The sequence below is a fragment of the Solanum lycopersicum genome, chromosome 7 (genome assembly GCF_036512215.1).
Source record: "Solanum lycopersicum chromosome 7, SLM_r2.1".
Lineage (NCBI taxonomy): Eukaryota > Viridiplantae > Streptophyta > Magnoliopsida > Solanales > Solanaceae > Solanum > Solanum lycopersicum.
Window position 1 is genome coordinate 69,159,859 of NC_090806.1, and position 139,596 is coordinate 69,299,454.

Below are 139,596 nucleotides of genomic sequence, written 5' to 3' on the forward strand. Positions count from 1 at the left end.
CGCAAAACAAATCACCCGTAAAACTAATTTTTCTATTTTCATCACTCATTTCTAACGAGCTATATTATAGGATGGAAAATCTCACTAGAAAATCAACCCGCGTAAATTTCAACACACTTTTAAGAATAGGATAAAAATTGACAAACTCCATAATCAACATACTTAGGGTTCATTTGGTTGAACAAAAGATCATCTAAGGATAGGCATAATTAATTTCACCCTTATCGCTGCAAGCTCGAAACGAATAATCTCGCAATTTTAATTCAATCAATATAAAATAAACTTATTTTAAAAATAATTATCTCTTATCTTTCGTACCAAATAATCCGCTACACGATTATTAACACATTTGAGGTGACCCCATTTCCAACAAATTTGCAGCTGCCAACTTCTAACTTCAAACAACAAATACAAGTGCACCATGACCTTTTTTTCCCTGTACCAACACAGAAAGAAAATCACTTTTAGAGTGAGACAATTTCCCAAAGATTCAATTTTTTTTTACAGTTACAAAAATTTACCAGTTATCTCACCGACAATGTCATCTCTCTGTTGACAAAAAAGAGAAACAGGTGTCCACCATTAAAAGTATAATAAGAAATTAGTACTAACTTAGATGGATTCTTGAACAAAGTGCTGTATTGTGGGTCTTATTTTCTTCAATTCCACATATTCAACACTTTCTTCTTCTATTTCACTCACCTGGGGAGCTTCTCCCATGTGAAAATAGAAACCCCTTTTGTTAAAAAAGGATTTTTTTTTTGAAATCTTGAAATTGCTACTGTTTTGGGGGTTCTTTGGTTTTTTGGGGTTGTTGAGTTGGGAACTGAAATGGGTGTTGTTTGAATTTGTTGTTAATTGGTTTAAGCAATGAAGAACACAATGAAAAGTAGAGGAGGAGGCGAATCAGCTGGAAAAGGTGTTTTTTCTAGGAAATTGACTGTTCTTCTGTGTATTGGATGCTTTTGTGTTGGGATGCTCTTCACTGACAGGTTTTTTCATTTGATCTTTTTGTTTTTGAATTGGATTATGAAAGTTTGGATCTTTATGCGAAATCTTAGTAGCTCAGTTGATTGGTTATTGGTTACTTGAACTTTCAACTTGTTGTGAATGAAAAGAAAAGTTTGGATCTTTAAACAAGGATTTGATTTACCATTCTAAGGTTTATGTAGATTGTTAATTGTATATTTGTATAGGGAAACTTTGATCTTGTGAGTTTTGTTTATGCAATTTAATGATGTTATTTAGCAATACTTCTAAATTAGGATGGTGCTGTTGTTGAAATGAGCATGGTTATTAGTTGTGAAAGAGATCTGTAGCTGCATTTCTGAGCATATTAATGTAACTCCATCTGTCCCAAAATACTTGTCATTCTCCGATTCGCGAGATTCAAACTACATTAACTTTGACTTGCATTTACTTATAGTATTTGAATATCTTAATCCAATTTAGCTCCGAAGATTAGTCAAATCGACTCTCGAGAAGGGTAATGTGACAAGTAGTTTGGAATGGAGAGAATAGCTTAAAATGCTCTTTTTTCTATAACCTTCTCACTTACACAACTATTTAGCTTGTTGCAAGTTTGTTCTATTTTCTCAATAATAAGTATATTTTGTTATAGGATGTGGACAGTGCCAGAAGCTAAAGGCATAACAAGGACAACACAGATTGATGATCAAAAGCTAGGGGTAGTTTCTGAGGACTGTGATCCTACCAATGTGAGTATTAGATCGAAAAAGGTGGCAACAATTCGATAAATATTTTAAGTCATTCTAATTGAATGGAGAAATGGGGATTTATATAGATGATTTCAACTTGTTTGGGATTGAAGTATAGTTGTTGTTGTCATCAAAATAATGGCTTTTGGTGTTTTTGCTTTATTCAGAAGGATGTGAAAAGTGAATCCAAGGATAATTTCGGTGAAGTTACAAAAACACATCATGCTATACAGTATGTTCTCATGCTTTTAACTTGTAGATTTGACGGATGTCATACTTTATTTTCCTCTGAAACAATGAATTCATAGGTTGTTGTCCTTGTACTAAAATACAGAACCCTGGATAAAACAATTTCAAACTTAGAGATGGAACTAGCTGCAGCAAGGGCTTTGCAAGATTCTATACTGAGTGGGTCTCCAATAACAGAAGACATAAAGATCCCCGAATTGGCGAAGAAGAGAAAATATCGAATGGTCATAGGGATAAACACTGCCTTCAACAGCCGAAAGAGAAGAGACTCAGTTCGTGCTACTTGGATGCCACAAGGTATTTGAGCTTCACTGTTTTGCTTTATTTTGAGTTACTTGTGGGGATTTTCCATTTGTTGGATGCATACCAAGCATTTTGATTATTGACTTGTGGAAAACAGGTGATAAGCGAAAGAAGCTAGAGGAAGAAAAAGGCATTGTAATTCGTTTTGTAATAGGTCACAGGTGAGTACTACAACTGACATCTGATATATTCTCAAGGTGTTGTGTTTCCAGTCTTCTTGATATCGTTGTTAGCTCATAATTATTTTCCAGTAGTGACCCATTGTCACCCATTCGTAACTTCTTGTGTTGTTGTAAAGGTGGCTTTCTTTGAAAATTTCCATCAACAGTTTCTTAGAGCATATATTAGAAATGACAAAAACATATATGTAGTTCACATTTTCACAATCTTGTCTAGTATAATTGAAGACTCAGTACTTAAAAAGATACTTCGAAGTTGGGGCAGCTGATATTTCATATTTATCCTATTACTACTTCCGTCTCAATTTGTTTGTCTAGTTTTGACTTGGCACAAAGTTTTAAGAAAATAAAGGAACTTTTAAATCTTGTGGTCTTAAATTTGTCATGTGAAGAGTTCGATTAAAGAGTTACCAAAAAAGTACAGAGGTATTCTTATTGAAACGGACTAAAAAGGAAAGTAATGCAAACAAATTAAAATGGAGGGAGTAATTTGGGAGGGGTTAATTTTCATACTTATTTACTTGTAATTTGATGTTCTTGTAGTCTTACTCATCTAATTTTCCAATAATCAGTGCAACATCAGGTGGCATTCTTGATAGAGCAATTGAAGCGGAAGACAAGAAGCATGGTGATTTCTTGAGGCTGGTAACAGTAACGCTTTTTAGTCTAGTCTTATATTAGATTCCATCTCACGGCTGTAAAACTATTCTAACTGTCAGACATGTTATTGTGACATCTGTAGGAACATGTTGAGGGATATCTGGAATTATCTGCTAAGACAAAGACATATTTTACTACTGCTGTTGCTCTATGGGATGCTGATTTCTATATTAAAGTTGATGATGATGTACATGTAAACATAGGTAGGACCGTAGGACCTTCGTAGATCGTTCACAAAGACTTTTTATTACTACTACAAGTGCACTGCTATACTTATGCCATCACTCGTTTGAGAACATGCATTTTGGAAACTTCAGGTGCACTGGGAGCAACTCTAGCTAGGCATCATTCGAAACCTCGGGTATATATTGGTTGCATGAAATCTGGTCCAGTCCTTGCTCAAAAGTAAGCAGAAAAGTTCTACTTTTGACCGTAAACAATTCCTTAAAATTGCCTTGACTCACCTCTATTTTACCGCAGGGGAGTGAGATATCATGAGCCTGAGCATTGGAAATTTGGTGAGGATGGAAACAAATATTTTCGACATGCAACAGGGCAGTTATATGCCATTTCAAAAGATTTAGCTACTTATATATCTTTAAATCAGTAAGTTTTTGTTGTTTCCTGATATACTTGGAATGTATTGTGTTGTTTTGCGTGATTATCAATTGTTGATCCTGATCATCCTAGGCATGTTCTACACAAGTATGTTAATGAGGATGTCTCATTGGGTTCATGGCTCATTGGATTGGATGTGGAACATATAGATGATAGAAGATTGTGTTGTGGAACTCCGCCAGGTAACAATTCATACAAATTATTTCTTGGAAATAGAAAATTTTCTAGAACTGTCAGTCTTAATCTTCCATGAAGTTTTGATCTTTGTATTCTGCATTAAATATTTTCAAACTTAGAGTATCATAATACATTTTTTCCACCTTTGATTGTTTTCCCGACCAAATAAGGCAGCCAGGCAGGAATTATAACGATAATGATCATTTGCTAATTTAGAAAGGTCATTGAGATCTGCCGACGAGATCAAGCAATTGATGTTAGAATTTCTCCAAGTACTTCATGATCTTTCCGATTTTGGTTAATTCAAAAGGCTTATATTTTGATTTGGTTGGCCTCATTATTTGGTTTACATGGTATTAGTCTATTAGAACAACCACGGTAACCGCAAGATGGTGGTTTACCCTGTGGTAGTTTATACACTATCAAGAAACAGTACATGATTCCTTCCCTTTTTTCATCATGACTGTTCTGTACTTCTTCACATGGTGCCCATTCAGGTAGTGTAGCTTTTTTCTCCCACATGGCTGCCTTGTCCTTTAATGCACATGGCACCAATCTGCTAGTTTGTTCCTCCTCCTTTATTGCCTCACGAGACGATTTTTTTTGCATCTATACTACTTTCATGGTTCGTTTGATTGAGAAAAAGTTCTTGAATTGCCTTTCCATTTTTCTTTTTTTACGCACTTCAGTATCCACTCGATTCAGAAAAATTCCCTTCCTTTCCATACATTAGATCCTTGAATGTGGGAAAATGGATAAAGAACAACTATATATATTCAAACCAGGAACGTTGACTCGGGAAGAAGAAGTTTGATTTGATTAATCTCTAAATGTTCCGAGATGACTAAATTTGATTTTGTCTATTGTAATTTCACCAGATTGTGAGTGGAAAGCTCAAGCAGGCAACATTTGTGTTGCTTCCTTTGATTGGAGCTGCAGCGGGATATGCAGGTCCGTAGATAGGATTATGGAGGTTCATCGACGTTGTGGGGAAGGCGAGAATGCTTTGTGGAATGCATCCTTTTGACAAAATCCATCATTTCTCCAATCTCTGGAGGCTCCAAAAATGGTTACACGAACACTCGAAAAAACAAGATGTATCCGAGAATTCTCAGAAACATTATATAAACTGTATCAATGGGAGAGGGAAGAGAGGTTGCCACTATATCTGCTCCAAATATTATTAGCTAAGGAGAGGGATAGTATTGTAGCAACCAATATGTGAAGCAAAAAGTGTAAAGAGTCATTCTTTTTAGATGCTTAGATTATAATAATTTGTTAGTCTTTGTGAGAGGAAACTATCAAGTGTAATACTTTTGTTGCTTTTGTATGAAGTTTTGAAATGAAATTTACCTTTTATTACTTTGTTTCATTCTTATTATTGATCTAGTTATAGGAGTCATAGTGCCAATATTTGCAAAACATATGAAGTTGTAGGCAAAATGAGTGTCCTTTGCCTAGTGAAGTTACCTAAGGAAGAAAGGGTAGGGGTCTCACCTTCTTTTCAATTGCGAGTCATGTGAAGTCAAATCATACTAAAGACAAATGATTTATTTTTGGAAAATGATAGATTTTCAACAAACGATTTATTTTTGGAAAATGATAGATTTTCAAAAATTAAGTAAAAGCAGAGTGAAAGACAATAGAAGAAAGCTTCGTTTCAGGCTCAATTGCTTGTATATCGATGGGAAAGTAACTGCAATTGCTTGTATATCGATGGAAAAGTAACCGCAAATGCTATGAATGGTTCTTCCTTTTTATTCCATTTGGGTTGCTTGATTCGCCCCCATCTTCAATTGGACTATTTCATTTATTTATAAGAGTTGCTTGATTTGTCTCCATTTTTCAATTGGACTTTGTACTCGATATTTGTAAATTTGACTTCTATATTGATAGTGTAAAGGAATTTTATGTGATCAAGTCACTGTAAAAGAGTTTGTTTTTAATAAACCATCGTCTCAAAAAGAAAAAAACAATTTGAATAGACACCACATTAAAAATGATACAAAACAAATGAAGGAACATATAGTAATAAAAATTGAAGAAAAAAATCATGTAATAACTGAATTATATTACAAACAAGGAGAACCAACAGGGTGCGATTTCTATCTCTGCCACGTAAAATATGATAGCACTCGATTAACTATTAATTTTTTCAATATGACAATACTGTACTAGCTGCTAACTTTCGACACTTGATGGCCCATGATTTATAAAAGAGAGAATGACAAATATGGTCCGTTAAGTTCGATGAAAGGTTAAAATTACTTCTTTAAATGTGATTCGAGTAATTTTGGTCCTCTATATTTAAAATAATTTGTTTTATTTTTGAGCAAATATTTAATTGTTAGATTTTACTAAAATTATGATTAGGAGGGATTTAGTGACACGTATATTGTGAAGGTATCGTTTTCATTATCTTAGCTATTTGTGATTTAATTTTTAGAGTTTGATGCAACCTTTTGAAGTGTTATTTTTGTATTTTTCCTTTTGCTATTTCTCGAGTTTTTTCTGGTATTTTTAAATTATCAAATTTAAGATAATCTTAATTGAGAAACCATGGATTTCACTTGGTATATTCGGTGGGATTAAATATTCACATAATACATAAATATGTAATTTAACATGATCTCATCATAAATCTATGTCCTTCGACTTTTGATGGGTAAAAGTAGATACTCAAATTTGTATAAAGTTAAACAAGTAGACATACACATCCTCTAATATGTAGGATGCCATGCCACATAAAATACGAATTCTCACACATAACATCAAGTAGGACGTGTGTTCAACTCCATACAAGCTTTTAAGTGTATACTTGTACATGTTCAAAATTAAAAGGTCGTAGATAAATGAGTCGATTATGTATTATGTTGATAAATTTAAAGGACTCCAATTGATCAAAACACTATTTAAAGGACTACTTTAAACCAATATTTTAAATATAAGGGACTATTTTTGTGATTTTCTCGCGCGAAAAAAAGGGATGAAATATTATCCCCAATTATATAGAGCAATTTATTTTTATTTTATATAAACAAAGAGAAAATTTTGGATGCGTTTTCCACTCTTTTTGTGATTTGTTTGTGTAAGCTCTCTTTTCTCCTAAACTATAAACTCCGGATCTTTTTCCCCTTTTCTGCTAGAAAACCCTAATTTTATTTTCATATTTTGGTTTGCAGATACCCCAATTTTTTTGTTAGATCATTCTCAGATCACCATGGCCAAAAGCTCCTTCAAATTGGAACACCCTCTTGGTAATTTTTCCTGTTTTTTTTTTTTAATTTTGTTTTTGGTTATAAGATCTGATATTTGAATTGTTCAATTGTGGAATTTCTTTAATCAGAGTGGTAATTGATGAATTATTGTGTTGGGGTGGGGGTGGAGATAGGGTGGTGTTTGGAGGTTTGGGGTTGGAGATAGGGTGGTGTTTGAGGTTTGGGGTGGAGATAGGGTGGTGTTATGAGGTTTGGAAGGGAGATATGGTGGGGGTGGAGATAGGGTGGTGTTTTGAGGTTTGGGGTGGAGATAGGGTGGTGCTATGAGGTTTGGGAGAGAGATATGGTGGGGGTGGAGATAGGGTGGTTTTGTGAGGTTTGGGGTGGAGATAGGGTGGTGTTATGAGGTTTGGGAGGGAGATATGGTGGGGGTGGAGATAGGGTGGTGTTTTGAGGTTTAGGAGGGAGATATGGTGGTGTTGTGAGGTTTAGGAGGGAGATATGGTGGTGTTGTGAGGTTTGGAGGTGGAGATAGGGTGGTATTGTGAGGTTTGGTGGGGGTGGTGGGGGATTATACCATGAAACCCTGTTTATGCATATGTTTGATTCTTGTTTTTGGATTTGACTGTCTATTTGGTACAGTTGGAGGTTTTGGAATTCCTTTCTTTCAGTTAACGTTCTGTGTTGTTGCTCGAACTCTTCAAAAACTGTCTACACGGATGGGGGGTGGAGATAAGGTGGTTTTCTGAGGTTTGGTGGTCAATTATACCATAAAACCCTTTTTGTGCATGTGCCTGATTCTTGATTGTGGATTTGACAGTCTATTTGATACAATTGGAGGTTTTGGGATTCCCCTTTTAGTTAACAATTTATGTTGTTGTACGAACTCTTCGAAAATGTCAATGGTTGTGGAGTGTTCTACACGGATACGGCAATAATTTTGGAGAGTCTGAGCAACATAGGTTACAATTATGTGTGCCTATTTGTTCTATATTACTAGTAGCCTAGTACTTGTACTTGTTGCAATTATATAGATTTTGTGAGAAATTTGCCACTATATGGTGTACAAAGTTTAAGTATAAGAACATCGTACATGTAGTCTGGTAAAGAATTCTCTATTTGGTTGAAGTTGTTTGTTCTTATTGCTAATCATTTGATGTTCTCCCAATAACTTTTGGAGGGATATTGTTTGATGGATGAGCATGGGCTTCTTGTGGATACCTACTTACCTAGTGTATATTTCGTTTATGTGCTTCTAATACTTCTAGATTTATCTTTTGAATTTTCTTTTCCTTGTAACTTTCTTTTTCTGCAATTTTTGGATGTCGTCTTCATGTTATTTTAATTTGGTTTTGCATTCATGTAGAGAGGCGACAGGCTGAAGCTGCTCGTATCAGGGAGAAGTACCCTGATAGAATACCGGTACAAATTTCATATATTCTCTTGCAATGCTCTTCTGGATGTGCTACAAAGTTTATATGCTTTTTATCCAACCTAATTCCTTGTTTCTTCTTGCTATTTAGGTGATTGTTGAGAAGGCTGAAAGAAGTGACATCCCTGACATTGACAAGAAAAAGTTAGTCTTTTATCTCCTTGATTTCATTTGACAATGTCCTTGCGTTTAGAGTGCTTTATTATCTCGTCACAAATGAGCTTTTGTTTCCCTGTGATGATGCCATAATAATGTACCTTTCTAGTTGTGCACTCGAGTAGTATGGTTACTATGATGTATATCTTCCCTTTCAACTATTATGTGGCGTTCGAGTTGTATGGTTACTATGGTGTATATCTTCCCTTCGAACTATGATGTTTCTCTCGAGTTGTATAGTTACTATGGTGTATAATTTCCCTTTGAACTATGATGTGACTGATTTAAGTTCTTGCCATATCTTTGCGCAGAATAACTTATTCAAGTATTTTTTTATTGTTGTCGAAACAATTTTTTGAGTCAGTAGTAGTAGTATTACCATTAATCAGACTGAAAGATCTTTAATTTGCTCTAGCAATGTGTTTATAGAAATGCAAGGCTAGTGTGAAAATTTGTTGTAGAATGTTGATATGAAATTTTTCTGGACGTGTTTCCTCTGTTCTTATAGAGTCGTCTGATGTTAAAGCAACTCAAACGATGATTTCTACTGCCAGAGAGGTTGAACAAAGTTCACTTAGCTAATCTTCCCATGCGCTCATGCTCTTTCTAAGTTCTACTTAGGTTTAACTGCAAATTGTTTGTTAATCGAAATACCTGCAGGTATTTGGTTCCCGCGGATCTGACTGTTGGACAATTTGTGTATGTTGTTCGCAAGAGGATTAAGCTCAGCGCTGAGAAGGCCATTTTTATCTTTGTGAAGAATATCCTCCCCCCTACAGGTGAGAAGAACACTTTTGTAGTATCTGTTATTACTACTATGCCTTGAACAATTCCCGTTCTAATTTTTCTTCCACATTGTTACAGCTGCCATGATGTCTGCCATTTATGAGGAACACAAGGATGAGGACGGCTTCCTGTACATGACCTACAGTGGCGAGAATACCTTCGGATCCTTCTGAAGTTTCAAGCGGAGAGACCGTACTGTGTAAATAACGCTGAAGAAAACTTGTAAATACTACTTGCGTTAGCCTACTCTTCTGAATTATCTTTCTACCAAGATGCTGTCTTGGGTTGACATTGACTGGTTTATGTAGTTACCTTTATGAAGATGCTTGCGTTCGTTTTTCGTGTTCCTTGGTCACAAAAAATAGTCTGATGGTATCCTGTTTCTTCACATTTTCATGTGAAATATTGAATTTCAAAGTGTCATTTTAGGTTATAAGCAGATATCTGGTTTGTTAATTCCTTTTGAACAAGGCTTAATTTAACATCACTATTTTTAACAAAAGGTAGAGATAGTGGTGATTGTGTATACACTACACTGTCTTAAAAGGTTTAGGGGTCGTTTGGCAGGGAGTATTAGGAGAAATAGTCCAAGTATTATGTATGGTACTATTTAGTACTATGATAAGAATTTTAGGTCTATGTATAAATTAATTCCATGGATTAGTTATACACCCTCTAATATCATGTAGGGTGTATAACTAATACCTTCCATTTGGTGGTATTAGCTCTAATACCATGGGAGTAATCTAGGTAAAGACAAAAATACCCTTAATCTTTTTAATCATTTTGTTTATTTTTCTTGATTATATATTTTATATTAATAAATTTATTTAAATAAATTAGCTTACAAATTTTATTATTTAGATATAATTTTTTGTTTCTAAAATATGAGTTTTTAATCTACTTGTTGTTAATATAAAATATTATAATCCAAGTAATATACTAATGTTGATGTATGAATTTAAGAACAATCCATAAGTCAAATATTGCCTCTTACCGGAGTCCATTAAACATTATACAAGTAATCTAAAACAAGAACATATATATATATATATATATATATATATTTATATTTATATATAACATCTTGAATATAAAAAAAGTTTAATTTATTTTTCTATATTTATTTTTTATATTAATTTATGATAAAGAGTTTTTAATTTATTGATAAAAAAAAGAAGTTCAATAAATTTTCTCTATAAATTATTATAATTATGTGATCTTTTGAGATATTAACTCCAATTAAGATGACAATTATTTACTCTCAAATAATTTAAGTGAGAAAATAATGAAAATGACAATAAAATTTTTATTCTCTTAACTAGTTAAAAGCGCAATAAAAAAAGATATTGTCCGCCAATTATCTACCTTAACCCAATTACATGAAATAGAAAATCCCATAATAACTTAAGGTTAATTAGAAAGATTTTTTTTCTTTGTAGAGTTTTGAACCACACAAAACTAGTTAAAAAACAATGAATAAAACACTTGATAAAAATAATCCTTGCATTACCAATCCCTGCATTACTAATCCCTGTGTTATTAATCTTTGCATTATTGAATTTGTACCAAACAACCCCTTAATGTTATTCCACAAGTGAACTGTAGATAGTGTAGCGTATACATAATTTTAATCCTATCATTTTCGATGTAGATCACCTTGGAGGAAAGAGAGGGATACTAAATACTCATAAGGAGTGTATAGAAAGTAGTATGTACATAATTTTAGCCTTACCTTGTGAAAATAGAAAAACTGTTTCAAATCTGTGTTTGTGACATACCTTGGGAGCCCTTTTATTGAAAGAATCTATCTTAGATTGGGTCAGTAAGCCTGCAACTCTTTGAGTCCGGCCCATCCTTCACTCTCTTATACTTTGTTTGGATAGTTGTTACACGTTATTTCGTAATTTATGATAGGGAAAATTTCATATATGGCAAACTTATTAGATTAAATAACATTATATGGGTATAGTTTACCTAATTTATATGGGTATAGTTTAGTTATTTTAGGTATCTTTAATTTTGTATATAATTTTTTTTTATTTATACAATTATATTTGAAAAAGTGGTTTGTAACTGAAGCGTTAAATATGCTAACAATAAATTTAGATAATGCCACAATTTTAGGAAAACGTCCCTTTTTTTAAGCTAAACATCCAAATTCAAAAAAAAAATCTGTATATTTATATGAACTTACCCTTTTTTGTATATTTATATATGTACATGAATATATTAGTTAAACTCCAATAATATATAAAGTTAATATATACTAACTTCAATAATTTGTATATAACTACTACAATATACAAATTATAATCGCATATGATATTTTCCCATCTATATAACTAAATCCAATTACTTTATGTACATATGTATATAAAAAAAAATAATGAGCCTTTAATATACAATTCCCTACTACCAGCTATTAAAACAGACATGTACATATCAATTTTTGTATATGTATATAAACTTAATATATACTAACTTCAATAATTTGTATATAACTAATAGAATATACAAATTCTAATCATATATAAAAAAAAAATCATCTGTATAACTAAGTCCAATTACTTTTTTGTATATATATACAAAAAACAAAAATAACATAAATATGCAATATACTATATACAATTACTAAACATGCAATTATACTATATACTATATACAATATTTAAGTAATATTTTTTGTATATTGACATCTAATTAACCAAAAAATTGTATCTAACTTTGTGTTTTAATACAGTACCTCATGAATATTATGTTCTCTATATACAAAAATAACATAAATATGCAATTATACTATATACAATATTTAAGTACTTCAGATCCGACAACTTCAGAAGCATTTTCCTCTGATTCAATGTTTACAGCTTTCCTCTTTCTTCTTCCTTGTACTATTTTAATGCATCTAGCTTTGGCATTGTTAATAATTTGTTGAACTGCCGTAGGGTCGTTTTTTTCTTTGATCTAAGCTCTTCCATTGTTTGTTCTTGTATAACTTGATTTGATTTTCCCAATGACCCTACATCAAACCCAAAATCTTGAGTTAACCCCATTGAAAATGATGGTAAAATGTCAACAACATTGACATGCAAAGGAATACCTCTGGTAATCCTCAAAGATGAAGATGATTCATTCATTGTGTGACCAATTTTAGATCTATCAAGAACAAAAAATCGATTATTTCATCAAAATATATGAAAAAAATAATAAACAGAACACATATAATTTTGAATAAGTAAAAAAAAAAGAAGAGGTAAACAACTAAAATTAAGGAGTACTTACGAAATTGACTTCAACTTCGGGAGGGAGTAATCTAATTATGGACAAAAATTTGAATTTCAAACCGGATAGCTGGAGTATTAAATGTAGGAGAAAAATTTGGAATGTGAAAAGGAGAGAGAAAATTGTTTTGTGTATAATTATATACAAAATTAGAAAATTAATGTTTTTATACCATTGGTTATATAATAGGTTGTGTACCCCATTAAATATAGCAAACAAAAATAAACTATAACTATATAAGGTAAATAAATTAAACTATACCCCTATAATATAATTAGCTACGAATGTTTGCCATCCCATGTAATTTTCCCTTTATGATATCGTATTATATTATTTTAACTAATATAGTGTTTGGAAGGATTAATTCTTATTCGTTATTACATAATTCACACATTTATAATTTGAAAAAATACGATATGAAATAGAGTTACAATAAGAATGTAAAATGAAAGATGAAATATAATTATTAAATAATATAATAAATTTAAAATAATATTAAAAAAAAATATTAAGATGTTGAGGATATCATATCAAATCGATCATTACTAACCTTCCAAACAAGGTGTCAATCAGTCACCTCTTTGCCAAAAATGATCAGAATTTATTTTTCAGAAAAATCTATTTCAATGTACCAAACATGCCCTTAGCTGTTCTTTTCACTATAAGCCGCCTCTCCTTCTCAATTTTGCCGGTTAGCCTTATCCTAGCTCAATTCGTTTTCCTTTCGCACCTCGAATCCATCGCCGTCAAATCACAGCTTCTTCTTCGCCGGCGGCGGCTATGGCGTGTGTGCCTAATTCATCGATGACTCTTCTCTTCGTCGAAATGGGCGTCGGCTACGATCAACACGGTCAAGACGTAACCTCAGCTGCTATGCGAGCCTGTAAAAGTGCAATTTCATCCAATTCAATACCAGCGTTTAGAAGAGGATCTATACCTGGAGTTTCATTCGAGCAGATGAAATTGCAAATCAAATTAGGTGTTCCTCGGCCTCTACATCACACTCTAGATCTGGAGAAAGTGAAATCAGTGTTTCCTTATGGAAGAATCTCGAATGTTGAGGTCGTTGATGGCGGATTGATATGCTCCAGTGGTGTTCAAGTTGAAGAAATGGGAGATAAAAATGACGATTGTTACATCGTCAACGCTGCTGTCTATGTTGGTTACTGATCCATTTTCCAGATTATTCGAATAGTTGAACTGATAATTTCGTTCAAAATTAACGAAAGTTTACATTTTATAGCAATTTTATTCGATTAATGTATGTCTTTGATTTTAGATTATGTTATGGAGTTTGAGTTCGAATTTGAATTCTCATTATTGTTTACCAGTTTGAAGTCATTCGATTATCGAATGAGCTTGTAGTGAGATGGAAAAATCGAAAGATTAATACTCATGATTCGAAAGCATGAATATGAAAACCTATATTTGTGATTGCTTGTATAACGAAACCTAGATTTAAATCAATAATTGAATACTCTAATATTAATTTGAGAGTTTTAGAATCGTAAAGATCAAAATGATTACAATTGTTTCTCATACTATCGTGTTAATTAATTAATAATACTGAAGCTTAATTGATTAATCAAATTTTTGACTAGTTTGTTGTGGCTTTTATAAATTGTCCTTTTAAATACACTACTAAATTAAATTCAATGATTGTCAATATATTGATTTGCTATAAACAATATCAGTCACTTTATTAAATTATTTTCACCTCCTTTATGAAGAAATTTGGCAAGGTGCATGCATTAAGATCGATGCATAGAAGAGAAAATTTATTAGTATCGAATATTTATATTAATGTGTCATAGTTAAATAATATATAAACCTTTAAAATTAGTATGGTTAAATGATTAACTAAACACATACAGAAACATCTAAATTAATTGTATAATAATTCAATTCTCAATGGAGAAAAAAAAAATCTTAACTGATTTTTCTTATTTGTTCTAATCTTGATAAATAAAGTTACTTGATGTCTATTGTTATTGAGAGTAACAGATGTGAAATTTATCAAAATGCACAAAACCTGATCCTGACACAACGATTATTAAAAAAAATAAAAATCTACTTACATACTAAACAGTTATAATATTCAATATTTCACTAAATTGACGTTATTTGGTATTCCATTTCTCCAAGCAACTAGCATTAAAATAGGGTCTATGTTCATTAGAGTAAGCTTTAATTTTGGGTCTACAAAATTGATTGGTGATGAATAATTGAAAGTTGTTTGTGGACTATATAAGAGATTGGTTAAGTCACGTAACGACATATAACAATATGAATAGACTTTAATAAATATCATAGTTGAGGTCCGGGCCTATTCTCGCGGGCACGGATATATTGTTTACGATATGATATTCGATAAAAGTTAATAAAATTTAATTTAAAAGTATTACATTTATATATACGCATAATATATAAACATGACCTTTAATTTGACATTATTTGACAACTATGACCTTTAACTTTAGATGTGCACAAGTAGACACTTAATTCGTATAATATTGAACAAAAATCAACACATTCGTCCTACATGACACCCTACATGGAAAAGTTGTGTCCTACATGTATCATTTCATGTAGGATATATATGTCAATTTGTTCAATTTTATACAAGTTATAAGTGTCTACTTGTGCACATCAAAAAAATAAGAATCATAGTTGCCAACTAACGTCAAATTAGGGAAATAGGTATATGTCTTATGTATATAAATCATAAATTTAGAATACTGTAAATTTAAAAAGCAAGATTTTGGTAGCGCATGCTTGATGGTTAGTAGAATTATTAAGGCAAGGCTTACTTCACTTGTTCTTGGGAATAAGTTCACGCTTTTCTTGTTATCGTAAATATCGCAATTAGATCAACTTTTTATGTAATAGAAAAGGAGTTATTGATGTAAATGTAATTGTAATCATAAATATCTATCGTATCGTGATGATTGTGATTGAATCAAATAGTTTCGAAAAAGTTAAAAACTTTGAAACAACAAAAGCCATTCAATATCCCATCAAAGGTATGGTTACATTGTCAAAAGCACGTGTAGCAACTAGCAAGTACAAAAACATATAAATGTGATGGGTTAAATGTCAAAATTGTTGACCTAAAAATCTTGTACACACATTAAGACACCTTCCCACTAGTTATTCTAGTGCTTCTTGCATCTACTTAGAGATTTATACATATATTTTTTTTAATTATCGCAATATTCGAATCAATTTTCATTCACTTTAATTAATTTTGTGCTTTTATATGTTGATAATATTGATTGTAATTATTTTTTAAATGATCTGATAAAGTAAATATAATTTTTGTATAGGCCCTATAGAATATGGAAGTGCTCTTTAGAAGGAAGACCACATTCATTAAAACGAGTTTAATTACTGGTGGTGGGCCCAATAAAGAAAATTGAAAACAGTAATTTTGAATTGAGAAGAGGGTTGTTGACACTTTAATAATCATTTTCGAGATATAAATATAAATTTTTATAATTAATATTATTGGAAATAACCTTTTCTTTTGTGAGTGAATAATTATGGTTATTATTATACCATAATATTTCACAAATTATTATCGCTATCCTTAAAAAAACTTATATTTTACTATATATAAATTCAATACTAAAAGAGAAAATTAAGAAGTAAACTCTATATCGAAAGATAAAAGTACCATTTTTTTCCTTGAAAAAGTCAATTCAAACATTAAATAAATACTCATAGGAAGTATTTACTTTCTTCGTCTCAATTGATCTGTTCAACATAAATTTTAAAAGAAAATAATCGAATTTATTAATTCAGTTATAAAATTAACTTATTAAAAGTAAAATATAAAATTTAAAATTATATTACTTTTTAATTGGACTTAATTTTAAAAAAATTACATTATATAAATGGAAACAAACCGATTATTTTTATTAAAAAAAATAATAAGGAATGGTAATGGGTGGATTAAATGGACTTAATTGGCAATGAACGACTTTTACACAGTGTTCACATTTTTTGTCACACTCTTTATATATATAACAGAATTACCCAATTTCAAATAAACAAAGCAAATAGAGAGATTTTGAGGAGAAAAAAGAGGAGAGAAACCACAATTTCTCCATTAATGGCTTTGTTTAATTTCTGGGGCTGTTTCTCTGAATCTTCAGAATCAAGCCGATTTGTCTGCAATGGCGACGTTTGTGTTCTTCGCGATCACAACAAAGTCATTGATCAAAAGAAGAAGAAGAAGATAAGCTTGAGGTTCCCTTTTTCTCCGCGTAAATCGTGAAAAAAAACGAACTAGTGATGAGTTACTTTCAAATCGAGATAGATCAATTGTTTTTTTCATGTGAATAATGGCTCTGTTTCTGATCTTATACAACAAGTTTTCTGGGCTGAAGGTTGAATTAGCGCAGAATACGAGGCGAGACGGATCTAGAATTTAAGCTCAATGAATTCGTTCCGTAAGTTAATAACTTCCAATTCAATTATAGGTTCAGACCTATTATTTATTACAATTGTAGTGAATTCGTATGTGAAAATTTATTGAAAGTAGTAGCTTCAGATAAATCGCAGATGTAACAACTTTTCGTTCGTAGAGAGAACTTGCAGTAAATCAATATTTTCATTTTATATATTATTAGCTTGAATGAAAGTGAAAATTCATTATACCTACGCAAAAATTGACAAAATCTTAATAACTTAGATGGTTATTTAATTCAACTTTCACCTTTATTGGTAAAGTTCGATATTCACATAATAATTTCACAAAAACATTTTTAGGTTCAAATTCTATTTATTTCAATGAATTTTTTAAGACATATACAAGGTCTGAACAAACGTATTGGGCTATCGTAGCTCTTTCATTAAAGCTATTGGGTTTGGAGAAATAAGCAAATTATTATCTTTAAAGAAGTTAGTATTCGAATTTCGAAATCATCGCGCGAATATAATAATTTTTGCAATTTTAATTATTTCACCTTATATTCAGTATCGAAAATACTGAGTTTACTTGAACCATAAGCACATAAAAGCTCCATCTGCCTCTGCATGATAGAATGACTGGTTGCCATCAACTCCGTACAAATGGGAGCAGGTTGCACTCACAAATATTACAAAATGGAGATCCTAAACTTCATTGATACAACTCGATGAAGTTAACCCAGTATAACTAAAATTGATAGAACTAACCAAAAATAGACATGGCACAAACAAAGAATACCAATACTTTGGAATTTCTCTGAAATTTACGCCATTACATGTAGACGAGAACCCGCTGGTGTAAGGAGGAAACTGAGGTAGAACTACAATGATTGAAGTAAAAATGACAAAAACTCCAAAGATCAGTCCCACCTTACTCCAATGTACAATAAATTAAAGCATTCCTATCCGTAAATGACCATATAGCAAACACTGGAACAAACGAACGAACTAGTATTAATGTAATATGCTTACTTCTTCAGCTATCTAAATCGCAATTCCAAGTCAGTGATTGACATGAAACGATCCACGATTCGTGACCTGGACAGTGATCCTCCAGTTGTGCCTGCTGCCTATCCTAAACCTGAACTACATCTATTGCCTTCTCCACCACTACAACATAGCAAATAAAGAAATAATACCTCGGAACATCCCAAAAAAATAAATGAAGCAGTTGACTCCAATTGTTGAGTTGCCAACTTAAAGTTCAACGAAATGAGATCCGATATCAAAGCCTTCAGCAATTACAGGTAGATGCTAGTAGTATGCTGAAGCAGTGATGCCCAAAAAGAAGATTTAGACGTGCCAGCCAAAAGATCCAAAGGCTCTTGTATGTTTGAACCTGTTCAAATATTTTTATCAGAAATTGCTTGGTTTCATAATTGCAAGGCCAGGTCTGGCTGCTGAGAATCAACCAAAACGGTTGAAGATGGACGACCAGGAGACCCAGATGACTGGAAACTAATGTTTAAGTCAGGGGGGAGGGAATCCTGCTTCTGCCTTGGCTGTGCTGGTTGATTAAACCCCTGCCAAGCAGGTTGTACCTGGAACCTAGACAAGTCCGCAGGTATTGATTGGCGGAAAATCATTTGAGGATTCTGAAATTGAGCTTCACTGCCCACTCTCGCAGGATGAGGTACAAAAGCATGAAGTGGACTACTGTTCTCAGCCTGAAAGTGCATTGCTGATGCAGGATGTTCACCCCGAACTCGTGATGTTTGTTGCTGGACATTGCGAGAAGGGTTATACAATGAATCAGCAGAAATATGACTATTCTGCATGCTTGATGTTTCCATGCCTTGTCTGAAACCTCCTGCCCCAACTGACATCCATGCTCGGGCAGCGGCGGCGGCGGCATTTCCTGAATCATCCTTCCTCACAGATGGAGTCACAGGGGAAATTGGAGAAGCATCAGTTAGGGACTGACTCAAAGAGTTCTGTTGATTTTGAGCCTTTTCAGACAACATTCTCATCAACTGAACAGGGTCACTAAGGCCCTGCTCCTGTTCTTGGTGAAAGAAACCTGCAACTTTTCTCACGGTTGGAACGCTATCAGCAGTTAAATGCGCTGCTGGTGTAGTGTCTAGGTTGTTATTCACTGCTCTCCCATTGGCCATTCCTCCAACAGCACTTCCATTCTTGGCTGATTGCGTAAATGACCCAGATGAGAATGGGTTCCTCGGACTTACCCCAGTAGACCTCGATCCAGGTGTTTCAGAAGTAACAGTAACATTAATCTTTCTGGTAATTTCAGAATTCCTAGGACTGTCTAACAGTGGGCAATTTAACTCAACCTGCTTCTGCAGTTTTTTATCAGGTTCAGATTTGAAATGGATCTTTTTAGCAGGTTCATTGAAATTTCTGGATTGCAAATCAGGATGCTGGTATCTGGAGCTAGCACAAACAGCAGGTTTCTTTCCAGAAGAAAGAAACGATGACCTCCTTTCTAGATTGACCTCCCTAGGAGATTGCTCCTTCGTGGGAATCAAGACATTCAAACCACTCTCCATAGGCTTACCCTTAGTTGAACCAAGATATGATGATTTTCCTCCTAATAGAGGCCTAGAAAGAGGTTTATCTTTTGGAGCAATTGCGTCCTCGGATGTTTTCTCATTCTTTTGAGCTCCAAACTTATGTACGGACTTGGAGAAGAATGGAGGTTCCTTCAAGGTATAGTTCTCAAGCACCAAAACTGGGGTTGGAAGTGGCTCATATTCCCCAACCCACCCACGGCCAAACTTGAATCCAGGAGGTAATGCCTGTTCAATTTTCTGGGATGCAACTCGCCATGCTACAGGACCGAGAGTTGCAGCAAACCGGGCAAGGCTCCTAGCATATGCATGATCAGAATAAAGCCCAACCTAAATACACAGAGGAAAATTACAAAAGAGGAAAACAATAACCAAATGGAAATAAAACTAGTTATGTGGTACACACAGTGACCAGGTGCTTGCTTTCATCTTCAAACGTTGAAAATATGGAGTCCGTGTTGCCAACTGGTTGTGTGGATATGTTGTAACTTCCACGACGGTTCTCATCAGGCACAGTTAATTTCCTTCCAAATCTGGATAGAGGACCCTTCCCTGCAATAAGTTAAGCAGAGAAACTTAAAAAGCAAGTAACACATGCAACAAAGAACAAGGAAGAAAAAGCTGAAAGAGGAATATCAGCTAGTAAGTAGTAATACTTAATTAATTCAAGCTCAAATTGTCAAAAGCCAAAATAGGAATGCAAAATACATAGAACGGAAGCGACCCTGTTACTACGCAAATATAGCATCTTGGTTATTGTTGAAGATCCATAATAATATATGGTACCTGATAGTGATTCTTCTGCCTTGTCTACATTTTGATCTATCAGTGAAGAATTTCCTTCAGCAAGCCCATCAACACCATAAGGTTTCACCGACACTCCAGCAAGAGGAGTGTTGTTAAGATAGTGGCTATCTCCAGCTGCAGCAAGAGTGGCACCTGATGAGAAATCAGAGCCAACATTTTCCTGGAACATCGAGACCATCGGCTTCTTTATTTGCTTCCTGACAACAGAACCATATTTTGTCTTCTGTTCTAACTTGACGTCCTTTTCAGATCGGTCATACTTGATTCTTAGCTTCTCAAATTTCTTTGTAGCCAACTCTTGGATGGTACGTGCCTTGTCAAAATCGTTGCAAGATAAGCTTTATAGGCTCAAAAAGAAAGGGCGACTAAGATGAGATTGCAAGAAATACCTGTTTATGGTAGACAGTATCTGATGAATTGTACTGCATTGCGTTTGAACAAATGAGGAAGATATCGCTCTGAAATGGAAATAATTTAAGTGTGATTATTCAGGGACATCAAGCTAAGATCAGTACATACTGGATATTTTGTGCTAGTAACAATGTTATCAAAGGCGAAAAGCGCAAAGAAGTTCTAACGTCCGTGGGAGCTTTAAGCGCAAATAAAGTGTATGCTTTAATGAAAAAAGGCATAAAGGCGAAGAGCGTAAAATAGTTCTAACGTCCATGGGGGGCTTTGAGCAAAGCGTAAATAAAGCGTAGGTTTTAATGAAAAAAGGCGCAATACAAATATATATGTTTAGTACAAGACTAGTAAAAAAAATTATAATAATGTGAAATATCAATTGTTTAGTGTCACTTCTTCGTAAGAGGCTCATTGGCAAGGAAAAGTTTCCCTTGGAACCTTGATAACGACACTAAAGCGCACATAAAGCGAGGTGGAGCGCTCAACACGTTTTGAGCCTCTCTTCAAGGCTTAAGAGCGCTTAAAGCGTGTCTTTGATAACACTGGCTAGTAATATTGCTTAAGACACATCTTTTTAAAAATGGTGATGATTGCACTTGTAAAAAAATGGCAGTTGGACTTCAACAGCCTCATGAGTACATATAACACACAGATGACTAGTTTTATGACTTCTCATTTGATCAAAAAGAAGAGCGGACACCACAATTGAAGTCCCATGAACCCATGTCTCCTAAAGAGACACAAAATATTTCTCTAATGAGTTTTTGTACTAGAAAGAGACATTCTAAATTCATCGTAAGAAATCAATAAGGTTTCTGTGTTACCTATAAAACCAAACACCTTAAGATGGGCTAGTTACTACACCGTCAAAATACTGCTTTAAGCATCCGAATCGATCAATAAACAGAATGACCAAGTCTTAGCACGCCCATGAAATAAAAAAAAAGAAAAAGGATATAAAGCAGAAAAAGGCTTCAGATTGCATAGAGGACACTTTGATGATGTAAGCAATTCTTGATAACCTACCACTTAATTTACAAAAGAATGATTTTATTTATCAGGTCACCAGAGTTGAAGTAATCAAATATTAGAAATTTTCCTCAACTTGCTGAGAATATCAACTGTTTCTTAAATTTCATCTTTTATGGAAATAGAAAAAAGAGATATAACTGAATTAGGCATCAGATAACTCAAAAGAGGCACACTAGTTACATTTCCTGATTTTCTCCACCACGAAAATCAGAAAACCACAGACCTCCATAACGCAAAAACCATAAGAGAATTAGATGTTATATATCAGTAAAATCCAATATGCCTCCTCGATTTGTACAACAGAAGCCTAGAAGCTGTAGCTAAAACGAGTTTTCAGTATGCAAGTTATGCAACAATTGCAAGATAGACAGTCTAATTTAGCTTGTCTATTAATATTCTTCAATGTTGCTTGGTTTTCCTCTCCAGTTCTATTTTCCCAAATAAATAGTTTTCACAGTAGAGGTTCAAGGATGGACTTCTCCCACCACAGTTTTCAGATCCATCTTAAGTAAAGCAACTGCACTCCTCTTTCATTTCCTTGCATTCAGTAAATCACCAGCACCAAACAGTATGTGCTTTGTGATTAAACAAGGAGACACAGAAATGTTGTCACCAAGCTAAAAACAGTTCGAAATTCAATTAATCGATGGCATCAGAAAAGAACCAGATGAAGTGTGTGACGAGTCGTGATTTCTTAAAACAGAAGGAAACTTAATTTTGTGATTTAGATGCAAAGACCCAAGCATAACAATATATCCGAAAGACTAACTTACAATGTCCAGGACAGAATCAGGCTGTAGAAGAAAACAATTGTGAGAAAGAGGGACTACTGGGAAAATGTGATTCTACTAATCATGGCTGGTCAGAGGCCAAAAACATAGCAAGATAAGAAAAGAAGAAAGTAAAGCTTCAAAACTGGAATGGAAGCTAAGTCAGCTACTTTGGAGTGCCAATGTCTTTGTTCGCTGCTGCTGGAATTCCAAAACACACAACCTAATACAGAAAACTGATGCCTTTTCCCCTGCTCCACGCACAAAAACAAGCAGAATGAAGAGGATAAGTTGAAGAGATTCACCTCTAATTGCTCCAAAGTGGCATATGATCCAGTTTGCAATTTGTTTCTGACGGTGGTAAAGTCCATGGGATTATCAATCACCTCATGGTAATCAGGAAGCTGCCGAGAAATCAAGAAACAAATAAGCAGCTTTTCTTTATTTATACTGTTATTCTCCCCAAATAAGACTTCTGAAACTAAAACCATCCATCCAAAAACATACCTCTTCAGGATCAACAGGTTCCGCGTAAACACCATAGATGTCTTTCCTGTCATCAGGAATTAAAGAAACTAAACATTACAAGGGCCTTCAGCTAAACAACCCAAGAAAATCCATTTTTCTCTAACAATACACACTTACTTCTGTAACTTGTCGAGAATCAATTCCATCGTCTTCTTATCTGGCAACGGCATTCCAGAATGTGGTTCAGATGGTGTCCCTGCTCAACCACAGCGTACCATCAATAATGTGGACAAGGAACAAACATGAAATGTCTCCATTTCTGAAAAATCAGAAACTATACCTGGAGCAGAGTCCACATCTTTTGCTTCTTCATTCCTTCCTCTAGCCTGCCAAAATCCAAAAGTACGCTTAACCCTCCATAAACAACAGAATTTAGCAAGAAGCAACATGAATCATCTATATTTGTTCTGATAAATTATTTTGTTCTTAAAACTAAACAACCCCTCAAAATATCAGACTGCAAAAACCTCGAAGCAAAGTAAAAACACACAAAGGAATAAAAATGGCGTCTGCTGGACAGAGACAGAAACAAGGTAGACAATGAGAGAGAGACTGGCTGTTTATTGTGTGTAGTAGAGAGAGAAAAAGAGGAGAGAGAAAGGTGGGAGCGTGAGCAGATTCTGTGGGGGTTAGTTTGTGACAGTTGACCCGACAGTTATATATATATATATATATATATACACATCAATTCCCGACAGAGATTTATACATATTGAGTGCCTATATGGAAAGAGAGAGAAAGAAGTAGTGAGTGATTTACAAGTCTCTGGTCCAATTAGAAAAATCTCACTGAACTCAGCTTAGTTGGACTTTCTTCCCCGTTTGCCTTCTCAATTTCCAATTTCGCACACATCCATTAGTACATTTTTTAACTGAGATTTCACACATACCTCATCATCATTATCATTTTCAATTTCATCGTCATTATCTTCTTCGTCTTCATCTCTATCATCGTCGCCGTTAATTTTTCTCTTTTTAGAGGGCTTTCTCCCATCCCCATCGTCGGAAGACGAAGCCGACGTGGCAGGCCCTACTGACACTCGTCGAGTCCGACTCGGAGTTGACTCAGCACCGATTTCATCGCTCTGTAGCTTAAGCAAGTGTTTTAGCTTCTTCTCTCTGCCTCTCTCATCCTCATCGTCTTCGACAAAGTACTCATCGTCGTCAAGGTAATCATCGATATCGAAAGCGTACCTAACATTCCGACGCCGTCCACTCCGACGAAGCTCCCTCTCCTGCTTCGCCGACGCCGATTCCGACTGCTCAGCGGCAGCGTTCCGGCGAGCTAGATCTGCCTTAGATGGACGTCCTTTCTTCTTCGTCTTCACGATCTGCCCCATCTCCTTTATCTTTCTCTCTCTACAATTTTCCTCAATCCCACTCACTTTCTCTCTCTTCTTTTACTCCATTACATTATTTTTCTCTGAGGCAGTGCTTTGGCTTTTTTTGAGTCAATTCTGTGGTCCGAACCTGAGCCCAAACCTGAGGTCTGGTGGGGTCACTTTACAGAGGCTTTTTAAAACTTTTAAAATTAACGTTGAATTGTCCTTTTTTGCCGTCTGTGTATGAAACACCGTTAGTGGCTGGCAATAACGGCGTTAGGTGCCGCCCAATGAGTCCAAATGTGTTGCCCGTATTAGTTACGTCAAACCATGCACACTTTCTATGTAAGAGCGTGACTTCACCTTCCGCCGCCACGGTAAGCTAGCATTTTGTCGTAGATTTCTAAATGTGCAATTCATGAGTATTACGTTCGTTAAATTTTACGTATGTATAAGTATATATTTAAATTTGTATAAAATTGAACAAATAAAATTACACTTCCTACATGGCACCCTAACATGACAAGTTAAATCCTTTGTGATACCCTCAAATTATATACTATTAAGATCAAATTAAAGAGCACATCTATTATTATGTTATTTTAGAAGTTTATCATTTAATATATATTTGATCATATATAAATTGAATTAAATGCTAAAAATTTAAAATTGCTTGTATATATCATCGATTATGTTATGAATCTTCTTTAACTATAAATATCTCTCGATCAAGTGTAGTAGTTTCCTGGCATTATCCTTTTGAATGAACCTTAGTTAAATGATTGATTTATTCACATAGATTGCATCAGAGATTATCTCTAACCTTTACTTTTAAATCTCATTCATCATGTCTAATTCTTTGGAATGAGATTGTTCAATTAATACCTACTCTAATAATCTCTCGAAGAAAATTACATATATAACAGCATCATCGACTAATTAATTAATGTAATCATTGTATAATTAAACAAATAGAGATAAACACAAAACTAAATCATATTAAAAATGTAACAATAATTCATTCTATAAAGAGTTCCATCAAGATTCTAAATAAAAAGTTAACCATAAAAGTATGTGAAAATACAACAAAAAAATTCATTATCAATAATAAAAAATACCAAGAAGAAAGGAATTAAGGAAACATATGTATTGACTATATCAAGCAGTAAATGTAAATTAGAAATTATATTTAAAGTTTTATAACATAAGATAAAAGAATAGTAAAATATATTATCTTTTGACCAAACATTAGTCATGTTGATTATGTAATTGAAAATATTATGTTGATATAGTTTAATTTGCCTTTAATTTAGCTAATAGGATTGTTAAGTTAATTACGCCAAGCGAAAAATGCTATACAAAGATAAACAAAGTATATTACTTTTTTTCACCTAAATATTTGATTTATATATTTAAGTTTTAGCTAAATTTAAATTAATATGTAAAAAATTAAAGAGGTGTTTACTATAATAGAAGTGTTTAATATTGAAACAATATTTACTAATTTCTATAACTTTTCTTAGTTTTATTTATAGTTTGATACGATTCTTAATAATTTCATAATAAAATGTATAATTATTTTACTCGTATGTCAATAGTGTCGTTTTGTTTACTTTGAGCGATTCTATTTAAAATGAACATATGTTTATTTATATTTAATTTTTTTTGTCAGCGTCCATTGTTATTTGTGTGCTTTTTTTATATGTAATTTTATCTTTTTGTGTGTCTGTGTGTTCAATGCACTTCGTTAATGTCGTTTATTAGGAATTAAATTTATCTTGTTTACACCTAGGATTAATTAATAGTAAGAGATTAGAATTAAATTTGTATGATTATTTTGTGAATAAGGAAAAGTTGTGATTATACCTCAAAGACACAATAATAATAATATATTTAATATAATTTTATAAATAACTTAGAATATAAAAAGAAAATTGTGTATATTTATCTTTGCTTAAGAGACACGAAAATATTGAACACTTTAAAATATTATAAGAAACACTAAATTGACGTTTTATCGTAAATTTTCAAATATTTTGACAAATATTATTTGGGCTAAAATTTGGATATTTGGGAAACAAATTTCACTTTTTAGGAAATATGATTTATATCCATAAGTTTTAAAAACTATCATTTAACCATAGGGTTGTATTACAAGTCAATTGGATCTTACTTGCAACAAATAACAAATAACAAGTAGTGTCCATGACCCTAGAGCAGTATGGTAGTTCGAAGCGAGTGCAACAAACATCATTCCATACATCATGTCGTATACAAAGCACATAACTTTATTACCATGAGTCGATTGTTCATCAATAACCATATCATCACTATTTTAGTGTTTACGAAAAGAATTATGTAATACAACTACTATAAAAGATATTTTTATGAAAGATAAAAGTTGGATATACATTTAAAATTTTAAAAGATTTAAAATAATGAAATTTGATTCAAATACTAAAATTTTCTAATATTTAAAAATTTGAATTATTTGCCATTATATATCAAGTAATAACAAATTATATTAACAAACCAAATTTTCCTCTGAGCCATCATAAGTACATGTTAAAGTGTCTTAATTAACAAGTATTACATTAAATTGGTCCATTTTATGTCACGTGACACTAGTAGAGTATTTATGTTTGAAGTTAATTAGTGATAAGTCAAAATTAATTAGTGATAGGTCAGTGTTGAATCACATTAATTATTCTATTTGTCTATTTTTATTGGTTATGTTAGCAATATTCTAAAGTTAATACTAATTTGATTTTTTTTTTAAAAAAATAGATATTTAAAAATATATGAAAAATATTATAAATTACAATTTTTTACATATTAAAAAATAATATGATAAAAATATATATCGTAGAATATTAGTCAAAATTCTGATAATTTAATTCTAAAAATAAATACAATGATAATTAATTGTGGATTGAGAAAGTAGATATAAGTTCTATAATTAGTTGTAGTTTTGAGCTTAGTAGACTAACTAAATGGCTAAAAGTAGACCATTCTTCGTGGATGTGTTTTATTTTATTTTCAAATATAATTTTTATAAAAAAAAATCAACTAGAAACTCGAATTATAATCAAGTTTAATTTTCTAAACACTCAAATTATTATTATTATATAGTCAAGTTATATATTTTCAATTGTTTTATTTTAAACCTTATCAGTTAGAACATCACCAATTTTTTTCAGTTAAAGTAAATTCCATCATTATTATTAAATGTAAGTGATCTCTAATTATTTTAGATTAACTTTAATAAATTAGGTGGGGATCACATGAATCAATAAATTAGTATATTTATTTAATTTTTAAAAAATATTTTTTTATATACCGTTTTGTAATTTTACAATAACATCTTATACTCTAAAAAATACAATTGATTTGTAGGTAGCATTGCATATGTGTGTTGATGTTTCGTTAATTTTGGCTCATTTTTATTGGTGAGATTTAGCTAAAAAAGAATTTTAGTATACGTATATTAATGCAAATTAATTAATGTAACGTACACAAAATATGGTCCTTTTTCGAACCCCACCATATAATAGAAATTAATGCATCAAATTATATATATATACTTTTTCATATTAAAAAATATGACTTTTTTTAACTACACCTATAACTGAAGTTAGTGCATTCAGCTATTTTTTGGTTTTGTTTTTTTTACACAAAATACGTACGTGATCTTGCAATACGCAATTCAAATTTAATCGAAGTTCTGACATGAATTTCGAACACGAGTGAAAAACTAAAAAATATATATATATATATATATGGTATTTAAAATTTTATACAACTTTTTCGATAAATAAGTTACACAAATTAGGACAAAATGATTATATATTTTTTGGTGATATTATTTATATTCATATAAAAGAGTACGGATCTAGCTGTATTAGTACTGTTTCCATTTTATTTTTATATTGTATGACAATGTTTTGACTTATGAAATTTAAATATTTAAGTTTAACATGACGTACATGTCTATATTTTTTTTTATATGTATCATAGTGCGAAAAGAATATATTATATAGAGAATATAACCACGTCAAAGTTAAATTTTTGAACGATATTCAATGCATTTGAATTCTTAGAAGTTGTATAGAATAATCTTTTAAATATCCCCATTTTTAAAAATAATAATATAATTAAAGCAGAATTAAATAACTTACCACAGTAATAATATCCTACAACTTTCCTTGTTTTGTCATTCACTCTATTCATCGACGATTAATTTTTATACTTTTCAATTTTAGAGTTAAATTCTATGACTAATTTTTAAGATGTAATTTTTTTTATATTGATATACAAAAAATTGAAATATATAGTGCTTTGTATATAATTTTTAATTATCTAAATTTTTTATTTAAAATATTAAATTAATATAATTTAATTTAATGTTAAAAATTATTTAGAATGACTTTCGAAAAATACAATATAATATTTTGATGGGCGGATAAATGGGTTGGGCTTCATGAACACATAGCTATGTTGGCCCAAATTGTGATCTTTTCCTTCTTTTTTTTTTCTTCTTCGTATTATCAAATTGATTACTACAGTCTACAGTGTTTAGCTCTCTACTGTGTGTATCAATGGAGAAATTGAGGAAAATGGTGAACCAAATAGCGTATACACCACCGGAAGATAGGCTCCGTACACTTTCCACACTGCAATTCTCTCTCATCCCTCTTCTTTCACTAGCTTCCACTCTTTATGGCTTTGTTCTTCCTCTCCGCCATCGCCTTTACTGTCTTGGCCTGCTTCACAAAGACAGGTAAACAATATCTCTAATTATAAGTTGTATTTGGGTTTATTATGATTTTTTTGTAAGTGGGTATTTGTTTTTTATTGCTTTGATAGCTGTATTTGGGGGTTTTATTATGATTTTGTTGATTTGTTCTATGTGGGATTTTGTTTGCTTACCATACCTATGTAATCTATTTGAACTGTAAGGTTGCCGGTGCCAGTGATTAGCGTTGGAAATTTAACTTGGGGAGGTAATGGGAAGACACCAATGGTTGAGTTTCTTGCAGTTTGGTTGGCTGCTGCTGGAAGTTCACCTCTTATACTAACAAGGGTACTCTGATTTTTTTTTCCAGCGATTGCATTATGTTTGATGGTGGTTGATTGAATATGGAATTCGAGATGTAAGCACACGAGGATATGATGTTGTAGTTAATTAAGTGGGATGAGAATCATTGAGGTCTCGGGAGGTAAAAATAGTAGGTGGTTTCTTCTCATCCGTCTAAGCCTTAGGGACAAAGTTAACCTGTAGATATGCTGATGGGAGAAGTTAGGCAAGGTCCAGACACCATAGTTATAAAAGAAATGTTAACTTGACTTGTATTATATTAATGGTAGTAGAAGAAATATCTAAGTGAAAGTGAAATAGTTAAGAAGTTATTATCTCTTTGTATTAGTCTCGTATATGACCTTGTGATGATGTATTGTGGTCCAACATTTGTTGCATAAATCTTCCAAGATTGGAAGAAATATTTTGAGCCTCTTACTTGGTCTGTTTTGGTGTTTGTTTGTGATATTCAGTTGTTGCTTTTTTCTCATTTCTGATGTACTTTGGACCATTTTCGACTCCAATTCAACTATTTATGAACACAAGGCTAGTGTTACGGAAAATGTTTTCTTCTGTAGGGTTATGGTGGTGCAGATGAAGCAAAAATGCTCCAAAGGCATCTGTGTAGAACACCTGTGAAGATAGGCATAGGTGCAAACAGGGCCAATACAGCTGCCTCTTTTCTGAAAAGATATGGCCACATCAGCCCTTGTAAGCACGGTGACAAGAATTTGGAGAAACGTATCTCTGATAACAAACATGGAAATTGTTCTTATTCTGACCAAATCGGGATAGCAATCCTAGATGATGGAATGCAGGTCTGCCCCCAAAACTGCACGTTAACTGTTAATCACCTACTGATTGAACTGGAATTTTGTTGTTTATATTCAGTAAAACTAATTCATACTTCTTAGGTAAAAATTGTGTCCCATCTTTTGGTGGAATAAGAGTATGTTATACCTTCCCAATTCCTGTTGCTGTGCTTAATCACAATACTCCTTTTCTTTTCCTTTTGGATTATAATTATTTGAACTTCCAAGCAATTTAAAATTGGATATTCTTCTTATTTCAATCCTCAGACTTTATATCCTGACCTAAAAGTGGTCTAGCTTCTGTTTAGGATTTCACATTAGAAGTATGATTGTCGGCTCCTTTAAAATACTTGTTACCTAGAACTTTTGCTCACATTTTGACTTTTGTCAACTATGGATGAAAACAGCATATCGGTTTGTGGCGTGACATCGAGATTGTGATGGTGAATGCAATGAATCCATGGGGGAACCATCAGTTAATCCCCCTTGGACCATTAAGGGAACCTTTGACCGCACTCACACGTGCAAATATAGTTGTAATCCATCATGCAGACATGGTATTAACTCCATCTTTCTCCTGAGTATCTGAGACAACTTCTTGATACTTGTGAAGCATAAAACATTTGATTAGTCAAAATTGGAAAATCAAGTAGGACCTCTAACATCCAGTTTAATTTGTTTGAGTCACGCAGGTCTCAGTAAAGGATGTTGAGGCCATAGCATCAGAAATTCGGAAAGTAAAAAGTTCTCTTTCTATATTCATAAGCAGATTGACGCCTTTGTACTTTCTTAAAGCTGGTAACATGTCTTGTAAATTGGCTTTGAGGGATATCCGCAATACACTTGTCTTATGTATCTCAGCTATTGGATCTGCTGATTCTTTTGTTGAGAGGACAAAGAAGGTACAGTGTTGAGTTTTCTTGTTAGATACTCATACAACCTTCTATTTTCTACCTTCGCATTGAAGTATGGAGGTGGTTGAATTTTTATTCAACTTCTTTGGTTGGTTTTACTACCATAAGTTATTCTCCTCTTTTATTTAGTAAGTTGTTAATGCTCTGCAGCTGGGACCTGCGTATGTTGTTCGCCTAGACTTCAGTGACCATCATTTATTTGAAGCTAAGGTAGATGGCATCATCTATTCTTGTTTGTCTTATCTTTTACTCGCCTGTTTGATCATATGACACCCATAGATCTGTCAACCTTGCTCCCTGCTCCACCTGTATTCTTTGAATTGATGTTGGTGTTGGACATTTTCGTTCTCTTTATGTTTTTCTTTTTTAAGAACTTGAGTTTTCACTTTGGTCCATAAATTATGTTTAGGATATTGACATGATCAGAATGAGACTACGGAGTCTTCAATCAGAGTTTGCTATGAAGCCTGTCGTTGTTGTGACAGAAAAGGTGAGTAGCTCTTGCAAAGAAGTATCATCTTTTTCTGTTTATTTGTTTCTTAGAAGGAGGTTAATAAATGATCAAAACTCAGAGAAAGGGATTCTTTTTTCGTTTTTGTCTGTAAAGAGATAACACATGTTGAGTTAATACACGCTGACATAAACGAGGTGGAAGAGTTAATATAGCCAACATATTCTACTTTAACTTTTACAGAATAAGAAAATTATAATTCTGATGCTAAGACAACTACATTTACCTCACTCTCTGTTACTTACATCTACAGCTTTTAGCAATCTGTGCAAAGAAATGGCCCAATCCTTCTGAGAATTGCTCACGTGGTAGATGTCACCGTTGTTTATTAGTAGGCTCATCTGGCCAAGGTAGCCCTAAAATGCAAGGCACGGAAACTCCTCACTCCTCCCTGTCCTTCAATAACCATTCATCGTCTTCTTTCTAGGTTTTGCTAACCTTATTTGATGCTTTCTCGTCCTGCAATTTATCTTTATCTTGGTGTAAAGATGCTATTGACTATCTCTCAACTTGATGGCTTCTTAATTTATGTCCTCCAAAAAAAATATCGACCATTAAATTTGTCCTTCGCAACCTTCCTCTTCCTATTGAGAAACAATTGTTGGTAGTCAGTTTTAAGTCTAAGACTTGAGCTGAAGGTCTATTAGAAACAAACCTCTCTATCTCTACGAGTTAGGGGTAAGCTTTGCGTACATTCTACCTTCCCAAAACCCCACTTGTGGGATTCCATTGGTTATATTGTTATTGTCGTTGTGAATTAAACTCTCATATATATATACGTACTAAAAGTAACTAACAAATTATTACAAATTTCTCATAATCAATATTCTTGATTTGCTAGGACTATGATAGAGCGCCTGAGGCTCTTATGCATTTGGATCCATATGAAGTGTTGGTTCTTTGCTCCAGCTTGCAAATTCTACCTCATAATGGAAACACAGAAGATAGCTTTAAGAAGTGTCTGTGGCAGCATTTGGAAGTTAGCAACTAGGTGTAAAACATGGTATAAGACTTCTTCTGAAGATCATTGAGGTGACACGATTGTACGAGGTCACAATTCACCCAAACACGCTCATCTTGGATGAGCTAGAAACACGGGATCTGATGCAGGTAAAGTTCCTCCTAATCGTTGAGATGTACAGTTGACTCCCTTCCCTTTGTGGGGTGCGGGGTGGGGTCTTGATTCTTACAAGTGAGCAGAATTTAGGGGTAAACATATCACATCAACGCGTCGATGGCTCGATGCGATGGTGCAATAGTAGTAGGGGTCTCAACTAACTGATTGTCTGAGTTGAAAAACCCATCTAGAAATAGCATGAATTTCAACAAATTGATCTGGGAATTGATTGATTTTTTGGATTACTATATAAAAAAGTTAGAAGACTCCACATTCCCCAAATAGTAGATATTCTATTTTCCCATCATGTACAGTGGGAATATAATAGCCCATTTTGATGAAACTGAAATATGAAATAGTAATATAAAAAAAAAAAGTGGGGCACCACCATATCTACAGACACTACAGTTCCATTGACCCGATGATAGTGATAATATATTTGGTATAATTTTATAAATCGGGTTGATTTAGGGAGACAAGAGAACTGTATACAATCTTACTATTACCTCAAGCACAAGATAGATATGTTATTTCGATACAATTTCAACTTGAGTAAATAGTAATTTTTTTTAATTAAAATGAAATATATAAATGAAAATAGTAACGAAGAAGTCATACCGAAAACGCTTCCGACATAGAGTAGAAAATAAGATATTCTTTTCAAACTTCAAACTATAGAATACAGCTATATGATGGACCACAACTTACATTCCATTGACATTCTCTTATTGTTGGGCGGAGATAGCATGTACGAGTTCTAACAACGAAAAAATCTAGTAAATTGGATTTTACTTTTTATTTTTTAAAAAAAATTAAAAAAATAAAGTCCTCTATATCCATCCATTAATCAGAAATCTAAATATTATATTTTTATTAAAAAATAATAATTCCACATGATGGTGGGATACGTTTGGGGCGGTGTCTTTGATTTCTTAACTTCTTATAATTAATTTAATAAAATAATAATTAAAGGTTGGTAAAATGACAAAAAGGGCAAAGTATTATTCTACTTTGATCTTTGAAGAACATGTCGGTGTATTTATTTTTTATTTTTTGATACTAAAGTATTTTCGCATTCAAAATTTATTGTATAATTAATTTGAATTCACGTGACATATTTTTCTCTATTACTATGCACTAAATTAAATGAGCTTTTGGTTCGGATATAAATACATGTGAATCTGATTCACGAATCATCAACTTTACAAAATGCTTGATATGTTGAATGAGATAAATAATATATGTTATGAAATTATTTTATTTTATATATTGAAATAAATATAATATAGAATATTATTGTAAATTATTCACTTCAAGTTTCATCGGATAATCTCCCTTTTGGTAGATTACTTTTTTTTTTTTCATAGTATTATTTTCTTTTACTCAAATTGTAAACAAAAATTATTTACTTGTTTTTTTATTGTTTTTTCTAAAATTTAAAATATTTTTCCAAAACAATAGTCTTAACTCTTACGCTTGGTGTAGAACTTGCTTTCAAATTGACTAAAAGTTATAATGGATCTTCCCTACACTTGAATTGACACCACTAATAAACCAATAATATAATATTTACACATATTCTCATTTAATACAAAATTTAAGAGAATAAAATTAATCATCTTAACTTTATAAAATTAAATAAAAAATACATAGAAATTAGAATTTATGAAAATATTTTTCAATCTTATGATTTTTTACCTGTCATATGATCTTTCGCACATAAAATAAGATATCACTCACGATTTATTAGTTCTCCGTCATAATTGTATGCTGCTTAATTATAGTATAACATATTGATTCGATATAAATACGAATCTACACATACAATTATTACTTTCATATATTATATATCAAAAATATGTGGCCATGAAAAAAAGCATATAATTTCTTATCACTCAATTAAAATAAAATAATTCAACTCGTTCACACAATAACGTGTAAATTGGTTTTGCGTCTTCTTTCTCCTAGCGCTATTATATATACCACTTACACCAACACTAAAATTCATCTTTATAAATAGTGCCTAATTTTTATCATAAAAAAAAAAATTCAGTATAGTGGAGAAATAGCCATTTTAAATTATTTTTAGAAAAAAAATTAATTATCAATGGCTATTTCTTCTTTTTTTAGTTTCTTTTTTTTTATCATATGTTATTTTAGAATATGTGAAGCACAATTAGTACCAGCAGCTTATATGTTTGGTGATTCTTTAATTGATGTTGGTAATAATAATCATATAGCTACTATTATTAAAGCTAATTTTCCTTATAATGGTCGTGATTTTCCTGGTGGAAAACCTACTGGAAGATTTTCTAATGGCAAAAATACTGCTGATTTTATAGGTAAAGTGTTTCTTCGATCGTCTTTTTTTTTTACGTACGTTCACTGAATTTTATCTGTAAAATGACTATATTAAGTAACAAACTTAATTTCGTCGTTATTTAAACTATTTCCATCTATTCTTCAAAATGTAGAAAATATTTTTTTTATATTTAAAAAAAAGTTAAAATAAGAAAAATATTTGTTTTCGATAAAAGTAAGAGAAAATAAATTTCAAAAATAACATTTCATGTTTTTTTTTTTGGGTGCCGCAATGTCGAAATCATCTTAGTTGTAAAATGCCACTATGTATCACTAGCTGCGAGTGGGGGTACGTATTGTATAAATTGTGCATTGAAAAGCCAACTCTTAGATGCATGGATTCTTTCCTTTGTGAAACCGCGGAGTCAGGTAATGTCGAGGTGTATTTAACGAAAAATTATATTTTATATATAAAGTGGTGGAGCCACGTGTAGTTGAGAGTTTTGACACTGCTATACAATTTTATTTCTTTATATTTTGACGGGAAAATACACAAATATTCCCTCAATCTATGTTTGAAATCCCGGAGACACACGTATACTATACTAAGGTCCTATTACCCCCTGAACTTATTTTATAAGTAATTTTCTATCCCTTTTTAGCTTACGTGACACTAGTTTGAAAAAAAATCAATCATCGTTGGGCCCACAAGATAGTGCCACGTAGCCTAAAAAAGGGTAAAAAATTATTAATAAAATAAGTTCAGGGTATAAGTGTGTCTCTGAGATTTCGAGCATAGGTTGAGGGGGTACTTGGGCATTATCCCTATTTTGACAACGCTTAATCACTATATATATCGTTTCATTATAAAATAACGGAGTCAGTTAGGGTCGATTGTTCGAATATAATATATTTAATGATATAAATGTTTGTCCAAATATAATATATTTTTATATTTAAAAGTTCTTTAATTTTGAATTACATTTTAACATGTTTTTATAATCATACTTAGTAATAGCATAACATGATTAAGATCAAATTAAGTTATATATTTTAAGGGTAGTTATAGTAATTATTTAATTAAATAATACTTATATAGTATCATTAATACTATTAAACATGACACATGGATTATTCCTTCTTTTTTTTAGTTTACTTGTATACAAACACAACTTAGGCAAAATTATTAACTTCTTGGTGGAGGATTGTTTCTATTTTGAGTCATGGAACAAACTTTTTACTTTTTCTCTCTCTCTCATTATTTGTTATAATAATATCTCTTTATTATTTTATGATCTATAATTATTTGTTGTTTCTTTTGCTTCGCTTATGTTTTATTTATCGTTACGTTATGATTTAAAAACCCTATTTTACATGTGTTTACTTGAGTCAAAGGTTTATCAAAAATAATATTTCTATTTTCACAAGATTGAAATATAAAACTATATATAAATTTTTTTCTGTACACTCTATATATGAGATTATACTAAGTTTGTTATTATCGCTGCTACCTCCACTATTTTGTTGTTACAGCATGTGGAATTATGGATGCTAACTTTATTATTTATTTATTTAATTTTTCTGTAAAGTAACTCATTAATTTTTTTAATTTTTTTTTGCATTTTAATTGTTTGGCAGCTGAGAAATTAGGAATACCAACACCTCCCCCATACTTGTCTGACAAGAACAATCAGTTTCCAAAAGGTGTAAGCTTTGCTTCTGGTGGAGCTGGAATATTTAGGACCACCAATGGTGAATTAATTGTAAGACATATATATATCCATCTTAGTTTTTGTATTTGTTTGGGGGCTTTTATATAGTCACTATTCAAGATATGGATTTTCGAGCTTAGATCGAAATGGAATTTCTGAGAATTAGGGTGGGAGTATTAGACAGTCCACCACTGAAACTTGTTTCGTTTTTGCTCGGCTTGTTTCCACCCGTCTTTTTTTCACAGTAGTGAAAGATCTTTCACTTCGATATAGTAGGAAACTCATTAGCCTTCTCGATCAATTAGTCTAACCACAAAATCCTTTCCGGCTTATTAACTCACCGTAAATGATTACTAACTCTCTTGGAATACGGATGAGATCAGAAAAGTTATTATTGGGGCAAACGATGCAATAACTTCGGTTAGAGCAAAGCCCAAAATGACACAACCTCTATCGCGTAAGGCTCGTTAATGGAGAATATATTCTTTATCATGATCTTATTGGACCCGAGCTTGTGATTTCAAATTAAAAATTGAAGAAATTTTATTTATCTCACCACAACCTTTACTGATTCCTTAATGTCTTTTGCCTTTATTTTACATTTTAGATATAATACATGAAACAAAAGAATAATTTTCAGGGACACGTTGAATAGAAAAATTAGCTTAAATTAAAAATAGAAATATAAAAAAAATATTTTTGTATAAAGAAAATAAGACGTTGAATGGAAACTTAGCTTAAATTAGAAATAGTAAATAAAAGATTTTTTTTTTCATGAAGAAAATGAAACAAAAATTAATGCGGTGAACGTGGATCGAACACGTGACCTTCAGATCTTCAGTCTGACGCTCTCCCAACTGAGCTATCCCCGCTAGATACTTATATATTTTCTTTTACATAATTTATTCATTATATATTGTGATTCAACACTTATTAGTGTAATTGGAATATATGGAATTTTTTTTATAGGAGGTAATAAATCACTAGAAAATCTTTAAATTCGAATTCAAATACATTTAATTGAATTTAGATTAGAAGTTTATAATAATGAGTTCAGAACATTATTAATTCAATGAGCTTATCAACACCATATATAAAATTGAATTAAAATTACTGAATTCTGTCGAACTGATAATGTCATTTATGTACTAATCAATAACATTTTATTTTGTTTATTTGCAGAGTTTTGCACTTGATATGTCTCAACAAGTGCAGTTATTCTTACTGGTGCAACAAAGATTAGTGAAGCAATTAGGAGGTGATGCTGGAATGAAGAAATTATCAAAATCTATATTTGTTGTTGTCATTGGAAGTAATGATATAATTAATTATTTTAAATCTGATTCAAAACTCTCAAAGACAAAAGCACCCCAACAATATGTTGATGAAATGATCTCTACTCTACAAGGACAACTAAAGGTACATTTTTCTATTTGCTACATTATAGCTTACGAATTCGATCGAATCTAGTAACTTAAAAAAAAAACGTTTGTTTAGTAGCTATATATATATTGTTTAATTTAAAATTTAGTGGCTTAAAAAAACTAAAATCTCCAATTTATAAGCTTTGAATTTTGACTTTGCCTCGATCTGCTTATCATATATGAACAGAAAATTAATTGTTTTGAGGAACTGAAATTCTTGCTATTTGGTGTTGAAAATTAAAAAAAAACAGCAAGTTTTATAAGCAATTTTCAATAAAAGAATTCAAAAAAGAATTTTTTTAGTTGGCTTACATGTAATTGTTATTGAGATAATAATTCTTTTATTTTTGAGATAAGAAATCACTTATTTTTTTCCAAGATTATTTAGAGAAAACAAAAACATTTTTCTTCTTAATAAACACACCTATTAGATACCTAACTCCCTTTTAATAAAAAAAAATAACTTAACTAACTAACTGATTAATCTAAAAGATATCTTTATCGACCGTTTCAACAATATAGAAAAATCTCATAAAAAATTCCTAATAGTCCTCTTTCTTTTATTTGTTTTTCTATTTAATTTAAATTGTATTGTTCTCATTTTATCCACTAACTAATTTTTTTATTTATTTCAGCAATTACATGGTCTAGGTGCAAGAAAATTTGTGATAACATCAATAGGATCAGTTGGGTGCATGCCATTACTAAGATTTCAAAGTGCAAATAATTCAAATGAATGCTTCCAACAAGCTAATTTTTGGGCAGACAAATATAACCAACAACTTCAAACTATGCTAAAAGGATTGAAGGATGAGCTCAAAGATATCAATTACTCATTTATCGACACATACGCTTTGTTGCTCGATATCGTTCAGAATCCAACTATTTACGGTAAATTTTGAATTTCAATAACTCATTTTTCTTGTCTCATAAAAATAAATTCAAAATTTTAAATTTAACGCATCAATAAATACTAATATATAAACTTACCAAAGAAGCGGATTTTCAAAATTATGTTAGTGAACATAAAATAATGTCACGTGGAATTATTCTAGTATACGAGATATTTGTACATTTTATCCCTCAAATTTCGATAAATTCTTTTTTTTTTTTGTCCTCGTGGTATTTCACCTTATTTTTGCACCTTTACATAGAAAATAGACTAATATTCAGATTCTATATACACCTATATTACCATCAAAATATAAAATGATTACATTAATTAATTACAGATAATACATAAAAAGTCACAAGCAGAATGATAAAAAGAATACATTTCAAATTCAATGAAAGTTAAATGTACATGTTGCTTAATCAAATGTTTAGGGAAAAAGGTCTGAATTTTTTTTTAACTTTGTCAGAAATTGCTTTTACGGTATCAAATTTTATGGAGTATCTTTTATTCTAGTTATTTAATAGTGTTTTTTTATCTCTAAATTATTTAATAATGTATTTTTAAAGATATATATGTGTCCACGTGGACACATTACTATTTATAATTATGAAATATTTTTTTATGTCCACGTAGATACATATGTACCTTTAAAATACACTATTAAATAGTGCAAGGTGTAAAATGTCTTTTTCAAAATTTGGTTACATAACACCAATTTCGATCAAAATTCAAATATATTTCACACCCTTTTCCCCAAATATTATAAGGACAAAAATTCATAATTTATCAATATTTCATGGACTAAAATCACAAACTTCCTTACTTTTAGAAATATATAAACTTGTGAAATTATCGTATAGGCGATTTCAAACGCTCTTTTAGTTATACCACTTATTTCACAACTGTCGTTAATTATATTTAAATATTACGAAAAGATATAAGGTTGTTATTGAAGTAGTTTTGAATTTTTAAAAAAACACCTTAACTTTGCAACAGTCCTGTTACCCAACTAAATAATTATGAACTGATATTATTATAATATTTTTTCCGATCAGTCCCAGATTTTAAGAAGCAAACGTGTTCATACACTTATAGTTATTCTTTTTATCATTTTTTTTCCAGGTTTTACTGAAGTGAAATCTGCTTGTTGTGGACTTGGAAGACTAAAAGCTACAGTCCCTTGCACCCCAGTTGCTCTTGTTTGTCCCAATAGAAATAAGTATGTTTTTTGGGACAGATATCATCCAACTGAAGCTACTGATAGTTTAATTATCAACACAACTTTTGATGGAAACAACAAATATATTTTCCCACTAAATGTGAAACAACTTATTGCCTTGTAATTTTGCATATTTTGAGCATAGAAACACACACACACACAAAAAAAACAACAACAAGGTAACTTTGAAGACAAGGTTTTTGTCTATATAAAGTTGAATTATACTTTTTGTTGTAATCAATTTCTTGCAAATATCTAAAGGGAAAGTTTTTGTATTATTCTGTGTCTCAAATTATTTATCGTCTTAGCTGTTCAAGCTAATTTTTAATAGTATAGTAATTGTTTTTGGAGATTATAAACATCTCAATAAAGTAAATATTTTAAGAATAAATTATATTGTAAGTCTAAAATGAGAGTAAAATAGTAAAAAATGACTCATAAGCAATGTTTTCTCGAAGAGTGTGTAAAAAAGAGACACGACGAATGATTAAAGACCGATGGGAGTGTATTTTTGAGGTATGATTTTGTTATTTTATTTCTTGCTAATTCTATCAAACTCGAAATTTGATTATGGAGTTTGATTAATTTTAACAAGAGCATCGAGGATTATAATGGGATAGATGGATGTTCATGTTCATAAACAAAATTAAATATCGAATTCAAATACTAAAAATACAGAAATTCTTAGATATGAAACAAACGCTTCCTCTATTAGGCATGAACCCTAAGCGATGAGCATGGATTGAACACATCATGTAAGAGTTGAGATTGTATTAGGTGATTTAAAAAAAATATTTAAATTACGATAGATGATCTTGAACTTTTGAACTTACTTGTTTCTTTAGAAACTTCAAATTAACATATTTGCTCTTTGATCTTAGCGGGGTCAAAAGCTTAAAATCACCCATTTCAAGATCGTTCAATAAACTTTTCAGCCTTAGAGACAAATGGTCTTGAACTTTTGATCTAGCTTGCCTATATAAAAAAAAAATCAAGTTAAACAAGTTTTAATATTCAACTACATAATGAATTAACATGTAAATGTGATCTAATTAATGGAGTACAGATTAGATTAGATATATACATATATATCAAATCGTGGACGAAAAAGGCATATAATAGAGAAAATGTCATGTTAAAAATTGTAAAATCACAAACTAAAAAATAAAACTGATGCGGTGAACGTGGATCGAACACGTGACCTTCAGATCTTCAGTCTGACGCTCTCCCAACTGAGCTATCCCCGCTCGATATTTACTTTTTATCAACTATTATCTATAATTTATTTTCATAAACATCAACAACTAAACATTATACTAATTTTTTTTTTCCATTACCCATAAGTCATAACAAGTCTTTATCTTTGCATCTCTTGTTTGACTTTATGACAAAATATATTAAATAAATACTACTACTATGAATAGACTTTATGTCTTATACTTTAACAAAATTAAATAACACATGTAATTAACTTAGTATACACTAAAATAATTAGTTAAATATGACAAACATCCAAATACAAGAAAAAGACAACTTAAAAATATCCGATTGAGTTGTTAATTTCTTGTTACTAAGCTATTTAGTAAGCTAATCCAAATTAGAAGTTTTATTCTAACAAATTCAATAATAATAATAAAAAGTTTAAGTTATATATATCGTTATTATAAATATTTTGTTACGTAAAATATGTTTAAAGATAGTATTCAATATAAACTGAGTTTTCTTTATACTAACAATGCATATAACTTAAACTCATAAAGAAAAAATACATAATATTTTGAGGTTCTCGTGATTTCATTTTAATTTTTTATTTCATGTTTTTGACTAAAGACTAGATTGCATTAATGGTGATTTATTTATTTTTTGACTCTATGTAGGATTTTTTTTTTATCTAAATAATTACACTTTTTGATAATGACGTTAAATTCAACACAACTTCAATATAAATTGTCTATTGTCTAACTTCATATTCAATTTGTAGTTCAATGGCTTCTACCAAAACTAAATTACTAAATTCATGTGTTTTAATAATTGCAATTTTATTAATTTTGCAATTTAATTTGTCAAGAGCACAAAAAGTGCCAGCCATGTATGTGTTTGGTGATTCTTTAGTAGATGTTGGGAATAATAATTATTTGGAGACATTTTTCAGAGCAAATTTTCTTTTTAATGGAATTGATTTTCCTGGTGGCAAACCAACTGGAAGATTTAGCAATGGGAAAAATGCTGCTGACTTTATTGGTAAATATTATTTTCGTTCCCCTATTTTTACTTGTTCAATATTCATAGCTTGATATGCGTATGAAGGAATGATATAAAAAATTTATAATGTCATTTTTAAAATATAATAAATTCAATTATTTGAGAGATGACCGTAGTCTACAATTAATAAAAGAAAAAGTAAATTATGAACTAAGTGATAAATTATCTCTTAATTTTTAAAACTGAATAAATAAAAATAAATGTCTGTTTTTAGTTCGGTAGACAAATAAAAATGAACGATAAGAGTACTTCCCATCCCAACTCTCAAGTATTAATCGTTTTGATAAAATTAAATTTGTTTTTATAATATTCGACGTTCCCCTAATTTTTTTTGATTGCTTTAAATAACAAAATGTATTTAAGTGAGACATTAATTTAAGAGAGAGAGAAAAAAAAGGCAATGTTAGATGAATAATGTTATTTGTTAAGGTTATTAAGAGATGTGAAGAATATAAACTCCATTTTGATTTAGATTTTGAAATTAAAATATAATTTTGTGTTTTGACATACATTTTACTTGAAATTTTTTTTACGAATGGATGTCTCAAAATTCAAAAATTAATTGATCAAATAGATATTTAGAAATATACTTTTAAAATCTGATTTAAAATCTATGATCAAACGCGAGGTAGCAGATAAAAAGCTTGAAAAGCCTGATAATATGAAGTGATACTAATAGGACATAATTGAAATTTGAGTGATTTCATGATCAGAAAATGAAAATTGATAATAATTAATTAGTTAGCTGTAATTATGTTATAATTTCAGTGATCTTGCATGTAGTTAGCTTATCATGTGATATTTGGGAACTTAATTTATTCGTTTTTATATGACAGCTGAAAATATTGGTTTACCTACACCATCACCGTATCTTTCTGATTCCAACAAGAATAACGTCTTTCTGCAAGGTGTAAGCTTTGCCTCGGGAGGAGCTGGAATTTTAAATAGCACCAATGACCACCCTTACGTAAGAACATATTTATTCAATTTTATTTTATATTATAACGTTATTATTATTGGAAGAATTTAATTTTCTATATTCCAATAAATATGTGGAATTTATTTTAAGAAAGAAAATTACTTCTAATTTCATATTAAAATAGTATGCTTGATTGATGACTTGTATTTCAAATTTAGGCTTTTTTTCTAAACTAAGGAAGTGCCTATATTTTGAAACATTTTGAGGGAGTACGTTTGTGTTTTCTCTTTTAGGTTATATTATATTCCGTTCTCTAGTTTTTGTTAAAGAATGACAAAAGTCCCACATCGGTGATTAATGAGATGGGTGGACTCTTTATAAGGCTTGGGCAATCCTCCTCCCTTTGAGCTAGCTTTTGGGGTGTGAGTTAGGTCTAAGACTTAATTTCACATGGTATCAGAGCAGGGTCCGTCTCTTTATAAGCACTGGGCAATCCTCCTCCCTGAGATGGGTGATATTTCACAGTTTCTATAATCATATTTTTGTTATATATAATAATAAATTAAAATATTCAGATAGACAATAGTATTATAATGAAATTTGACGTATTATGTACAAACATCGTGTTCGACTTTTCTAATGAGTTTTTTTCTCTTTTTTGATAGAATGGCACAATTTACCTCTCAAAACAAGTTGGGTATTTCTATGAAGTGCAACAAAGGTTGATTAAAAATATTGGGGAAAATGCAGCAAAAAAGCACTTGAAAAATTCTCTATTTGCTATTGTTATTGGAAGCAATGATATATTCAACTATTTCAACAAAAAATCCAAAAACAATCTCACAAAATCACCACAAGAGTACATTGATTTAATGATATCCACCTTTTCGGACCAATTAATGGTAAGTTTCAGCTTCGAATTCAGAATTTAGCTCATGATGCCATCGTGAATAATCATAAAACATATTATTTTATTGTATCTGACTATCGAAGTAAAAAAATTTCATCAAAAAAAGGAAAATAACTTGAACTACATGTATACTTATAGGCAAAAGTCATTTTTCTCGTAACTATAATAATTCATTTGTAATTTCATGTTACTTACTCTAACACACACTATAGACATTATTATTACTCTTTATTATTCAAAAATTCCACCAATGTGCTAATATCATTACTAATCTTTCTCCTAGAAAATTACTTCATTCGTCAACCAAACATCCAAAAAAGAAAAATTGAATATTTTTCATAAGGAAAATATCTTTAAAATAAATTCCGTTACACCAAACATATTTCATCATGTTTTCTTCTCTCTCTCTTTTTTTTTTTGGTTACGTAAATAATTATTGTGTATGTCTAATCATTGAATAATACTTTTTAAAACTCTCAGCATAACATAAATTTAATGCATCTGACTGTCTTTTTATTAATTTAATTTCAGCAACTACAAGGTTTGGGTGGACGAAAATATTTGATTGTTGGTATAGGACCATTAGGGTGCACTCCATCGCAAAGACTTCGAAATTCCTTAGAGAATTGCTACGATGAGGCTAACAATTTGGCCACAATTTATAATAAAGCTCTACAATCAATGTTGCAAAAATTGAAGTCAAATTTCAAGGAAAATTTCAAGTATTCCTACCTCAACATTTATGATTTCTTGATTGATTCCATCCAAAATCCAACAACATATGGTATGATTACAATAATTCATTTTTCGATATTTATCTTTTTTTTAAAAAAAATTGTCTCGACTAATTTAGATAAGTGTCATATAAGACACATTTATGAAGATGTGCTTTTTGTTGGGATATCTTTCGATACCTAGAGATATCATCTGATACATCTAATTAAAATTTAAAAATGAAATAATCTTATCCATCCTATCATAACCTTCTGTGATTTACTAGCTTTAGTTATTAATATGCATTCTAACTCAACCTTCTATGGTTTCCTTGTTGACGTCATACAAAATATGGTATGATTATAATTATAATAAATTCCTTTTTTTTTTCGATCGGGGCTTGCCTAGACTAAGTCAATCAGATACACACTGTGAGAGATACATATAAGGAGAAGTGTTACGTTCTTTAATTACTAGGGCTTTTTTTTTCGATTTCAAGACTTAGAGCTCTGGTTAAAATTTAAGGGTGGAAAAATCTTATCCATCCATCCTATCACAATCTTCAATGATTTAATTTTTATTATTATGCATTCTACCCTTCGATTGAGGTCTGAAAAGCATAGAATGTATGCACGTCTTACTTCAACGTACCTTACAGTATATTGTAAATCTCTTATAAATACGTATCTATTTTTTCAGATTTTCTTGAGGTTAAATCTGCTTGTTGTGGAATAGGAAGATTATATGCTGAAGGTCCTTGTATTCCTATTTCAACATATTGTCCCAACAGGAGTAATCACATTTTCTGGGATGAAGTTCATCCTACAGAAGCAACAGCAAAAATTCTTGTTAATACTCTTTTCAATAATGCAAAAAAATATGTAACATCAATGAATTTAGTCAATTTACTTGCTTTGTAGAATAGGGTTAATTATCTACATAGTGCAAGTACTTGCTTTGGTCATGTAACATGTTAATGTAGTAGCTTATCAAAAAAAATATTAAAATAATTTTCCTTATTTTAAAAGACGTTATTTTTATCAGAATTCGTTGGAGAGTACTCGCTGTTGTTTGAAAAACTTGGATAAATAATCTAAAAATACAAAGAAAAGAGAATGCAAATTCAATTACGATAATATGTTTACTATGTCATAGATTGTGTTACAAAGTCAACTTCATGATCACTAAATTAGGGAAATTTAAAGAATTAATTACTAATTATTGAAGGTATGAATATGTTAAATTAAAAGGGAGTGGCCTCCAAATATTATTCTCAATATAACAGAATCAAATTTGCTCTCCTCCATATAACATATAGATACGAATTGTAATTATCAAACTATAAGTATTGAAAATAATTAGGTATTTTTAAGTGGCTATATGTGAAAGTTTCCCAATATATATTGATCTGTCATTCAAAATACTTAATATATACTCCCACTTTTATTACGAACTACTATTATGTTAATAAATGAAAGATACAATTCAAACTAATTAGTGGCCTAAAGTCAAAAATAAATTGCACACCTAAATTTTATTTTATTTTTATATATGAGATTCAAAGTTATTTTTTTAAATAAGTTTATATATATATATATATATATATATATATATACCATATTTTTTCATCTTGTGATCTTAAACTTATCACATGAAAATTAAATTTCAAGACTGATTCATAAAAATATGTTTTAAAAGATTCGGAACAAACTAAAAAGACAAATAAATAAATAAAACATATTATATTATTTTTTGTTTAAAAGGACTTATAATAATTTTATATTAGTAAAAAATTAGGGCATTCTATTTTTGGAAGCCTAAGGCGTATGCCTCATTTTTTAAGCCATTGAGCCACCACGGAAGACAAGTAATTTGGAGTTGTTGCTTAGGTGGCCGACGGCCGCACACAAAAGTAATTAATACGAGTTTGGAATCAAAAGGGTAACAATTTTTTTTGAAAAATCTAAAAGGGCAACTCAATTATTTTTGAAACCAAAAGAGCAACAATTTTAACACCATACAAATCAGATTTTCTAAACGAGGCTCAAATTTCAACGAGTTTTACAAAACTCAAATTCCGATGAGCCTTGTAAGGCTCAGCCGCCAATGAGCCTTACAAGACTCAACCATCAATGAGCTTTGCAGGCTGTTATTTTTAAAAAAATATTCTCCTTTTATTTTTTGTTTGTTAAAAGTCGAATAATAATAATAATAATACATAGTTGTTGATATGGTGCATAAAAAAGATCTGATTTTCTTCTAAAACTATTTTTTAGAAGCTATCTTTATGCATCATATCAACAACTATGTACTATTATTATTATTAAACCTTTAACAAACAAGAAAATAAAATGAGAAACTTTTAATTTTTTAAAATAACAGCCTACGGTTGAGCCTTGTAAGGCTCACTCAGGGGCGGAGCTATGATATGATAAGGTTAGTTAGATGAATAACCTTCGTCAAACTTTTTTTCCTAATATATATATATAATATCGATTTATGCATCATATCAATAACTATGTATTATTATTATTTATTCGACTTCTAACAAACAAAAAATAAAACGAGAATATTTTTTAAAAAAATAACAGCTTGCAAGGCTCATTGGTGGTTGAGCCTTGTAAGGCTCAATGGCAGAACCTTACAAGGCTCGTTGGAATTTGAGCTTCGTTTTAGAAAATCGATACACGACGTTAAAAACTGTTGTCCTTTTGTTTTCATAATTAATGAGTTGTCCTTTTGGAATTTTCGATAAAAATTGTTACCCTTTTGATTGTGGACTCTAATTAATACTATCATATTCAAATTTCTTTAGTTTTGATTCTTATAATTTGAAGTTTAAACTAAACACTCGTCAAAATATTTTGTTTACCACTTACAATATTTAACACATATTTTTTGTCTTATCCAAAGCTATTAATACGTTAATGGATAGAGATGATAGAGTCAGAGTCGTTGCGAGTTGGGCAGTGGCCTCACTCAGAGTTCGTTAATTAACGTAATAGAATATACCTAACTTTTAAATTTTTACTTAAACTTCAACGTCCGCTCTCTCCTCAAAGTACTGAATACATATCTTCTTTATCTCAAAACTAATCATATCGGGCCAAATTATATTTTAAAATAAAATTTATCTACTACTCAATAGTCCAAAAGTTGATTTTCTACATCATCAATCATAATTCATCCAATAAATTGCACATTCTAAAGTTGGAAATGAGAAGGTTCCTTGAATTTCATGAATTTAATTTTTATATTACCTTATAATATAGTTTTATCAAATATAGTAGGAAACATGATAGCAACATAATTTAGCCAAGTTTATGTTAATTTTAATTTAGTATAAGTATAAGCACAAGCAGAAAATGATAAGCATTATCAATATTCTCTAAAATTTGACAAACGCCGTCTACGGATTAGCGTGTTTGACTCCCATTGATTTTATTTGTTCCCTCCATAAATCCATCAATTTTCCGACGAACTCGGCGGAGGAAATGGAGGCGTCATTCGTATCTAGAGCAAAGACGGCCTTCCATTCTGCGGCAGCTAAAGCGGAGAAAGTTTTCACCGATATCAAAAAATCTGATCTCATCAACGATCGAGGTATATCCATCTCATTTTTTTTTTCTTCTTCTTCTGATTACTGTAAAAATTAGTTTCTATTGCCTCTATACAATTTTTTTTTTTGCTTTGTCGGACATTCAAAATTGGAACAGATTCGGATAAACAATCGCCGGTGACGTCAACGAACGAGATTTCAGACGATAAGGACGATTCTAAGGTAAAAATTTTGTTCGTTTTGTTTGTTTCCTTGTGATTGTTATCGTTCTGATTTTCCGGCATTTTCCAGTTGGAATGCATATGACTCGGAGTTTTTTTTTTATTATTATTTTTATGTTGATGAAGAAGATGATAATGTGAGAAAAATGAGAATGTTCGAGTTTTGAGTTTAATCTCGTTTGGATTTATGATTAGAAGTTCAAAGTCAACTAGCTAAATTCATTATATATTAATCAACTATGACTCAATTGACAATTAGTTGGGGTTGGCTATATGAATCTGTCCCGTTACTCTGTTCAGCTCTATATACGGAGGATTTATCAAAGTTAAACTATTTTTATCCTGCCTTTAGATCGGGGTAATATGCTTGGTTAAACTAATGTCGATAGATTGAGGACTTATCATAGTTAAACTATTTCGGGTTACCACGCATTGTTTAGCTAATATAGGCAGATTGAGGATTTTTCATAATTAAACTATTTTTATCCTCTCCGTAGATCGGGGTACTATGAGTTGTTATGCTAATGTAGGAAGATTTAGCTGGCTAATTTCAATCCTTCAGTTTTCTTTTGCTTTTTTTTCCATAAGGAGCAAAGTAGGTACAAATTGATGTCAACATAGTTGTTTTTAATTTCTTAATTTATCTCAAACTGTTATGTTTTAGGTATCTTTGACTTGATTTTAGCTGTTGGTTTTGTTGTATACATCTGATAGTATATTGAGCTGCTGTTTAAGTAATCCTACGGATGCCTTATTGCCAGGACGAAAAGAATTCAAGGCAGAGGCCTCCACCAATAAAGGCCAAGCAGGACTGGCAGGAGAGGTTTAAGAACATTAGAATAGGAAAAAGAGGAACTGAAGGCACTGACAAAGCTGCAAGTCCAGGAATGGCATATGCAATTTTTGATGATAATATTTGCTTCACGAGTGAGAGAGAAATACCTGATTCAAAGGTGAGTTATCTATTTGTTCTACAACACAAGGTTCTTAATATACAAAGCATTCTGTCTTCGGTGTTCCTTTAGCTGCTTTTATTCCCATGGTTATTTCTCACCTTATTCTACCTTTTGACATGCAATGATAGCTGTTTGTTAGCGACCCTGTCCCCATTTCATATTGTTTTGGAAAGGTGCTTATATATACATGACCTATACTTGCAGAAGCCCATATTGGTACTTGCTTGAGGCTAACGATTAGTCATCTTTTTGCAAGTCAAGAGTTAATGCTGTTGTCAACCCTAGGTTATACTCGAGTATTATATACTTAATGAACATTTCAAGGCTTTAAAAATACAATAACTAGTTCTTGTATGTTCGAACAAATTTTCTTTATTCTTAGAGTCAAAAGAATTATGTAAATACATGTCCTTAATTTTGTTTTTTCTAATGATATGAATTTCTTTACTTCCTCAAGGACTCTGAATCAGGTTTGACGGTGGAAGAGTCAAAACATCGGGACAGAGATGTCATTCCTCCAGCCTCTGTCATGAAGCAATTAGCTGTAGCTGTTGAGTAAGATATTTTGTCTTTAAAATTTAATCACCTCAATTTTAGTTGGTTTCTCTGTCAATTTTCGCATCTCATTGGCATTCATATGAAATGTTTGATTTTTGCACTGTTCAGTTCCATCATGCTAGTGAGTTCTCTTCCATATCCTTGCAGTGGTTCAACAAACACCTAGACTGTGAACTAAAAAAGAATGTTTATCACTTATGTACATGGGCATCTTTTTCCTCAAAATTGATGATGCGGGTCTAATCCCTTTTTCTTTCCCCACCTTCCCTATTGCCTCCTTCGTAGGGCTGGAAAGAGGTGTAGTACAATGAAAGACTTCCTAGCTTCATCCAGAGGTTCCTCACCCATCATGGAGAGGGCTAGCTTAAGCTTGTCAGCAGTGAAGTCATTAGTGCTACGTGAAAAAGATGACAAATTTGCGGGTGAATTTGGTGCAGATGACAAGGTCTTGTCTCTTATCAATTTACTGCTAGATGCAGGTAGCTGCCAGTTTCTTCAATTATGTGGTGAAATATGATTCTGTATTAATTATAATAGTAATTTCTACTTGAACTATTTGGATTACCCTGTGTGATTTTAACTTCCACTGCAATATCTGCAAGATACTTTTAGGACATTTTGCTGGAAGGAAGGTTGATTCTGCAAATGCTTCATCTTTGCCTAAGGATCTTCATGGTGCTCCTCCTGAAAGTTTTATCACTAATCTTGCTGATGTAACTGGACGCATGAAATCATTGCGTAAAATGGCATTATTATGGTGCAAAATTGTTGCTGAAGTAAGTATACTCTACAAAACTATTTCATACTCAATTTTCTTAGCACAGAGGGATTCCTGCTGTCATTGGGGTATCTTTTGATCACTTCTCTACTTGTTGAATTACTTATATCACACACCAGCTTTTTCTTACATGAATATGCATTGAACTATCCGTCCTTTTGTTAAAGGAGTTGCTTCTGAAGAATACTAAAGCAGCATCACTTTTCACCCCTGATAGAATGTTTCAATTATATCATTCTGCTAAACTAGCTGGCTTTCTTGAGGGTAGTGAACTTGCCAAAAAGAAATTCTTCTGCAATGATCCTTGACCAGCAAGGCTTGTAGGGATTAGATTTTCATGTTTTGATGGTTAAGTTGGCTCTGTACTGCAAAATATTTAGTATATTAATGAATAACATCTTGATGGTCATCATGGTTAGAAGTAGTATGTTGTTGATTTAATTTATTTTATGCTTATTTTTATTTTCTTAGTGGTGATGATAGTGCTGGAGGTTGATTTTTTCTAGTAATTGATTACTATATTTGACCTGGAGTCAACTACTTATGACTAGGAGTGCACATGACTTCTTAAAAGATTGCAACCGGTTGATTTCTCTGGTAAAGTTCGGATTTATAATGTTAAAAGACAGTCCTTAAAATTATCTTATTTGTCCAAGTCTTGGTGGATAGAGTTAGCTGGTAACATGTGCTACTTCGAGGTAACAGGTGTCCCGTGGAATTAGTCGCGGTGCAGCAAGCTGGCCCAGACACCGTAGTTATAAAAATAATAAAAGAAGCCAATCTTTGGAATGACAAGATCCAAACCAACCAGAAAGACTTTCAACCTTTTTTCAACTTCTCTGTCCATTTACTCTAGGAAAAACCTAACTGCATTTGGACAAGACTTGCGAGTAGGAGTGACACTCTTCAAGCATAATTGTTGTAGAACAAACAAAGAAGACTCTGTTAAATTCTGCTCTTTATCCTTATTCCATTGTCTTTGTCTCAATAGCAAGAAAAACTGCCGACCCCTCCCCCCTCCCCAAACACAAATACCAACATACAAAGCTCCAAAGCTAATATATCTTGATAGTTAAGACTGCTAATCAAGTTGAATTTCATTTTCGAACCATAGTGATATACTATGACAGGTCTATATCCTTGTTTGAAAGTTTTTGCAAATTGAACCTCTTGTACTGTACTCCTCTTCTAATTTGTTTTTCTTTCTTTTCCTTTTTTTTTGTTAAGAAGGGTATAAGAGATCACTTGCATTCGTTACTATTTTATGGAGTTTATGGAACCCTTTTCAGATTTTGTAGCGTCTGCTAGTGCATTAATTCACTGGCCTCATTCTCTTAAGCTGCACTGACATAATTTCTTCACGAGTAGATATTGACCCCGTATTCAATTTGTCATAGATAGTGGATCCTTTTAAAAATAATATCATCATCTAGTTAGATCATTTCTAATTTAGTTGATGTGATGTGAACATAGTCTTGTAAATGCTCTAACTGAGTACCACATCTTCAATCTTCTTTGCATGCAGTTACGGAGGCTGTGGTCTGAAGGACAATATATCCCTGGCATTCCTCCAGATCAAATCCCGGACCTGAATTCATGTCTTTTGTATCAGCAACTCCAGGTTATTAACTGTTGCATTTCCAGAAAAAAGCGACGCATTGCAGCCACTGAATCGTTGGATTCGGCTGTCAGGCTAGGAAGTTCAAAAACAGATGTTCTTGCTGATGACGGCACCCTTCCTGCAACTCCTGTCTTGTATGCTAAAGTTAACACTGGAGAATTAATTCTTCGGCTAGGAATGGACAGCAAATCTGATCTAAGAATGCTGGAAACGGGTGAACCTATATATACGCCAATAATGCAGGTTCGTGGACAGGAGCAGATGTTGTGATACGAATTTGATACCTTCCACTTTAACTATTGATTGTTTATGACCATGAGCATATATATGCAGGAAGAACCTTTGCTAACGGAAGATCTAATTAAAGAAACAGAGGAGCTGGTGCTCCGAACTGGGAGGTAATGCCTTTAGTCTGTTTTGTTTTCAAGATCATGCTGCAAATGTCCATAAATGGAGACCAATCATTAATGGTAGCAGTTTAACACTTATTCTGCAAAAAACATTTACTTTACATATAACTTGCTTACACTAATATTTGCTCTCCACTAATCATCATTTTATCAACAAAAAAGAAAAGAAGCTGGCATTAATTATTGACGTTGTTCAAACTGTTCTCATTTGTCTTATTTTCTAGTTATTACAAATACATCAAGGAACTTACAGTTTTTTTTTTCTGTATTAAAGAATACAATCATCTGATTTCTTTTGTTCCTTGTTCTTCTCTTTGTTTCATACTTTTATGCTCACTGCTGCCCCTAATGCCTCAAATATTCCAACTTATACAAGTAGGATAATCTTGACCTTTTCATCTGAAATCCTCGTCTTTTCTGTTGTCAGTCTTGGAGCTGGGTGCTCTCAACTCCTATCTGACATGCAGGCTTTCAAGGTAAAGTTTCAGTAACAGAATCTGTAATTTAGAGTTTCGTGAAGTACCTTCACAAGCTGGCAATTTGGCAGTGTCTGACTGAAACTAACATGCAAATTTCCTGAACTCTACTAGGCAGCAAACCCTGGGTGTATATTAGAAGATTTCGTTAGATGGCATTCTCCTCCTGATTGGATGGAATGTGATACAATTGATGGAATTAATGAAACCCCTGATGCTAATGACTCATTGTCTGGAAGAGGCCAACTGAGTACTCGAATGCAGAAAGAAGGTTCTATTCTAGTTAACTCAAATTTCATGTCACTATTCTCACCTATTGTTCTTTGAAAATCACATTTCAATTGCTGAAACAAGGCTATATTTGGATTTGTTTGTGTTTGTATAAAGATGAAACTACCCCTCAAATTGAACTATACCACAAATTGGTTTGCTTTGTTCACTATTCACTGACAAAGTGTGCATACCTAGAACAACTGTTATTGGTTACATCAATGAAAGCAGTTCATTGTACTCTATTCTTTTTATCACAAAGTAGGCTTAAGACCTTACAATAGGCTATATATTAAAAACGGAAGCTGCTAAAATACTAGTGCCCTGGTTGTAAATACAGAAGGGACGATAGGTCATTTAACACACAAATCTACAGAACCTTCCAAAGTGGTAGCTTTTTCCACTTGTAGTACTCTGGTAACTCCAGTGGGTCTTTGTAGAAGAAAGATTCTTTTGAGAACGTGCAGCAGTGCTAGGTATGAGGAGGGGTTCTTGTCACTACTCATAATGCTAAGCGGGTAGTAGAAGAATATTTTAAACTAGTTGGGGGTAGTGATATTTGGGGTGGATGGAACAAAATACTAACTTAAACCAAGTTTGCACTGTCCTCTTAAAACTTCTTGCGGTTGCTTTATGATTGTTGATTATATGTTAAGTACGAACAATCTTTGAGCACATTTCAAGCAGAATAAGTGGAACAATTGTGCAAAACTTTATCTGACAATTTTACCTTTGTCAAAAAAAAAAACTTTATCTGACAATTTCTGCGGATTGATGTTTTCAGGCAACTTGTGGCGCGAACTATGGGAAACCTCAAAGCCAGTGCCGGCTGTTAGACAAACTCCTCTCTTTGATGAGGATTTGGCAGTGTAAGTTTCTAAGCTCCAGGCTAGCTCAAAAGATTTAAAACAAAGTATTTTGATTTTCTGAAAGGAACTCTATGTGCCTTCTGTAGGGAAAGTATTCTGGATAATTTAGAAGATATATCTCCACATGAGCTTTTCAAGCAGCTGTTTATATCTCTTGTAAGTCCTCTTATGCATGTTTGAAATGTGTCTTGTCATAATTTTCATCTGTATCTTCTGTTACTCTCATTCCTCAAACTCCCATAAGGAAAGAATTCAGCCTGTCACTGGTAAAAGAAATCAAAAATGAATATTCACAGATGTATAAGCCTGTGGACTAGCAGAAACTCTCTTGTGGTAGTACTGCAGTTCCATGCTGAACAAGGTTTCTGTTATTGTTTCAAGGCTTGGTATCTTTTATCATGAACATAGATTTTGAATTTATATCAGCCTCTTACATGGAAATTTCATCTTATAAACTCAAATATACAGTTGAGAATTTGCCATTTTTATGCGTCTTTTTTTTTTCAAGAGGAAAAAGTTGATGAAATTTGTGCAAGACACGATTTTCTTTCCTATATTCAATCTATTTTTTGGTGGCCAGAACACTTATATAGTAATAAATTGCAGTTAAATTGGTGATGTCTAGGAATTCGTCATATCTCTCCCTCTCACGTTTCCATTAAATAGTAAATATAGCGTCATTCTGTCTTGGTTGGGAGTTGTGACATTTTTCTGCTTCCGCTTCCAATTTTTATTTTTATTTTTATAAAATCACCCACTAAGCTTAGGTGAGCTTTATTCAGCTTCCAAATCATAAAGACTATAACGTATGACTTTTGGTATTGAAATTTCAGTTGGGATCAGGGTTTATAACTGCTGAGGCCACCCTCTCAAACAATTCAAATTTAGTGAAGCTGTTCAGTGATTGTAAAGAATATGTCATTCTCACCTGTCAAAGAAGCAACTGGGTTGACAAAGTTGACGAATTGTGCCAGGTATGTTTTATCTAGCTTGGTGATGGTTAATAAGCTTGCTGACTCGTGGTGCTGGATACAAGCGCAAGTCTTGCGCCTGAGACATGTTTGTGCATTTGACTTCCTCTCACTTGTTTATAAAGAACTACTTGCTTTCAGCCCATAGGGCTTTAATTCTCTAGTAAGAGAACAACACATGTCGTGTAGGTTAGGTACATCATAAAAATACTGAAGTTGAAGCGGTGAATTTTACCAGCTCATTATCCACCGAGTTTTGAATTGTGTCCTTGGGGAATTTCTCAATTATAAATTTAAAGAAAAGAAGAAGAAAATATCTCAGGGATACAAGGTTCATACGGAATCCACCGAAACCTATTGATTCCTATATAGGACAGTTGCTAGGCAGCACCACTACTCCTATCCCATCAGAGTGGGTGGGTGGGGTGGGGTTGAGGGGTGAGACAGGGGTGGGGGGTAGGGATGGAGAAATGGAAGCAGCATTCTGGTGCTTGTTATACATTCTTTCTGCAATTTTATTAGCTTTATAGTGCTGGATGACGCTACATAAAATCATTGATTTGGACCCAAAATTTGCAAAAGTAGCATTTGTGAATGTCAGATTATTACTATAATTAAGTTGTTATGCCGTGATGAAGTTACAGTAGAACTTTTTACTAGGTCTACGAGACTGTTGAGACAATGGTACTCAGCCCAGATGAAGTTATAAGGATCACCTTTCAACCTGAAGAACCTTCAGCTGCACCCGCGAATGAACTAAAAAGTCGATTCAAAAGGCTTAGCCTCATATTCAGAAACAAGGATAAGCTATCACCGCGAGACCAGAAGAACCAGGAGGAGAGTCCATTACGCCAACCATTCTCATCCATATTTTCAAAGAAACCTCCAAAGCCCGACAGTTCATCTCCAGATAAACCTGTTACTTCCGTCGAAAATGACTGGACAATTGTATAATCACAGTTTTTTATTGTTGTTCATTGTGTAACTATAAATATATGTTACTAGTTTAGGCAGAGACCCGATGAATATTCCAGCATTGTGAGTTTCAGCTGATGCTTGTGACGAAACAGTTTATGGAAGAACCTTAGAGTATTTTATATGATGGAAATTATTTTTCATGAAAAACATTTTTCCTCAAAGATGCTTGCCTAAAGTTTAATACCAATAATTATAAAAATATAAATGGTAATTTCCAACGTAGTATTATTTTTGGTTGCAACGAAACCTAATTTGTATAGGATTAAGATTTGTTATCAAATTCTTATGCAAAAAGGTTTTCTAATTCCTCTATAAATACATATTTTCCTTCATTGTGGCTGCCTCCTTCCACTTTTTCTTGTCTGCAAATTGCAAAATTATGGGTCAGGAAAACTTAGAGAAACTAGAGGAAGCTAACAAATATGAACACAGAGAGCTAAACAAGAAGCAGGAGCTTTTCTATTATGATCCAATGAGCGCTGGAAGTTGCTTCTGGTGCTCGAATTTGCAACAAATTACTCGGATTCTTGAAGAATGAGTACTGGAAAAGAGGCTACGAGGAGATTTGGAGCCCAGATAGGGAAACTTCAGGCCATGCTACAAAGTACAAGTAAAACATGTTCGTGTTTGAGATTGATGATAAATCAGTAGATCAATTCGGGTTGAAGCCAATGAACTGCCCTGGACATTGTATTCAGTCACAGAGTTCGTTCCTTCAGAGAATTACCTCTCGTCTAGCTGATTTCGAAGCTCTTCACAGGAACGAAGCTATTGTTAACACGTCTCAGACAATTTCACCAGGACGATGCTCACATCTTCTGCAGAGAATCACAGATCAAGGACGAAGTAAAAGGCGGTCCTGGATTTCATCACTTATGTGTATACCATATTTGGTTTCACTTATGTTGACTTCACAAATTTGGAAGAAGGCTGAAGATGCTCTTGCTGAAGCACTGAATGAATTCGGAAAGCCATGGGAGATCAGCAAGGGAGACAGCTTTTTATGGTCCGAAAATCGATATCAGTGTGAAAAGAAACTTACAATGTGCAACATTGAAGCTTGATTTCCAGCTTCCTGAAAGATTCAACCTTTTATACGTATCAAATTCGAGAAACACCAGTTATGATACCTTGGATCAGTTGAACGAATGTTCCTATACTGCTCCAGCATTACAAAGGTAAATGGCCTTTCTGGCTTAGTCCCCGTCAAGCTATTGTCTTCCCTGTTTCAAACAAATCTCAAACGTACGCGTTTGAGATCTGGAAACGATTACATGATGCTAGCATCACCAAATCGATGTTGATGTCAGTGATAAAACGGTTGGAGAAAAAGGTACGTGAAACTCAACTCCTGTTTTGATTGTTACTTAAATTTCGTGTTACTCTGGTTCATTGTTGATATGAAAGCATTAAAATCTATCCATACAATATATTGTATTCATCTAAACATTACAAAAGAGACGTTCAACAAAACACATGAATTTGTGTTCTTCTAGCTAATTAATCTTTCATAGAATATCTTTTTCATCAGTTTTGTTATTGTTGTTGGTACTTTCATCTTGAAGATCCTTCATGATGAACTCTGGCACCACAAAATTTGCAATCCAGTAAATAAACAGCATTACTGCACTGTCAAAACAAGTTACCATGGTAAAGATCAGATAAGCAAACGCATAGAACAAATAAATTGACATAAAGGGAGTAGAAATTTATGTGCAAATATATATTATTAGTAATATATTATCGAATCTAACGAGTTAAACTAAAATTAAAAATAAAGTAAAGTACCAACCCAGTCTGCAGCAAAACTGACAAATCTCCAGAAGTAGCAGGTGAATTAACAGCCTTAAGTGGAGGAATTAACAGATTCCTTTTTCTCTTTACAAAACCAGTAGCTAAATTAGTATCATAATGTTGCTGCTCCAATAGACAAATTGGCTTTGATTTATGGTATTGGAATGTGAATTTGTTGGTTGAAATTTTTAGTAATATTGGAGAGTGAAGGTTAATAATGCACTTCATATTGGTGGAAAATTAAACTTTTTTTAAAATTAAAGTGGGTGTAAATTTAAACAAGGAATATATTTGATGATATAAGATAAGGTTTATAAGGAAAAGAGAGAAAGAGGAGAGAGAACAAAATTTATGGTGATGGATAGTGGGCTTTATTTTGGATCAAAACCTGTTTAGTTGGATCCATGAACACCATTGAGTGTGTCAAATGGCCCATTTAACCATGCAAATCTTGAGAATTTATATTATTCGATCCGAATTATATAAATTTAAAATTTAAATAATTTTGTTTCTGTTTTATAAATTCAAAGTTTGTATATGCTTGCCCTAGTAAATTTGTATAAAATTTTATGAAAATATTGTAATTTTATTACACAATATATTGGCAAGTGAAATAGATAAATGGGGTTCTGAAAAATTTCTAATGTATAAATATAAAAATTTATATATACTTATTTTATTTGCATATTTAGCTTGTACAAGCGGACAAATGAGTATATATAATTTTTTATAGCAAACAAAACTATAGCTATAGTGCGTTTTTATGCTTGTTATCTTTGCTATTTTTAAAATCTAAGTTAAACATATCAAAAAAAAAATGTAAAAGAATTACTTTTTACTCTCCAAAACTTGATCAATAACATATACAATATAGTTTTACGAGTAAAATTTAAAAAAGCAATTTATACCCTAACCTTAATTCTATTTCAAAAGTAAAAATATTGCTTTTTGATAACTCATCGACTCAACAAAAATAAATTTAAATAATCAAAATAAGAAATAATAAAAGAACAAAGAATCTAAAAAAAGGAAAATATTATTAACCCAAAACAATCAAAATACTTTTTTGGCCCATAGTTCATTAAGCCAGGCGGTAGGTAGCACAGTGAGTCAGTAATGATGATTTATAAGCTACAGAGATAATTTTGATATAGTGTAGTTTTAGCTTATTATTGATCGAGGATAAAGTTATGAATAGAAATTGTAAAAAATACAAATTAAGGTAAAATTATTTATAACAGTAGTCGTAGCATTTTTTTACAGATTTTTTTATTTTAGTTTTTGTATACTATTTGTTATTTTTTATACTTTGATTATCGTTTTCTTTTGTATTGTAATTAATATTCAAAATAATCCGTGGGATATGAATGTGTTCTTCCTCCTTCCATCTCACTTTATAGAATTACACTAACTATATGTCGTTAACTATATATCATTGTTGTACTGTTAATCATTTATCTATCTATTTCTATATATATATTAATCATTAAGCTTCACTCTTCATTGTCTTCAAAAGTATAATTCATAGTATTTTTCGTATAATTTTTTAATATCTAAATTTTCAATTTAAAATATTCAACAAATCTAATATAATTTAATTTGATAATAAGTCAACTTAACTTTTTAAAAACACAACATGACAACTAAAAAAGAATCGAGAAAGTAAAATATAATGCAACCTGCACAACAACGTAACTTAATTCAATTGATAATATTTAACCTTTTTCAACTGTCAAAAGTCTATTACATTTTCTTGAGAACAAGTTTGTTTTCTACCTCTATATATACACATCACTAGGCTTCACTCCTTATTATCTTCAAAATTACAATCAAAAAATGATTAACTCTAAGTTTTTTGTTCTCATAGTTCTATATTCTCTCTTTTGCTTTCTTAGTGTCACGAAGTTTGTCTATTCTAAGGTCGACTCAAACGTAAGCGCCACTAAAACTATCGTTTTAAGCACAAATATTTTTAAAATGTTATGAAATTTACTGTTGTTATATTGACTATGTGATGTGTATATATATAATTGTCATTAATAAGCTTTCAAATACATATTTGTAAATGTTCTTTTTCCTTTTTGGATATATATGGTGTAAACTTACATTACAAGCCTTGTTCTTCAACTTTTGAACTTTTTTCTCCTTTATGTGTGTGCATCAATTCATTTCATTTTTCTACTTTTAATGATCATATTGGCTTTAGTTTCATGTCGATGATTAATTACTTTTTCGACATTATGAGATAAATTCAAGATATTTTATTATTGTTTTACTTTATATAGGTTGTAAAGTCTACCGCAAAACCATGGACAGATTCCAAGAACTACATGCTTGGAGAAGAGAAGTCATTTCATCATCTTGTTGCCTATGCTGAAGGACCTAGTGGAGGTATTGGGGTTGAAATGTCAAGAGGAGGTTCTAGTTCTGATTCTGGTTCTGGTTATGATGAAGGTGGACGAGGTGGAGGTGTAGGTGGAGGAGGAAGTGGTGAAGGAAGAGGAAAGGGTTCAGGTTATGGTTATGGTTATGGGGAAGGGTATGGTGAAGGCAGTGGGGGTGGAGGATATGGAGGTGGGGGTGGAGAAGGAAGTCGTGAAGGAACAGGAGATGGTTATGGTTATGGTTCTGGGGAAGGGTATGGTGAAGGAGCTAGTGGTGGGGGATATGGAGGTGGTGAAGGTAGTGGCGAGGGATCAGGAGATGGTTATGGTTCTGGTTCTGGGGAAGGGTATGGTGAAGGAGCTAGTGGTGGGGGATATGGAGGTGGTGAAGGTAGTGGCGAGGGATCAGGAGATGGTGGTTCTGGTTCTGGTAGTGGTTATGGATATGGTTATGGTAATGGAACTAGATCTGGTGCAGGAGGAAGAGGTGGAGGAGAAGGTGAAGGCGAAGGCGAAGGGAAAGGTAAAGATTATGGAGGAGGTGGAATACCGTGAGCACGAGCCAATGCATGGAGTACAAGCCATGCATGCATAATGTACTACTCATGCATGCATGAATCACGATTCATGCATGCTTCTACTTCTTTTTGTTCTTGTCGCAATTTTTCTTTTCTATCTTGTATTATTTCCCCCTCTCTGTAATAAAAAATAAAAGTTAAGGAGATTTATTAAGAGTCGAGATGTAGTGTACTTTATTTCTCCAATTGGCGATATATATAATAAAATTCCTCTTCTTAAGTGAACATAAAATAAAATTTATCTTATACATAATGAACAGATAAAAAATTAGACATATTAAAGTATTAGAGGTGGAGAGTTGCACCAAAATGTGAGCAACTTGCATATTCTTTGAGATAAATACGTTAAATCATCTTAATGTGTTTAATATTTATTGACTCAATTAATTTTAACTTATTATGCATAACCTCCCAAGAATGAAAAAGTCGTACCTTATCAAACATTTTTTCAATTTCAAAATTCAAACAAGTATTTTCCATCCTCATTTATAGTTATTATTTGAATTTAGAGAGTTAATCTTTTAGTTTTCCAATAATTGGGACATGAAACTTTTAAATTTAAAAAATTCTTAAAAAAATACCCACATTAATTATTTTTTTTAAATGTATATTAAAAATACACTTTAATTAAGAGGAAAAGTTTACAAACTTCATATAGCTTATATTATCTTCTTACCATTTGATTGTATTCATTGAACTTCTAGCAAACAATATTGTTCATTAATTCATATTTAATAAAAGTTACATGTTACATTTTAAATTTCTAAATTAATGCAAAATTACCGTTTCGTATTTCTCTATTAATCTAGAGTTACATTTATATACATTACATACAAGTTATAACTATAAATCATATATTGTTATAAATTTTGTCCTATCACTTCCTAGCTCACAAAATAGGTTTTAGCAATTTTAAAAAATATTGCATACAAATATGACTTCCAATTTCATGATTATGATAATTTTTGGAACTTTAATGTACACAAGTTCCGCTCGAAATCTTATCGGGTTGGATTTTTCTGATAATTATAATAATAATAACATTCCACGAGTAAGTACCTCATTTGGAGGTGGAGGTGGTGGTGGAGGACACGTTGGTCCCAATGGCATAGATTTTGGAGTAGGTGTTGGTGTTGGAGGTCAAGTAAGTGTACCCGGTGTTGGGTCAATTGGTGGTGGTGGTGGTGGAGGAATAGGTGGAAGCATAGGTAGAGATGGTTCGGTTTCTATGGGAGGTGGCGGAGGAGGAGGCATTGGTGGTCAAATCGGAAATGTAGGGTTTGGGGGCGGACAAGGTTTTGGTGGTGGGCAAAGTTTTAATGGAATTTACGATTAATTTGTTTGTCTGATTCTTTATTATTGAAAATAATGAATTTTATTTTATACTGAGTAGAGTAGTTCAATTTTTTTTTCTTTATATACATTCAAAAAACACTCTTTTATAACTATTTAATATTTGATATTTCTTATTTCTTTAATTTAAATTCTGCATCACCCCTGCTACAAAATTACTACCAATTTGATCCTGTCTCTAATTTCTATATGGCTGATACGATTTATTAAACCTAAGTACGTACAATAAATAAATAAATACTTTATCATGTTCAATAAAATCATTTAATAAAACGTATTATAATTTGTTGTTCAGATTATTCTGATATAAGAATGCAAAATTATAGATAAAGAAGCATGATCCATCGACTATATATCAATATTACTTATGTTAAATTTAGCTCTAATTATACCCAAATGACATGGTAAAAAGGATACAAACTAATCAAAGTATGTATTAACTAAGGTTTTATCTAATTAAAAGCTCTATATTTAGATCACAAAAAATAACGATTAACCATATATATATAGACACTCTATGTCTATCAAAGATGTCTAGAGCAGTCGAGAACGAGTCAAACGTAGGCTCAGCAAAGCAGCCAACACCTTCAAACAAATTTGAGTTCAGTTTAAACGTAGTCATTCAGCTTTGTGACTTCACTTAGCTTCCAAACGTGGCAAAGGAATACTCATAGCTAACCAATTAATTCATAATTAATCAATTAATTGCATCTTATGTCCTTAATGAATTGGAACATTCAATCTTTTGTATAAGAAATGTTTAGAATATATATTGCAAGAAAATTGCAATATATATTCTAATAACATCTTATTGAATGTTAACTAAGGTAAATAATGTGTTTATTAACAAATGTAATTTATGCAGAAAAGTCAACAATTCGAAAAAAAATTCAAGTAAACAAATGTTTTGTGCTATTAATTACTAATATTCTAAGTGAACCCATAAAGTAATTTTGAAATCCAGGTCATTATTTTCATGTAGTATTTAATTTATTATCTTTTAACAAAATGAATTACTCCGATAAATTTAAAAAATAGAGTTTACTCTAGTTCTCTAATCTGTAGTATTTATGTTATAAATATATAAGAACTTTCTTTCTATTTCCATATTTTATTTTATTTTCGACTCACTTAATGCATTATTTAAGTTGATAGTCTTTAAAAAAATTATTTTTATCTATGCGGGTAATTAGAAGGGAAAATTATATATAATAGCAAACTAATAACCTAAATTAAATGGTATAGCTAGGGTTTGATTTAATTGTGCTCCATCGCAAACATTAGCTAAACTTGCCAGCGTCTCTTTCCCAAAAATCTCGCTCGCCACTCTCCATTCTCGCTCGCCTCTCTCGCTTTATACAAAGAAGTGTATAATTCTGTTTCTGTTTTGTATAAAGCGAGAGAAAATTGTATATACACATGCAAAAATGTATATCTTCGTGTTATACACTTAATTATACAATTTACAAACATTTTACTTCAAATATTGCAGAGAAAAAGGCCAACGAATTATACAATTGCAGCAAAATAGGCCAGCGAATTATACAATTTAGGCCAGCGAATTATACAATTGTATATGTATAGCAAATTATACAGTTTTATGTTTGTTATGGAGCACAATTATGCAAAGTTTGCTATAGCATACAAATATGAATTTTTTGTTTGCTATATGTGAAAGTTGCCCTAATTAGACCTGTTTTTTCAATATGCCGGCAACATGATCTAAAATAAATAATAATATTTGAACAAATAAAGTATATGTTAGTATTTTAATATATATTATGCTGTCAGCGATACTTTAAAATAAAGTAATAAATTTAATAGAATAATTTATAAACCAAATTTCATGATTAAAAACATCATATATATTTTTACTGTAAAAAAAATAAGACAATTGCTGATGACATACAGTCTTCAAATATAAATTGATGGAATAATGTATCAACCATCTGAAAAGATATTTTATTGCAGAATATGAATAATAAAGTATCAATGAATGTATTAAGTATCAGATTTTTTATTACCTTCATTACATCTACAGTTTGTTTCAATCTCTCCTACAGTTTCAGCATCATCATCAACAGTTGAAAAATTCATATGCTTTGGTGAAACAGTCAGATGATCAGAGTTATTCTATTAATATGCGCTATGCAACTAGTGATAATTAAAAAATAAAGTAATTAATTTTATAAATTAAAGTATATACCAAATACATGATTTAGATCATCCTTTATATTTTATGACTAAACAATTAGTTAATCAATGATGTAAAGAATTATCATAAAGTTTTAGATTTGCTCAATACCTTTAGAAAATTAATTAGAGGAAGAGAATGTGCGTTATAATTCAAATTTTATTAAGGTTTTTAAGTGGATAATTTTTCACCCATTAAATTAAATATTTCTGTTACAAATATAATACTTATGTTCAGTTTTGGTTCGTGAATTTAATTATCTTCCGCAATTTATCTCTACTATATAAACTCTTGATATAGTTTATAATTATATATATTTCGAAAAAAATCTCTTTTTATCTCTTTCACACAAATACAAACACCAAGAATGAAAAGTAAGGATTCTTCAAATTTTGTAGTTAAACTAATAATATAATATATGTTTTAGATAATATATTTATTTTAACGTGTTATAAGATAATTTTCATTACTTAATAATCTCATTAAAACAAAAATTTATATATGATGTACATTTATTTTCATGCAGTGTCAACACAATATTCAAAGGCATTTATTTTTCTAATTTTTTTGGGATTATTTGCACGTGACACGTCAGCTAGAATACTCTTAGGAGATGCAGTAGCTACAGTTTTTGAGATCCCAGCTGGTGTAAATGGCTTAGGATTTGGTCAGATTGTCGGAGGAGCTGGCGGCAGTAGTGGCGGCAGCAGCGGTGGCGGTGGTGGAGGAGATGGTGGTTTTAGTGGCGGAAACAGTGACGGATTTGGATTTGGATTTGGTAGTGGCCACGGGTCCGGCTTAGGCGGTAGTGGCGGCGGTGGTGGTGGCAGTGGCGGTGGCGGGGAGAATGGTGGTAGTGGTTTTGGGTTTGGGATCGGTGAAGGTTTCGGCGGTGGTGGCATTTGATCTAATAAAGTAGTAGTGGCATATTTTATTTATTTTAATTTAATTTTTAATAAGCTTTTAGTATATATATGAGAATATATTTAATTTCACTATTTAAAGTTAGTAATTGTTCCATTTAAATAAATAACTAGTGAATAATATAGTCACGTTAATGCTTATAGACTCATGACATTTTTGTTTAATTGATCACTATTTTTTTCCATACAATAAATAAGAATTTTAAGAGTTATATAAGAGAATCGCATTCACCTAGTTGATCGCGACTAAATTATATGATTTTCTTACACATTTATAATATTATTGGGTAATTAAGTGCAATTGACATTACTTTGATGTAAAAAAGTCGTATATATTTCTCTTAAAATTCATGATTAAGGAAAACTATTTTAAAATCAGTAATCAATTCTAATAAATATACTTTGGATATATAATTCAAAAATATTTCGAATAAAATATACATAAGAATAAAAATATAACTTTTTTTTTCTTATAATCAAATTATCGATTAATTAGCTCGTTAAAAAAAAAGTCAAAACTGAAACGTCCATAATCAATTATTCAATAATTATAAAACTCTAAATATTTATAAAACCAATAAATTAACAACTCAAATCATTAGCTGTTAATATCTCTATTATCGATTCGAATTATTAATTTGACTCGAAATTATTCACACGATCCTAGTGAAAAGTGAAAACAATTGAATTCTAACATACACAGTAACGCAGAGTATATAAAATCATTTTGTCTGTTGTATTTATATGATATGTCAAAATCAAAATTAAATGTTTACAGAGTCAACTTCTTCAAAGTTGTGATGATAACACTAAATTAAATTTTTACGTGCATGGCTTACAAATGTCAAAATAAAATTCATGCATTAATTTACGTATAATGAATGAAAATTCAGTGTACCGTTGAGTTTTTTGGATTTTATAGCCTATAAAATCCTCTTTACAATCCTTCAAATTCCTCACACAAAACTTTTATTATATTATTATAGTTATAACTCTTTTTGGATAATATTAAATGTTTAAATTGCTAGAAAAAAATATGTGGGCTAGAATTTTATTACTTCTTTTTGTGTTTTCACTTGGAGCTTTTCTTGTTTGTGGTAGAAATTTACCAAGTGAAAATGAGTCTCTTGTTGAAAAAAAATATGGAGTTACTGATTATCAAGGTGGATTAGATGATAATATTGGAGCTGGTGGATTTGCTGCTGGTAATGGAATTTAGAAAACTTCATGTATAAAAGTACTTTGAAATTTTTAATATTTTACTAAAATCGAAGATAAATTTAAATTTTTTATAAATTAAGAGATATGATGGTTACAATCTCCAAAGAACCTTCTTTTAACTCGATATATTATTCGTGAGAGTTAGTGCAACACGTAATATTTAATAAGAAAGGTTAAAAATTTATTTTTTTGTCCATAAAAAAGATTAGAGATCGATTTTTTTTTATCTAACACTTGTTTAGTTGAGTTTGTTGCATCTAACTAGCCTGTAAATTACATTTTGTTAAGTTAGTGCTAATGATAGTATCTATAATTTGAAAGGTTAGAGATAGATTCTCCTTATTAACACTTTTTTTATTTGAGTTTGTTGCTTCGTATTAATATCGTTTCCGTTTCATTTTATATGTCACATTTCGGATTTCAAGAATTAAATAAGTCTATTTTTTATCGTATATTTTTCATAAATCTTTTCAATATTTTAAATTATCAATTATTATAATTTTTAATATTTTTTTACTTAATTTACAAATACATAAGTTTCATTTCAAGAAAATTAAAAATTTCATGCGCAAATTTTTGACTGACAAAATATAAAATATGTTATATAAATTGAAACAAAAAAAATATAATTTAGTTGCTACATTATTTTGTTAGCAATTAGACGATTTAACGATAAAATTCATAGCTAATTTCATAATTCGTTGTGTTTATGAAACAGGTGAGCCAACTGGGCCATCTGGACCAACTGGGCCGGGTCTAGGAGGATCCATTAGTGGTGGCGTTAGCGCCGGAGTCGGAGGAAGGTTGGGTATCGGAGCTGGGCCCGTAAGTGGAGGAGCTGAAGGTAGAGTTGGCGTTGGGATCGGTGCCGGAGCCGGTGCAGGTGTCGGCGCTGGTCCTGGCGGCATGGGCGGTGGCGCTGCCGGCAGTCCACCTGGCATTGGCATAGGTGGCAGTGGCGGAGTTAGTGGTGGAGTAAGCGGCAGCGGAAGAATTGGAGCTGGTGTAGGCGGCAGTGGCGGTGTTGGCGATAATGTTGGCGGTGGAGCAGGCGATCATGGCAGTGGAACTGGCGGAGGGTTTGGCGGCCCTGGTAGTGTAAGCGGCGGAGGGTTTGGCGGCCCTGGTAGTGGAAGCGGCGGAGGGTACGGCAGTGGATATGGCGGCGGATGGCCGTGAAATTAATGTAAACGTAAGTAGCTGTGGCGTTAGCCATTGCATTAATATTTTAGTAGTTGCATTTTAATTTCATGTTATGTGCTTTGTGAAATGTTGTGAGTAGGATGTAATGATATAATGTAATGTTGGTTAATAAATTAGTGTAATTTAATTTAGTGTTTGGTATCAGAGCTTGATTAAATTAGAATTTGTATCGAAAAATTTCATATTAGAAGAAAAGTGATTCTTAATAAAGACGGCTCAAACCTGAAATCTCTTGATGAAGGATGTTATTCCATCACAACGATTAATTTCAGAGTTTATCTCCTTATTATATCAAGATAGTATTTTTTTAAAGATAAAAACTTAATTTAAAATAAATAGATCATAATTTTGAGAGTAAATTAAATGAAGTAAATAATTGATATATTAAAATAATAATATAGATATTGAAAATACAAAAAATATTATAAATTGAATTTTTATATTAATATAACAAAAAACACATATAAAATATCAATTAAAATGTATACTCTATAATTTAACTCAAAAAAAAAAAAAATTTCTAGGGAATTGTAAGTTTATTGAGCTTTTAAGGATGTAAAAACAAATATTCTTAGTAGGATGTTTTTCCTCATTTAATGAATTTTATGGACCATGAAGTTTGAAAAGGTTTGAGCCAATAAATCTCGAAGATGAGAAGATTATACAAGCATTAAAAAAAAAAAAAAAAACTCAACTTAAAACGTTGTATTGAAAATTGTTTAAGATATTTTATTTATTTTAATTTTATATTCAGTTTAAATTTCATAAGTCAAATAGTTTAATGTTTATTATATTTTCATTCTTTAATTCTATTTCCTTTGAGAAAAGGTCTCTCTCTTTACAACCACATTATCAATGTATTATATTATATGATTGTAGAATAATTAGGACCGATAATTAGTGGTGAACAAGTAATCACATTAAAAGCAAAGATGTAATTAACGAAATTGTAATTAAAGAATATGATTAGTATGACCTTACTTACATTATTGATTTCATATTTACATAAATAAAGAAGATCGCGAAAAAATTGACAACAAACATAAAATTTATTAATTAATAATGTTTTTTTGCAATAAAATTAACATTATACATAATATTTTCTTGTGATGTTGTATATTTGTATTGTTATTGTTAATTTAGCTTGAAAAAAAATAATAAGTTATTATTTTCTTTTTTTTTATTGTCAATTTTTTAAATTTAACTTACCATATGATATGTTTAAGATGGTAAAATTTAGAAATTTTATTACTTTATTAAATTTCATATTAAGTTATAAAATTGAACAAATAAATTAAAATGAAAATAGTATCATAATTGTATAGTATAAAATACGATGAAATTGATGAAATAAACTTATGATTTACAATAATTCCTATTATGGACCCAACTTAATGATTGAGACATTATTTTATATTTTATACTTCCACCTTTGTTTTAAAATATATGTAAATAATTTGATCGAACATTAAAAAAGGTTATTAAACATAAGGTGAAGGTCATATGCGTGACTTTTATGAAATGAGGAGCCACTTACTATTAAAAAATTATAATAGGATGACAATTATTCTAATCTTTAATTTGTATATTTTATAAATTGTCGTAAATAAATATAATTTTATTATATGATAAATTTAGTATATATATATATATATATATATATATATATATATATATATATATATATATATATATATATATAAACTGAAATTCCTAATTTAGCCCAACATGAATACCCCTCTTTCACAATTTACCTATATAATTTTTTTAGTCAGTCTTTAAAAAAAAAATATTAATTATTCTTGATAAGATAATTTATAATCCCATGAATAGTTAAAAAAATATTTTACACTATAAAATAGCTATTTCAATACTTTTACTTATTCACTATTTTAAAAAAATAATTTTCATTTCTATTTTGTCAATTTAAAAACATCAAGAAAAGATAATTTATTTTTCCTAATTCACCTCAATATTAATTACTACTTTTTTTTCTCAAATCATTTTCAAGACTTAAAACTATTCATCAATTAATATGAGTCTTATAATAAAATATTCAAATTAATCATTATTTTTGTTAAAAGATGTCAGATGTGTATATAATTTCAAACGGGCAAATAAAAATGAACATGAGGAATATTTTTAATAAAAAAAGTGTTGAAGAAAACCCATAAACTCGCTGCTAATTATTAATTACATCCCAAACTATTAACGATATTAAAATCAACCCTTAACTTGACTAACTAAAGAGTTAAATAAATACATTTTGATCTCTCAACATGAGCGAAATACATCTCTAAATCCTCGTCAAGTTTAAAATATTTTCAACACTTATCTCATTTTTTTATTAACAAACTCATGCTCGTACAACAGTTGGAGATCACTTGTTATGTCCAGTAAAAAAAGTGTTTTTTGGACTGTGAATCGATCACACATTAAATTAATAATTTACGTCAAATTTATGAGTGTTTTTTAGTATTTTCTCAATTTAAAAATATCATACAAAATAAAAACGATGGAAGTATGACGTACCAAAACTTTATTTTACTACATTTATTCCAAATCGAAATTAATTAATTAATTTATATACAGTCAATGTATGTAATATATAACGTAAAAATACGAATAGTTTAAAACACGAGTCAATTAGTAAATAATTTGGCTTATTTTCAGGACAAACTGACAGGTCCAGTTCCATTTTCCATCTATAGCGAAATATACAGTAAAAAAAAGCAAATAAAAGGTCTGAATAAAGAAAGCTTAAGCAGCTGTTCTTCGTGGGCGAAAATTCAATCGGCGCCTTCTTCTCCAACCCTACAATCTCATCAAATTTCACTCTTCTTCCATTAATATCAGGTCTAAAATCTTCATTATCACTGTTCATTTTCTCATATTACACAAGATCTGTTTACAGTGATTCGTACATTATTTTTTTTTTTTTTTTTGTTATATTGATTGAACAGTTTTAAGAGATCGAGAGCTGCGATGTTAGGTGTTTTAAGGCGCAAAGCTATTTCTAGCGCCTCTTTTACTTCGGTATGAATCGTGATTTAGTTTTATTGCGTTTGTTTTGATATATTAATTGCTGATATTTGTATAATGAGTTGCTGAAATTATTTGATTTTGCTGAACCAGTGTGTAAGGAAATCTCTGCATACGGTTCGACCTGCAGTATGTAAATCTAGAATTCCATCTGCTGCTGCAGAAGAGGTAATGTCTATTTATGAGCTATCCTCTTTTTTTTCATTTAAGTGATTGGAGTTCTTAATAGGATAGATAAATTGCTATTTTATGGAGGTAAAAAATTCGTTAAATTGATTTTGGAATACCTTTTGGCAAAAATATATAAATGATAAAGAAGAAAAAAGAACATTTCTCCTTTTAGCTCAAGTCAAGTTCACGGTATGTTAGATTTCAGCCATTTTTTGGATAAGCACATTTTTTTTTTGGATAACTGTGGCGTCTGGGTTAGCCTGCACCTCGACTAATTCCACGTGATATCTGTCATCTCCTACAAGCAACTAGTACCAAATAACTCTTATCCACCAAAGATATAATAGCTGCGAAGAATTCACTAGTCTTTTTGTCTATCGAGATTTGAACGTGAGACCTCATGATACTCAATCCACTTCATTGACCACGAAACCATGCCATTGGGTGCAGATGAGCACATTATTTATAGCCACATATTTGAGATACTTGATCATCATCATTTTGTCATTCATACTATTGATGATTGAATTTGACAGAACCGTTTTGATATTGGTACGTGTTACCTGGATAAGGATTATTGTTTTCTCTAGACTCTAGTACGGTAAATTTTTAAATTTATTAAGATTTTGATACAACAGTTTCGAATTTTGCAGTGTTGTACTCTTATTATAAGTATTGTTATGATTGCATGTGGCTATCCTTACTTTCTCATTATGCAATGTATTGGTACTAGCCTTTTTTTTGTGATCGATTCTATCACATTATGCTCTGACTTAGTACTATTCAGATTCCATGACATACTGTCTTATGGCAACCCTTCTAATACTTAACCATTCAGACTCTTATTTTTGTCCTTTGCCTCGTTATATTGAACATGAGCCTTCATGCTATTTGACTTGCTGCTGTTTTTTATTAACCCCATTTAAAAGGTCGTCGTGACATATTTTGAAAATGATAACAGATATCATTGCTTACTAGACAATGTGGTCATGTGCGAAATTTCAATCAGCTTGTGCTGCCTGGTATGTGTAACTAATCCATGATGACTCAGTGTATTTATACTGGTGTGCGATATAATTAGCTCCTACTTCTTAATCCAGGGTGCTCATCAAATTTGCGCCCAGAAAGGTTAGTATATATTATTGCTTAACACCTTTCATATATTATTTGAATCTTAGAGCATGAATAAATGCACAATGTATTTATAGAAGTAGCCATTCTATTTTTCTCTGTCTAGGTCAAACTCGGTAGAATTTTCCATTGCTTTATAGTTATATTATCTGCATTCATAGGGACCTAATCGGTGTTGTTGGATTTGCTTTGTATTTTCATTTGGTTGAATGAGTAACTAAAAGTTGAGACACTCCAATTAAATATTAATTACTTTGTGGATTGCCGGTGTGTGCATGTCCTTAGAGGAGACGGAGATAGTGGACCTCTGTCAGTGAATGTACATGTATCATAATGATAGTGTGTGCATGTCACATAACTTGATTTCAAAAGAGAAGTTTGTTCGATTAGTTAGTTTGTTGTGCACAACATCATATATTTTGAAATTGTCTTGAAGCATTTGGGATGTCCTAAAGTGATACCAATAGTGCCACTTTTTTTCATGTGTATATAACATCTTGTATAAAATATTTGCACTAAGCTAGTACAGTTAGCTTAGTCACAAGTTGTGCAAATCAGCTTTGTGTCTAAAATATCATTTACAACTTGTTCAAAAGCTAGTTTGCACCAAAACGCATCTAAGTTAAGGCACTGTATGCTTCTTCTTTTTGCCTTAAAAATTCTGCTATTTTTTTCTCTGAATGTCACATTTTCCCTTGTAGCCAATTAAAAGGACTCCTAGCAAATAACCGGGTAATGCAATTTGATCGGCTAACGTATAAAACACTTGAAGAAGTCTTGACATGAAGAAGATTATATTGAATTTCCATGCAAATTTAAAAAGGGATAGCAGTCAAAGATTGTTATATATGTTAACAATTTCAGTTGTTCTCTGCTAATCAAGCCTAGAAACTTCATTTTTGGTCCCACCGAAAATCATATATTGTCATAATTTATAATATGAATTTTACCCAATATGAAGTGTGTAGGTGTTGGGAATGTTCAGATACATCAATCTTTTACCTTGTTGTGATGCTTGGATTCATATATCTGACCTAACTTGTTTGGGATCGAGGCATATTTGTTGTTGTATGTTAATTAAAAAAAATACGATACTTGGTGATATGTTCATTCTCTCTCTCTCTCTCTCACACACACACCAGTTGGTTATATTAATTAGTGCATTGCTTGCAGGGCTGTGACCAATCTTTTCTCAAGTCCAACACTATCAAATTGGAGCAGGCCTTTCTGCGCAAATAGTGGTATATTTTTCTAATAATTTATCAAGCTTGCCTGGAACGCTGATGCAAATGAAATTAGTCACGACATGCTTACACTGTATATAGTATTGTTCAAAAATGTAATCTGGTCTCTTGGTATTGTTCCTGCAGTTCATCATGGTCCCAACTACCATCACATGTATTCTTTAGTACCTTTGAACTTATAAATTATCAGTTAGATACTCCTATGTCAGTTGTACCTTCTCTTCTAAATAATTATTATCTTCACATACTTTATTGAAGTTACCCTTTCTTTTCATCTTTTTTGGGATTGCGGTCTTATATGGAATTATATTATAGATACTTAAAAATGTGACATGTATCTTTTGATTGCCTATTATTGTACCAAATGATTGGCTGTTAGTTCTGGTCATTTGCAAATTTCTGTTTGGACGTGGAAGAAGTATTTGCGTTATCTACCTGGAGGATATAACTAGTTAACTCAATTTTAAAAAAATATAGCTAGTTAGCAGTTTCAACTCCGTATAAAGTTCTGTATCATCTATTGGATCGGGACTGCCATTATCATCAACATCGATGCCATCAAGAAGGGCCTGTCTATCATCTTCACCGCATAGGAACTACTTGATCACTCCAATGTTGCCTTCGCATCCTAGGGTTACATATGTCAATATGACTCTTTTCAATAAGTGGAAATCATTATCTTTAAAAGAATTTATGATAAGATGCTAGTTCAATTAGTTTAATGACCCTATCTTAAAGCTTCGCATCTGGTGGAGTAGAAGAAATTTAGAATTAGTTGGAAATTAGCACTCTTGTTTACAGTTAAAGAATGTTGGAATTCTAAATGTATCATGCAATAATGTATTGACAGCTTCCATATATATTTTAATTGTTATTTCATTTGCTTTCTCCTTTTCTCTGTCATCCCTTTTCCCTTATTCTGTATTGCTACAGTTCCTCACTTTTTTTTCTTTTATTTGCGTGTCTATAATTGTAATGTAGGTGATACCGTTGACGCTGTTGTTCCATATATGGGTGAATCCATTAGTGATGGGACACTGGCCAAGTTCCTGAAGAGTATGTCTTTATTGATGTGGTCTCTGATCCATCTTATATGCAGTAGTATTCATAGTCACTCTGTACTTACTGTTTTTTCATGTTTCCTTCTATATGAGCAGATGTTGGTGACAGAGTAGAAGTTGATGAGCCAATTGCTCAGATTGAAACAGATAAGGTACCCTGTTTCTAATATTAGTTAATTTTAATCACATTATCTCAGGTCTGTCTGGAGATTAATGACACTTATATATGAATGGTTTTTATTGGACAGGTAACCATTGATGTTACCAGTCCTGAAGCTGGTGTAATCCAAAAGGTAGAACATCTTTGGCACTGGAGCTCTGCGTTGCTCAACCTCCCACCACCTAGTTTATTACATTTTATTTTTTGATCAACAACTTCTGAATCTGGTTTTGAATATCTATAGTTTATAGCCAAGGAAGGGGACACTGTCGAACCAGGCAATAAAGTTGCTATCATTTCAAAATCTGGTGAGGGTGTGGAACATGTTGCTCCATCTGAGAAGTCCTCTGAGAAAGTAGCTCCTGCAGCTGAGGATAAGAAAGAGGAAAAGGCAAAACCTCAAGTTGAGACAACTCCCGTCAAGGAGAAGCCTAAGGGAAGTTCACCTCCACCCCCTAAACGCTCTCCTACAGAGCTCCAACTTCCTCCCAAAGAACGGGAAAGACGAGTGAGTCAATAGCTAATGTTGTTGTAATCTCATTGTCATGGCACTACTCATTTATGTAACTTGGCACTTACTGTGTGTTATCTTCTATAATCTGTTTTGATGACAGGTTCCCATGACCAGGCTCAGAAAAAGAGTTGCCACACGTTTGAAAGATTCTCAGAACACATTTGCTTTGCTGACAACATTCAATGAAGTTGATATGTAAGTTTGGACTTTGATTTTGAATAAGACACTATTTTTTTGTGCTAATATTTCTGCACCTTATCCTAAGTATAGAGAAACAGAAAATTTTGATCTAGGAATTGAAGGTTATAAACTTCAGTTACCTTTTCCAATTTATTTTCCTAGATGCAGATTGGTCTCTGTTGTGACCTAGGAGGGGTGTGGGCATTGATCAGATGTGATGTAGTAGTATTTGTTTTGCATCTTTGTTGACCTTATGTTGTATCTCTTTCTTCATTGTTGTTCTATTCAGGACAAATTTGATGAAGCTCCGTTCTGATTACAAAGATGCCTTTTTTGAAAAGCATGGAGTCAAGTTAGGATTCATGTCTGGATTTGTGAAAGTATGATGAGGACTAATTTCTGTTTGTTTTTGTATCTTCATTGCAAAATTCTGGCCTAAAATGCTTATATAAATTTCAGGCAGCAGTTAGCGCACTCCAGAATCAGCCAATTGTTAATGCTGTTATCGATGGTGATGACATCATATATAGGGATTATATAGACATCAGTATCGCTGTTGGTACACCAAAGGCAAGCTAGCTCTTTCTTTGCTTCAAAGTTTCATATTACATGGGCTTGTCTTGCATAATTCCTAATCTGTCTCAATTTGTCCTTCAAACTCTCTTTTATATGGACTCTACTTGTTGAGTTTTTGGCAGTGTTTTTATAGACGTTTAGAGTGAAATGAGAACTGCAAGAGAGAGACTTTAGGGATGATATTAAGTATCCTTTTTTCTCCTTGCTCAGGGTCTTGTTGTTCCAGTTATCCGCAACGCTGAGCAGATGAATTTTGCTGAGATAGAAAAGACAATTAACTCACTTGCTAAGAAGGCAAATGATGGAAGCATATCTATTGATGAAATGGCTGGAGGGTCATTCACCATTTCAAACGGTGGAGTGTATGGAAGTCTTATCAGTACCCCTATCATTAATCCTCCCCAGGTATGTATCGTAGGAAGAGATTGCAATTACCTTGTAGTTGTAGAGCTATCTCACCGTCAAAAATTTGCTGCTTGATTTTGTAGTCTGCTATCTTGGGAATGCATTCAATAGTCAGTCGTCCTATGGTCGTTGGAGGCAATATTGTTCCAAGACCAATGATGTACATTGCTCTGACATACGATCACAGGCTGATCGATGGAAGAGAGGCAGTCTTCTTCTTGAGAAGAATCAAGGATGTGGTTGAAGATCCCCGTCGCTTGCTCCTTGATGTTTGAAGATGAACCACATCATCTGGCTTTTGATTTTGATCCGTCCGTGGGTATACCTGAGTGTACAACTCAATCATAGAACCAGAATAAATGGCAATATCAGAGTTTTGTTGGCCTGAGGTGTTGCTTTGGTCCTCTGATTATTGCAGCCACAGCTATATTTGAGATTCGCAGATAGAACCCTAAAGAATTTACGGTCCTTCCCATTTACCCTTTTGCACAACTATATTTTACTTTGCATGAATATTTATTTCTCGTTTCAAAATATTAAAACCAACCTGAACTTTCTTTGAATTGGGACACACTTGCATTAGCCTATTGGCTATAGTATTTTCTTCTGTATTGGAGAATTCATACACGTTTGAATATTCATAATGTTGGTCCCAGTATTTTAATTTTGATTTAAATTGTTATCACCTGCTTTGTGTTTGTGTGGTGTGGGTGGGGATAGCATATGTTTTCCTTTTTTGGTTTGTCACATGGGATTTGGATCTACACAGGAGCTTCAATGTTCTCAATAAGATTCTCTCGGAGCTCTGAAGCAATCTCATCGTACCACTATGCCATGTTGGTACGTTCTTTATTGTGATTCGTGATCCTACATAGATAATTGGGTCATTTACTCTTTTGCTCCTAGTTTGTGTTAGTTTTCAATTATTGCACCTTTTAAAGCAAATGAATTTACGGGGTTTAAGTTTTTATTTTTTGCATCATCATATTTTTGAAAAAGTCTAGATTTTGAACCTGTGTTTTAGTATTATTGATGTTCACTTATATGGGACTTCAATTAATGTTTGAATGATCCAATAAAAAAAAATATGATTAATGCAAGCACTTATTATATGAATTCTGAACTCGCTTTTTATAGTATGTGTAATTCTAACAAGCACTTATAATTTAGAGTGAAATGAAGAAGAGAGAAATTTATTATATTACTAATTGGTCCAACTCATGCAAAATTATTGAATCAGATTCTCACCGCTACCGTAACCTTCTCCGATTCCAAATCCATAACCATTACCACCATTTTCTCCGCCTCCTCCGCCATCATAACCTCCTTTGCCGCCGTTACCACCTAAACCCGATCCCTGTCCACTGCCGAAGCCAAATCCAAATCCTGCACCTATACCACTAAAACCACCACCTCCACCATCGTCGCCGCCGCCTCCACCTTCACTACTGCCAGCAGCTCCTCCTATAATTTGACCAAATCCTACGCCATTTTCAACAGGGATCTCAAATACTGTAGCTACTGCATCTCCCTGGAGTTTTCTAGCTGACGTGTCACGTGCAAATACTCCCAAAAGAAATAGAAAAATAAATGCCTTTGGATATTGTGTCGACACTGCATGAAAATAAAATACGTATAAATTTTTTATTTCAACGAGATTAATAACAAGTAAATTACGTGTTACCATATGTTAAAATAAATAAATATTTTAAAAACATTTATTCGTAATATTAGTTTATGAAGACAAAAAAAAAAAGGGTGAAGAATCATTACTTTTTATTGTTGGTGTCTGTATGTAGTGGAAGAAATAAAGTCAGTTTACCAGATATAATTATACACAAAGCCAATAGTTTACATTAGAGATAATATGAGCTGAAGATAATTAATTTGAGAACCAAAACTGAACATACATATTATATTTGTAACAGTAATGTTTAATGGATGAAAAAATTTATCCACTTAGTTAAAAACCTTCATAAAATTTGAATTATAACGCCCATTACCTTCCTCTTGACATTCTAAAGATTGGCCAAATTTAAAACTTTATGATAAATATGATTTTTTAAGTTGATATTTAGATGTAAATTCAACAACATAAATGATAGAATAATATATCTTTTGGTCGACCTAGTCTAATATATAAACACTTTAAAAACACGTTAAATAGCTAAGGCAAACCAAAAAATTTCATTCTCTTAACAAACTCCAGTTTCTAAATCAATTATAAATAACACTCTTTTTATAACTCAGAAAAAACTAAAAAGAGGAGAAGGAAGTGATTGTTGCATTAAATTGAAAATTTTGTAGTGTCACATTATTAAAGATGCGTTCATGAACAATGTTGATTTGCTAGGAGTTAAGAATATACAAATCAAATAGGAAAATGATATCAGCAAAGAAATTTGTGAACTTTGTTCAACAAAATGTATATTCATCATTCACGATGATACTCAAGAACTAATACCCCAAGACATGTCCAACTAATAACCCATATACTGAAGAAAGTGTACACAAATAATTTAACAACACAATTTTACAATGATAACTTGCTCAAAATTGGCACGAGGCTATAAGTGCAAGATATTGAAAAAGGCTTCGTTCGCAGCAACAAGATAAAAGAAACTGATATTCAGTGATATAAACATCAAGTAACAAGGAATGGCAAAGGATAGGACTGCATATCGAGTTGCTCGATAGCAAAAATGTGGTTACATTCTAACCTCTATGCCTTCCTCTGACAGGTGCTCTTTCACGGCTTGAATGGGAACCTGAAATTGAGGAGACAAATTATATAAGCCTACATCAGTCAGAGCTCCACATTATGTGTACCGATATTACAACTGGGAACTTGAATTGTTGTATGTTACTATACAACGGTTGGTAGGTAGATAAGAAACAAGTTATTCATGTTGTATTCCAGAATAAATACATATTGTATGTTCAGTTTTAAACAAACACTTCCCTCCCAAGAACTCTAGTTCAACCATGTTTATGTTCATTTTTACTTTCTCGTTAGTGTGAATGAGGTGGTGGGTGATGAAAAATGAGGATGTGCTGTGGCAGGTTCTGTACTGCATCCCTTTGGTACCATACAGGCTACCTATGGCTTTGTTTAAAGCCATATATGTCACTTAAATATACACTTTTGGAAGAAATAAAAAGGCACTTTCAAGAGAGGTTAATTATGCTAACAACCGGCAGATTTTACTTCGATCAATTTAAGAAGATATATAAAACCCCTTTATATGCAAGGCTTTGCTCGTTAAACACAAACAATAGGTATCCACTTTCTCTGAAGAGGTGCATGCTGCCAGCACTCAGCAGAGACATTGGCATCTACCGTGTCTCTCATCTAACTTCTGCCAATCAATCTCTTTTGTTATCGAGCTCACAGAAACTGAACATTGATCAACTTAAAGGTACAAAAGAAGGCATCTGTTTAATGTATAGTCATGTTACCTCCTTTCTATGGAAAATTCCAGCAGCAAGGGCAGCAGAAGCATTTGTTTCTCTGAAGACCTCTGTAAAGTGTTCAACAGCTCCAGCTCCACTGCTTGCAATCACAGGAATGCTTACAGCATCTGAAACCAACTTAATTAGGTCTATATCAAATCCCTTTCCTTGACCTGAAAAGACATAAGAAGAGCAAAAATTAGGCGTTACATTGTCCACAAATACATGAAGTGGATTGTTGCCAAGAGTTAAAAAGGAACCCACAGGTTGCATGACCAATCTATTATCCTAACAAGAAGGGGGGAAAACAAAAGACTGCAAGCTTTGGAGTAGAGCTAATGGGTGAATGAAAATTCTGTCCTAATAAGGCAAAAAAAGAAGTCATATCAAGAGTGGCCAACTATGCATGTTTTGTATGGTTATATTCACAAGTACCATGGATCATACCAGGTAAGTTAAGAACAGACAGCTAACCTTAAGTATTAGGAGAAGTAGATTAAAGGGGGAAACAGAAAAATAATTACACACAAAGGAAGGTGTAATATGGCAAATACTTCTCTCATCCAATTTTACCATTTGTTAAGAGAACTTTTAAATACAATGCAAGCAGTGGGTTCAAAGATGAAACTTTCTTTAACTTTTCACATTTGAATTTCTAATACAACCAAAGCGAGTTTTGGGAATACTACATCGAAAACATCCCCAATAAAATCTTTTTGATTTCTTTGCTTCTAAAACAGCTCCCTTCTGGTGCAATGGGAACAATATCTGGACAAACAAAGCAGAAAGGACATGCAAATTCTACTGTTGCTTGGCGAATATTACAATAGAAATACCAAATTATGGCATTGACCATCTTCAGACCCATTCCAACACAACCTCGAAGGTAGAATATATATACGTCAAACTCATGAACATCGTACCATCACAATCAATGCAGTTCAGCAGTATCTCCCCAGCTCCTAATTCCTCAACAGCTTTCGCAAGCTCATAAGCTCCAATAGGGCGGCCTTCTCTCCCACCACTCACCTTGAAACATAGAATTAAATTGAACTTAGGTTGAATGTATAAAAACTATCAACCGTGAAAAACAATCTTGATATTCCATGTGACACCAATAAAAGAATGAGATTACAAGAATAACGGGTTGTAATTTATAACAAAAAAGATTCATTGCCCACCGTGCACTGGTACCATGCATATTCTTCTCCATTTGGACCTGAAACCAGTAGACACACTTCAGTTATTAATATTCCCTTCTTGCCCCATTTTATCTTGGTCAAGTGATAATGTGATTTTATGCCAAATGATTTCTCTTTCTATGAGGAAACACTGGATGCAGGTAAACTACTAAATTACTTTGGAAGAGAATATCTGAATGCAATTACCTGGGTTTCGCACTTTCACAGTCCTGAATTCCACGGCCTTGGGGTCCTTTACATACACCCTTCGAGGATCAATGCTTACAACTACTGCCTACAATATCACAACACATCCAACCAATTACAACATTTTTCTTGCACAACATGCCCACTAAATAATGAGTATGCTATTCATATAAGAAAGAAAGCAGACAAGGAAAAGCGCTTATGGATTAATATGTCTTAGTCACTCTTCATCATTGATGACTGAAGAGAAAATTGGAAACTAAGATATTCAACCTAGGATAGTGACACAACAAATGTGTTATCATTACTATCAGACATCAAGAAACTAGCATAAAGTTTAACATGGCTTTAAATCAACCTGATTTCCATAAACTCGGGAGATCTGCTCTAGACTGCTCTTTCCAGTTTTCACCTTCAAAGACAGTAAGTGAAACGATAAACAGATTGACGTTATTATAAATAAGGAAGCATTTTTAGTTGAAAATAAACAGATTAATTTCACATAGATGAGAATTACATACTCCAGATTTCAAGTATTCTTCCGCAGCATAAACAGCATCACTTCCAATAGAAATTTTGTCTGCCCCAGAACGAAAATATTCTGAAGCAACTTCCAAACTAGAGTAGTATCTGCGAAGTAAGTTTATATATCAACTAGTGAAGTCAGATCATCGTCCACAATCCCTAATTAACATTATTCAATTTTTCAACTCAGTTTTAGGCAAACAATTTGGAAGATCAAAGCATTATTGATTGAATGAATAGAATAACAAATAGCCATAAACCTGCCATTCGCATCTTTGAAGTCTCTAATACCACCTCCAACGGTTAATGGCACAAAAACATTCTCTGATGCATACCTCAATACCTAAATGGCAAATCAAGTAGAACAAACTATCACAAAACATCATCTTTATCGGGAACAATTAATCAGAATATTGAACTAAAGAACACACCTGCAACATTGGCAGATCACCCAAGGGAAAGTCTCGGAAAGCAGTAATATTTAAAAAGCTAACCTAAACCACAGAAAGCAACTAATAAGTCTAGGGTCAGGTTAGAGTAACATAAGAGTTACAGATAACTAATGCTAAGATAAACCTCATCTGCCCCATCCTTGTAATACTGTCCAGCAAGATCCACGGGCTTGCCAAGGTTTCTCACCTTCAGGAAAGACAATCATTTTTAAATAAAGGAATGTAGTGAAAAAATAGAATCAAGTAAGACATCCACATGGGTTTTTTAAAGAGTAGATGTCTACAAAATTTATGCTTTTGGTGTAACGGCGATATAGTAGATAACTTAGATCAGCTGATGGAATTTATAGGTGTTTTATAAATCAACTGATACAGCTATACAAAAGCTTGTAAGTTTTTGGATACCTCCTTGGTATCTTATCCTCAAAAGAGAAGAATTAAGTGCCTGACACCAAGAACCTTTGAGGACACAAAGCAGCTCGCTAACAAGCTTCCTCGTTATCTTTCTATTGTTCCTTCTGTTTTCATTCAGATAATTTACAAGTATGAGTCCTGAACCACTTATCACAGAGAGCCAACAGCTCTGGCAGCCTAAGAACTTACAATCTTATAGCTTCCGTTTTCTAATCTCAGAGCAATAGATTGGACAAAAAATAAGAACTAGCAATTTTTTTCCCTTTAACAGCGGAAGAATACATCCCTTTATTTTTTCGATATAAGAAAATGACAGTTTATTTTCCTCATAATCTTTTTTACATCTCTTGATGATCTCCTTTTCTAAATAAGTTCTGTCGGCTCTCAGTTTTGTCCACTTTCAACTGTCTGCAGACCAACTCCAATGTTGAACAGCCTAAAAGATTAATTTGAACTGGCAGAGCTCAAAAGGAGATGATGGTTAAACAATGACTAATGCTCACTTACCTCATTTTCTTCTGTATTCTCTCTAACATCGTATTGGTCTCCTTTGGTTACAACCAAGTCACCCTTATCATTTGTCCTCACATCAAGACATGCAATAACCTAAGTAGTCACAAAATTCACTAACTTCAGCAATACAAATAAATAAAAATTCTGAGAAATAAGTTACTACTAAGATGAATATGACCTACCCGCTTTGCAAGTTTAGAGGCATTCCCTTGGACCAGCTTCTGTCTTGCAGAAAGCTTTCATGTGTTAGATGCTTTGAACAGTTAGCTTGAGAAGTAAAGCACTAAGTCATAAGCATCATTAATACCTGCGTTCTCCCGGATTTTGGATTCAAGAACCTCCTCAATACAGAAAGGCCAACATCTGGAAACATTGTTCCACCAGTTTAAGGAGATAATGATTATAAGAAGACAAAAATTAAAGCTCAAGGGGTTGTGTGTGTATGCTTGTGTATATCACATATTTTTGTTCTTTTTCTGTGTGTGCACGCCTACACATACTCTCTCTCTTTATTTACAACTTTAATATTGTGTTTGACCATAAAGATCAAAATTAAAGAGGGTCATTTTTGTGCTCTTCAAAAATGAGAAAACAAATTTAAGTATCAATGAACGACATGCAAAAGGTTAAAAGGGCCTATAATATTGATAATGATCTTAAATTTTTTTCGGCTATATCCTTAACATATTCTCCGTTGATGTTTGGAGGACTGTGCTTACATTATGATCACTTCCATGCCCTCTATGCTACATTCATCAGATAAAACATAATTTAAATTGATCAAACATAATTAGGTTAACAAGAATTTTGTCATAATTGTTTCTTTTCTTTCATGCTTCAAAAATTTTGAGGAAATCACTGTACCACCGCTCTTCTCAGGATGAAACTGAACGGCATGGACATTTCCTCTCTGAATGGATGCTATGAAATCGTCACCATACTTGCAGGTCGATGATATCCACTCTCTATTTTCATCTGACTAAATTACGAGAAATGTTAGAATCAAGCTTCTTGCGCATGTACTAAATAAACTTAAAAATTAGAAAAAAAGAGGATGGAATCACTATCAATATATATTTACTCAATGAGAATTAGTACCGGCATTGCCCGATAAGAATGTACGAAATAGACATGTGAATTTCCAACGTCATCCAAAATTTGAGTATCTTTTGCTATTTCAAGTGCATTCCAGCCAATGTGAGGTACTCTGATCCCTTTAGAAGAGTCAAAACGTCCAACTACTCCAGGAATCAAACCAAGACCCTTTACTGATAAACGTGTTACAAAGTCAGTTTCTCAGATGAAGCGGCTATATGTTACAACGATGCATGAAATTGAGGGCAAGCAAACAGAGATATATATATTAGAGAGTAACGATCACTTGAATTTGGGGGATGGACTATGCAATGGAAATTATCATCAAAATATACTTTGGAACTGGAAAAGTGAAACCAAAGGACTCAATGTATGACATCAATAAGGTAACAATGTAAAGCTGGTAGATGGCCCAATTTCATTTCCTTTGGTATTAAAACTCTTGTAGCTACAACTGCAAGCCTTGGATCCTCATCCATGATGATATTCCAAAATACACAACCATTTTAAGTGCTAAAATGATCCTGTCTGCTCTTGCAGCATACATTAATCTCATACTTCATAAGTTAAGCATCTCGCTGCATGAGGTTCCTCTTTAAAGTTAGAAAAAAAGCCACTTCACTAGAACTCATTTAATTATCAAATGTCTAAAGCCATAAATATACTTAATGTTAATTTGTGACCTTGTCCATTTTCTTCACTTGACTCAAAAAGTAGCTGCAGTCCAAGACAAATGCCTAGGAATGGGCGATCTTGCTCAATGTAAGCACAAAGTGCTTCAGCCATTCTGCAGAACAATTATCCCCATAATTTTCAGCAAAGCCAAAAAATAATAATATGGAGTGAGAAAATAAAACAGAAGAACAAAATAGAGATGCATGAACTTTCTGTAGACATGTTCTTATCGCTGCAAAAGCTTTAACCAAAATAAATTAGTACTATGTATTTTTAACTGGTTCGTCAAATATGGTGTTGGTGTGTCTTTATTAGTACTTTTTTTGCAGAAAAAGCCGTAAATACAAAATACTGGTTGATCAATCTCAATCAAATACTATCTTTTTACATGTATATGAAGCAAGAGGTTGTATTGTCCCAAAAGCCAGAACCATGCTTAAGTTTTAAATTTCTCATATGGCGATACAGTAATTTAAATGTTTATTTACAATGAGAAGTACAGAAAAAATAAACAGTTCCATCCCTATGTGTAGTATGGATGAAAACCATACCCCTTCTTGTTTAGCACATCCATGGCAGGAGCAAAAGCACCAACCCCAGGAAAAATGAGTCGTTTTGCTTTCAAAATGTCCTGTGGTGTTTGGACCTGGAAGACGTTGAAAAAGAAAAGGTATGCAAAGAGCTTAATCAAAATGAAAAAGGTACGGAAAGAGAGTAGAGAAGAGTAGAAAAAAACTGAAAATGCATGCATACTTTCTCCATTTTGGCTTTGGCACGCTCATGTAATAAACTTTTCACACCTCCCCACAATAATTAAACATAAATTATTCCATGATTCATAAGTTAAAGCACAGAGATTGAGGTGCATGGATATACTCAAATTCTCGAAGTACATACACGCTTAAGGTTCATATGACAAAGAGCAAATTCTCGAAATACAAACACTTAAAGGTTGATATGACAAAAAGAAAATAATATATGAAGGGCAAAAAAAACTGAAAATCCATTCAGTTGTTGCTCACCAAGACACTGGGAAACAACAAGCCACGGTAATTTCAGTTCCACTACTTTATAAGAGTGCAAACTTCATTTGTATGAACATAAGAGTAACACTGAACTAAGTAAATGATGTGCATAAGGAAAACTAATTTGGTGCGATGAATACATAATACGTTCATCTTTGACTTGCATTTCTCTTAATTTCCTACAAATACACCTCAATTTTAAATACTCAAATTAGAAATAAAAGCCACAACAGCAAAAGCAGAGAAAGTACATCTTTGATGTCGAAACCGAGATATTTAATTGCATTCCTGACACTCCGCACATTGCCAGCACCATAATCAAGTAGAGTTACCACTGCAAAACAATTATAGCAACAAGCATTACAGTCTCGTAAGCTGCTTATCATCAAATTAAGCCATCATTTCACATATAATTAACAGTGTTCAAGTGTTTCTGCTCATTGATTTATAGTACTCAACATACCAGAATCATCGGCACTGGTGGCGGAAGCGCGGGCTGAGAAGCTTCTGGAAGATTTGTAGTTCAGAGGTTTCGCATTAGGCTTGTAACGCAGGAAACGAAGAGATTGAGAAGTGGAGGAATAAGATGAAAACGGTGTCGTCGTTGATGAAGCAGAAGTGAAACTGGCCGCCTCCATTTTCTCTTCTTCGAGCTTTCTGGTTCATCAGTGTAATAAAAGTATTGTGTTAATTTAGCTGGAATTCAAAGAATGGCTATTTTTTAAAACTTGACGGAACCAAAAATGAAAAGGTTCTAATTGGTAATGGATTTTGAGTCCATATTGAGAAACTTATTGATTTGGGCCTTGAGCCCATGTTTTAGAAGGCCTTGAGTGGTATTTTGTGCCTACTTGGAATATTTTTAAGAAAATGACTAGGGCTGGGCATAAACACCGAAAAATTGAAACATCGAATCGAACTGAACTTTTTTGATATTTTGGTTTTGATTTTTGATTCGGTAATCGGTATACGTTTTTGTATTTTTTGGTATTCCATTCGATTTTCTGTATGTAAATTTGTGTTATTCGGTATTTTGATTTACCAAAATATATTATATTATAATATGTATTTATATTATATTAATTATTAATGTTAATAAATATTATAATTTAAAATAAAAAATAAAAAAGTAAAAGACACTTTTTGATGTAACTATTTTTAGCCCATTAAGCTGAAAAATCAAAAATAAATTATAAATTTTTAAATTTTAAAAAGTCCACTAAGCAGGCCTATTAAAAAACTGAAATAACAAAATCGAATTGAACCGAAATAATTCGATTCGGTATTCGTACACGTCGTACAAGAACCGAAAACCTAAAAAATTGAAATTGAACCAAATTACCGAATGCTCACCCCTAAAAATGACAACTTTAATTTGGCCTCAACTAACACCTCAACTTTGAACGACGTGGACAGGTAGACACTTAAACTTATATAAACTTGAACATGTACAGACTCATACATGACATAATATGTATCAGTTTGAGTGTTGTCACGCGAAATGTCATGTAGAATGTATGTTTCTACTTGTGCACACTCAAAGATAGAACACATAAATGTTAACTAAAGTCAAATTAAAGAGCACGTTTGTTGCTTCTTTCAAATTTTATGTGCTAATTCTTGAATGTCACATTATTATGTCGTTGACTTTGAATGTGTTACTTGAATCAATGATTTATAGGAAATAACATTATTACCTTCATGAGATATGGACAAAGTTAGAGTACAAATCATCAATCTGAAATCTTCGATAGTGTGATTATATTGAATATGTGCAATGTTGTTACGATTCTTGAAAGTCATTATAATATTATATGAACGTCACTTTCTATGATATTTTAGATGAATCGAGTAATATAAAAAACAATGATTTTATATAAAAAATGATTTATTAAATTTAATGTAATAAAATACAATTTGAGTTATTATTCATTAAAGTTGAACCAAGTAAGAATTTGAAATCGAAAGCTCCAAGCTATCAAATGTGATTGGTTGGATATTCATGGTGGTTGATTTTCAAGAACTATTTTGATTGTCAAAAATGTTGGCCAAGTATTTTTCTTTCAAATATTCTGTAAAAAAAATATTTTAACATAAAAAGTATATTCACAAGTACAATACCCCAAACAACTTTTTTTTAAAAAAAAATTATTATAGAAAAGGTAGCATCACGATTCACTCCTAAGGATACAAATAAAAGTAGTTCATGATTAGAAGAATATAGAATAATATAAAATAAAATGAAAAGAGGAATATAGTCAAAATACAAATGGATAGGAAAAAATATGATAATTGAAAGAGGGTATAATCCTTACATATACTAGGTGAAGTCATTGCTTTAGTCAGGATTATGACATTAATTTATATGCTTTATTTTTCATGACCCAAGAAGAAAAAAAGGGGGGGGGGGGGATTTATTTGAATATTTTGGTACTATGTAGCATATTCTTTATAATTCCAATCTATAATCATGGGAATATGGTGACAAATTTCATGTTGTTGTTATAATTCAGCAAAGTATTGTTAATTTCCAAGACTGATCATGGTTATTGTTTAATAGTCAAGGCTAGTGGGTGACAAAATCAATGCATTTTAATTTATCTAAATTTTAATTTTTATTGAACGAATTTAACTCGAAATAACTTATCAAATATTAATCAAAATAAGTCAAGTTGCAATTTTAAACCAAACACACAAAATCAAATTTAGAAATTAGAAAGTTAAAAAAAGAAAAAAAGTTTCAATTATTTATTCAAAAAGGAAAATAAAAAGGAGGGAGATAGTGTGTTGTGACTTGTGACCCGTTATTTGATCCATTAAGCAAATTTTAATAGATCAATTTATGACCTTTTAATAAATTCTATCTAGCATAAATCTAAACATAATTCATCCATTTGACACACGTCTAATATACATAATAGAATGATGCGAAATTGAAATTGTACTAAACAAATATTTTCTTTTCAAAATTTAAAATTTATAAATTCAAAATTCTCGATTGATACATAATGATTTGATACGTTACTTGCCTCTGTATTATTTCTATTTGGTCGGTTTGTAGATAAGAAGTAGTACGTCCACAACAATATGGAGCTTGACATAACCACCCCACTAGTATGGCTTGTGGACCAACACTAATTGCACCATTTGGAAAAAGTCAAGTGTTCTTTGCCTCTTCAAAGTATGAAATAATTGTTTGGCAAATTGAGTAAAACTTAATAAACCAACCCCTATTCTTCCAAACTCCAAAAGACAAAAAAAAAAAAGAAAAATTAATGTTGCCTAATTCAAAGTGAATTTCAATGAGTTTACTATATAGTCTACGGAAGAAAATATAACTTTAATTTCTCCGTTGGCCTCATTTTTTTAATTTTTATTTTAGTTCATTTGAATTACAAATGTCTAAATTGATAATTTATACGTATTAAACAGATCTCGTGAGATAACTACATAAGTTACTAAGTTCGGTCTGTTCCTGCATGTGTGCAACACTTATATTAAAAGTTTCAATCGATTAATTTGGATGTACAACACGAAAGTATGCGCAAAGTTGCTTTGATAGCTACATGTTTCAATAGAAGTCAATTGTCTTCGCTCAAATATATTTATGTTAAAATTTCTTCTAATACACATAAAATACAGAACCTAACCAGCAAAACTAATCATGATCCGAAACACATGAACTAAATTTATTTATTTATGTTTTGCTTCCACTTTCTTTATATATGTTAATTAAATTTTGAGTATAATTACAAGCAAAATTTACTAGATATCATCGAATCTTTGATTTTAACACTGACTTCATTCCTTTGTGTATAACGCATAAAAAGAAAAACGTCTATATTATAATTTTTTCTTATACATATAATTATAATTCAAGACTTCTGATTAAGCGTGGAAGAACGATCTTATTCAATTCATCATTACACTTGGTGGTCCGTTGACTTCATTTCATATCTCTAATAAACACCTAATCTATTCAAAATAAAGAAGGTTTCAAAATGCTATGGCCCAATAGAAGAAAAACGATATAATTTTCCCCGTTGACCTCATAAGTTGCGCCCATTCACCTAATCTTATTCAAACTTTTAGAATGCTCCAAATACAATGGCCAAAAATTACTTGACTATACTTTTCCTCCAAAAAGTCCATTGTGTTCACACTCAACAGAACAATTACTACTTCAAAAAAAAAAGTCCACGCACACTGTTTCATGTTTAGAAAAGTAGAACTCATATGGTGATGTAATATCTGCTTTTTTCGTCAACGATTTATATTATTGATTTCAAATTCAGATAAAGAACAAAAGTTAGCAAGATAATTTTTTATAATATTATAGAGAACATATTTAGTGTATAATAGTGAATAGTATCGAGTGGTTTTACTTAACTTAGAAAAAGGCTAAAAAGTTAAAAATAAAGTTAAGAGACTTATAAAATATCTTTACACGACATGTACATGTAATTAAATCTAATTAATTCTAGCCTTGTGATTTACAATATTTTTCCATGTCACAAAGACACAAAGTGACAAAACTAGTACTTACTGGCATTTATCCGTTTGCCTTGTTAATGATAAATTACAATTGAGTATAATCCTACCAGTCGAGTCTACAGACTGGTTACATATTACACAAATCTTATTTCTGTCTCGTGTGGATATAGAGATTATTTTTAAAAAATTATTGAATTTAAAAAGAAGAAATATGACAACTAACGTCAAATGAGAAAATGAATACATAATTGGACCAAAAAATTTCAATCTTTTCATTTCAGAATCATTGAATTCAGATACAAAAACATCTCCAACAATCTCAGGAGAAATAATCAAATTTATACTACTATTAACCGTATGAAAAATGCTAATAATCTCATAGTTAATGCAATCAACTAAAAGAGCTTCTAAGTTCAGTGAGTCCACAATCTCATCTTCAGGAAAAATTATTGACACTGATGTATCCATATCCAACAATTCTCCAAAATCATCGATCATCTCGCAGTTTTGCTCTGAAATTATCGATTTTTCTTCTGTTTCGTTGCTTCTAACTGTCACCCAATCTTCATCCTCAATCCAATTAGGCATCAAAGAGCATGATATTCCCTCAGTACCAATCAATTGTCTGATCCTATCTGCAGCAGAATCAATGGTGTTGGTTGACTCGAATGAAGACGATTCCATCACCTCGAACGAATTCCAAAACCCCTGATCCAAAATGCTTGTAGGAGAATCCCTCTTCAATTCTTCAAATTTCCATGAATTTGTCTCTACAGATTGCAAAAACGGATGTTGAAGAAGTTGTTTAGCAGTCCAACGCTGGTTCGGGCATTTCATCAAGCATTTACCGAGAAATTCTGTGGCATCCTTTGACATATTGTTTGGGAATTGTGGCATATCCCCTGAATAACCAATTCTATACAGAGCAGAAACAGGATCATTGATCTCACACCAAGGAACTAATCCTGTAGCCATCTCAATAATTGTACAACCAAAAGCCCAAATATCAGCCGCAAATCCTTGTTCTTCGCTTCGAGCAACTTCAGGTGCCATAAAAGCCGGTGTACCGGAAAATCCAGAATTTTTTCCATCTTTCATCAATTTCGCACATCCCAAATCAGCAATTTTAACATTCCCATTTTCACAAATCAAAATGTTCTGCCCTTTCACATCACAATGCACAATCCCAATGGAGTGAAGATAATCCAATCCCTGTAAGATTTGTTGAGCGTATAATTTGATCATACATTCATTCAACGAACCTCCTTGTCTCTTAATCAAATCAGAAAGAGTTCCACCTTGTACATACTCCATAAACATATTATAAACTTGTTCATTTTGTTCAAAACCGAAGCACTTAACTAAAAACGGGGAATTCAACTGAGAAACAAGAGAATACTCTCTTTGCAAACAAGATTGTTCAGTAGATTTAACAGCAAAGACTACTCCAGAAGAATCGGTAGCGAGTGAAACAGTGGCCGAAGAGCCACGGCCAATTATCGGACCACGAATCCACTCCATTGAATCGATTGACTCAGCTCAATTGATACTTTGATAGTATAGAAAAATGGAAGAGAAGTTTAGGTATATGAACTCAACTTTAGGCAAATTTGTTATATATAATGAAAGAAAAGTATATGCTTTGTGGTGATATTTATATGGTGGAAAATATTTTGCCTACAAATGCAGCTAAGTAGTTAATGGCTATTGAGTGGAGTTGGGGTCTTTTATAAGTAGGTGAAGTGTACAAAGAATCTTCATTGTATTTGAACCAATGACAGCAATGTATTTGCTTTTGTGTACTTTTCACTATAAAAGTCTTTTCCTTCTTTTGTAACCGGAAGATTAGAGTATAAATTTAAAATTTATGAATTTCACATAATTATCAGAATAATATGCACGTTTATTAAAATTATTGAATTCAGTCGAGTTTACAAGCTTTACGCCTTGCGTGTAGCATCTAAGGATATAGTAACGAAACAAATTAAAAATCATAAAATTTCTAGTTATTTTCAAGCGAAGATAAAAGATTTTTTTATAGTATTTCTTTTTTTATTTCAATTTATAACGTTCAGTTTAATTTTTAGTTAGTTGTCAAAAGAATAAATTTGATTTTAAAATTCGCATTTTATCCTAGTGAAATGATTTATAATTAAAATTAAAAGTTTTTTTTTAGATTATGTAGCAAATCAAACTACATCATATCAATTAAAATAAAGCAATTAAATAATTTTTTTGACACATATAAGTGATGATTAATACAATTACTCTTTATCTACATATCAATTAAAAACAATAAATATTGATAAAATTAATCAAAATACATTCAAATTATCGGTATAAAATTTCCTGCCTTTGTAATTTTGCCTCTTCATTCTTAGTTAGAGGCAAGAAAAAAACTAAGTGAAGAGTGAACCACGTGTTGGAAGGAAGAACAGTTGACAGCTTTGGCCGACTGCGGACTGCTGAGCGACGTTAGCTATAATATGAATTGTGGTTCATTAGTGAGAGTATTCTAATTCTTAATTAGAAGTTTTGAGTTTGAATTTCTGAATATGAAAAAAATTATATTTGAAATATTATTTTAAGTTGTCTCTATAATATGCAATTGGGATTTAATCAAAGCTTTAATTTGAACCTCAGACGTCGAAAAATTAAAAAAAAAAGGCGTCCACGTGAAGACACGTATCACCGCTATCGTAAAATCATATTTCTCTGCTTTCCACTTCACATTGCGGCGCGTTTTACTGTTTGCGCAAGGGACCGCGCTTTTAAATCTTTACCGAGTAAAGTCCTATACTAATTAATATGGGGAGCCTTTAACTTTATTTTATTCTATGTGAAAGCTATTATTAGTTCAAAAGAGTTAAATAACTAATAATTACTTTCCGTCCCTTCTGTTTTATATTATAAGTCATTTTTTTTATTTGTATTTATATTAAGAAATAAGATGATTTTATTTTTATGTCCTTATTTAATAGTTGCATATGTTTTAAGATTAGGCGAAGTAAATATGCTTCAAGATTAATTGATAGAGACATGATGAATAAAAATTATAGTACATAATTATTTTAATTATTTCTAATATTTTTAATATATTTATGTTTAATAATAACTTTGATTTTAAATGCTCGTTTTTCATTTATTGAAATAATTATAATCATAATACATAATTTTGGTTTTTCTCAAATCATTAATTTTAGTAAAAGGTTTTTTACAAAAAAATTATAGTAAGTTGAATTATATCGCATAAATTGTGATAAAAATAATAATTTTTAAATATTATTAGTTATATGGGATTGTAAATAGTTTTTAATATAATTTATAAATCTGTATATTTTTATATAATAGACATAAATAATAATATCTAAATTCACTTTAAGATAATTGTATTGACTTCTTGTACTTAAAATCTCTTCACTTAATTAAGAAGAAAGAAATAGCTTGGCCAATTTTTCAAGAAGCAAAAGTTGAGATATTTGACAATATAAATATCTTTGAATAGTGGCAGAAGCTTGAAGAAGTAATTTCACTTTTTGTAAGTTTGGCAAAGTAAAATTGACTATTTTAATATTAATGAGGGTGTTTTTCCAATTAATCAAAATTCAAAATTACACTTTTTAGAAGTATTAGTTTTTTTTCAAAACATTTTTGACAAGATATATTTTTAAAAATTTAATCAAACAGATTATAAATCGAATTCGAAAAAGGTCAATTCAAGTCTAAGGAAGACTCAGCAAGTCTTTGCGCGATTGCAGTTTTTTCAATGTGCTTACAAATGTGAAACTAAGAATAAAATGGTATGTTCACATGATCAATATTTTATCATAGACTAAACAAACTTTTATTTAAAAGTTTAAAGTAAAACTAACTATGAAGTAAAGTCTTCATGAGAATTTTATTTTGTAATTAAATGTTAATACAAAGTCAATTCATCATATTTAATTCTAGGCCAAGTCTTGTGCATTCACATTACCGTCATAATGCCTTAAGCCTGCCGTCAATTTCGTAAAATGAACACACATTTCCCCTTCATTTTTCATGTTTTTACTTTTTTGTTAACTAGGGAAATATTGTGAGTAACTGATAAAATTATTGTTATGTAATGTGGTTTAATTTGTGAAAGCAATTTTTTATAGAAAAATTTGTGTATAATTTTCAAATTTTGATTCTCTCCTGAATCTCATGCATAACGAGAGTTTTAATACACTGAATTCATTATTTTCTTAATCATACTTTCTTCGTCCCATTTTACATGTCATCTTTCGAATTTCAAGAGTCAAACATTTTGAATCATCAACTATTATAATTCATGATACTTTTTACGTAATTTATAAATATATAAATTTTATTTTAAAAATTGAAAATTTCATATAGCAAATTTAAACTATTTAACTCTTAAAATATAAAATATGTCATATAAATTGAAACAAAGAAAATATAATTTAAGCCTTTAAAAACTATATTCTTATGGAACGAAGGACTCAACAGTCAACACGAAGACGGTCGAATTTTTAATTTCCAGTATGACTTGCCATATTTTTTATTTTCAATAAAATTCAATAAGAAACTAAATAAGAAGTGTTGGAGATTTAGCATTTTAATATTAAAAATGTTATATTAAAGGTTTTGACTTAGTTAGGATATATATATATATATATATTATTCAGTGTATGCTATTTAAATTAAGTTCGATTAAATTTGAATTCGTATGAAAAAAATTCTCATTTGAATAAAACACTCCCTAATTACAAAAACGAAATTAAAGAACACTTATCACCCTATCAAAACTCTTGTCGGGTGAATATACAAGTACCTTTTGCATATTAATAAACCTATAAATAAAGTTGAAGGGGTATATGATACATTTAATCTTACTAAAAAAAAAATGCTAGCGTCATTGACGCATGAAAGTATAGCAGCTATACATTTAAATATTAAAAACCGTAGACTTCCTTTTTAATTCTTCAATTGTACATAAAATAAATTAGGAGAGGGACGATTTATATAATATAAAAATTAAAGTCAAACATATAAATGTATTATGTGTGTGATACTTAACGCAATCGCAAAATTATAAGTTTTGGTATAAAGTCAAAATTAAGCATCCATTTGATATTACGAGTGACAAAATATTTTTGTATATTAGAAAGAAGTACGAGTGTATATATTTATTAAATGATCATTGACCTATTGAAAATAAATGAACAAAATAAACTTACTTTCTTTTTTTTTATATAATATTTAAAAAATTATTTAATCTTTTGTTATTTCATCCGAACTGAAATTTATATATTTAATCACTTTGTAATGACATGACATATATTCTTTTAAGTATAAATAAATAAAAATATTAAACTGAATTTATTTTAATCAAAACAAAATTCTATTTCATTTGATCAAATACATGTTCTAATTTATTTATTACTTTTTTTTTTGTATTTTTATCAAAAGTCCTTTAACTTTTATATTTTTGAAACCTATTTTTTCTAAACAAAATGTTTTCCAATCATGACCTACATTTCTATCACATTCGAGGAAGGGATGATAATTGTGATGAGCATATTTAATTTTTGGTCAAAAATATTGTATATCGTGTCTTATAAGTAGAGCTTAATTAGGGATTCATCTGAATCATCTATAACAAAAAGATTATAATATTTATATATGATATCGAATTTTCTTCTACTAGTTACAATATGTTCATTTTTTTAAATTTTAAATCTCAGTAAAATTTTTGACTTCGTCATTTCGAAGGATTAAATAGAGAAGTAAACGACATATATTACATATTTTGTGTGCGCCAACCTGACGTATCGTATAGCTCAGCCAAGAAAAAAGAATCCACACAACACGATTAAAATTTAAAGCATTTAATTCCTTATCGTTTTGGTCGAACTACCACCACTTTTTTTTTTAGAAAAAATAATGAATATTGTTGTACACTAGTTTGGTAATTTAGGTAAAAAGCTACAAGAGGAAAAATTAAAAGCCAATTTAACGGCTGCCAAGTTGGTACAACAAACTTCTTTTTTTCATCTTTACTTATTAAAGTTAGATTCCACAACCTCATAACAACAGTTAAGCATAGCCGCCCACAACTGCCCTCCAAGACAACATCTGACGGACCTAGTAAGGATTTAGGGATTTATCTGAATTATCTTTAACGAAAATCATATTGATTATATATGATTGAAATGATTTTTTTACGTGAATATGCATTATGTATTTCGTATGTATAGGTTTGATGGTAATATTAGCCCAACTCATATTGGATTTAAATGAGTCTAGAAATAAAAGTTATTACACAAATTGAGATTGGAGGAATATTTATTAAATTGTATCTTAGTTTTACATAATAATGTGTTGTGGAGTGAGGAATGCATATTCTTCTTGTTGATAAAACACAAATTAATAGATATTTGTGACGAATATGATACAACACATGTAAAATTTGAATAAATGCTAGTTGATAATTAACGTTTAAAGTATAGGCAAACGTGAGAGTACTTGTTTTTGGTGACTTAATTTGTGTCATTATTCATTACATGTATAAATTATGATTATAGTACTTATAGGAGAGAAATAAAGCAAAAAAAAATTAAAGGACGTAACTTTTCATAACTTTTGCAAAGTATAACATGTTTGATCAAGTGTTTAAATAATTATTTAAATTTTATCACACGAAACAATACATATTTTTAAAATTTAATTAATTAAACTCAATTTATTACGTCATCTTCAAAAGTATTTTTACCAAAATCACTTATGACAAAAGATATTATTACAAACAAACATATTTTGAAAGCTCCACCAAAAGGACCAAATTAGTAATCACTTACGTTAGGTACAATATTTATGAATTCAACTAACTTATTGTATAACAAACTAAAAACTCTAATCATAATTTAAGAATCTTTCGCAACCCTTTTAAATATATCTTGAATAAATGACATTAAATATTACCGTAGCATATATCAGCCAAAATCTTCTGACATTTGCCAAAATACAGATTCACGTATTGTAAGATTCGTTTTCAAAAATAATACTCTCGCCAATTCTTATTATCATCGCAAATTCAAACTCTAAGTACCTCTAATTAATAATAGAAAAATTTGAACTATTTCATCGCGCTTACGTATAAATCAAGTATATAGTGATATTAACAATACATGAGATCCAATATTGTATAGCAATAAATAATTTTACTAATATAGAGAAAATTCTATTAGAAGTGCCACTATCGAATGAATCCTGAAAAACACGTTTCAAATTTATTTAGAGTTCTAATTCAAACTCTAAATATCGAGCAAAAAATTAAAAAAAAAAAAAAACTCACTAGTAAGATGTATGACACGCAGTAGAACGTGGGCGGTGGGCACTATTACTCGGCAGCACATTAATTTCGAGTGAGAATGTAAGGCGCAAGCGAAGCCAATGAGGCCAAAACAGCTTTGATTTACACCTTTTATCATCATGCCCATTCCCCCTCTTGCTGACCAAAAAATTAAAAAAAGAAAAAACTGTGTGCCCAGGTTTCACAGCTGTGACACGTTTTTTTTTTAAAAAAAAGATCCTTTGGGTAACAAAAAATCACTTGTACCCGGGCACTGTCATGATCGTGCACTCGACGAAAGAGCTTTACAAGTGACATTGTCCTTCTTCACTCACGTGATATTGCATGCAGCGGTGAATATGTATCCGGGCCCTGTACACACCGCCTGTCACACCCTGGGAATTGGTTTCGTCCGAAACATCGGACCATACATTTTGGTACATCCTAAAGTTATGTAACCGACTGATGCATCATATAAAGTGATGTATTTAATCTATACATCACGTAAAGTGGTGTATCCGACTGATATATCACGTAAAGTAGAAATATTTTTATATTTTTTTCAAATAATAATTTTTTTTTAAAAATATAGTAAAATAAATTGCATATTTAGGTATTTATTTCTAAAAACATCGTAGACTAAATTTAATGCTTAGTTAAATACTGTTATTAATGATAACTACTTAAAATTACTTATATCTTTTTAAAAATTTCATATTCAGTCAAATATCGTCACGACCAGAGTATTTTGTAAAGAAATGTGAGTGTATATTCTTGGGGATAACGCTATCCAGCTACAATGTTCTTTTGCTCCACAATGAGTGGGTATATATATATATTACACACTCATTTTCCCTTTTTTAATTCATACAGCCGCTGGCTTTGCTTTAATCACACTCTACCCCTTCTATTTTGTTCGTTTATTTTTATTTGTTTAATATTAATTTTATCTTTTTTAATATTAATTTTACTATATTATAATTTATAATAAGAATAAATTAAAAATTATATAATAAATTATTTAACTTTCGAACTTACGAGTAAAAATATACACAAGGAGTCCTATTTTATTTTCTGATTCTGTTTTCTTCTTTTTATCAGAAAAAAAGATATGGTAATATCTTTTATTTATTTTCGTATTTATAACTTTAAAAGGCTTTTATCGTGGCTTGTTGGCGGCCACATACAACTATTTATGAATATTGAACAAGCTAACTGCCTAAATGTATGATCTACATAAAAAATAAATACCATGTTTATTGGCCTATTGTCTATATGTCACGATGCTAAAATAAAAGTTTTAAAGAATTCTTCTCATATTATCACATTTTCCCCACTTCTTTATTTAGAGAATCACGTTTCTATCTTTTGTATATTTGTTACATATACATTTCTTGCAAGAGATTATCTAAATCAAGATTTCTGTTTAAGAAAGCTTAATGCCCATATTCATAAGTCACGGTTTGAGTCCAGCACACTTCTAGTAGTTAGGTTCGATTTTAGGCTAAACGAAACATGCCAAGGGCCTCGAATAATGGCTAAAAAGAAATGTGCTAGGACATCGAACTATGACTAAAAGACTCCGAAAATCCTCAAAATCACACGCTCTTTAGAGCTTTTGTTTGTTAATTTGTTTATGGGCCTTATGCTTGGGCTGTGGTGTGAACAATGGGCCCATTATAGTTAAGTAGTACATCTTCATTGGGGTACTGGAAATCCAAGTTTGTTCTGAGTCCATTATGTATTTTATTGTAGTCAAAGCTGGGCTAAAATTGACCAGGAGCCTTGCATATAGTCGATCTTGAACTTTTGATCTTTGGTTCTCTTGAAGCCGAAATTTTAAGTATAACAATTTTTAACTTTTGACTTGGAAACATTACAAATCATGAATATAAAAATGTCAGTCAAGACATTATAAATATTATAATATCATATTGTGGCAATATGATGAGTAGCAATTGGGTGACACATTGACGTAACTCAAAATCTTTTAAATTTTGTCACATCAATGTAACATATGTTTATCTTTTAAAATAATTGTCATTTTTTTGTGTTTGCTATTTTAGAATTTAACGAAACGTCCTCAGTATTTATGATTAAATCTTTTATTTCCTTATTATTTCTATAAAATCTAACGAATATAAATTATTATACACGTGATAAAGACTAAAAAAGTTATTTTTTCAGAACTTAAAGGACCAAAACTGTTCAATCCAATACATAAAGGACTAATGTTAACTTATCATAAAACATGAGGAACCATTTTTGTAATTTCTCCCCCATTTACGTCCGTCCCAGTAGCCGTTTACAGAATTTGGCTACAGTACCCGCCTCTTATCACTAAGGCGAAAAAAAAAGAAAAAAGCACCAGTTCATCTTCTTCACTCCTTAGTTCAATAGAGAGAAATTAGCATCAACAATGCTCTCTCTGTCGGATTCACTTCGAATTTCTTCACCTTTAAGCGATTCTCGTCTGAGCTTTCTATCGCAAACTGGAAGCAGAACCAGTTGCCAGTTTAAATTTGTTCGCAGCCGGCGGGCTCGAGTTTCGAGGTGTAGATGCTCGGCAACCGAGGGACCGACGCCGAAACGGCGGAAGCAAATACCGGAGAAGTACAAGCAGTCGGAGGAGGAGAAAGGAATCGATCCTGTTGGATTTCTCAGCAAATACGGCATTACTCACAAAGCTTTCGCTCAATTTCTTCGTGAAAGGTGATTTTACATTGCCTTAAATTGTGTTATGTACTGTGTATTGTTATGCTCTTAAAGAGGGAGAGAGATGAGAATTCTATGAGTATTCATAATTCAAAATATCTCTTATTACAATTTGAGCTACTTATACAGTGGTCATTTGCACTGAATTTGATGAAATAAACTAAAATGACTAAAAGTTTTGAACATAAATTAGCTGCTATAACTTCACAACTAGATTCAATATGGACTAACATATGCCTCCTTCTAGAAAATGTCCTTGTCCTAAAGGACGGTAACTGTGAGCGATCAACTGTCGTTAGAGTTTGAATAGGAATTCTACACAATCAGCAATTATAAGAGTTTGTAATATTTTCCTTAGTTCTTCATGCAGTAGGAGTTGTTGTACCCTGTGAACAAATGGACCTTGGCTTTTACTCAGCTCAAAAAGGCCAAAAGCCAGCTTAGCTCATGAGGGGAGACTTTCAGTATTGAACTGAGAACAACACCTGTAACTTCACAGAACAGAACTAACAGTATTAAATTGAGAATAACTCCGATAATTTCACAACTGATTTTTGTCAATATTCCAACTGTTTCACTCTTCCTATTTTGCACATGATATATTTCTATGATTTTCTTTTTGACTTTCTGGAAGCCTCGTTAAGAGAATATTACTGAGCAGCAACTATTTTGAGTATCCTTGGACTGTTCCCCCTGTTTGATTTTTGAATCATTTGATATGCAACATTTTCAGGGTGTTTCATTCTTTTACCATTCTGTTTTGCAGATATAAATCATTGAAGGACTTGAAGGATGAAATATTGACTCGTCATTTCAGTCTCAAGGAGATGTCTACTGGGTTAGTTTGTGCGCAAATTTCTTTTGTCGACACCTGCGTTCCTCTCTCCTCTTTGTCTTTGTGACCGAGTATCATTGTGTAACTATTTGCTAATAGTATCATATAATGCATCTTGATTAGCTTTGACTGATTCTAGATGTCTATTTTACAGGTATGAATTAATGGGTATGCATCGCAACGTGCAACATCGAGTGGATTTCTTGGAATGGGCTCCAGGTTCAAATCCATACATGATTTTGTCATCTTAATATGTTTTTTTATATATATCAGAATTTATCTTCTAAATGTGTTTTAGTATATCAGAAATTTATCTTCTTAATGTTAATTTCTTTGTATAAATTCACGCTCCATTATGATATGACCATTTGGTGCTTATTTTTAGTGACATTAGCAATTGTGCAAATACTTAATATATAAACTCCATCAACGTTTCAAACTTCATCCATCCACTACATGACATTTTGAAAGTGGCTCACTATTTGGTATCTTCTGATTTTTATTATCGCCTTAAAAGTTCTCTATCCATCCAATTCACTTAGTTTCACGGTAGGACTATGGTGAGGTATCTCTGTGGAAAAAGACTTGATAATATATTGATTTTTAATTCCAACTCTGAGGTTTTATGCAAGTTAATGTAACTCTTTGTGTATCGTAAGTTGTGTGACACAATTGGATGGGATGGAGGAGTGGATTTAGCACTTGATGGGCAGCAATCGTTTCTTTGTTTTTATTTCCTTTTATAGTTTTGAATACAAGTGTCAATATGTTGCAACAGGTGCTCGCTACTGTGCTCTGATTGGTGACTTCAATGGGTGGTCAACAACTCGTAACTGTGCCAGAGAGGGTCATTTTGGTCATGACGATTATGGGTATTGGTTTATTATTCTTGAAGATAAATTACGTGAAGGAGAAGAACCGGATAAATTGTATTTTCAACAGTACAATTATGCGGATGACTATGATAAAGGTGACACGGGTATTACCATCGAGGAAATCTTTAAAAAAGCAAATGATGAGTATTGGGAACCTGGAGAAGATCGCTTCATTAAATCACGTTATGAGGTGGCAGCAAAGTTATATGAGGAAATGTTCGGACCAAATGGGCCTCAAACAGAAGAGGAACTAGAAGCAATGCCTGATGCAGCTACACGATACAAAACTTGGAAAGAGCAACAAAAAATCGATCCAGCAAGCAATTTGCCGTCGTATGATGTGGTAGATAGTGGAAAAGAATATGATATTTATAATATTATAGGTGATCCTGAATCGTTTAAGAAATTTCGCATGAAACAGCCTCCTATTGCTTACTGGTTAGAAACTAAAAAGGGAAGGAAAGGCTGGTTACAGAAATATATGCCTGCCTTACCTCATGGAAGCAAATACAGGGTGTATTTTAACACACCAAATGGGCCTCTTGAACGAGTTCCTGCATGGGCCAATTTTGTCATTCCAGGTAAACAAGCACTGCTTACTGGGATTTACATACTGTTTTACATCCATAACTGGTTAATATGCTATTAGATGAGATATAACAAGAAGAAGCATGGAAGCATCTAGAATTATGAATATTTTTCTTTGGTGTATTCAGTTTGTCTGCCTTAATGATCTGTCAGTGACATTCATAAATGTATGCGTATTTACAGGCTTTGGATTTGATAATTGCATTCAGATATGACAAGTTACAACACACACGCACACGTATAAATAAGTACGTGCTTATAATTTTTTGTCAATGGTGTCTAGGCTAGCTTCCACGCATATTCACTAAAACACTGAGTATGTATTATCTCTCAGTCTCTTACCAATATATGTATTGGTGAACTCTGTCCAGTAAAACTTAGACTGACAAGAAGAAATCACAAAGTTTTATTTGTATCCACTGGGGATTTGAACGTTGATTCCCATAATTAATTCCAGTGACATTGACTGTTAGGCCACACATTTGGGTGTGCAACAAGCTACAATATGTGTTGTGTTTATTATGGTTTATCCATAACTAGTGCATGTATTTTGGCATGCTTACACCTCTCTTTTTTTTCGAATTCCTGTTCATATACCCCAATTAATAATTTGCTGTTAAGAAAGCTTGAGTAGCGCACGGAGCATTAAGATGTTAGATGTTCGATCTAACAACCCCTAACCTAGTTGGTGGTAAATGTTTGTTCATCAAGTATCATTTAGATTGAATGGGAAAAGGTAGACCACTTTGACTTGAAGTGGTGGAGTGGTAAGTGGCATAAATTCTAGATGTATATAATTTACCTTAGGTTTGTGAATATATAAACTGATGCATCATATGAAATTTTATCTAGGTGAAAAAAGAAATTAGTCTTATCTGTGAAGGGAGGAAGGGGTCAGCAATCATTGCATGAATAGAGAGAGAGGGAGAGAGGGGGGAGGAAGGGGGGGGGGGGGAGAGAGAGAGAGAGAGAGAGAGATTAAAGTCGAGAATTGGAAATAGCGCCACAACTATGGCCTGAAAGCACAACACGAATGACAAGCACATGTTTTCTGTTTTTCCTTCCCCTTCCTACACAACAAACCGTAATCTGCGTCTGTCTGAAAGTGCATGAATCTCGATTAGAGGCATGAACTTAAGGAGCTAACTTAAGCTTGGTTGATAGTCTTTCCGGTATTAGCTGGTTCCATGATCTAGGAAATCAATCTAATCTCTCATTTGGTCAAAAGCAGTATGGGGGAGAGGGAGGGGCCTCCATAATTGACTTGTGCGTTGTGATTAGCATTTTGAGTAGATAATTCTAAATTGAATCTCCATGCCCGCTGTAAAAGAGATGCAGTACACAATCATATCATTGCTGTTGGTTTCATTTCTTATTTCCTTAGCTACTGTAGTCCTTCTCCTGATGTTGCTGAACTCCTTTACTCATTTGCAGATGCAGACGGGATGCAAGCATTAGCAGTCCATTGGGAACCACCTCCTGAATATGCTTATAAATGGAAATACAAGCTACCAGTCAAGCCTAAGTCTTTGCGAATATATGAATGTCATGTTGGCATCTCTGGCCAGGAACCAAAAATTTCCTCTTTCAGTGATTTTATTAGCAAGGTGACTACATTGTACTTTGTCTTACAATTTGTGTTGACATCAAAACTTTTTAACTTTCACTCTTCGAAATCTTGTTAAGTAGAAATATGATTGTCTTCCAGTCTTTGGTTTAGGTTGTTCTATCTGAACTTGATCCATATCATTTAAAAATAAAGGCCTGTTTTATCATAAACATTTCTGTGTTATGCTGAAAGGTTGTTTTTCTTTTCTGTTATGTTTTTACATTTGTATGGATAAAGAATTTTTACCACTTATCCTTTTTTGTATTTGCAAGTTGACTTCATTTAATATTTCTTTTGTCATTCCAGGTCCTTCCTCATGTAAAAGAAGCTGGATACAATGCAATACAAATTATTGGAGTTGTTGAGCACAAGGATTATTTCACTGTTGGATATAGAGTGAGTTAGAATTAGTTTCTCCTCAATTTTCTATCTCTGAAAGCTACATAAGATACATTCTCAAAATTGGACTTTTGTGCTTCCTACTGTAAAAAAGTGAGCCATGTAATTAGACTTTCACCTTACTTACTTTGGGGTTTATTACATGGTCAACAAGGCTTGAACTTGGTGACAGGCGATAATGCCCCTGTGTTCAATTACTATATGAAATATACCAGATGCATAATATAATCTGACCTTTTTTTTTTTAATCAATTTTCGAGTCTGGTAAAATTAACAGATTGTGAATTCATGATTCCTGCATGATCAGAGTGTAAATTGAACAATTTTAGTTGACCAATTGTCCGGTTATACATTTGAAATATTGCATCTTCATTTCCCCCCACTCTTTTTAGATATTAGGATAGCGTATTGGGCAACTACTTATAACCTTTTTATATAGATTTGGAACATGCTCAGCCTTTGTGATTTATAGTTTCTTTTTGATTAGGATGATTTATAGCTTCTTCCTCACCATCGATATGATTTCACCATCTTTTTCCTATACAGGTGACCAACTTTTATGCTGTTAGTAGCCGTTATGGCACACCGGATGACTTCAAGCGCTTGGTTGATGAAGCACACGGTAATCCTTGACGTTTGACCTGGGCAAATATGGTTTACGTCCTGCTATGCTGTTAGTGACTACTTATATTGCATATTATTTGCTTTCTCTTTCGTTTTAATTTTCTGATAACCATACTCTCTATGGTTGTGATAGAGGTGTCATTTTCTGATAACTAGCTATTCTTTAATATTATTCTTTCACATGGTACAATCAATATCTTCATGCCGAGCATGAATCTTTTTTGCAAAATCTAAAATGCTGGTTTCTTTTTACAAAATATAAACTTATGGGTATGAAAAAAAATTGAAATCATGATTTTAGAATCCCAAGTGTTTCTTTTTTTGAGAATTTGGGATATGAAGTCATGATTTCAAATCATGATCCCAAATCGCATGTCCAAAAATCATGACTTAAATTCGCGTGTCCAATCACAAGCAAAGCCAGTCCAAGAAAACATAACTACAGATTATGCAGATCCCTGATTGTATCTAAAATTGCATGAACATGTAAACCAGGTTGCACCAAAAAGCAAGCAAAATAAGACATCTTTGTTTTAGACTAATGTAATTTTCTCCCACGGCCTTCATAATTCTATCATTTCTTTCAAGCCAAACAGTCCACCAAATGGCTTGAGGGATGGTATTTTAAGTCTTTTGTATATTTCTCCAACGGCCTTCACCCCAGCAATTCGTTCACATTAACTTTCTGTCAGGTTCATTTGGAAGCTATATTTGCTTATGCATTCCATTTGTATTCTTGAACTTAGAGGATGTTAATTCATTACTGGATAATTCAATAAACCAAAACATTTATGCCGCTGTCTGCAGATTGCTCAACCTGAATAAAAAGAACTGAACGAGTTTTATCCTATCAAGTCCTTGCAGCTAGTTGCCATAAGCTAAGGCCTTTCTCTTCTTCTGAACCTACCCACCTTCCAACACTTGCTTCGTTGGAAGCACAAAACAGTGTTTACTTGCCAAGCAAAGCAGGAGCCTTGTGAAGTGTGAACATATTTTATAATTTTTGGTAATCACATGTATTGACAGAATAGTCCTGTCAACTAGAGGATGCTATCTTGTGAGCCTTAAAATTATTCTAAGACATGTCTCATTCACAATTCCAAGAAACATCTAAAAGCCTTGTTGATAGCTTTAAATTCCTTTTTTTAAAGGCAAATACTGGTGTTTCAGACACAGCATTCCTTCTCTAAAAAAGAAAACGAAAAAGAAAGATGCAAGACACAACATGTCAACTTGGGTTTTTCAAATTAAGAAAAGATTTTTCAAGACCCTCTCCAGTCTCCAGGTTATGCCTCTTCTTGCCTTTAACCTGTGAGTGCTTGTAATAATTATAGACATTGTCATATTACATTTATGAACATTTTGGATAGCTTTGTGATACAATTCCTTGTTATGATTTCTCTTTACCCGTATTGGTTTTACTAACCGTGTTCTGTTTTGTAGGGCTTGGACTACTTGTCTTTTTGGAGATTGTGCACTCTTATGCAGCAGCAGATGAAATGGTTGGCTTATCTCTTTTTGATGGAACAAATGATTGCTATTTCCACACCGGTATAGTCTTCAAGAGAGTGTTTAGAAGCACTTCACTCCCTGATTAATTTTCATTTGTTACATTACAAAATCACACTGTGTTCCCTGATGCATGTGTCATTTGTGACTTATAGTTCTGGGATTCGCCAACCAATTTGCTTACATTGCTGTTATACTAGTATCTAACTTGGAACTACTAGTATTACACAACAAAAATGACTGCTGGCTCGGCCTACACCTGCTACACGTGCTTATGTTTGTTTGTCAATTTACCTTAATAATAGAGTAAATTATTGTCATATACAAAATGTATAAGCACAAATGAGAGGTAGTGGAATATTCCATGAAAGGTTAACCTTGTTCCTTTTCTAATTTGTTTTCCTCATTTACCGTTTCTATATTTATGCAAAATACTCTATATGTTTATGCAAACAACAAGTATTTCTATTGTACATGGCCATAAAAATATAAACTTCATATCAAGCTTGGTCAGGAGAGAACATAACAAGAGAGGATTGTCAGGTTTGGGGAGAATTCTAACTTGAAGCAAGTCAGACACCATTTTCACTGTTATTGTACTAGTAAATCTAATATACTATTTTTGTTGCATTTTTTCTATGTTGATGGAAGTTCTAATTAGGTGGAGTTCTCTTCAGTAACTTGGTAAAAGAACTGTATCTGATTTAATGTTTTCAGTACTTCTATATCATATGATTTCCTTTTGGATCCTGAGTTCTGTATTTACCGCATAACAAGGTAAACGTGGACACCACAAATTCTGGGGCACACGGATGTTCAAATATGGAGATCTTGATGTCCTGCACTTTCTTCTTTCAAATCTGAACTGGTGAGTTTATTGTTATATGGTTTCCATCCTATGCATGCTATTCTCTCAGTTTCATTGCTAGTTTTAAGTTTTGTTAGAAGTCGAAGGTTTGGCACCTGATAAATGTTGCTGGTTGTGCAATAAATGCACCACCATCGTTTAATTATTAAGTTCATGCTATATTTTATTGTACTTTACACCTATATGTAGGTTTATGTTGTAGTTCATTTGTATCAAGTGGGAAATACAAAATAAGTCCTCCCTCAATTTCACAATGTATCAGAGTAGATTCACTCTTGGTAAAATTCTAAATTGCTTCTGCTCACTGGCATGCGTCCTCTTGCCTCTTTCCCAGATGAAGCCCATTTTTATTTATCAAAGTGAAATTGTAGACACTTGTCCTCTCCATCCCTTTCACATGTTCTGTTCAATGATCCTCATTCGTGTCACATTAAGCTAGAACAGGAACCACTCCTCTCAAAGAAGCTCCATTGTCCCCCAGCCCCCCCGGTAGAAAAGAAAAAGAAGAAAGAAAATTTTGCTTTAAGTAAGCAGAGATGAGAGATTTGGCACCTTGTGAAGAAAATTTGTAAGCTGAGAATTCATCTACCAACCTAGTGGATGTGAACCTGTTTGTCAACAGTAAGTCTGTTAGAGTGTCATCGCCTTTTTGATGTTTTTTTCTTGAGATGGCAACAACTTGTATTAAAATTAAAAGAGACTGTGAAGCCATAATTACAGAGTGTGAACTAACAGTAAGCTAGGCAAAAATTATATTGCACTACAGAGGCTCTAAAACTTGCATTAGGGCCTCAGTGTCACCTATGTACGTTTGTTTACACCAAAAATTAAAAAGCACAATACAATTTAGCTTTATCTTCTGGATTGAGTCTCTCTTTCCTGCAAAACATCTAAGATTTCTTTCCCTCCAGATTGTCCACCATATGCAGCCTGGGATCATATTCCATCTTTTTTTTTAGCTTTTGTGCTTCACCTTCTGTTCCAGCTGGAAAGCATGTCAAGGTCATTGACACTGACCAGCTCAAACCAATCATAGCAAGGAAGACGTCCCAAAGTTGTGTATACTTTCCAAATGAGTGGCAAATAAAGCAAAGCTGTATTCCCCTTCAGTAGCCTGTCCTGTGTCAAACAAGCTTTCTCGACTACCAGCCAAACAAATCAAGCCACCTTTTATGTGATCTCAGCTCTCCAAAAGTGCTTCCAAGGCCATAAGAAGGTCAGCTTGTTATCAAGGTTCAAACTGTGATAAGCTGTTTTGACTGAAAAAATGCCTGTGTTATCCACCCCAACCTGTCTTGAGGTTGAGAAGTTCCAATGAGCTGATTGATGATGTTTAGGAACTCAGCAAATCTGTCCAAATCTTAGCCTATAACTTAAACTCCATACCTGATTGCTCGAAGCCCTGCCTCGAAAAAGTCAGGACTTTTGGGCAGATTCCAGTATCCGACCCATCTCTTTCTGCCGATTCCCCGGGTTGTCGGAATCTCTTACCTTTTTTTCCAGGCCTGTTCGGACATACGCTTCCCGCGGGGCATTGAGAAGGAAGGACGCTTTCAGAGGCGAAAGGCCATGGGGAGATACCGTCTGTGATCCATGGATCTCCGATCGGGAAACCGTATCCAAGCTCCGTGGCTAGTCTGCGCTCTTTTCAGTAATGCCAGCCCTTTGTTGCTGGTTTAGAGAAAAGATATCAGGGTATGAGCTTGAGAGGGCCATTACTAGCCAATTGGCAGTTGGCAGTATGTATGTTTTCTTCTTAGTCAAGTCTCATAGATCCACGTTCACACGGTTGATGCATCAGCGTGAGCGATTTCTGTATGAGAACAAACATCTTTTTGAAACGAAATGCTCTCACCTAACAGACATGATCGTGCAAGAAACTATTTTCTTAACATGTTGCTTATACAATGGTATTTTTCAGGTGGGTGGAGGAGTATCATGTCGATGGCTTCCATTTTCATTCGCTCTCGTCCATGTTGTATACGCATAGTGGATTTGCTTCATTTACTGGTGACATGGATGAGTAAGCATCAAAAGTACACTTGTGTCATGTTAATTGTTCATGCGTTATTTACTTATTAAAAATGTTTACACATTGTTCACCAATGATACATATTTAAGATTCACATATTTGCAGTCTTTTAACTGGATTTTGGTATCTATCTTGATTAGGAAGTGCTAGAGATTGTAATGTGGATTAAAAAACAAAGCTAGAAGGACCTCAAATTTGAAAACTATGTGACTAGAATGTATGTTAAACATTGGAAAATTATGAGCATCTATCTTTCTGTTGGTTGGTCTTTCTTCGACAATCTAAAACTTTTGTTGTTGCAGATACTGTAACCAATATGTTGACAAGGAGGCCTTATTGTACCTCATATTAGCAAATGAAGTACTACATGCTCTTCATCCTAATGTGATCACGATTGCTGAGGATGTAAGTGAACTATTTCAATTCTCTTGAATTGTTCATCGCTTTCCTTGGATGCTTTCGAGGAAGTACAAATCCTTTTTATTGAACTTAGTTCTGCTGAGTATACCTTATGATACTTTAAGATATCTTTCGAAAATAGGATTTCTTCTTCTTGTGCAAGTTTATTTCTCAGTCTTGTACTACTATATATGTCAGATTTCCTTTCTATTCACATGCACCTTGTAGTTTGAGACCTTTGGGTTACTTTTGGTTGGACTTTGGAGTAATGGAGAAATAATCTCCACATAAAACTCAACATTGTTTTGATACAATGTTATGTTTGATTTTTTTGTTCCACGTAAAACTTAGCATAATCTGTTACATGTTTGGTTTCAAATTTTCCTTTGTGCATAACTAATACTCACATAAGTTGTGTGCAATCTATACATTATTTTATATATATGTGGGATAGAATGTGGAATAAGAATGCAGTGGTTAGTAATACATGGATTAGAACAAAATGAAAAGAATAAACCTTCATGCAGTAACTAATATTTTTTATTTTAAAAAATAAAAAACATATTTTAAAAAATATATTATATAATAAATTTTAATACAACAATCAAATATCCAATAGCATGTAATCGTTAAATTACAATCTTTTCATTATTAATCCTTGAATTACATTCTGTGTATCACTAATCCTGCATTACAAACCCTACATTTCTAATTTCTGCAGACCCCCAACTGTCATTTGATTAAGATTTCTTTCTGTTACATAGGCAACTCTGTATCCTGGACTCTGCGATCCAACTTCTCAAGGTGGACTGGGCTTTGATTATTTTACCAATCTTTCTGCCTCAGAGATGTGGCTTGCATTACTTGAAAATACTCCTGATCATGAATGGTGCATGAGTAAGGTTGAACCTTGCGTCATTGGCTTACAGGATTTTTCTCCTTTTGAACATCTAATGCTATGGTAGTTGGTGGTATTTATATGGTTGACTTATTTCAGATTGTTAGCACATTAGTGGGCGACAGACAAAATACTGATAAAATGCTTTTGTATGCAGAAAATCACAACCAGGTAGCTACACTTTTTTTATTGTCGTGTATTTATGAGTTTCCTTCCCTTTCCTTTCCTTGTCTTTCATATTGTAAAGGTCTGATTTGACAATCTTACATTATTTGACTGGTTGTAATTCTCCCTTCTCTTTTAGTCCATTTCTGGAGGTCGTTCCTTCGCAGAAATACTGATTGGTAACTCTTTGGGGAAATCTTCCATATCACAAGAGTCATTGCTTAGAGGCTGCTCATTACACAAGGTAATTTCTTTACTTGTGCTTTACACTTTACACTTCATGTAGAAGGTGAATATCTGGTACTACCTAGAGACTGTTGTTACACAAGGGAAACTACTTGACATTTCTTGGTTGATCAGGTCTGAATCTTATGAACAGCCACCCTTCCCTCGTCTCTTCAATATATTGGCTCCCTCTATTTTGGTAATCACTGGACCATGCTAAAGCAGGATGCTTTGAGCAGCAGACTGCCTTTTTTCCCCATGTTTACCTCTTATTTGAGGTCAAATTAACCTCTGTACGGTTGTCGTCGTTCTTGATGTTGCAGTCAATAAGTAGGGGCATTCAGGTGAAACTTGTATGTGCTTCAAGAAGGAACTAGCCTTTAAATATTTTCTTCTTCTGGGGAAATGGTTCAGCTGATGAATCTGCTTGCATTGATTTTCTGGTTAATAGATTATTCCTTCAGATAAATTCCTTACACAAGGGAATGAATTTGTCTTAAGGATCCACCAGTCTATTTCCCTCTTTTCAGTAGAATTTTAGATCAGTTACCTGCTTGTTCTGTGATATTCCCATGCATTTGGGTTTGTCTACTTATGGTTGGATCTTCTTGTATTAAATAGATGATCAGATTAATTACATCTACAATTGGTGGTCATGCATACCTAAACTTCATGGGCAATGAATTTGGGCACCCAAAGGTGAGTAGTTGCTTTCTGCATATATGATTTGTGGACGTTTACAACTATACTACAGTAGATTTAATACCAAATGACCTCTTTTCTGCAACAGAGAGTAGAGTTTCCAATGTCAAGCAACAATTTCTCCTTTTCACTGGCTAACCGTCGCTGGGATCTATTGGAAGATGATGTACATTATCGATTGTTCTCATTTGATAAGGTGACCTCCGAACTTCTAATTATGTAAAATGCGCTCTGCTGCCTCTCTTTAAATATACTTGTATATATACACACACGTGTGTGTGTGTAGAATCTCCTTATACGACTGTTGTATATTTGTTCCATTTTCATACATCATTGTTGATTTTCTATTAATCCTGATAATGTCTTTCTGATACTGTGTGGTGATAGTACACCATACGAGCAATGCAAGGTAGGCCTAGTTGTTGTGCACTAGTAAATGACCGTCACTAAATTGATCTGCCCTTTGAGTGTACTTTTTTTTTTTTTTTTATATATATTATGCTTGATATTAGATGTTGCTTTTACTCCTTTTTTTCCATCAAGGAGTAAAGATCGTTTGGCTTCCACACATCACATCAACCCTCTTTTGATATATTCTGGGTACCCGTTCTGATATTCTGTGCTGAAAAAAACAGTGTAGTCTTTAGTAGATATTTTGTTGGAAACCACATATTGCTTGCTTCCCTTATTTCCCATCAAGGGGTATATATAGTTAGGCTTCCACATGCCATAGCAACCTTTTCTGATATTATGTGGAAACAATATACTGTATGGTCAATAAAGGTAGCTCACATAGTTATGCTTTAATAAATGAGGTTCATGTGCTATCCTGTCTTTATTGTTTTATTTCATACTTGAATGGTATTTACCACCTCTTCGTAACCATTATTTTTTTCTTTTTAGTTGGTTGATGAGATAGCTTGTGTTTAATTTAGTCATAGGCATATGTTATGCTTCTCTTTCTTTCGCTATGCTGTAAATTGGAATAGTAGTTCTGCAACCAAAGGGAAAAAGAAAGAAGAGAGTTGTGACTTCTTTTTCGTTTTCAGGATATGATGGACTTGGATAAAAATGGGAGAATTCTGTCCAGAGGTCTTGCCAACATTCACCATGTCAATGATACTACCATGGTACAAACGCCTTCTCTCTTTTATTTGATATTGGGGTTAGTTGTCTGTGACCCTTTGGGGGGGGGGGGGACATCATAACAGTTGCTTGCTTGTGTGCTAACATTATCAATATAGCTAGTTTCTATGGCAAACATTTATTTCTTGAATATAAAGAGTGAAATTATTTTTGGAACAGGTGATATCTTACTTGAGAGGTCCCAATCTCTTTGTGTTCAACTTTCATCCTGTCAATTCATATGAAAGATACATTATAGGTGTTGAAGAAGCTGGAGAGTATCAAGTAAGTCTCATTTTATCCTTTTCTTGCTGAATGCCTGTCTAAAGTTCTTCTATATTTATCTCTCACTCCCACATAAACATGCGGTGAAGTGTGTAAAAAGGATCATCAACTTGGAATGTGTATGCAAGTTGAAAAGATTTATGTAGCTATTGTTTCTATCCCTACTTCTAGCCTGCCTCTGTAGTAAATTAACAGAATAACCCTAAATTCGATCTCTCTCTCAGTCCCGCATGAACATGAAGAAGAGTATTACTCCGTCCATTTCAATTTCTGTAAAACATATTTAACTAGGCACAGATTCGAGAAAGAAAGGAGTATGACTCTTGGAACTTATAGTCTTATAACATGCCATTATGCTATAACATTTGAAACTTGTGGTCCTAAGATGCTATATCAATTATGAGAAGCACAGTTGGCATATTATTGTTTACATAACCTATGTATTTTCTCAAGTCTCTAGCTATTGAAATTTCAGAGAATAGTACATCTATCGAGGAACACAATCAGCGTATCATTTTAGTACTTGATCTATGGATTTTATAACTTTACTGGCTATTTCTTACGCTATTGTTTGGTCAACTTTTATAGGTCACATTAAATACAGATGAAAAGAAGTATGGTGGTAGAGCACTACTTGGCCACGATCAGAATATTCAAAGAACCATTAGTAGAAGGTAACCAATCGCTTGCTTTCCTTTTTCACTTGTTTTTACATGACTCATAATTAGTCGCTTACTTTAAGTCCTCTACTTCTTCTAGGAAGATGAATTCCAATGTTCTTTTTTACATGATATCTGTATTAAACATCTATATAATTCATGTCTTAACATTTCCATTTCAGAGCTGATGGAATGAGATTTTGCTTGGAAGTGCCTCTGCCAAGTAGAAGTGCTCAGGTTTGATTTTTTTAAATTCATTTATCATCTGCCCATGACCGACGAATGCTTGATTAATTGGTTCAACTCATGCAGGTCTACAAGTTGACCCGAATTCTAAGAGCATGATCACTCTAGTAATCAAAGTGCCTCATATGATGGACACAAAAGGAAAGGTACGTTCACACTATGTGTCAGTGTGACTCGGATACAAAACATGCATTGAAGCACCTTTGTGCTCATCTATTAAGCTTTTATAGCTTATTTAGGCTGTTTTCTAATCTTTAATAGGTTCTACATTGCCCTATACTGATCAATATTGTGGCCTTTTTGAGGTGAGTTTCTGTGATTCTTGAGCACAGGCTTTTGGCTAGTCAGTTATCATGAACTTTTGCCTTCAGCATCCGGATACTCTCTTCTCCTGAGCAATGACACTTCGACGAGAAAAAAACTGGCTTGTCATGGGGGTCAAAAGCATCTGCCAGATTAAGATTTCAAGCCTCAAGGAAAACTATCACCGCTTTAGGATACACACATTGACGAGTAAGCTCTGATACCTTTAAAGTTGCCAGTGTATATAAGAGCATTCAAATTGATGAGAACTTCAATTTTGCATTGGATATTGAGTCATGTTTTGTAAACATTGTGGCCTGTGGGTATGAAGTTATCGGTTCAAGATATACAAACGCCTCTAAGAGAAGGGCTTACTTCCTGAGTTTTACATCGGAATCAAAAGATTTTCATGCAACATTCTCATATATTATTGTATATTGTAACCATTTCTAATTATGTCCAATCTTGTATAATCACACATTTATCTTGTAGATGTGTTTGTCCTTTAACAGTCAACTCTTGTATACCATTGCTGGGATCTCAGACAGTTTTATTTAATTTTGCATGTTACGTCTTCATATATTGTCATATATTTAGAATATTAAGGCTAAATACTTGCATTGTTTGCTTTTAGGTACCCATAATGCTATCTAATTTCACTCCACTTTTATTATTGGAGCTGAATTTGCAGTCCATATAAAAATTTAAACTAGTATTGTGTATTAACTTATGATATATAATATTTGTTACTATCATTTTCTTTCGATAGAAATCAATAGCTTTAGCTCATATCATGTATGTTGTTATGTACATTTATAAGCTGTGAACTTAATAACATAAATGCTTTAACGATTCAGTGGCAAGCAAAGAATTGCTAGAACTTATAAATTTCAAATCTCAATTTTCTTTATAAATATTTCTTATATTGTTGGGGCATACAATTAAAGCTCTTCTACAAAAGAATGCTAAGAGTGGTTGACTGGCTTTTAGTATCAATAAGAGTCGTACAAACAATAGACATATATGAAAAAAGGGCATATAAAAAATAGAGATAAGGAGACGATCGAGCTGAGTAAGCACTGACTTCGTTAAAGATAGATTGTGGTGAAATGATTGAGATTACTCTATTCTTAATCAGAGATTTCGAATTTGAGAGGAAATGTAAAATATTTTGTTGGAAGTATTGCCCTTAGAAATGAGTCTTGCAATACATGAACCCAAATTTAATCGAGCTTACATATGAATAGATAGGTAGGGTTTTTTATTTTTAAAAAAATAACATTCCTTCATAGACCAAAATCGACAAAAAGAATTTGAAGTTTTTTTTAAAGAGAAAAAACAATATTATCACTCTTTTGTATGGTCACCACACATATAAATATAGCAACAAGGAAAAAGTGCTTCAACTTTTTACTTACCACGACAAAAATAATATTTGTGAAGGAACTAATTAATACAAATGGACAACGTAAAGATAATATTATTTTGGAGGCGAATTTAAATTTTAAAATTTATGTTTTTTTTATAATTATCTCAAAATAATATAGTGACAATTAGGTTCATAATCATCAATATTTATAAATATTTAGTGAATTCTTTACTATATATATAAGCCACGTAACAAAAATTTATGATCTAGAACCTCTACATTACAGGTTATTTGCTATACATTTATGAAGAATTACATACTATTATTTTATAATTAATCTAATAATATGATTTACTTTTTTAGATAATTTATTGGGAAATATAATATTGTGATTAGGAGCGTAGTCAGAATTTTGCCACCGTTTTGCTTGAATGTTATAGTGTGTCAAGAAATCACTTACTAATGCAAATAAATATAAGTCCAAAGTACTAAATTCCAATATTAATAAGTACAAATAGATCCTTAACAAAGCTAACGATGTTATGTTGCTATCATCACAGAATAAAACACAAATACTAGTTGCTCATAAAGTTTGAGAATTCAATAGAAAGCTTGTTATGGGGATAGATCGAAAAAAGATATAAATATATTATTAGCCAGCATATCTTCTTGCTATTCCCAATACGAAGATCGATAATTTTCTTTCCTTCTATTCATCATATATTTGGCTTTGATCATGTTCGATACAAGTCAGAAAATAGTTAAACCTCCTTAACTATAGAATGCATAGAGCTCACTAATTGAGATTTCATTATCTCAAAAAAAAAAATTGCATATTTTTTCCTTTTACTAAGGATAATATTCTGAAAAGTATATTTTTTTTAGAATAAAGTTAAGCATATTTTCCTTTTACTATTGTGGAATATCGAATAAAGTATTAAAAGGTATGAAGAATAAGTTTACCTTTCAAAAATGTCAATTCAATTTTGAGAACAGTTATATAACTCAATTGACCCATAACATATATTGTACCATGCTTTGGAGGAAGCAGAATTACAAAGTAAAAGTTTGATTTTGAAATAAATAAGATTTTTCGACTCTTTAAGTAAAGATTTCATATTTAAATTCTTCTTAACTAATTATACACAATATAATTTAAATTAATCGGATCAAAAAATCTTGTAACCAATTAATTAGACAAAAAAAAGCAGGTTTAACTCATAAAATGTGCAAAAAACATACATGACTACATATATAATATGCTAGGTACTCCCCAAAATTACGATATACAATTAAAAAAAAAAACATTAATTACAAACTAATTCTTAAATTCTAAATCCAAAACTTTTTCTTTTATATAAATGTACAATGTACCAATACAATATTGCTGCTTCGAAAACTTCTATTTTTGATTGATAAATTAAATACAATCGTGTTACCTTAAAAAAATAGAAATGAGAGTCTGCATACATCCTTCCTCCTGAGGCTTAGATCTTATCAGTGAAACTACATAATTCTATTGATGAGATTGTAAACATTTTATCAGGCTCAAATTCTACTTAGGATATTACGAGAACATTTAAACTTTCTCATACCGATTAATCTAATTATTTCTCCTCTAGATTAAACACAAATCTCACTCTTTTCAATGATTCAAATGATGCTTCTCTTTGCATTTTCAATTGATTGTAAAAATTACCAATAAATATCTCAGCTTTATTAAACAACTCCTCCCCACTAATCTCCTCTTCCTCCCCCTCCTCCTCTTTTGCTTCACTTCTATCCTCACCACTCCCAATAAAAAACAAACTTGGTGTGGAAGGACATTTTTGTAATTTCACTTCATCCTTCACAACTAATTTTGTGACCCCAACAATTCTCTCACAAACACATTTTTCAACCAATTTAGGAGCAATTTTTTGTTGTTGAGGAGAAAGAGAAGGAGGACTATTTTTGTCATCATAATTTTGAGATTTTGAGAAAAAGGTAATTAGGCCAGCATCAACTCCTAATGAGATAATTAGAAGATTAACTATGAAATAAAGATAAGGAGTTCTTTGAGATGAAGATATTAGAGGAGTAATTAGCACAAGTATAGCTATAAGTAAAAGCTTTAAAATTTGGGATTTCATAATCTTGTCCATGTAGAATGGAAAAAATTATTGATAATTTTGAGAAATGAAAAGTGTTTTATGATTAAAAAAAAATTATTTCTAGTGAGATTCAAACACGTGAACACCTTAATACCGACTCTCTTGGTGATGGTGTTGGAAGGATATTGGAGATGGCTTTGATATTATATAGAGGTTGACATACAAGGGGTAATATTAATGTAGGGGCCTGGCCAACTTCATATTTATAACAAACAAAAAATAATGAGTGAAAAAGGGTATTATAGGTATTGTCTTTATCATATTTAGAGTCTTATCAAGTAGGTGTTTGAAACATGTATATAGTTAGGTGATATTTAGTTCTAGTATTTAAAATCATGTTTGGGCTTACATTTATACTACCTCCGTCTACTATTAATTGTTATATTTTTTATTTATAGAATTAAATTATAAAAATTTTGACGAACATTGTATAGTATTTTTCGTATAACTTTTGAATATTTAAAACTTTTTGATTTATAATATCGAATTAATGTAATATAATTTAACTTTAAAAATTAATCAAATTAATTTTCGAAAAACTTAATATAATAAATAAAAACAAACGGATGGAATTGCTTTAGTATGAGTTTTTCTCGAGTCGATCAAAGTTTATGTAAAACAAAATCTATGTACACTATATGCTTTAATATGTTTTCTTGAGTCAATTAAGGATTATCAAAAATATTTTCTTTAGCTGTCAAGATAGAATTAAAATTTACATATACTATATACTTTAATATGTTCCTTTTTTTAATCAATCAAAATTTTATAACAAATAATTTTTTTACCCGTCAAGATAATGATAAAATCTGCGTACGGACGTTTTATGAGAGACAAGAGAACATGCAAGAAAGGCAAAAAAAGAAACACAAGTCAATTAAAAGGTGAAAAAGAAAATATTTCAATTCTAATTGGACAACTATTGATAAGGCAATATTCCCTCTCTTTTTAGGAGAAAAAGGTAATGCGGTAGTTTCTTGCTTTTATTTTTGGAATAATGCCCAACTACCCCTCAACCTATGTCCGAAATCTCAGAGACACACTTATACTATATTAAGGTCCTCTTACCCCTCTGAACTTATTTTATTAATAATTTTTTACCCCTTTTTAGCTTACGTGGCACTATCTTGTGGGCCCAGCGATGGTTGACTTTTTTTTCGAACTAGTGCCACGTAGGATAAAAAGGGGTAGAAAATTACATATAAAATAAGTTTAGGGGGTAATAGGACCTTAGTATAATATAAGTGTGTCTCTGGAATTTCGGGCATAGATCGAGGGGGTACTTGGGTATTTTTCCTTTATTTTTTGTCCTTTTATTTAGGTTAAGTAATTATCTTAATCAAAGTTATGAAAATATAATAAATTAATAATCATAAATATCAAAAAATTAAAATGATGAATATCAAATCAAACTAATTTTTTAGTATTTTAATTTTTCGGTTTCAATTTGAATTTTGATATATGTTTTTGCATTTTCAATATTGCGATTTGATTTTTAATATGTATATTTTCTTTTATAGTACTTTAGTTTTTCGATTTTTTGAGATATATTTTGCATTTTCAATATTTCAAATTGATTTTTAATATGTGTATTTCTTTTATAGTGTTTCAGTTTTTCGATTTTAATTCTATTTTTTGAGATATATCTTTGCAGTTTCAGTATTTTGATTAGATTTTTCGTATTTTTTGGTATTTCCATTTTAACTTAAATATATTAAATTATAATGTATATGAGTATTATATTAATTATTACTAAATATTAAATAGGAGTAACAAATCTTATAGGCAAACAAAATACAAAATTAGGTCACCGCTGTCCACTTTTCAGCAATTAGTAGTGCACCGCAGCACTTCCCGCCGACCGCCGCGACCAGCAGCAGCCAGCTAGCGGCAGCGACCAGTCTAGATACGGTATTTAATTTTTCTTTTTTGTTTTTTTTTTGATTTTTTTTTCTTTCTGATTTGTGTTAATTGTGAATTATAAAAAAAAATTCATCATAAACAATTTCATTGTGTTTAGTGAGCATAGCTGATATTGAACTTTACAAATAAATTTGTATATTTTGGTTCTGCAAATTTATTCTGAATTTGTGTCCGCACTGCTTCGTTTTGCGAGAAAAATATACTTACACTTGGTTGTATTTTAAGAGGAATATAATGTTTGAATAGATTGTATTGTTATGCGTAAATTTCAACTAGGTATGGTGCACAATTACTATGAAAAAGGTAGAGTAAATAATAAAATTGAATTATTGAATAATAAAGTTTAAAAAAATATTAAGGTAGCAATACGATTACGTGAATAGAATTTTGAGAGACATAAATGTTGTATTTAAACTAACAATACAATGAGTAACAACCATCCAAACTAGGTGTTAATGTGGCCGGAATCATCGCGTAACGAGATCCTCCCCTATAATCTCTCTCCAAGCTCTCTTATAAATGAAGGATTATAATGTGAGAAAACTTCGATTTTCAGCTCAATTCCTTTTAAAGGTCTAAACTTTTTATATCTTAAGGACTTAACTAAACTGATTTTTTAATGACTTTAACTTCTAATTAAGATCATAACAAAGTTCACAATATGATTATGATGACTTCTTAATTTGTTTTATTGTAGAAGTATGCTATTCTAACAAACACCAGTAGTTAAAAGTTGAGTAGGTAGCGATTTGTTTTGAATGAAGCTTCATGCTTTTATTAAGTTTTGAATGTTGATTTATAAAAAAGATAGAAAAAAGAATGCTATATACATTGTACATTTTGTGTTTTAATCCAAGCGTTGTGTATCCTTATATCGAGTTTGTATACAACCAAGGAAACAACCATTGTCGTGTATCTTTGGCTAGCACAACTCCATTCTCTCTTATTTCTGTGGTCTATTTTGTAACGAGTAGTATGACTCGGAGAGCCTGGAAAGAAGTCAATTGAAATGTATTCACATATAGAGCTTGTTGAGAAAGAAAGTATCTTTTTTCTCTTGTGTGGACGTCTGATTTATTTTTTTCGGTTGAACGTTGCCAAAACCTATTCTTTTGGTTAAATATTGAGGGTGTTATTGATTTGCTTATTTGGTTTTCTGCTTCTGATACTATTCTAATGTATGTAGTGATTTAGTGGTATTTGCTAAGTTAGCCTTTGACATCTCTTTGCTGTTGCTATTCCTTTTTTAATTTGCTCGGAAAGTAATGCTTTTCTTTTTCAATCGAAACAGTATATCTTGCTAGAAAAATTTGGCCATTCAACCAAAATATATTGGATTGAATTATTAGTTTGTGTTATAATTGGAAGGGTTTTGTGTTGAGTCTTGCCAAGTTTTGATCCCATTACCTTGTGTCAAGTAGTAGTTAACAACTAACGTCTCACCGTTTCAGGTTTTCTTCTCCAAACAATCTTTGGTTAAGCATCGATGAGTTCTCAGGCCGTTACTTCAAGTGAGGACATTTTTGACTCATCGTTGAATCTAGAGGACATTCATTACAAAGAAGGCTACTCGGTAGGCTATACGGATGGCCTAAATTCTGGTAAAGATGAAGGCAAACAGGTAGGACTCAAAAAGGGTTTTGAAGTAGGCGAAGAATTGGGTTTTTACAAAGGTTGTATTGATGTATGGAATGCTGCTATCTTAGTAGAGCCAACCTGTTTCTCATCTCGAGTGCAGAAAAGCATCAAACAGATGGATGAATTGCTCAATAAGTACCCCTTCTCTGACCCAGAGAACGAGTCTGCTACCGATATTATCGACTCCCTGAGACTGAAATTTAGAGCTATTTGTGCAACTCTGAATATTAAACCAGAGTATGATGGGTACCCCAAAGCCTCTGGGATCGATAACTCCGGTTTCTGATTGGTCTAAATTAGTCACTTCCTTTGTAGACATATAAATTTGCATCAAGTTGGTAAAAGAACTGTCATTACATATATATCAGTGTTGAAAAGATTCATGCCAGATATTATATGTATTTGCTGGTTTTAAATATGTCTGTGTGCGGTCGTGTCTATAGATATCTATCTATATATTGTAGTTCCAGGATGATTTCATAGATGATCACTCAACTTTTATTTTATTGTTTATCAAAGTGACTCAACCTTACTCAAATATCACATAAAGTCACTTAAAAAAAAAGAATTAATGACAAAATAAATATAGGGACCTAAACAAAAAGCTAGGAAGATTTATTCTCTAGACGGTATACATAAATTATATACATATTATACACCCATCAATTTTTTTTTGATACAACATATTAGTGATACTAAGGAGATAAACACCCATGATAATAGTAGGAGAACCAATCATTGAGTTTAACACTAAATAAAATCTCTATAATAAGAGTTCAATCAGAAATATAAATTAAGCTTTTGATTCAAGGGGGAAAAAATTTAAGTGAAGAATAAATGACAATTTTATAGGTATATAGTTAGTAGGTAGGGAACTTTGGATCCACGTTGTGAGTCCATGACTCTAAGCCCCCTATTATATCCTTTGCTGAAGTAAAACCCAATTTGTGAAGCAATTCAACAGCAACTTGTGAATCATTGCCTCTTCTGCATATTACAAACAGAGAAGTATTTGAACCATTCTCTTTATTTACCTCTTTTTCCAAGGCAGCAGATATTTCAGGCAATCTACCTTCCAACGTCGATAGAGGTATGTTCATAGAGTTGGGAAGTGAAACAATCTTATAGTGATGACTTGGTCGAACATCCACTAATATATGTGCGTCTCCTTTCCTCACTTTCTCATTGTACTCTTTGGTGCTAATTCGATCATCTGCTGAAAGAAAGTTCAACTTCAATGGAACCTGAAACCATCATGAGTTACGGGATGATGAGTTCTAAGCTACGTCCTCATTTGCATACAGTTTTAAATACAATTGAGAAGTTGTGAAAATGAAATGCACCGTGGATAATGGAGTTTGAGTAAACTTTTCATAATCAAACTCCGAAAATGTCTGCCTTGTCAGTACTGCATCATCTCCACAAGCTTCGCACTGCAATGACCTTCCACGTAGTTTGACCTAAACTTGTGAGAGAGATGATGATTTCAGATGTTGACAATGCCAAAAGAAAAATAAGATAGGTAGAGCAACATGGGAAAATAAATAAATATTGAAAGAAGATATTCCAAATAAATTGATACATGTGCAAGAGATTGTGGAAGTCCTAATTAATTACTAGTACAAGACATGTATAGAATAGATGTAAAACACATGTATTGCAAGTACTTGTGGGCTAGCTACTTCGAAAAATCTTTTATTTTTTTCAATAACGATTGCAGATATCATCTGCCCTGTAATTTACTTTTTTTCACATCCTACTATCGATTTAAAAGTTTATTGGCTAATTCCAAAAGGATTTATCAAAAGAATTATTATTATACCTCGCCTTAGTTTTACCTAATTTCATTTTTTGCTCACTGCTTATTTCAGAATGCAAAAAAAGACTGCAACATATCCTCTGCTCAGAAAGAATAAAGAACAAAGTGACAGCAAGTATGAGAAATTAGAATATCAAACACACATTACGGAACCGGCCTGACAGCGCATCCAAAAGAAGCATTCTTCCGGAGAGTGGTTCTCCAACCAAGCTAGCAACCTTTATGGCCTCTAAGGCTTGAAGACATCCAATAACACCTGGAACTGAAGTGAATGGAAAAATTAAAACTGAGAGACGGATCTAATGTAATATCACGCTGACAACACCATATGTTTCACAATTGAACCCTACAAATAATACACAGAAAACAGTTGCATTTCCCAAAAATTCCAGGTTTGACATGGCATCAATTCTTTCCTCTCCTAGCTCTACCATTGTTATAAACAAGATAAGTAGACTGAACAAATACACAAACCATAGTGAGAACTTTGTTTCGGAAAACTAAGGAAATTTCACATAAGAGATAAAATATGAGATAATCTAAGGAATCCAGACACTTGTTGAAAAAGGACAGTAGATTAGATGGTTATTTTGAGAAAAGAACAACGTACCAACTCCAAGTACACCACTATCAGCACATCTCTGACAAGCATTTGTGGGTGGAGGAGTTGGAAATAGGCATCGATAGCATGGACCTCCATTGTAATTGTAAACCGTCAGCTATACAAATCATTCAGAGTACAGAGTTAGTTACCAATAAATTTGAAGTTTTAGGGACACACAAAAGCTCCAGGAATGATGAATGATGAATGTGTCAGGAATGGTACCTGCCCTTCTAGTCCTAGAGCAGCTCCAGATACAAGAGGCTGTTAATACGAGTAAGCCAGTTATCAGAAAATGGATCAACATCCAAAAACGAAACTCATAAATCAATTTCATACTAGCACCATGAGATCACTGTCGGTATGTACAGGCAAAAATATTCCCTACCACAGTTACAAACATCATACCAGAACATTAGCATGGCAACTTAAAAGTGAGGTAATAGCTATATGAAAAACCCTCCTGTAAGCTTAAGCACGAAAGATCGAAGGAAATATTATTGCATAAGAAGGCAATTGTATAGTCTATAGCATTTCCGTATCCAGCTTTCAGTAAATATCACAGTACCAGCAGAATTTGTATAAAAAGATAACATCACAAGAAACAGCTAACCTTCCCAAGCACAACACAGCAATCATTGATCATGTAGCGGCTTGGAGCATTGTCTGTTGCATCTACTACCACATCATATCTGAGAGAGATCATTAAGCAAAGAAATGTCAAAATCACCGCTCTACGGAAGCAAAAGAGGAAACTGAACCAACAAAAAAACATCAAAAGAGATGCATATAGGAAATATATCATGCAGCCATATATAAATAGGTGTTACTAAACCATACTTGCTCACAATTTCCAAAGCATTGGACGTGCGGAAGGCTTCTCTGTGCTCCACAATCTGAGTGGAAGAGTTGATCCTAAAACGAACAAACAAATAAATTAGAACATTAAATGCAGGTTCAATGCAAAACAACATTACTCTATCTGCGACTTACGAGCGACAAGTAGCAGCAGCTGACTCTACTTTTGACTTTCCAATATATGCTTCAGTGTGTATTATCTGGAGCACAATGTCAACACCATAGCCAATTAACTTATTAACAGAAACAGCAAAAATCTCAAGATCACTTGACAAAAACAGCATGCATCAAATTCAATAGCCCGTGCATACAACACATAGCTATTGATCGAAAAATTACCTGCCTCTGAAGATTGTTAAGTTCCACTACATCATGATCAACTATACCCATTCGACCTGCAAAATACCATACGAAAAACGTAATTCTCAACAGCATTGCATAGTCGAAAATTCCTTTTCAAAAAAAAATAAATAGTTACTACAATGTACGGCTCCATTCACTAACTTCAAATTCTGAATTCGAGAGCAAAATATACGAATTCAGTTACATATCTAACCAACTCCACAGGCAGCAAGATATAGCAAAGCAGGTGATCCTAAACCTCCAGCTCCAATTACCAAAACTGAAGATTTCAATAGATTCGCCTGACCTATTTCAAGCAATAAATCTCAATTATTAAACAGAAATAGTTAATTATTCAAGTCAATTAACTATCCTCACTGCAAAATTGAACTGAACCGAACCTTGAACGCCAAATGAAGGAAGCAATAAGTGCCGACTGTATCTGTAAATCATATCGGGAGATAAACCATTTGAATTGCTCAAATCTCCATTTGAAAGCGGCTGTGGACACACTGTACTTGAATTGACTTCAAGTTGATTAAGCTGCGCTTCGAGAGCAGAAATTTGTTGCTCTATATTTCTCTTTTTGGACTTCAAGTGATCGATTTCCTGGCGAATACGAGTTGCTTCCACGCCATTGAAATCCATTAATAGAAGCTAAGGAAGAATATGAATATTGTTGTGCTGTCGAAGAAGAAATTTTGGCGTTGGTGAATACAGGGACTGACGATATAAACGCACGTTAATAAACCCTATCGACCCGATTTCCCTCTTAAAAGTGGTCAACTCTTAGGTTAAGTTTTTCAATGTACTTGGTCAAATGAAATTTAATTATTAAAATTAAGAAAAATGGTTTTAAAGAAATATGTTTACATTCTAAGCTTTAGAAAAATGGTTTTAAAGAAATATGTTTACATTCTAAGCTTTGTTGTGTCCTCTTATCGTTGATTGATTTAGTTTGATTTTAAAGCTTATTGATTTATAGATAAATTAGATCATTAAAATCTAAAAAAGTAATGTTGTTAAGTAAATTTAAATTATTTAATTACTTATCATAGTTATAGTTTGTAACAATTATCACTTGTAACTAATATTATGTATATGGACTGACTTCGAATTTGTATAATTAATCCCGTTTATATATGTATAATTCATCATAATATACAAATATATATGTAGAATATACAATTATCTAATCGATATATATATAATTCACCTCCTCCCACTCTCTGCCCTATCTTGCTCGCTTATCTCCTCCCTCTCCCTCTCTCACTCGCTTATCTCCTCCCTCTCCCTCTCTCACTCGCCTTTCTCCTCCCTCTCCCAATCTCGCTTCCCATATATACAAATATATATGATAATATACAATTATCTAACCGATATATATATATATATACAATTCACTTCTCTGCCACTCTCTGCCCTCTCTCGCACGTCTCTCTCTCAATCTTGCTCTCCACTCTCCTCCCTTTCCCTATCTCGTTTGCCTCTCTCCTCCCTCTCCCAATATCATTTGCCATATATACAAATACATATGTATAATACACAATTATCTAAGCGATATGCATATACAATTCACCTCTCTCCCTCTCTATGCCCACTCTATCTCGCCTCTATCCTCTCTCTCCCACTCTATGCCCTCTCTGTCTCGCCTCTATCCTCTCTCTCCCACTCTCGCTCTCTTCTCTCCTCCCTATAGCATATAGCTACTAATTATAATTATCAAATTATATCTATGTAGAATAATTAAACTATTTTTAAATAGGTATATGTAAAAGTTCTAAAATATCAATTTATGATTACTCATTATTATCAGTTCAATTAGCTATATAGATTTCAAAAAATATATATATAATAGAAATAGGATGACATCAAATAAGTTGATAAATTATTTTTGCTCAATAATCATTGGTATTATACAAAAATTGTTAGGAAAACACGGACAAGCACAAAAGTATATATAGTAAAAGTAATAGAAATAAAATGAGAAAATAATGACACCAAGAATTTTACGTGAAAACCCTTCTGAATAAGGGAAAATACCACGGGCCAAGAGGAGCAACTGATATTACTATAGTAAGGAATTTTACACTGTGTAGTCACGAATACAACACTCAATGTGACTACTACACACTCAAAAGGAACAACACTCTTTTGATTCCGTCTTACTAAAATATCGCTCACACTCTATTTTTCTTCACAAACTATTTTTCTTGTATAGTCTATAGAATACCTCACTTTGCTCTCAAAATGGTTTTTCTCTCTAACTTGGTGTGTTCTACAAATAAGCAAGAATGCTCTATTTATAGAAGGATAAAATCATACCTATGTCACTAATGACATATGTAAACATAACAACGTCAAAAATGATTGCAAATTTTACCAATTTGCCAACTACCAAATCTTTTCTTTTCAACTCCAATTATTATTCATTTTTAACAATTGTTTGTACCAATTGAATAGCTAAAGTTGACTAAAACAATGGGATGGATTCAACAAAAATAATCGAGAATTTATGATATAGTTAAAAATAAAAATAAGTCCTATAATGATATAAATATAACTTTTTATCCGTTCACCAAAAAAAGTAGTAAAGAAGCGATAACTACTTAAAAAGGAAAAAATCGATCGTAGCCATAAAGAAAAATTAGAGAAGTGATGATACTGTGACGAGGCAGGCAAAACGATCCGCCACGTAGTGCTATGTGTTCAAAGCTAATAAGGCTGGACTCTTCGTGTGCCACTTGGCCCCTAATTTATTGTCTATTCATCCTTAAATAATTTGCCAAACTCTAGACTTACATTTTATTGGGTGTTAAAAAGACCTATCTTCATTGTAACAACATATTGTAAATTGTGAAGTGAAATTAGCTTAAGTTTTAGAAGTTAGGAGGAGCATTCAACTATGGGTGCCTATAATCAGTTTCTCTACTTTTGCAATATCTCGCGCATCAAATTACTCGCGCGCCCGCGCCAGCCCTTTTTTCTTAACACTATACGGGTATCTATTAACTTCTCTCTTTTTTTATTGCTTCTACAATTTCAATTTATTTATCAATACTCTGATTATATTTTGATTTAATTCAGAATTTAAGAATATAATCGGGGAATTTTGTTATTTTAAATTATTACAGACACGTGGAATGTATTAAAATATTTTTTAATTTTAAATATGTCTGATTGAAAGTCAAAAAAAGAAAAAAGAGACAATGATCTTTTCTTTTTAGTTTGTCTTTAATTATTTATCCCTCTTATTTTTATCTATTATATCCTCAATTGATTACTTTAAAATTGAAAAAAAAAGGAGAAACTTCTAGAAAAATTTGAAGCTTCTAATTCATTTCATAATTAATACAGTAAAATGGTGAACCTAACATGTCAATCGATCATTGTTATCGATATTTTAATTCAAAAGCTAATAAGTAATTACGAACATTATCGAAAGTGTGTTTATAGACATTATCCAAGTCCAAGTATACTATTGAGTTGAGTCTCTTTATATCACGTCGATAAGATTTGCGTACAGTCTGATCTCACTAGGTGGTGGTGTTATTAATGATTATATTGTATCCTTCTAATTTCTTCCCTTAATTAATTTTAATAAATATATGGAGGCAGAGATATAGCAAGGAAAATTATGATCATCATGCAGAAGAGAAAGCACCAACCACAGCTGAAGAATTCACAAGAGTTGCTGAAGAAATGGCTGAGGAAAAACAACATCAAGGCTTTAGCAGCCAAACAGTGGACAAAGCACAAGATGCCATAAAAGAGGCTACAGCCACAACTGATTCTACTTTTGAATCTGTCAAGACTGGAAAAGATAATTTTCATAAGAATGGTGATGATGACTCTAATGATCTACTTAAAAGTAATCCACAAAACCAAATCAGTAGTTAAATATCAGAGTTTGTTTTTTTTTTAAAAAAAAAATTGAAATTAGAGTTGTAATTAACGTGGTGGTGCAATTTTTTTATTTTTTTTTTGGGGGGGGGGGGTCTAAATAATTAATAGTAATAGTAGATAAGTGAGAGATTTTCTTTGTCTTCTATTTTCTTTGATGGAATATTTTAGAAAATTTGAATAGTCATAGCTTTTTATTTTTTTTGATAGAATATTTTACAGGTCGAAAAATTAAATCGTCAGTTTCATATAAAATGACTATACACTTAGTAGAAAGATAAAAATAGGAAATTTGATTTATTTTTTTGTGTCTTCTATTTTTTTATGGAATATATTACGGTTCAAAAATCTGAATCGTTCAATTCAAATATAAAATGATTTACATAGTAGGAAAAATAAAGAGACTATTGTAGTAATTTGAGAGATTTTCTTTATGTTTTCTGTTCTTTTGATGGAATATTTTATGGATTGAAAATTTGTTTTATTTTTTTGATCGAATATATTACGGGTCAAAAATTTGAATTGTCTAATTCAAATACAAAATTACTTGCGTACGTAGTAGAAAAAATAAAAAGATTATTGTAGTAATTTAAGAGATTTTTTTATGTTTTCTATTCTTTTGATAGAATATTTTATGAATTGAAAATATGAATCGTTAATTTAATACGAAATGACTACACACTTGATAGAAAAAATAAAAAAAAACTATCATAATGATGTGAGAGATTTTCAGATGTCTTATATTAGTCAAATACAATATTTTACATGTCAAAAAATTTGAATCGTCATTTTAATACGAAATTATACGCTTAGCACTGAAAAGGCTACTAGCTATAAACTCTGACGCTAGACTTGGATTGAATTGAAATTTTATACCAAATATCATAAATAAAGGCATCAAAATCTTGTAATAAACATTATTTCTATAGCTATTTGTGGTGAGTTGAACTTGGTATTTTTGACAACTAGTCATTGATTTGACCCTTCATTGTGTGTTATTGCACAATAATACGAGTCCCTACGATGAAACAACCCTTCACCCTCTTAAATATACTTCAAAGAAATTGGTTATATGTGGTGTCGGCATACTGTATATTTACCAACAATGTATTAAGAAGAATACATTGACTCCTAACAAGTCATTAGACGGCTAACCAGAATCGTAATAGAGTGGTAAATAATTTTTATTCTTTATAATTAAAGGTTTGGAATACGAGTATCCTTGATATAAAATCACCTTATAAGAAGCGTTTTATTTCATTGTGAAACTTTTCAGTGCGAATCTGAAGTTACTTGAACTCCAATGTTGGTACCAAGGGTGGAAGAAAAAATCCTTTTGGGCTTTTGTTAGAAAATTTGGCTAGAATAGTAAAATAACGTATTTCAGACTGTTATTTTATTTTTTGAATATTATTATCTTTTTAATTTTAATATATTTTAATTAAAAATAAAAAAAATAGTTTATTTTAAAAGAAAAAAAATATTGTAAACATTTTAAATTTCTCGCCAAATTTTCTAGCCATTTAGCATTATCTAGAATGGAAAACTCAAAAAAAAAAAAGTCATTGAATGAGTTTCCTTCGAGAAAAGTAAATTCAAAATTTCATGTTTATGAATTTCTTCAACAATCTCAAATTAAAATAGTAATTTTTTATTATCATCGTTGAATAAAAATAACATGATCATATGTTAAATGTAAATGATATTTTAATCATACAAGACAATAACTTAACGCAAGAGAAAATAAAGAAGCATTGTGAATACTCCCTCCGTTAGGTATTATTTGTTATGGTTTCTATGTTTAGAGTCAAACTATAAAAACTTTGATTAACATTTTAAGATGTATTTTTTCATCATATTAATATGCAAAAAAATGCAATTTATGGTACTTTTCATATAGTTTTAGAATATTTTTTTTTTATTTACAGTATCGAATTAATATGATCTAATTTAACTTTTAAAATTAATTAACTTTTGAAAAGCGTAATATGATAAATAATATCGGACGAAGGAGCTTTCTTTATTCATAAAAAGTGAATCGTGGAACATCAAAAGATGAATACATTGAACAAACTATACTTTATATACTTCTTTTTCCCTTTTGGTTGTATATTTCTTTCTTCAATCAATCAAAAAGTAAATAAAACAATTACGTGGTATTTTTAAATAAATAGTGGTACGTAACACTATTTATTTAGCTAAAAACAATGATGAATCTTCAATGTCGATTCCTCTGTCTAGCCCATTTAATTTTGCAAATAACCCAACAAGAGGAGCCGTGTTATAAGTACAAGCCTCTGTTTGCATGAAATTTCTTCTATGATCATTAAACCGGTCCTTGTAATCCGGTCCACCAACTAGTGCCCCGATTAGCGTATTCGGGTTCGAGGTTTTACGTCCAAACCAATTATCATAGCCTTGGGTACAACTTATGAAATTTTTACGCTTTTTGAATGAGACCACCGATGCACCCCTATGGTGCACCCTTTGGGGATACTTAGGTCCGTAGCCAACCAAGTAGCTCACACCTCGCGGGTTCAAACCCAAGATATAGTCAACCTGATATTTTTCATGAGGTAAAATCGGTTAGCTAATGAGCACTAACATACGTATACAACATATTGCGAATTTATAAAATCACATCAAAGTAAGTCGAAGTTATTATAATATCTCGTAAAAATTAAAATTTAACCTGTGATTTTGCAAACGCGAAGATTTCTTCGGGGCCCACGGAACGACGTTCACATCTAGCCATTTGATTAGTTTCCCTGAGATGATCGGAGTACACCATGAGGAGAAATGCTGCATTTGATACGTATTGCATGTTGTTCCATTGACGGATGTACAATAAGCCCCCTGGGGTGCGATGTACATTAGTTTTATTATTTTGGTTTAGACATGAACAAAGGTAATATTCGCCTTTCGAACGATATTCTTCGATAATTTTATCGTCTTCTTTCTCTCTCTTATCTTGCCTCGGTAACTGCAGAAACAAGAGCTTAAGTTTTATGCATCGATAGTATGAAAATATATATATATATATATATATATATATATATATATATATATATATATATATATATATATATATATATATATATATATATATGCAAAATGAGTGTATAGGTAACATTTTGTAATAATTATGAGTAGTTGATATGATGAACTTAAACCAGTTAGCTCGATTATATAAACTTTTATCTAAATTATATTTAATAGTGTAAGAAATCTTTATATCGTCGATTTAGGGGACATACCAATGACCAAATGTCATAAATTAAGACATTATTATGTTCTTCAACCATAAGAAAAAACAAATTAGTGGACTAAAATTTGAGAAAGAAAATTATTGATTGGTTCTCTATTTGATTTTGGACTAACTATCTATATCTCTCCACAAACAACTTACTTTATGAGAAGATTTTGCCTAACATATGGTGTTTGTATTCACAAGGACAAGGGTCCCTTGTTGTCTCTATGAAATTAATTAACCAATCTAACATAAAATCATCACTATTTTCTTGAGCCTACATCGACATCTCAACATGTGTCAAAACTTACCTAATTTAATAGATACATGTCATTTTCCGTCAAATTTAAATTCTATGCACTAAAGGTATAAATTTTGTCCCCAACACATGACAATTGCAGATAATTCAATTCGATGAACATTACTTAATAATGACATTTATAGTATAGACGTTGCATAAATAACTTGTTATAACAAGTTAAATTACAAGTATTGGATATAATTTAAATTATTTTCCGAAATGGAGATTTCTTAACCGTAGAACATGGATTACGTTGAAAAAGAGTCTAGATTAGTGACAAAATTATGGAGGGAACTCATTATGTTTATATTTATTGATTTTGGACTAATTATATTCTAATTCCGACCATTAATAACTTGATTTAACATAAAGTGTGACGATATGTTGTTTGTATATATTCTAAAGTACAAAATATTGTTTCTATGAAAATAATCACATTTAAATGTTTCACTATTTTCACAGCGTACATCTATGACTCTCAACATGTGTCAAAAAAACACATAATTTTATTGACATTTTTCCTAATTTTGACTATGTAATGTAAATGCAAGTAATTAAGTACATGTCTAAAAATTAAAAAGACTAGTGAAAATAATCATATACCACGCATGCATTCATATGTATTATCATTTCTCAATAATATATAAATATAAGTATAAAATAGGAATAACAACTAAAGCATATATTTTCTACCTAATCAAACGATAGATGAACTAAATTAAGGTAACACATCAAAATCAAAGTTTTTCAAATTAATTTATGTACTCACTTAACTAACTAAAAAAAGCCTAATATAATAACACTTATTAAATTCTAAACATTGACAACTTTTTTTTTTTTGGTAAAATATTAAAATAATCGATAAAAGTCGTAGGAATAACACTTTTGATCCCTCAATTATTTATAAATTCTAATTCTGGTCCTCATAATATACTTATGACTCAACACATCTAACCTTTTATCCTATTATATATAGAAAAATATATATATTACCAGTTTAACATTAGCACGTATATAATTTAATAGTGGAATGACTTAAAACGAACGAAAAATCAAATATGTGTAATCTTATATTATATCAGAAGAACTAAAATCAAAATTTACCGTAGCGGCGAGTAGTTGAAGGCCAGCGTATTTGACATCCCAACTAAATTCTGAAATGGCCCAAGTCGTACCCCCAAAAGATTGAGCATTTTGTAATGCATATTTTAAATAATGAGATTTGTCGGTGGCTTTGTAGAGCCATATAGCTGCCCATAACAACTCATCTTTGTAACCACTCAAAGATGGATAGTAACCTTTGGCTGCTCCAACACTTGTATCATACTTGCCTCTAAACTTGTCACCAAACTCAAACAACTACAATATTGGAAACAAACAAATTAATTGCATATAGTTATTAAATATATTAGGTATGTAGTTGAAACAAACCACAATTGGGAATATCATCTTTAAAATCTCACTTAAAATGTTTATTCCTCCGTAACTGGTAAAAATAGTTGTCGTGTGATTAGAATGTTATAGGTTTGATCGAGCTATGAAAAAAGCCTCTTGAGAAAAAGCAGGGTAACCTTTATGTTCTGGCCCTTCTACAGAGTACTCACATAACAAATGTTTAGTGCGTCGAACTGTCTTTAATTGGCATGTATATAATAAGGAAATGAAAATTTTTCAAATTTGTGATCTAAAATACATATAGTGATAGATCAATGATTTTCACTAAAGGATTCAGAGTATAAAAACGTGAACACGCGAAGAAGTGATCAAAGAAATAAATATATATTTTTGAAATTTATGATATGTATTGAATATGACATACATATAACTTATGTGGTGGTAAAAGTTTGTCATTAAGAATAAACGAAAAGTATGACATTAATTGTTTTTCAAATTTAAAAATATCGTCTCTCACTTTTTGGAGTTTTTTTCTACACCACTTGTGTTACACTAGTAATACAACAAATTGGTCCTTTTTTTTAAATGTATTTAAACAATGTTAGTTTAATTACCTGTTCCGCGTGGACCAAAAGAAGCTTAGAGTAATGTGGATTTGTTCTCCTAAACACAATTGACGACGACGCCAACGCGGCTGCCGTCTCCCCGGCGACATCCGACCCGGGGTGATCCTCGTCGATCTTATAAGCTCGACGAGACGTGGTCATATCTTCCGGCCTTTGCCAACAATAATGATCCGTATCTCCTTCACCCACCTGACAAATTCAAAATTTAAACATCAAATCAAAAAAATAATAAATCATACTAATGCCAAAACTATATAATTAAATATGGGTAATGACCCAACATTGAAATTCAAAGAAATTACTAGCTTGATTTACGTCTATAAAGACAATTACAAAATGGACCCACTTAGAAATCAATTTTTTTGGGCGTGACTAAAGGGATTATTTTAAGCAATCAAACGACTTATATTTAATGAATTTCTTAACACGAACCTGAATCCAGAGTACGTTAGGATGAGTGTGAGCTTTGACGAAGTAATCCGTCCCCCACTTGATTGCCTCAAGCGCGTATCTGTACTCGCCCGCGGCGGCTATATCTTCACCATATTCAATGACGCTCCATGATAGCATCGTTATAGTAAAAGCCATCGGAAGTTGAAACTTAACGTTGTCTCCGGCATCATAATAACCTCCCACCAAATCCACCTATCACATATTTTTTTTAAAAAAAAATACATAAAGATATAAAAAAAAATGGTAATTTCTAATTGACTAGCCTTGTTCAATACGTCAGCTAAAAATATATTTTTTACTGACACCTCGAAAGGTAAATAAGAATGTCAACTAAAAAAGACAAACATTTTAACTTGATCAAGGCCGGTTAGTAAGGCCAATTTTACTAACGGGCCTTGATCAAGATTGAATCAATTTAAAAAAAGATGAACAATAATATTAATGATGTAACGAATTGTTTCAATGCATAAGAATATGAATGTACGGACCCCTTGATCAAGTCCGTCGGTAAGGCCGGAATGATGACGCCAAATAGCTCTTTGATTGTACGGCAAACGACCGGAGCGTTGAGCTTCGAAATAAAGGAGGCTTTTCGATAGCGCATCGGAATAATCTAACGATTGAATAAACGGAATTACAAATCCAAATGTAAAAATAAGTGAAATCCATTGATGAAGAAAACATATATTTCTTGAAAGTTTACAATGAATTTTTGAAGCTTCCATGGCTATGTGGTCCTTTCTCACAATTTTTTTTCTCATATATATATATATAGGTACATGAATAGCACGTGATATTAAAGTGTTTAGAATTTTCAACACTCACTTATGTCGTAATTTTAGTCATTTTTTTTTTATATTTTGTACTTAAATTAATAATCGTTGTATATGGTGCGGTGAAGTTTTTTATTTTGGCATAATATATAAACGTGTTTTTTTAATTTGGTATTAATTGATATTTATGCTTTTTAGATTTTGATATGTACAAGTAAATATTTAAAAATGTATAAAATTGAACAAATAACTATACAGACGTAATACAAATTATTAGTAATTAACTTGTTATAACTAACTTATATTTTTACATTAACAATATGAAAAAAGAAAATTTATAGTGTTTGGTGTGTATAATTTAATTAAATGTCTTATGTATGATTTTGTGAGAGGCTAATGAAACTTAATTTACTTTAACTATTTTGGTTGGGGAAAAAATGTGTTTGGTGTAGTAACATGTATATTGTTCATGGGATTTTCTATTTCAAAATTTGTATACATTATATTTTATATACTAATATATAAATCATATTTTCGCAATCAATTTTGAACCACTACTAAATATGGTGTACAAATTGAATTTCTCTATTGTTTATGAGAGGTCTCCAATACGAATATTGAGACTAGCTAAATCTTAATAGGAAATATTTTATTTTTAATGAATTTTGTATCATGTGAATTTAAATTATTTGATTCAGTGAATTTTAAATATCAAATGTCTATGCCCTATTACATATCAAACTAGCTAGTAGCATTCTTATGTTTGCCCTCAATTTGTGAGTTGACAAAATCACTAGCCAATTAAGAGTAAAACGCGTTGTGTTTTGACAATATAATAATAGTTTTTAAAATTTTTTCATGTTTGATAAATCAATTTTTTTAATAAGAAAATAAAAAGTTTTTTTAATTATAAAAAAAAATGAGTTTCTCAGATCAACATTGATTATGTCCTCCTTAACCTTTAACATACATTATCTTCAATTCTTCACTCACAATCTCGTAGCTCCAACCCCACCACCTCGAACCCCTACCTCCACCCGCATTCTCAATTATATTCCCATAGTATTTGTCTATAGTATATACAAATGTTTTACGTATCAAACACAGAAAAAACACTTTTTATTTTTCAAGAAAATATTTTTCTCCGCACCAACCACACCCTTAATTACTATTACTACTTAGCTAACTAAGCTAACTAATCAAATCCTTGTACAAGTTTCCACTCAGATTCCTAGCAACTCTTACAAACCTTCTTTAATTTATTGTTTAATTTTTTTTAACAAAAAAATTGGGACCCTTAAAAGCAGTCCATTTTATAATAATTAATTATCCTCGTTTCCTAATTGTTATGTTTTAATGATTTGGGTACAATGACTTGTAACAAAACTACCTAAACTCCCTAGAAAAAATATACACAAAATATTCATACACGTATTCATTAATGGACGTTTAGCTACTCAATACTGTGATGTTATAACTAACGTTTCTTACCAATAATTTCTCAATTTATTCTTTAGTCATTATACTTAACTAAATCACTATATTAGCACATCAAGGAGTAAAACTTGTCAAAAAAAAAAAGGTTAATTAATTCATTATCTAAATTTTTATCTAATCGATGAGGGTAATTTAAACATTAGTAGCTTGTATATTATTGGTTAGCTATATATTCAGGGGTCGTTTGGTAGCTGGTTAGAAGGTAAGTTATTGATGTATTAAATTTTGTATAACTAATATCACGTTTGATTAACTTATACAAACGTGAATTTAACTTATGTTTAGTTTACAATTTTAAAACTCGTATAACTAATATACGTATAAGTTACAAGTACATATATATATTATGGTTAACTAATATTTATTTTCACCTTATGAATGTATATTGTACGACAATAGTACGCAGAGATAGAGGCAGAAATTGAATATCATAAGAATTCGAGTTCAAAATTTTGTATATTACATCCATATAGATTTGCTTTATTTAAAATTTTATTATTTGCAAGTATTTAACAAATTTTTACTATATATATCTAGTTTAGACTAAAAGATATCGAATTCAAATGAATTAATTATGTAAAGAAAAAAGAGAATAATACTTGTTATTTTCTCATTATATATAGCAAATTGGTGATTGATATTTGATGATTTGAATATGTCCAAAAGCCTAAAAATAGGCTACCCATGGTTCTGACTTTAATATCAAATTGATTTTAAAGTCTACTTTGTATGAGTCTAAATTCAAAGTCTTTTTTCTTGGAGAGTTAAAGCTTAGACCAATTTTAGAAGCTACAAAATATTAATTTGTTCAATTATTAGAAAATACTTTAGTAAAAATGATATGATAATATGCATATTCATTGTCATTACTATGACCTTTTAAGGTAATGAATTATTAATTCACATTTAGTTTAAAAAAAAGCTCATTTTTATTTCCTCATCAATATGTCAGGGTATTGACATGTTTGATGTTACACTATAAAAGTAACACATTTATGTAGGTTGACTAAACAAATAAATAAAATTTCAAA

The 139,596-nt window shown here is 31.9% G+C and overlaps 18 protein-coding genes, 3 long non-coding RNA genes and 2 other non-coding genes across 31 annotated transcripts; 15 read left to right on the forward strand and 8 right to left on the reverse strand.

The window, feature by feature from the left end:
• Positions 1-351: 351 nt before the first annotated feature.
• LOC101245676 (probable beta-1,3-galactosyltransferase 2) lies at positions 352-5,266 on the forward strand. The gene is made up of 11 exons (XM_004244061.5): positions 352-992; positions 1,622-1,718; positions 1,886-1,950; positions 2,053-2,264; positions 2,368-2,431; positions 3,022-3,094; positions 3,192-3,312; positions 3,427-3,514; positions 3,590-3,715; positions 3,800-3,909; positions 4,783-5,266. The coding sequence occupies exons 1-11, from the start codon at positions 871-873 to the stop codon at positions 4,929-4,931; spliced, it is 1,227 nt and encodes a 408-aa protein (XP_004244109.1). The 5' UTR covers positions 352-870; the 3' UTR covers positions 4,932-5,266.
• Positions 5,267-6,856: 1,590 nt separating this feature from the next.
• Positions 6,857-17,341, forward strand: ATG8a (autophagy-related protein 8a). 2 transcript variants are annotated; one of them, XM_069299786.1, is made up of 7 exons: positions 6,857-6,992; positions 7,087-7,161; positions 8,489-8,544; positions 8,646-8,698; positions 9,371-9,489; positions 9,575-9,662; positions 16,919-17,341. In XM_069299786.1, the coding sequence occupies exons 2-7, from the start codon at positions 7,125-7,127 to the stop codon at positions 17,058-17,060; spliced, it is 495 nt and encodes a 164-aa protein (XP_069155887.1). In that variant the 5' UTR covers positions 6,857-6,992; positions 7,087-7,124; the 3' UTR covers positions 17,061-17,341. The 2 variants fall into 2 exon arrangements, with proteins under 2 accessions (XP_069155887.1, NP_001234630.1); NM_001247701.2 differs by lacking the exon at positions 16,919-17,341 and having other exon boundaries at positions 6,949-6,992; positions 9,575-9,929.
• On the forward strand, positions 13,423-14,092 carry LOC101245381 (uncharacterized). Its single transcript, XM_004244060.5, has one exon. It carries the CDS (start codon positions 13,562-13,564, stop codon positions 13,949-13,951), a length of 390 nt encoding a protein of 129 aa, XP_004244108.1. The 5' UTR covers positions 13,423-13,561; the 3' UTR covers positions 13,952-14,092.
• A 640-nt stretch (positions 17,342-17,981) lies between the features above and the next one.
• On the reverse strand, positions 17,982-25,611 carry LOC101245078 (uncharacterized). The gene is made up of 9 exons (XM_004244059.5): positions 24,214-25,611; positions 23,605-23,650; positions 23,442-23,520; positions 23,304-23,349; positions 23,102-23,200; positions 20,979-21,047; positions 20,569-20,902; positions 20,189-20,334; positions 17,982-20,112 (listed from the first exon to the last, which is right to left on the reverse strand). Exons 1-9 carry the CDS (start codon positions 24,661-24,663, stop codon positions 18,628-18,630), a joined length of 2,754 nt encoding a protein of 917 aa, XP_004244107.2. The 5' UTR covers positions 24,664-25,611; the 3' UTR covers positions 17,982-18,627.
• A 3,531-nt stretch (positions 25,612-29,142) lies between these two features.
• LOC101244506 (probable tetraacyldisaccharide 4'-kinase, mitochondrial) lies at positions 29,143-33,474 on the forward strand. Of its 4 annotated transcripts, none has more exons than XM_069287566.1 (9): positions 29,143-29,425; positions 29,605-29,728; positions 30,301-30,540; positions 30,942-31,091; positions 31,227-31,436; positions 31,599-31,658; positions 31,858-31,938; positions 32,213-32,327; positions 32,801-33,296. In XM_069287566.1, exons 1-9 carry the CDS (start codon positions 29,244-29,246, stop codon positions 32,806-32,808), a joined length of 1,170 nt encoding a protein of 389 aa, XP_069143667.1. In that variant the 5' UTR covers positions 29,143-29,243; the 3' UTR covers positions 32,809-33,296. The 4 variants fall into 4 exon arrangements, with proteins under 4 accessions (XP_069143667.1, XP_019070536.1, XP_010324310.1 ...); XM_010326008.4 differs by having other exon boundaries at positions 29,144-29,425; positions 32,213-32,309; XM_019214991.3 differs by lacking the exon at positions 32,801-33,296 and having other exon boundaries at positions 32,213-32,533.
• A 958-nt stretch (positions 33,475-34,432) lies between these two features.
• On the forward strand, positions 34,433-40,905 carry LOC101244789 (GDSL esterase/lipase At5g55050-like). 2 transcript variants are annotated; one of them, XM_069287567.1, is made up of 6 exons: positions 35,278-35,418; positions 35,688-35,806; positions 37,016-37,140; positions 38,272-38,508; positions 39,149-39,404; positions 40,531-40,905. In XM_069287567.1, the coding sequence occupies exons 2-6, from the start codon at positions 35,695-35,697 to the stop codon at positions 40,749-40,751; spliced, it is 951 nt and encodes a 316-aa protein (XP_069143668.1). In that variant the 5' UTR covers positions 35,278-35,418; positions 35,688-35,694; the 3' UTR covers positions 40,752-40,905. The 2 variants fall into 2 exon arrangements, with proteins under 2 accessions (XP_004244106.2, XP_069143668.1); XM_004244058.5 differs by lacking the exon at positions 35,688-35,806 and having other exon boundaries at positions 34,433-35,418.
• Positions 37,889-37,961, reverse strand: TRNAF-GAA (transfer RNA phenylalanine (anticodon GAA)). Its single transcript has one exon. It is a non-coding gene; the product is annotated as a tRNA-Phe (tRNA).
• An 896-nt stretch (positions 40,906-41,801) lies between the features above and the next one.
• TRNAF-GAA (transfer RNA phenylalanine (anticodon GAA)) lies at positions 41,802-41,874 on the reverse strand. The gene has a single exon. It is a non-coding gene; the product is annotated as a tRNA-Phe (tRNA).
• A 722-nt stretch (positions 41,875-42,596) lies between these two features.
• Positions 42,597-46,412, forward strand: LOC101266143 (GDSL esterase/lipase At5g55050-like). The gene is made up of 5 exons (XM_004244300.5): positions 42,597-42,868; positions 43,726-43,856; positions 44,474-44,710; positions 45,250-45,502; positions 46,132-46,412. Exons 1-5 carry the CDS (start codon positions 42,613-42,615, stop codon positions 46,350-46,352), a joined length of 1,098 nt encoding a protein of 365 aa, XP_004244348.1. The 5' UTR covers positions 42,597-42,612; the 3' UTR covers positions 46,353-46,412.
• Positions 46,413-48,650: 2,238 nt separating this feature from the next.
• Positions 48,651-57,246, forward strand: LOC101244206 (uncharacterized). The gene is made up of 14 exons (XM_004244056.5): positions 48,651-49,035; positions 49,149-49,213; positions 49,974-50,165; positions 50,626-50,723; positions 51,012-51,205; positions 51,339-51,502; positions 53,030-53,368; positions 53,459-53,523; positions 53,963-54,011; positions 54,126-54,282; positions 55,066-55,150; positions 55,237-55,306; positions 55,984-56,124; positions 56,782-57,246. The coding sequence occupies exons 1-14, from the start codon at positions 48,927-48,929 to the stop codon at positions 57,073-57,075; spliced, it is 2,022 nt and encodes a 673-aa protein (XP_004244104.1). The 5' UTR covers positions 48,651-48,926; the 3' UTR covers positions 57,076-57,246.
• A 1,008-nt stretch (positions 57,247-58,254) lies between these two features.
• Positions 58,255-62,032, forward strand: LOC101265562 (putative glycine-rich cell wall structural protein 1). Its single transcript, XM_026032164.2, has 2 exons — positions 58,255-58,432; positions 61,179-62,032. Exons 1-2 carry the CDS (start codon positions 58,397-58,399, stop codon positions 61,830-61,832), a joined length of 690 nt encoding a protein of 229 aa, XP_025887949.1. The 5' UTR covers positions 58,255-58,396; the 3' UTR covers positions 61,833-62,032.
• Positions 58,438-59,208, reverse strand: LOC101243908 (uncharacterized). The gene is made up of 2 exons (XR_011210917.1): positions 58,892-59,208; positions 58,438-58,728 (listed from the first exon to the last, which is right to left on the reverse strand). It is a non-coding gene; the product is annotated as an uncharacterized lncRNA (long non-coding RNA).
• Positions 62,033-62,789: 757 nt separating the features above from the next.
• On the forward strand, positions 62,790-63,191 carry LOC109120726 (uncharacterized). The gene has a single exon (XM_019214763.1). The coding sequence runs from the start codon at positions 62,790-62,792 to the stop codon at positions 63,189-63,191; it is 402 nt and encodes a 133-aa protein (XP_019070308.1).
• Positions 63,192-65,737: 2,546 nt separating this feature from the next.
• Positions 65,738-66,400, forward strand: LOC104648580 (putative glycine-rich cell wall structural protein 1). Its single transcript, XM_019214808.3, has 2 exons — positions 65,738-65,776; positions 65,929-66,400. Exons 1-2 carry the CDS (start codon positions 65,770-65,772, stop codon positions 66,306-66,308), a joined length of 387 nt encoding a protein of 128 aa, XP_019070353.1. The 5' UTR covers positions 65,738-65,769; the 3' UTR covers positions 66,309-66,400.
• Positions 66,401-67,281: 881 nt separating this feature from the next.
• Positions 67,282-68,893, forward strand: LOC101268887 (glycine-rich protein 5). The gene is made up of 2 exons (XM_004244054.4): positions 67,282-67,530; positions 68,265-68,893. The coding sequence occupies exons 1-2, from the start codon at positions 67,338-67,340 to the stop codon at positions 68,723-68,725; spliced, it is 654 nt and encodes a 217-aa protein (XP_004244102.1). The 5' UTR covers positions 67,282-67,337; the 3' UTR covers positions 68,726-68,893.
• Positions 68,894-71,388: 2,495 nt separating this feature from the next.
• On the forward strand, positions 71,389-77,918 carry LOC101268590 (dihydrolipoyllysine-residue succinyltransferase component of 2-oxoglutarate dehydrogenase complex 2, mitochondrial). Its single transcript, XM_004244053.5, has 15 exons — positions 71,389-71,605; positions 71,713-71,785; positions 71,885-71,959; positions 72,924-72,984; positions 73,063-73,090; positions 74,267-74,334; positions 75,319-75,393; positions 75,495-75,550; positions 75,647-75,691; positions 75,803-76,066; positions 76,173-76,267; positions 76,542-76,632; positions 76,712-76,822; positions 77,039-77,233; positions 77,317-77,918. Exons 2-15 carry the CDS (start codon positions 71,735-71,737, stop codon positions 77,506-77,508), a joined length of 1,407 nt encoding a protein of 468 aa, XP_004244101.1. The 5' UTR covers positions 71,389-71,605; positions 71,713-71,734; the 3' UTR covers positions 77,509-77,918.
• A 419-nt stretch (positions 77,919-78,337) lies between these two features.
• Positions 78,338-87,462, reverse strand: LOC101268295 (imidazole glycerol phosphate synthase hisHF, chloroplastic). 3 transcript variants are annotated; one of them, XM_026032165.2, is made up of 20 exons: positions 87,237-87,462; positions 87,025-87,107; positions 86,300-86,394; positions 85,757-85,860; positions 85,077-85,246; positions 84,843-84,957; positions 84,286-84,341; positions 84,161-84,199; positions 83,973-84,071; positions 83,176-83,238; positions 83,031-83,093; positions 82,860-82,942; positions 82,596-82,704; positions 82,433-82,486; positions 82,075-82,162; positions 81,868-81,905; positions 81,610-81,715; positions 80,693-80,859; positions 79,954-80,001; positions 78,338-78,847 (listed from the first exon to the last, which is right to left on the reverse strand). In XM_026032165.2, exons 1-20 carry the CDS (start codon positions 87,409-87,411, stop codon positions 78,752-78,754), a joined length of 1,851 nt encoding a protein of 616 aa, XP_025887950.1. In that variant the 5' UTR covers positions 87,412-87,462; the 3' UTR covers positions 78,338-78,751. The 3 variants fall into 3 exon arrangements, with proteins under 3 accessions (XP_025887950.1, XP_025887951.1, XP_004244100.1); XM_026032166.2 differs by lacking the exon at positions 83,031-83,093; XM_004244052.5 differs by lacking the exon at positions 78,338-78,847 and having other exon boundaries at positions 79,599-80,001.
• Positions 87,463-91,300: 3,838 nt separating this feature from the next.
• LOC101265257 (mitogen-activated protein kinase kinase kinase 18-like) lies at positions 91,301-92,967 on the reverse strand. The gene has a single exon (XM_004244298.5). It carries the CDS (start codon positions 92,786-92,788, stop codon positions 91,316-91,318), a length of 1,473 nt encoding a protein of 490 aa, XP_004244346.2. The 5' UTR covers positions 92,789-92,967; the 3' UTR covers positions 91,301-91,315.
• A 7,943-nt stretch (positions 92,968-100,910) lies between these two features.
• Positions 100,911-116,242, forward strand: LOC101268012 (1,4-alpha-glucan-branching enzyme 3, chloroplastic/amyloplastic). 2 transcript variants are annotated; one of them, XM_004244051.5, is made up of 22 exons: positions 100,911-101,315; positions 102,085-102,156; positions 102,308-102,372; positions 102,932-103,609; positions 105,051-105,223; positions 105,532-105,621; positions 106,171-106,246; positions 107,692-107,799; positions 108,535-108,625; positions 110,547-110,648; positions 110,960-111,062; positions 111,821-111,958; positions 112,054-112,125; positions 112,259-112,363; positions 112,966-113,043; positions 113,135-113,242; positions 114,096-114,176; positions 114,352-114,456; positions 115,045-115,130; positions 115,298-115,352; positions 115,428-115,507; positions 115,623-116,242. In XM_004244051.5, the coding sequence occupies exons 1-21, from the start codon at positions 101,023-101,025 to the stop codon at positions 115,458-115,460; spliced, it is 2,712 nt and encodes a 903-aa protein (XP_004244099.2). In that variant the 5' UTR covers positions 100,911-101,022; the 3' UTR covers positions 115,461-115,507; positions 115,623-116,242. The 2 variants fall into 2 exon arrangements, with proteins under 2 accessions (XP_004244099.2, XP_010324307.2); XM_010326005.4 differs by having other exon boundaries at positions 115,694-116,242.
• Positions 116,243-120,733: 4,491 nt separating this feature from the next.
• Positions 120,734-123,165, forward strand: LOC101267722 (uncharacterized). The gene is made up of 2 exons (XR_011210918.1): positions 120,734-121,097; positions 122,561-123,165. It is a non-coding gene; the product is annotated as an uncharacterized lncRNA (long non-coding RNA).
• A 302-nt stretch (positions 123,166-123,467) lies between these two features.
• On the reverse strand, positions 123,468-127,130 carry LOC101267426 (adenylyltransferase and sulfurtransferase MOCS3). The gene is made up of 11 exons (XM_004244049.5): positions 126,769-127,130; positions 126,582-126,674; positions 126,365-126,420; positions 126,161-126,225; positions 126,008-126,082; positions 125,781-125,859; positions 125,393-125,431; positions 125,177-125,285; positions 124,710-124,828; positions 124,091-124,207; positions 123,468-123,991 (listed from the first exon to the last, which is right to left on the reverse strand). The coding sequence occupies exons 1-11, from the start codon at positions 127,013-127,015 to the stop codon at positions 123,608-123,610; spliced, it is 1,383 nt and encodes a 460-aa protein (XP_004244097.1). The 5' UTR covers positions 127,016-127,130; the 3' UTR covers positions 123,468-123,607.
• Positions 127,131-129,151: 2,021 nt separating this feature from the next.
• LOC101264953 (uncharacterized) lies at positions 129,152-130,451 on the forward strand. The gene is made up of 2 exons (XR_011210919.1): positions 129,152-129,368; positions 129,986-130,451. It is a non-coding gene; the product is annotated as an uncharacterized lncRNA (long non-coding RNA).
• Positions 130,452-132,271: 1,820 nt separating this feature from the next.
• On the reverse strand, positions 132,272-137,097 carry LOC101267141 (endoglucanase 11-like). The gene is made up of 6 exons (XM_004244048.5): positions 136,784-137,097; positions 136,275-136,487; positions 135,831-136,031; positions 134,926-135,180; positions 132,963-133,253; positions 132,272-132,829 (listed from the first exon to the last, which is right to left on the reverse strand). The coding sequence occupies exons 1-6, from the start codon at positions 137,054-137,056 to the stop codon at positions 132,461-132,463; spliced, it is 1,602 nt and encodes a 533-aa protein (XP_004244096.2). The 5' UTR covers positions 137,057-137,097; the 3' UTR covers positions 132,272-132,460.
• Between the last annotated feature and the right edge of the window lie 2,499 nt (positions 137,098-139,596).

What these genes read in the sequence shown, in the direction of transcription:
- LOC101245676 (XM_004244061.5), top strand. Translation starts at nt 871, where the DNA reads ATGAAGAACACAATGAAAAGTAGAGGAGGAGGCGAATCAGCTGGAAAA. An exon ending in AGGACTGTGATCCTACCAAT is followed by an intron (nt 1,719 to 1,885) that starts GTGAGTATTAGA and finishes TGCTTTATTCAG; the next exon opens with AAGGATGTGAAAAGTGAATC. An exon ending in ACTTATATATCTTTAAATCA is followed by an intron (nt 3,716 to 3,799) that starts GTAAGTTTTTGT and finishes TGATCATCCTAG; the next exon opens with GCATGTTCTACACAAGTATG.
- ATG8a (XM_069299786.1), top strand. Translation starts at nt 7,125, where the DNA reads ATGGCCAAAAGCTCCTTCAAATTGGAACACCCTCTTG. An exon ending in CCTGACATTGACAAGAAAAA is followed by an intron (nt 8,699 to 9,370) that starts GTTAGTCTTTTA and finishes AAATACCTGCAG; the next exon opens with GTATTTGGTTCCCGCGGATC. An exon ending in GGCGAGAATACCTTCGGATC is followed by an intron (nt 9,663 to 16,918) that starts CTTCTGAAGTTT and finishes TAATTTCTGGGG; the next exon opens with CTGTTTCTCTGAATCTTCAG.
- LOC101245381 (XM_004244060.5), top strand. Translation starts at nt 13,562, where the DNA reads ATGGCGTGTGTGCCTAATTCATCGATGACTCTTCTCTTCGTCGAAATG.
- LOC101245078 (XM_004244059.5), bottom strand. Translation starts at nt 24,663, where the DNA reads ATGGGGCAGATCGTGAAGACGAAGAAGAAAGGACGTCCATCTAAGGCA. An exon ending in AACCTGTTGATCCTGAAGAG is followed by an intron (nt 23,201 to 23,303) that starts GTATGTTTTTGG and finishes ATTTCTCGGCAG; the next exon opens with CTTCCTGATTACCATGAGGT. An exon ending in AAAGCAAGCACCTGGTCACT is followed by an intron (nt 20,113 to 20,188) that starts GTGTGTACCACA and finishes CTGTGTATTTAG; the next exon opens with GTTGGGCTTTATTCTGATCA.
- LOC101244506 (XM_019214991.3), top strand. Translation starts at nt 29,244, where the DNA reads ATGGAGAAATTGAGGAAAATGGTGAACCAAATAGCGTATACACCACCG. An exon ending in GGCCTGCTTCACAAAGACAG is followed by an intron (nt 29,426 to 29,604) that starts GTAAACAATATC and finishes TTGAACTGTAAG; the next exon opens with GTTGCCGGTGCCAGTGATTA. An exon ending in CACCTCTTATACTAACAAGG is followed by an intron (nt 29,729 to 30,300) that starts GTACTCTGATTT and finishes TTTCTTCTGTAG; the next exon opens with GGTTATGGTGGTGCAGATGA.
- LOC101244789 (XM_004244058.5), top strand. Translation starts at nt 35,184, where the DNA reads ATGGCTATTTCTTCTTTTTTTAGTTTCTTTTTTTTTATCATATGTTAT. An exon ending in AAATACTGCTGATTTTATAG is followed by an intron (nt 35,419 to 37,015) that starts GTAAAGTGTTTC and finishes ATTGTTTGGCAG; the next exon opens with CTGAGAAATTAGGAATACCA. An exon ending in CCACCAATGGTGAATTAATT is followed by an intron (nt 37,141 to 38,271) that starts GTAAGACATATA and finishes GTTTATTTGCAG; the next exon opens with AGTTTTGCACTTGATATGTC.
- LOC101266143 (XM_004244300.5), top strand. Translation starts at nt 42,613, where the DNA reads ATGGCTTCTACCAAAACTAAATTACTAAATTCATGTGTTTTAATAATT. An exon ending in AAATGCTGCTGACTTTATTG is followed by an intron (nt 42,869 to 43,725) that starts GTAAATATTATT and finishes TTTATATGACAG; the next exon opens with CTGAAAATATTGGTTTACCT. An exon ending in CCTTTTCGGACCAATTAATG is followed by an intron (nt 44,711 to 45,249) that starts GTAAGTTTCAGC and finishes ATTTAATTTCAG; the next exon opens with CAACTACAAGGTTTGGGTGG.
- LOC101244206 (XM_004244056.5), top strand. Translation starts at nt 48,927, where the DNA reads ATGGAGGCGTCATTCGTATCTAGAGCAAAGACGGCCTTCCATTCTGCG. An exon ending in CTGGTGCTCCGAACTGGGAG is followed by an intron (nt 53,524 to 53,962) that starts GTAATGCCTTTA and finishes TTCTGTTGTCAG; the next exon opens with TCTTGGAGCTGGGTGCTCTC. An exon ending in TTTGATGAGGATTTGGCAGT is followed by an intron (nt 55,151 to 55,236) that starts GTAAGTTTCTAA and finishes TGCCTTCTGTAG; the next exon opens with GGAAAGTATTCTGGATAATT.
- LOC101265562 (XM_026032164.2), top strand. Translation starts at nt 58,397, where the DNA reads ATGTTGATGTCAGTGATAAAACGGTTGGAGAAAAAG. An exon ending in TAAAACGGTTGGAGAAAAAG is followed by an intron (nt 58,433 to 61,178) that starts GTACGTGAAACT and finishes TACTTTATATAG; the next exon opens with GTTGTAAAGTCTACCGCAAA.
- LOC109120726 (XM_019214763.1), top strand. Translation starts at nt 62,790, where the DNA reads ATGACTTCCAATTTCATGATTATGATAATTTTTGGAACTTTAATGTAC.
- LOC101268887 (XM_004244054.4), top strand. Translation starts at nt 67,338, where the DNA reads ATGTTTAAATTGCTAGAAAAAAATATGTGGGCTAGAATTTTATTACTT. An exon ending in AGCTGGTGGATTTGCTGCTG is followed by an intron (nt 67,531 to 68,264) that starts GTAATGGAATTT and finishes TTTATGAAACAG; the next exon opens with GTGAGCCAACTGGGCCATCT.
- LOC101268590 (XM_004244053.5), top strand. Translation starts at nt 71,735, where the DNA reads ATGTTAGGTGTTTTAAGGCGCAAAGCTATTTCTAGCGCCTCTTTTACT. An exon ending in CATCTGCTGCTGCAGAAGAG is followed by an intron (nt 71,960 to 72,923) that starts GTAATGTCTATT and finishes AAATGATAACAG; the next exon opens with ATATCATTGCTTACTAGACA. An exon ending in TCAAATTTGCGCCCAGAAAG is followed by an intron (nt 73,091 to 74,266) that starts GTTAGTATATAT and finishes CATTGCTTGCAG; the next exon opens with GGCTGTGACCAATCTTTTCT.
- LOC101268295 (XM_026032165.2), bottom strand. Translation starts at nt 87,411, where the DNA reads ATGGAGGCGGCCAGTTTCACTTCTGCTTCATCAACGACGACACCGTTT. An exon ending in ATGCATGGTACCAGTGCACG is followed by an intron (nt 81,716 to 81,867) that starts GTGGGCAATGAA and finishes CTATGTTTCAAG; the next exon opens with GTGAGTGGTGGGAGAGAAGG. An exon ending in GAATTTTCCATAGAAAGGAG is followed by an intron (nt 80,002 to 80,692) that starts GTAACATGACTA and finishes CCTCAATTTCAG; the next exon opens with GTTCCCATTCAAGCCGTGAA.
- LOC101265257 (XM_004244298.5), bottom strand. Translation starts at nt 92,788, where the DNA reads ATGGAGTGGATTCGTGGTCCGATAATTGGCCGTGGCTCTTCGGCCACT.
- LOC101268012 (XM_004244051.5), top strand. Translation starts at nt 101,023, where the DNA reads ATGCTCTCTCTGTCGGATTCACTTCGAATTTCTTCACCTTTAAGCGAT. An exon ending in AAGAAGCTGGAGAGTATCAA is followed by an intron (nt 114,457 to 115,044) that starts GTAAGTCTCATT and finishes CAACTTTTATAG; the next exon opens with GTCACATTAAATACAGATGA. An exon ending in TGCCAAGTAGAAGTGCTCAG is followed by an intron (nt 115,353 to 115,427) that starts GTTTGATTTTTT and finishes CAACTCATGCAG; the next exon opens with GTCTACAAGTTGACCCGAAT.
- LOC101267426 (XM_004244049.5), bottom strand. Translation starts at nt 127,015, where the DNA reads ATGGATTTCAATGGCGTGGAAGCAACTCGTATTCGCCAGGAAATCGAT. An exon ending in GCTGCTGCTACTTGTCGCTC is followed by an intron (nt 126,083 to 126,160) that starts GTAAGTCGCAGA and finishes TGTTCGTTTTAG; the next exon opens with GATCAACTCTTCCACTCAGA. An exon ending in TAGTGGTGTACTTGGAGTTG is followed by an intron (nt 124,829 to 125,176) that starts GTACGTTGTTCT and finishes CATTCACTTCAG; the next exon opens with TTCCAGGTGTTATTGGATGT.
- LOC101267141 (XM_004244048.5), bottom strand. Translation starts at nt 137,056, where the DNA reads ATGAGAAAAAAAATTGTGAGAAAGGACCACATAGCCATGGAAGCTTCA. An exon ending in CCGACGGACTTGATCAAGGG is followed by an intron (nt 136,488 to 136,783) that starts GTCCGTACATTC and finishes AATATGTGATAG; the next exon opens with GTGGATTTGGTGGGAGGTTA. An exon ending in CTAACGTACTCTGGATTCAG is followed by an intron (nt 136,032 to 136,274) that starts GTTCGTGTTAAG and finishes TGAATTTGTCAG; the next exon opens with GTGGGTGAAGGAGATACGGA.